At 46.2% G+C, this 102,043-nt stretch overlaps 22 protein-coding genes across 38 annotated transcripts; 11 read left to right on the forward strand and 11 right to left on the reverse strand.

Annotated features, from left to right (window-relative positions):
* Window positions 1-7,240: 7,240 nt before the first annotated feature.
* On the forward strand, window positions 7,241-18,854 carry LOC111076683 (calbindin-32). 2 transcript variants are annotated; one of them, XM_022370567.2, is made up of 11 exons: window positions 7,241-7,434; window positions 7,495-7,580; window positions 7,656-7,745; window positions 8,850-8,936; window positions 9,042-9,182; window positions 9,343-9,398; window positions 9,470-9,515; window positions 13,929-13,940; window positions 16,764-16,820; window positions 16,879-16,950; window positions 17,014-18,854. In XM_022370567.2, exons 1-11 carry the CDS (start codon window positions 7,284-7,286, stop codon window positions 17,158-17,160), a joined length of 945 nt encoding a protein of 314 aa, XP_022226259.1. In that variant the 5' UTR covers window positions 7,241-7,283; the 3' UTR covers window positions 17,161-18,854. The 2 variants fall into 2 exon arrangements, with proteins under 2 accessions (XP_022226259.1, XP_022226261.1); XM_022370569.2 differs by lacking the exon at window positions 13,929-13,940 and having other exon boundaries at window positions 17,014-18,853.
* LOC111076687 lies at window positions 18,727-19,788 on the reverse strand. 2 transcript variants are annotated; one of them, XR_002608063.2, is made up of 4 exons: window positions 19,647-19,788; window positions 19,155-19,571; window positions 18,815-19,095; window positions 18,727-18,763 (listed from the first exon to the last, which is right to left on the reverse strand). XR_002608063.2 is itself a non-coding variant. In XM_022370573.2 (3 exons), exons 1-3 carry the CDS (start codon window positions 19,700-19,702, stop codon window positions 18,867-18,869), a joined length of 702 nt encoding a protein of 233 aa, XP_022226265.1. In that variant the 5' UTR covers window positions 19,703-19,788; the 3' UTR covers window positions 18,727-18,866. The 2 variants fall into 2 exon arrangements, 1 of the variants encoding a protein (XP_022226265.1); XM_022370573.2 differs by having other exon boundaries at window positions 18,727-19,095.
* Window positions 19,716-21,367, reverse strand: LOC111076684 (CAAX prenyl protease 1 homolog). Its single transcript, XM_022370570.2, has 2 exons — window positions 21,170-21,367; window positions 19,716-21,104 (listed from the first exon to the last, which is right to left on the reverse strand). Exons 1-2 carry the CDS (start codon window positions 21,278-21,280, stop codon window positions 19,797-19,799), a joined length of 1,419 nt encoding a protein of 472 aa, XP_022226262.2. The 5' UTR covers window positions 21,281-21,367; the 3' UTR covers window positions 19,716-19,796.
* Window positions 21,319-22,898, reverse strand: LOC111076686 (CAAX prenyl protease 1 homolog). Its single transcript, XM_022370572.2, has 2 exons — window positions 22,723-22,898; window positions 21,319-22,662 (listed from the first exon to the last, which is right to left on the reverse strand). Exons 1-2 carry the CDS (start codon window positions 22,822-22,824, stop codon window positions 21,409-21,411), a joined length of 1,356 nt encoding a protein of 451 aa, XP_022226264.2. The 5' UTR covers window positions 22,825-22,898; the 3' UTR covers window positions 21,319-21,408.
* Window positions 22,899-22,919: 21 nt separating this feature from the next.
* On the reverse strand, window positions 22,920-24,616 carry LOC111076685 (CAAX prenyl protease 1 homolog). Its single transcript, XM_022370571.2, has 2 exons — window positions 24,445-24,616; window positions 22,920-24,280 (listed from the first exon to the last, which is right to left on the reverse strand). Exons 1-2 carry the CDS (start codon window positions 24,535-24,537, stop codon window positions 23,018-23,020), a joined length of 1,356 nt encoding a protein of 451 aa, XP_022226263.1. The 5' UTR covers window positions 24,538-24,616; the 3' UTR covers window positions 22,920-23,017.
* A 533-nt stretch (window positions 24,617-25,149) lies between these two features.
* On the forward strand, window positions 25,150-26,735 carry LOC111076667 (probable asparagine--tRNA ligase, mitochondrial). The gene is made up of 3 exons (XM_022370544.2): window positions 25,150-25,279; window positions 25,342-25,549; window positions 25,610-26,735. Exons 1-3 carry the CDS (start codon window positions 25,190-25,192, stop codon window positions 26,692-26,694), a joined length of 1,383 nt encoding a protein of 460 aa, XP_022226236.2. The 5' UTR covers window positions 25,150-25,189; the 3' UTR covers window positions 26,695-26,735.
* Window positions 26,706-28,385, reverse strand: LOC111076668 (nuclear inhibitor of protein phosphatase 1). The gene is made up of 5 exons (XM_022370545.2): window positions 28,255-28,385; window positions 27,977-28,191; window positions 27,696-27,913; window positions 27,068-27,641; window positions 26,706-27,003 (listed from the first exon to the last, which is right to left on the reverse strand). The coding sequence occupies exons 1-5, from the start codon at window positions 28,281-28,283 to the stop codon at window positions 26,882-26,884; spliced, it is 1,158 nt and encodes a 385-aa protein (XP_022226237.1). The 5' UTR covers window positions 28,284-28,385; the 3' UTR covers window positions 26,706-26,881.
* A 760-nt stretch (window positions 28,386-29,145) lies between these two features.
* LOC111076670 (phosphatidylinositol 4,5-bisphosphate 5-phosphatase A) lies at window positions 29,146-31,004 on the forward strand. 3 transcript variants are annotated; one of them, XM_022370551.2, is made up of 3 exons: window positions 29,146-30,172; window positions 30,235-30,498; window positions 30,574-31,004. In XM_022370551.2, the coding sequence occupies exons 1-3, from the start codon at window positions 29,429-29,431 to the stop codon at window positions 30,601-30,603; spliced, it is 1,038 nt and encodes a 345-aa protein (XP_022226243.2). In that variant the 5' UTR covers window positions 29,146-29,428; the 3' UTR covers window positions 30,604-31,004. The 3 variants fall into 3 exon arrangements, with proteins under 3 accessions (XP_022226243.2, XP_041448790.1, XP_041448789.1); XM_041592856.1 differs by having other exon boundaries at window positions 30,699-31,003; XM_041592855.1 differs by having other exon boundaries at window positions 29,147-30,172; window positions 30,235-31,003.
* Window positions 31,005-31,028: 24 nt separating this feature from the next.
* LOC111076669 (EH domain-binding protein 1) lies at window positions 31,029-38,900 on the reverse strand. Of its 5 annotated transcripts, none has more exons than XM_022370550.2 (14): window positions 38,817-38,900; window positions 37,758-38,032; window positions 37,062-37,269; window positions 36,823-37,004; window positions 36,553-36,752; window positions 35,398-36,154; window positions 35,131-35,333; window positions 34,658-35,070; window positions 34,381-34,485; window positions 33,916-34,248; window positions 33,737-33,857; window positions 32,508-32,604; window positions 32,253-32,441; window positions 31,029-32,186 (listed from the first exon to the last, which is right to left on the reverse strand). In XM_022370550.2, the coding sequence occupies exons 2-14, from the start codon at window positions 37,859-37,861 to the stop codon at window positions 32,105-32,107; spliced, it is 2,994 nt and encodes a 997-aa protein (XP_022226242.2). In that variant the 5' UTR covers window positions 37,862-38,032; window positions 38,817-38,900; the 3' UTR covers window positions 31,029-32,104. The 5 variants fall into 5 exon arrangements, with proteins under 5 accessions (XP_022226242.2, XP_022226241.2, XP_022226240.2 ...); XM_022370549.2 differs by having other exon boundaries at window positions 35,398-36,157; XM_022370548.2 differs by having other exon boundaries at window positions 35,398-36,223.
* A 1,866-nt stretch (window positions 38,901-40,766) lies between these two features.
* Window positions 40,767-43,936, reverse strand: LOC111076696 (polyadenylate-binding protein-interacting protein 1). Of its 4 annotated transcripts, none has more exons than XM_022370586.2 (4): window positions 43,842-43,936; window positions 43,593-43,705; window positions 42,429-43,336; window positions 40,767-42,352 (listed from the first exon to the last, which is right to left on the reverse strand). In XM_022370586.2, exons 3-4 carry the CDS (start codon window positions 43,308-43,310, stop codon window positions 41,480-41,482), a joined length of 1,755 nt encoding a protein of 584 aa, XP_022226278.1. In that variant the 5' UTR covers window positions 43,311-43,336; window positions 43,593-43,705; window positions 43,842-43,936; the 3' UTR covers window positions 40,767-41,479. The 4 variants fall into 4 exon arrangements, with proteins under 4 accessions (XP_022226278.1, XP_022226277.1, XP_022226279.1 ...); XM_022370585.2 differs by having other exon boundaries at window positions 43,814-43,921; XM_022370587.2 differs by lacking the exons at window positions 43,593-43,705; window positions 43,842-43,936 and adding an exon at window positions 43,397-43,540 and having other exon boundaries at window positions 42,429-42,608; window positions 42,705-43,336.
* Window positions 43,937-44,348: 412 nt separating this feature from the next.
* Window positions 44,349-50,711, forward strand: LOC111076673. The gene is made up of 11 exons (XM_022370557.2): window positions 44,349-44,563; window positions 45,321-45,743; window positions 45,814-46,445; window positions 46,515-46,638; window positions 46,704-46,900; window positions 46,983-47,230; window positions 47,295-47,484; window positions 47,550-49,230; window positions 49,296-49,415; window positions 49,476-49,622; window positions 49,693-50,711. The coding sequence occupies exons 2-11, from the start codon at window positions 45,363-45,365 to the stop codon at window positions 50,407-50,409; spliced, it is 4,437 nt and encodes a 1,478-aa protein (XP_022226249.2). The 5' UTR covers window positions 44,349-44,563; window positions 45,321-45,362; the 3' UTR covers window positions 50,410-50,711.
* A 620-nt stretch (window positions 50,712-51,331) lies between these two features.
* LOC111076672 lies at window positions 51,332-68,762 on the forward strand. 5 transcript variants are annotated; one of them, XM_041593047.1, is made up of 24 exons: window positions 51,332-51,627; window positions 52,856-53,292; window positions 54,743-55,568; window positions 55,635-55,727; window positions 55,796-55,853; window positions 57,890-58,029; window positions 58,090-58,263; window positions 58,562-59,719; window positions 60,321-60,405; window positions 60,473-61,301; window positions 61,361-61,547; window positions 61,616-61,727; window positions 61,800-61,949; window positions 62,057-62,107; window positions 62,178-62,487; window positions 62,561-62,698; window positions 64,200-64,645; window positions 64,719-65,310; window positions 65,384-65,561; window positions 65,631-65,824; window positions 65,890-67,615; window positions 67,676-67,900; window positions 67,969-68,079; window positions 68,155-68,762. In XM_041593047.1, exons 2-24 carry the CDS (start codon window positions 53,267-53,269, stop codon window positions 68,323-68,325), a joined length of 7,980 nt encoding a protein of 2,659 aa, XP_041448981.1. In that variant the 5' UTR covers window positions 51,332-51,627; window positions 52,856-53,266; the 3' UTR covers window positions 68,326-68,762. The 5 variants fall into 5 exon arrangements, with proteins under 5 accessions (XP_041448981.1, XP_022226244.2, XP_022226245.2 ...); XM_022370552.2 differs by having other exon boundaries at window positions 51,332-51,483; XM_022370554.2 differs by lacking the exon at window positions 51,332-51,627 and having other exon boundaries at window positions 54,743-55,266; window positions 55,342-55,568.
* LOC111076681 lies at window positions 55,602-56,843 on the reverse strand. Its single transcript, XM_022370565.2, has one exon. The coding sequence runs from the start codon at window positions 56,739-56,741 to the stop codon at window positions 55,938-55,940; it is 804 nt and encodes a 267-aa protein (XP_022226257.2). The 5' UTR covers window positions 56,742-56,843; the 3' UTR covers window positions 55,602-55,937.
* LOC121404131 lies at window positions 56,735-57,352 on the reverse strand. Its single transcript, XM_041593049.1, has one exon. It carries the CDS (start codon window positions 57,281-57,283, stop codon window positions 56,819-56,821), a length of 465 nt encoding a protein of 154 aa, XP_041448983.1. The 5' UTR covers window positions 57,284-57,352; the 3' UTR covers window positions 56,735-56,818.
* Window positions 57,352-57,834, reverse strand: LOC111076682. The gene has a single exon (XM_022370566.2). It carries the CDS (start codon window positions 57,803-57,805, stop codon window positions 57,362-57,364), a length of 444 nt encoding a protein of 147 aa, XP_022226258.2. The 5' UTR covers window positions 57,806-57,834; the 3' UTR covers window positions 57,352-57,361.
* Window positions 68,763-69,059: 297 nt separating the features above from the next.
* On the forward strand, window positions 69,060-70,861 carry LOC111076678 (SET domain-containing protein SmydA-8). The gene is made up of 4 exons (XM_022370564.2): window positions 69,060-69,101; window positions 69,167-69,233; window positions 69,315-70,578; window positions 70,639-70,861. The coding sequence occupies exons 2-4, from the start codon at window positions 69,181-69,183 to the stop codon at window positions 70,789-70,791; spliced, it is 1,470 nt and encodes a 489-aa protein (XP_022226256.1). The 5' UTR covers window positions 69,060-69,101; window positions 69,167-69,180; the 3' UTR covers window positions 70,792-70,861.
* Window positions 70,862-71,028: 167 nt separating this feature from the next.
* Window positions 71,029-72,767, forward strand: LOC111076677 (SET domain-containing protein SmydA-8). Of its 2 annotated transcripts, none has more exons than XM_022370563.2 (4): window positions 71,029-71,131; window positions 71,188-71,316; window positions 71,390-72,530; window positions 72,589-72,767. In XM_022370563.2, exons 1-4 carry the CDS (start codon window positions 71,067-71,069, stop codon window positions 72,757-72,759), a joined length of 1,506 nt encoding a protein of 501 aa, XP_022226255.2. In that variant the 5' UTR covers window positions 71,029-71,066; the 3' UTR covers window positions 72,760-72,767. The 2 variants fall into 2 exon arrangements, with proteins under 2 accessions (XP_022226255.2, XP_041448982.1); XM_041593048.1 differs by lacking the exon at window positions 72,589-72,767 and having other exon boundaries at window positions 71,390-71,936; window positions 72,073-72,191.
* A 1,243-nt stretch (window positions 72,768-74,010) lies between these two features.
* Window positions 74,011-76,059, forward strand: LOC121403804 (sodium channel protein Nach). Its single transcript, XM_041593180.1, has 6 exons — window positions 74,011-74,702; window positions 74,756-74,852; window positions 74,920-75,023; window positions 75,086-75,164; window positions 75,384-75,738; window positions 75,824-76,059. Exons 1-6 carry the CDS (start codon window positions 74,011-74,013, stop codon window positions 76,057-76,059), a joined length of 1,563 nt encoding a protein of 520 aa, XP_041449114.1.
* Window positions 76,060-76,111: 52 nt separating this feature from the next.
* LOC111076675 (protein brown) lies at window positions 76,112-79,379 on the forward strand. Its single transcript, XM_022370559.2, has 7 exons — window positions 76,112-76,730; window positions 76,808-77,040; window positions 77,092-77,672; window positions 77,733-77,927; window positions 77,992-78,097; window positions 78,166-78,724; window positions 78,788-79,379. The coding sequence occupies exons 1-7, from the start codon at window positions 76,580-76,582 to the stop codon at window positions 78,973-78,975; spliced, it is 2,013 nt and encodes a 670-aa protein (XP_022226251.2). The 5' UTR covers window positions 76,112-76,579; the 3' UTR covers window positions 78,976-79,379.
* LOC111076674 lies at window positions 78,966-83,317 on the reverse strand. Its single transcript, XM_022370558.2, has 9 exons — window positions 83,015-83,317; window positions 82,750-82,822; window positions 81,605-82,689; window positions 81,400-81,534; window positions 81,197-81,331; window positions 81,069-81,130; window positions 80,396-81,003; window positions 80,171-80,331; window positions 78,966-80,109 (listed from the first exon to the last, which is right to left on the reverse strand). Exons 2-9 carry the CDS (start codon window positions 82,819-82,821, stop codon window positions 79,509-79,511), a joined length of 2,859 nt encoding a protein of 952 aa, XP_022226250.2. The 5' UTR covers window position 82,822; window positions 83,015-83,317; the 3' UTR covers window positions 78,966-79,508.
* A 278-nt stretch (window positions 83,318-83,595) lies between these two features.
* LOC111076697 (GTP-binding protein ypt5) lies at window positions 83,596-87,514 on the forward strand. Its single transcript, XM_022370588.2, has 3 exons — window positions 83,596-83,964; window positions 85,051-85,184; window positions 86,377-87,514. Exons 1-3 carry the CDS (start codon window positions 83,922-83,924, stop codon window positions 86,983-86,985), a joined length of 786 nt encoding a protein of 261 aa, XP_022226280.1. The 5' UTR covers window positions 83,596-83,921; the 3' UTR covers window positions 86,986-87,514.
* Window positions 87,515-95,893: 8,379 nt separating this feature from the next.
* Window positions 95,894-96,835, forward strand: LOC111076689. Its single transcript, XM_022370578.2, has 2 exons — window positions 95,894-96,568; window positions 96,637-96,835. The coding sequence occupies exons 1-2, from the start codon at window positions 95,936-95,938 to the stop codon at window positions 96,733-96,735; spliced, it is 732 nt and encodes a 243-aa protein (XP_022226270.2). The 5' UTR covers window positions 95,894-95,935; the 3' UTR covers window positions 96,736-96,835.
* The last annotated feature ends 5,208 nt before the right edge of the window (window positions 96,836-102,043 follow it).

The raw sequence follows: 102,043 nt of genomic DNA on the forward strand, positions 1-102,043 counted from the left end.
TCATCGTCGTCCGACATGCCCAGAATGCTAATGAGACCAGAATGAAGGGAAGGCCTTGTTTGCGTTTCGCTAGATATTTAATGGCAATGGGAAGGAAGCGAAATTACATTTAAAAATATCGGTGTGTATTATTGGAGCAGGGGAATCAGCGGAAGACAAACAATCGCATCGCTTGATATTCCGACGTCATTTGACAGCAGCGGAGATGAGCAATGTGAGTGATTAATTTTAATCATTTTCTTGGTATGCTATCTCGAAGATTTAAAATGGAAATTTTTGTTTGGTTTAGAGAATTCAAATTAAATTATTCTGATTTCTTCAGTGCAACTCTCACTATTGCTATACTTAGTGGGATCTTTGTGTCAAGCATTTGATATAAATTTAATATATTTAAAGCTTCTAACTAGTATTTTTTCGAACGCAATGAAATCAGCGAAAGTTCTTTGCCTCCCTTATTCCTTTCTGTGCTCAATGGTACTTATGCTCTTTTTCGTGGCTGTTCCCTAAGTGCCGTTAAATTTCCCAGCAGGCCACTCATTCATTGGGCCACCGCAGAGGGGGAATTCCGCCCACAGGTATTGGGCCGCAATTATCTTTGAACAATGTCAAAACTGAAAGTGCCATTAAAAAACATTCGCGCCTAGCGGTAATAATTATTCTAATTACGCGGCATTTCTTTCGGAAAAGTTCTTGCCGTGCTGCGGCCCCCCTGGGGGTCCCTGTCAAACGTAGGAGAGAGAAGGTTCCAGCATTCAGCATAACTTTGTGGCACTCTTTACGAGTATTATTTCGAGTCTGAAATCTTTCGACACACTCGTTTCCCATTCCCTTTCCTCCATGGGCCTCCAGCTGGTTAATTGCGTTTGGGAGCCCAGCCCAGGCCCCATTATTATTTATTATGATTATTATTTCTCGATTATTATTTACACACAGGCAGTGTAAAAAGTGGCTTCTATTAGCTATGTAAATGTTTTCATCGTTCACTTAATGTCTCGATGGTTCTGCTGTTTCGGAATGGAGGTGAGCAGGGAGTAGTTGGACAATTGCCAGTTGTGACGCCATCAAAGGAATAAACAGTGATGAGGGGAGGGGAATGTGAGGTGAACCTTTAAAAACTCTTAAGTAAATATTAATTTGGTGGAAATATGTACACATTTAATTGTACAAACAAACTGCCACCCGCATTTCTTGGCGATCTTTTGTTCGATTTTTTATGGCACTGCTTTTTCCTGAATTCGTTGGAAAACAGGGAAAGCCAGCAGAAGAATAATAGATGATGGTTTGCCTCTGTGCTGCCTCTGATTTTTGTTCGCTTGTACGTGGGTTTGTTTTTCCCGTTTTTTGTTGTTTTTTTGCTTTCCTTGTGGTAGTTTTTAATTTGTATCAGACCACCACCAAATGGAAATTCCAGTAATTGCGTAGCGTAGCTCTCTCGCTTATTAAACACTTGCGGAGGGTTGTAATATTATTTTTCTGCTTTAAAATGTTCATCTACATATATAGTTTCTATAGTGTGTCTATAGTGCCTGAGTTTCCTGTTGAAACTGTTTCTGTTTTCATAATAAGATCAGTTGACTCTTTCATACATCATATCTTAGAGGCATGCAAGACAGATCCATCAATGTCGTTGGTCCTTTCTTGTTTTTTTTCATGTTGATTTTCTTGTGGACTCACCCAGTTCAGTTATTTATAGGCCATACCCTTCTCGCTTCACCCACGGTATGTGCTGGACATGTGTCCTGCGCTTCAGTGACAATTTCAAATTGAGTGACTGACATATCCATTACGACGTGCCCATCCTTTATCTCAAAATGTAAAACAAGACACGCTGTTTCTTTTGAAATTTGCCCACGCTCACAAATGCCTACGCACGGCACCCCTCTTACCACTCTCTGCACTCTCCCTCTCTCACTCCCTCCGGGAGCTTTCGGCGCTGTGCTCTTAGCTGCGTTCTAAAAACAGACAAAGCGCTGATCAGAATCGAAAAGTCCACTGCCATTAGAAAGGGGGACGGGACTAATATGAACCCATAAAAGTGGCCACACGCAGAGTATCCCCTGTCAGAGCAACCTCCTCGGTAATCCGATTCTGATGCCATGGGGAATTTAATTAAAGCTCACCACAGCACAGCAGGATGCAAGTGATGGTGGAAGGGCTGTGAAATGCGTGTCATGCGGTCTTGCCGAAGGAAATGCCGCCATTCATTAGATTTCGCTCGGCATATGCAGGCCGAGGGTATTTTTCAATGAAAATTTCCACAGATTCTAACGAATGCAGCCCTAATTAGATTGACCAGAGTGGCCAGCAACAGCAGCGACAGCAAAAAAAGAGAGTAGACCAATAAAACCTAATGAAATTCCAGACTGAATTGCGATAGATAGCGAAAAAGAAGGAAGTTGAAAACTTTCACAACTGGCTTAACATGAAAACTATTTTCCCCCCCAGCATTCGCACCCACCAACTCTGCTGCGCAGCATTTTTTCACACATTTTCCTTTGCACACTTTTGCACCGAGGCGCTAGAAACTAAGGCAAATAAAAATGGCAAATTAAACACACAAAAGTTTCCCCGTGGCTGTGTATTGTAAACACCTTCTAGCCGGAGCTCCCCAGCATGACAATAATTTGGGCAGATCGGGCAGTTGTAAGATCTATATTTAGGGCTCATCATCAGCACTTTCCATGCGATTGCTGTAATCGGTTTTCCAGCGAGTATACAAATTAAGCCGATTATCGACAATACATAAATAACAAAGGAAATCGTTCTTGGATTTCTATAATTGTTTACAAAAGATCTGCAAAGAGGAAGAGCATTTCTCGCATACTCGTGAGGCGGGGCACGAGTACATAAATCAACAGATGCCTCAGAATGCTCCTACTAAATCGTTCGGCGCAGGCAAAGCGCAAAGACTGGCAAAATAAATAAAGCAATTTATTAAAATCATCAAATGCAATAAACCATTCGATTAAATGTACTCTCTCTCTCTTTCTCTCTATCTGTGTGAAAGGGAAAGGCGGCTGGTTTTAGTTCTACTGATATGACCATATTTCAAATGGCTTTTGCCAATTAAAAGTTATTTTTACACCCCATAAATTGTCTCTGTTTTGCTCGCAATCGAATCGTAAATTACCGCTGCTAATTTGCTTGGTAAAACACCTAAGAAGAGGTAACCCTCTCGCTCCCTCCCTCTCCCATTCTTTCGTGATAGATCGCTGCACTGCAGTTTATTTTGTTTTGGTTAAATTTTCCTATTTTACCTTTAAAAAGGTACAAAAACGACTTTCATCAAAGCTCGGCACATAATCTCCCGCTTCCTGATGACCCAACAAATTGGCATTTAAATTTTTAACTGCATTTTTATGATGTCTGCCAAGAAATAAAATAAAATAAAACCAACCGTTCTGCAATAAATAAAGCTGTACTTTGTTGGGTGTTACAAATTGTCCACTCCCGCTTGGGTCATAAATTATCCGATTTCCAAAGATTTAGCTTTGGGTTTCATCTATTGTATTTACATGCAAATCAATGTTTTGGGCCTCATTTAATAACCAGCTTAAGGTATTAACTGATGAATATTACATTATGTATGCATGGAAGCATATGGAAAGGAACGGCAAGTATTAAATGTCAATGTCAACTGCCTTTTGTTTCGCTCTTGGTATTTCGGTGTTTCGGAGTGGCCCCCAGCCAAGGATAAGTTTATAAGTATTATGCCGAGGGCAAACGGGCAGCACTTGACGGCGAATGCCGCATCTGAGCTCTCGCTCTGGCTCTAGCCATCGCAAGCCCATTCACGCTGGCATGAAAGAGAATCAAGGTACAGGCAGGCCCAAGCACACTCAACCGAACAAGAGCGAGCATGTCTGCTTTATAATTCAACTGCTAAAACAGGCACAGTCAGTCAGTCATTCAGTCATTCGTTCACTCACTCACTCACACACTCACTAACTCATTCATTTCAATTCTCCGTGCAGTTTCTTGTGTCTGCCTCAGGACTACTGCACTTGAATACATTCTAAAGCTGCCAGTCTGTCTGGCTGGTACTTTGTCCATGCGTGTGTGTGGGAGTTTCTTTTTTTTTATATGATTATTTATGAATATGACGTTGGCTGACATTCATACTGCTGCGGCATATGTCTTGGATATACGACGGTTATATGGCGGCTTATAAAAATCCTCTTCTAGTTTTACAACTACATACATACTCCACACCACCCATTCGCCCATGCCCCAAGGCCGCAACAGAAGAGTGTACGTGAAAGTAAAAGTGAATTATGGTCAGGTAGTAAACAGGAAATTTCCTGCACGAAAGCTAATGGAAAATGTGGGACCCGGATGTGCCCCCAAGTGAATTATTAGATGCATTAGAACTTTGATATGATTATTATTGACTTGCTTAACGTCACACACTCATGTTTGATGCACTCTGAGAGTGCAATCATAAAAGAGACAACGTCAAAGAAGAGAAATGAAGTGCTGGCTGGCTGGCTGGCTATCCCACAAAGTAATCAGCAGCTGGCAATGCCTGATGGGCCGGACACAAAAATCCTTGCTTGTCCAGCCCCAATCAATGGAATAGATGGCCTGTGGCACAATTAAGGATATAAATAGCCGCAAGCCGTGGCGGCCAAGAGCGGAAATCAAACACAAGTAATTCTAATGCATAATTCAGACTGGGGTCGACGAGGGAGAAACGTTTAAAAATAGAAACAATAACGGCACGAACCCCAAATGGGGACAACAAATTGGCAGCAACAAGCAAGAATAAAGGGGCAAATTGTCAAAAGGAACGGAAAGGAAAAGTGAAAAGGGGAAAAGGAAAACAGAAGCCGGCGTGGCAAATAAACAGACAAGCACTCAAATTAAATTGCGAACTGAGCTTAATGCACTTAAAGCCACGACATTCCCACAAGATTCTCGAGTGGGCGCCCAAGCCAAGGAAGGGCATAAGGATAACAAGGATAGCGTAGGACGAGCCACTGTCAATGTCAGAGGTGTAGACACGCAGGCAGACGTACGGGCTGATCCATTGACAGGTAAGCCGCCACCATCGCAGAGCAAGCAGTGGCAGGTCGTGCGTTCAGTGGGAGCACTCGAACACGCGCGAGCTTCCATAGTACTGCGAAGGCAAGGTACTTCCCTTATGCAATGGGGCCATCGGGAGCTTGAAAATTGTGTGCCATGCTAGGCGCCCATTAGTGATGTTACCTGATCCAAAATTATGCTATTCAATCGGTTTCGCTATCGATTTCTTGCTCGCCATGCAGCCGAGATGAGACATGATAGTGGCGACACAAGTTTTATTTGCTTGCTCGGTTTCACCTTGTGGGTGTTCGTTCGTTCATTAGATCTATATCTATATGTTCATTAAATTCATGTTCTTATCGATGAAATTTGTGCACTGCGTTGCAGAACGAGTATAAGTTTCTCATTACGAAACTTATATGACGGCCATAATTCAACCTTCAATATCCAACATTAGTTGGCTGGCCCTTTGGCGTCGTGCCAAGAGTATTTGCCATTTTGCACTCTAAATTGGGAAAGTTCTCGGCCAATATTACGCCATAATCGCATCTCTCTCGCGCTTTCTCTCTCTCTCTGTCTCTTTGCCACTGTAATGGACTTCTGCGGAGCGGAAGAGGCCTGCTTTGGCCTGTAATACCTTTGGATGCAATGCAATTTCCAGTCCATAAAAGGTATTTATGCTGCCGCCTGCAGCTAATGGCCGTCGTGTACCCCCACAACATTGGTTAATGTGGAGCCGCTTGTTCTATGCTGGCAGATTGCACAATTTCCCAAAGTGCCTGGGAACAATGGAAAAACTTTCGCCCGACATCTCGCTAGTCTGCAAATTAAATGAAAACTTAATACTTATTGGCAGGAGCTCGATAAACAATGATGGCGCAGGAGGACAGAGAATGCTGGCTGGATGACAGTCAACAAGTTGGTGGCATGGCGTCTGTGCCACAGTGGGTGGTAGCTTTTAATGGTAAACTGAAACAAAGTGGGAATTAATTTGTACTCGTCTTTCGTTCGCCTGATTTCCTCACTTTCTGGCTGCTAAAGGCAGAATTTAATCCCCACTGCTTATTAAACTGCTTGGGACAGTTTCCTTGAATGACAGACAGACCACTGTTCTGGGAATTGGTTGCGCAACTCATTTAGCTGCTTTTGCTGGGAATTTATGCCCGGGTGCTTCCGGTGCGTTGTTCAGCCGCAGCAACAGCAGCCGCAACAAGCTTTCAACGATTCCCCACTGCAAATATGTACCCTGTTTGGACAGGACAGATGAGCAGATCAGAGAAACAAATACAAAAACCAACAGGCAGCTATCTAGCTGCAAAGCAAAACGAATATTCGATACCCTAGCCTGGCACATTGTTTCCAAAGTAGAGCTTTGATAATGATAAAGTTGGACTCTCTTTAAGGGAAACTTTGCACAAGACTCTGCTTTGCTTTCTGCCTTCGGATGCGCTGTCGCACTGCTTAAGATGTGCTCTCCCTCTGCCCAGGCCTCTGCTCTGCCTTTGATTTAAGTTTTGCCCAACGGCAGCGCTCTCTCTCTCTGTTTCTTCTTCCCACCGTCTTAAGCTCTACTTAGCTGCTGCTCTTCTCCTGCCGCGAGTTCTGCGTTTTCTTGTTTTATTTTTAGTACCATCGCGTTGCACCCCCGCCGGGCGACTGTAGACATTGTATAGCAATTTCGTTTACACTTCTCATTCCTTTGTTCCCGCCTGTGACGTATTTAATTCAGAATGACTTGTGACAGAAGAGAGGGGCCACACAAAGAGCCAGTGGGTGAGAGCGGGTCAGTAGGGGGGCCACGTACGTGGCGTACTGGGCTGTCTCTTCTGTGCTGTCGCTGCGGGGGAGTCCGGGCACAAATGCAATGTGCGGCGCTTCCTTTGCTGCATGGGAGCTCCCGCTGCGGCTATTTCTGTGTGTATTGTTCCTTTGTGTGTGTGTGTGTGTGTTTCGCTTTGTGAGAGTGTATTTTATTATATTAATTTAACGGTTACAGCAAAGCTGACAACCCATACCCAACACTGGACTGACAACGGGCTCTAGCACTCCTCTACCCAATACTCTTCAGCTTACAACAGAAACTACCTACCACATTTATTCCACGACATTGAGCTACCGTTCTAGCGTTCTGCTTTGCTAACCAACATTCATCAGACAAAAGAAAGTCCACGTATAGAACTACATATATGATTTTTCCTTTTCTCTCCTACACTAGGTAATTCCCCAAAGAACAAAACAAAAACCCCATAAACAAAGAAATGGATTCCGCAGCAGCCGCCGCCGCCAAGCGCGTTCAGATCGAGAAGGCGCACAATTTCATGCGCCAGTACCGCGATCCCGAGTCGCGTGAGCTCAAGAAGCTTTCGGCCAATCAGTTCATGGATGTCTGGGCCCACTACGATAAGGATGGTGAGTGCGGCGATGGCAGATGATTTTCTTGGGGGTGTTTCCTAACATTTGTCCCTGCAGGCAACGGCTACATTGAGGGCACCGAGCTGGATGGCTTCCTCAGGGAGTTCGTGGCCAGTGCCAATGTCACAGACATCAGTCCAGAGGTAAGCTACGCCCCATTATACAACACTAAAGGCTGTCACTTCATCTTTTGCTTGTTCTCGCTCCGATCCCCCCAGGCCGTCACAGACACAATGCTCGAGGAGTTGAAGTCCTGCTTCATGGAGGCCTACGATGATAATCAGGATGGCAAAATCGATATCAGAGAGGTGTGTATGGCCTAAATGAGATAGCCTTGTATAATTCACCTGACGCCCCGCGGCCAGACAACAAAATGTTCGCCGCCATGACGTATCCGCAATGTGCTCTATACGAGAACACTCGTATATATTCCTTTCGTGCATTCCAAATGACATTTCCTTGGCGGCTCCTTTTCTCAATTGGTTTTTAAATGTCAGTACCCACAGCTACCCCTCCCTAATGGCCCCGTGTCAATAATTTATTTGGCATTTTCCCACCAAAAAAGGAAATAAACGAAAACTTTCTGGCAAGGTCTTGCACGGAAAAAAACTTTTCCCCTCTCTTATGAAATGAGTTTTTAATTGAAGTTGGACCAGCAGGAGCAGCCGCAGCATTGGACTATTGAAAGAAGATTTTGTTTTTTTTTTTTCTCTTTGAATGGTGGAAATAATAAAGCACTCTTGAGGGGCCGCACAATGGACTTTTGATAAATGAGCAGACGAAAAAAGTTATGAGGAAAGTTCAAGTTCCCAGTCCCTGTTGAGGGACCGCTTATTAAGGTCCAAGTACAAAAGAAAAAAGGAATTCATAATTTATGTGGCTGGTGGCATTTCTCATGCGACATGTCGAAACAGGGTACTTAACGATTGAAATCCCAGCTGGCTAATTTGCCCCCATTCACGGGATAATAAGTCTGAAAAGATAGTACTGTTCTGTCCTGGGTATTAATTACCACGAGAAAATTATATAAAAGTCGAATACTCTTGAAGAAAGCAGATGAAAAACTTTGGAATTTGATCGGGGCACAGCTGATTAAAGTAAAGGCTACGGAAACCAGAGGGTTTCCAGATTCAACACTTAAATTATGCCAAAAAGTTTTTAATGAAAGCCAAGCCATGAAAACTTGGTCTGTCTGTTCAGTTTCACTTTCCGGTTGAGAAAAACCGGGGTGCACCCAGGGCTCTCAGCTTTCACTGCAGTTTCGGAAACTGTTTCCAGAAGTCCGCTTTCAGGACACCCTATACAATATGCATTCGAATCTTTAGTTATTGTCGAGTGCCGCATTGTAACAGACGAAATTGTTTGCCACTCCTCTCACTCCCCCTCTCTCTCTTTGTATACACAATTCACAGCTAGCTCAACTTTTGCCCATGGAGGAGAATTTCCTTTTGCTTTTCCGCTTCGATAACCCATTGGAATCGAGCGTGGAATTCATGAAGGTAAGTGACAGCCAAGAATTTTGCCATCCCCAGCTGCATTCCCAATCAAGAATTCCCTAATTGATTGTCTCTTTTTATTTGAATTCAAATTCCAACCCAATTTAGATCTGGCGCGAATACGACACCGACAACTCCGGCTACATTGAGGCGGATGAGCTGAAGAACTTCCTACGCGATTTGCTCAAAGAGGCCAAAAAAATCAATGATGTGTCCGAGGACAAGCTCATTGAGTACACTGATACTATGGTATGTATGGCAGTGCTCTACAATCATATGAATCAAACGAAACCAAAAGGTTTCCCCTTCCCAATCAACATCAATAAAAGTAGCAAAAAATCACTTGAATTAGCTCCTTGCCTTCGCTCATTTCCGGTGAAATTCCTAATGCATTCTTCCGCATTTTCAGCTGCAAGTCTTCGATGCCAACAAGGATGGACGTTTGCAGCTATCGGAAATGGCCAAGTAAGTGTCCTAGAAGGCCTCTGCAATGTCTGCACTGAGGTTGCTAACAACCCCCAACTTATTTATTGCAGATTGCTTCCGGTTAAAGAGAACTTCCTCTGCCGCCAGGTGTTTAAGGTAAGTGACAAGCGATATGACAATGATTTCCTCCCCTGAATGAAATATACGAGTACGTACTCCAAATCGAGGCAAGTCATCGTTCGATTGAGGAAATTGCCCCAGAACAGATAGTATCAATCAGTATGGAGTGCTCAGAGTGTAGCAGACCTCCTTCTTGGCTTGCCCAACACTTTTTGCACTTAGGTTAGCTTTGATTTTTATTAGTTCCTCATTAGCTGAAGCCTGGACTTGCCAACTAACCTAGCTTTGCAATTAACTCGACAAGCAATGCCTAATAATAAATTTATATTTTCACTTACTTATACTTAATTATTATCAATTACCTTCCAGCCATGTCTGTGTCGACTCACGGGAATTGACATACGAAATTGATTGGGGAACAGATGGGGGAATTATTTTAAGCTGCATTCACTCAGAGATAATAAGTTGCCTGTCGCCGATCAGAAATCAATACAACACCACGTCGCTCCTTCTCTCCTAATGCTCTCTCAGTGCCAAAATGTAACTGTTTATTCAACAAATTCAATTCAGAAACACAACATTGAAATTGAGAGCCCATAAAAAATGTATCACCTAAGCAGACTCCAACAACAAATTGAATCCCCCGCCACCTCAAGCCACCACCCTCGATTCGCGCTGCGTCGCAGAAAATAAAGTCATGGCCGAGGCCATAAATAGCTACTCCGCCGAAAAGAAAAAAACAGAGAGAAATATTGTCTAGAAACGTAAAAATAAACGTAGCAAAATGCTTGCAGAGCTCAGCTGAATTGCACCCCACTCCCCACCCAGTGCTCAGGTGGCAGGCGAGGATAAAATTGGGATGCGTGGAAGCCTTCAAAATCAATTTCGCATCCGTTTTCGGCTTGTCCGTGTCCCAACAGATTTGATCTGTTTGAAATTGGGTTATAAAAAGAAAAGAGTAAGGTAAACGAAATAGGCAAAAGGTAAAAAGTCCCACGCCAGATGGAGAGGACCGGGCCCCATTAAATACTCAAATATTAGTTTACATCCAAAAGGAGACCCAAACAATTAGCAAAGTTTCAGCCTTTTTGTCAAGGAGGCAAACTTTTCTGAGCCTGCAGCAGATGCTGACTCTAATGGTACATTTAAAATTCCCTTGGGATATTCCTACAGAAGGTGGGGGGGGTGTAGCGCTTGCAACTCATTTCGAATTGTGCAAATGGCGGCGATGCCAACTGGCGGTTAAATGAAGCACAGTCAGATGGCAGGAAATCTTTTGGTTGCCTTGCAGTCGAATGTCACGTAAGAGGCCGCAGGACCCAAAACTTGGCCAAAATATATGGACTCGCCAAGCACTCGTATTGTATGTATATTTGAGCGTGTTTTCCGTTTTCCGTTTTCGCATTTTTGGCATGCTCAGCAGCTTTTAGGGCAACGAATCGACACAACTAAGGAACAAGAAATGCTTGTCCTGTAGGCAGGCAGCGCACCAGATGTTTAAAGCAAGAAATTGTGGCCAAGACAAATGCCGAAACGCCAACGAACAATTTATACGAATTGTGTAACAGTTTGGGTTAAATCTTGGGTAAAAGTAGAATTTCATAATACACATGAATTCGATTAAGGGCTTGGCTCAAGCAAATGCTGATGTCTTACCTTGGATATTCCCCCAAAATACTGAGCACAGACAGCCCCAGTCCCTGCCAAGGCATACGGTTCGTGTTTCCTCATGTCTTCCGTCAACTCTTTGCCGTCTGGCGGTCGTTTTCCTGTTACGATATTCGGTGTTTTTTCCTGACAATCAAGTGGGTTACACGCTAAACAAAAACACACACAGAGAAAAGAGAGAGAGAGAGAGAGAGAGAAAGATAGGGGGGAGACTTCGAGTGTAACAGTTCCTTTTGGCCATTCAGACCTCTTATTGTTATTTGCTGCAAATGTACGTGATTCAGTCGCATTGGCGCTGCTTATTGACAATTGCGATTGCCGAAAAAGCAGCCAGGAGCGGTCGCATAGGGGCATAGGAGGGGCAGAACAGCGAAAACATTGGGGGCACAGGCAGTACGTACAGTGTTGGTCCAAATCAAAAGTTCTGCCTCCTTTCTGTTTGAACTGCGAGCGTGCAATTTCCATGGGATAAAATCCCTCGATTGGTAGTTGCGTACAATGCAAGCTACGTGTACATGCAGCCAGCGAATGGTAATTGAATTTCCATTACTAGACACACACACAGTAAAAACTGTGCACAGCTGAAAACAGCAGCCAATCAATTTCACAATTACGGGGATAAATCCGATGAATTTTTTATTAAATCTAGGGACAACGTCGCCAGTGTGTGTCTCATTCTGTGGCTTTCTTTGTTTAGAAAGAAATCCTTTTTAGGCTTGAAAGTAAATGTAATTGATACTCCAAGTATCCATGCTGGGATACTTACTCAACTATCGCTTGTTAGCTTACATCCCCACAGCAGTAAGTTTTATTTCAACACTGAAAACGTTGTTTTTTTTTTGTTGCTGGCTGGAACTGTCGGTATGCTGTTGACTTGGTCGGGCGTTTGCAATATGGCGGCACATAAGCAATATTCTGGTGTGCATCCAGAGCCAACGATGCAGCAATGCCACCAAGCCAGGCCACAGCAATGAACACCGAACAATGATTGTTCACGGTATAAGGATCCTACGTATTTGCTCATTGTTACAGCTGGCAGCACAAACGACATTTTATTTGGGTTTTATTGACGCAGCGCGTGGGAGGAGTGCAGGGAGCTGTGGCTGCTACTGAAGCTGGAATCATGCATCACAATGTGAATGTGAAACGTAACGAAACAAGTCGGATTTTAATCGAAATATCCAGTGGAGACGACAAGGTTGCTGTCCCTCAGTTCCGAACCGCCAAGCAGAAGGAGATGTGAAGCAGTCACCTGACCAACACAGATATCAGCACTGTCCGTGCCTCCTGAAGAGCCATAAAAGTCATGAAGCAGAAGCTCAAGCAGCCATAAAATAGGCGCTTCCAGCACATTTACCGAAGGTGCACTTATTACTTTTTTATAATTTCTTAAGACCTCCATAAAACCGGCGCATGCATCAGCATTTTGATAACCACAGTGGGACAGGCCAGGATAGGACAGGACTGCAGACATAACGCTCCGAAAAGTTGACCTCAACTTGGTCGCACAGCTTACACTGAGCAGCGGCGAACTTTAGTCAAGATTTTCCCGAAGATTTTGATCCTGTTCAGGCAGAAGTTTCCACTTGCTGCAGCATAGTGTAGCACAGTGCCGCTGCTGGCTCATGGCCAAACTGGCAGAAACCTTTATGCTAATGCACATCACGTATTCGCCGCATGCACCGCAACGAACAGTACAGTGACATAATGTGCAGCAACAGGACAGGGAATGGAAATGGGAATCTAAATGGGAGTGGGAATGGGTGTGGCAGTAGGGCAACAGCAGAAGGTGATGTTGATGCGGCTGCTGAGCGTGGACTGGAGCATCCAGTGCGATGTTTTTAATGTCCGCTAATTTTTTGTGACACTGAAAGGGACTCGGCTAAGTGAAAACGTGACCAGGACATATTCCAGCATTTTCCGATGGCTCGACACAGACATGGCGCGCCTTTTTTTGTTCGTTGATTTTTATATATTAAATTTAGATTAAATTTAGAGCGATTAACCAGCGATCAACTGCAAGCGGCAAATATTTTGCACTCCCATTGGTCTTGCGTAGACGTATACTTGATATTTATGAGATTCTTTTAGTTTTGCTGCATCCTAGATCCTAGATCGCTTAGCTTACTAACTAAACTTTAGACTAAACCAATATTTAAACATTCCAACAATTGGAATCGAATGAAAAAAATAACAAATTAATTCGATTTGGATTGATTTGCTGTTTTCTGATTCGAACTAAAACCAAAAAAAAATAATAAAAAAACAAAACAAAACAAAACTTGAATTTTAATTTACATTTCTCAACTCTTTTCTAACTTTCTATTTATATATATATATATTTTATTTCATTTTTCCCCCCGCCTTTCTCCTCTATTACATATGTATCTATACGAACATAACAATATATACATATCTATGCATATATTTCGATAATCTTGTGCATTTTTATTTCTAAACCAACAACATAACAATAATCAAATAAAACAACAATCAACAATAAATACCGTATACCGAATTAAATATACTCTGCACGTGGTATTCAATCATGTCGCGGGGCTGCCAACAATTCTCTCGCACGTTGATGCAATAAACAACTGTATACCAACCATATGCTCTGTGTATATACACACACCATAACATAATATCTCCAATAAACTGCACCGCCAACAACTATAACAACAACCAATTTCCTATTATAACCATACACTCCAACATTCCTGCAAATGAAATTAATAACCTAAAATCATATATGAATAAAAATAAAACCACACTCTGAAGGAGGGCATTGATGTAAGTATTTATTTTCCATGCAATCAAAGAATTAAAAACAAAAAAAACAAAAAAAATCGAAATATTACCCTACTGGTTGGCGATCTATTATAGTTTGATAGACTCTGGGTACTAGAAACATATACATACATATATGTATTTACACGATGAGTGAGAAAGACGCCATAAAAACCCTTAATAAAATTGTGCTTTTTGTTTTTGTTTCTGTTTTTTTTTTGTATCGTTCAAAAGGCTTTGTTTGAACAATTCCCGCTTTTTGTTGAACACTTACTTGATGAAAGCCAAAGAATATATTTATATTGATTTTCAGTTTGGTTTTTTCTCGGTTTTGTAGTTTAATTGTGTTGTGCATTTCGCAAGCCAAAAAAGCAAATACTTTATTGGCTAAAACTGCTTGGTGTTTAATGGAAAATATCCAATTTGTTTGAGTTTCTTGTGGGTTTGGATTGCATGGACGCAGCATTGAATGTTATTCCTTTGATAATTGTGAATGTGAATGCGAGTGCGAGTGTTGAGAGAGTTTGCTTTGGAAAAGTTTTGTGGTGCGGCGGTTGCTGAAAGAGAGAAAAATAACTTACATATAGACGCGTGCATATAAATCCAAAGAACAGTTCGACCACAGAACCAGAGAGCAAAGGTGCGAAAGAAAGCGCTCTCACTCAGTCTCACTCTCCGTCTGTGCAACTCTCTGAGAGGTAAATTCATAATGAAGATCCGTTATTCCAAGCGCGAAGTTGGCCGTCTGCACTGCTTAACCGAGGCTGCAGCTGATTTGGAGCGGAGCCACGCTTATTGGTTCGTTACATAGGTATACAGGAATCACTGATCACTGAGTATAATAATTAAATTATGTATCGAGTACATGTACAGCCCACATTCATTCAAATAAGAAGAACTTTCTAGCTTTATGGTAGTGATACTTCTGAAACAGACAGAGCGAGAGAGAGAGAGAGAGAGTGAGAAAAATGGAGCAAACGAGGTCTTGCAATTAATAACAGCTTACTGTAGATTAGCATTAGGAGAGTGTAATCTTTCCTTTTCTGTGTCATTTACACATTTTCAGGCTCTCGCCCGCACCCAAGACCCAACTGAGCATGATAGCTATGAACTACTAATTATACTTTTGATGGCAGTTGTCCACCCAATGCCACACTTGGCACATGCATACGATGATGCTACGTGAACAGCTTTAGACCTAACCTAATGTGGGGGTCCGCAAATTACATGTTGCCCCCCGCCACCCTGCAGCCACTTCCCCGAACCGGGAGCGAGAGAACCTTTTGCATAATTTAGTCATTGAGGGAGAGAAAGGAGAACTTTGTGGCACTGCCATATGGATAATGGCAGCCACAGCCGCAGCCGCAGCCGCTGGCTGACACGGCGGGTCTCAAAGTGTTGAAGTGTAAAATAATTACTTCATTTCGGCAATGGATGAGCGTCACGTTCCAGGCTAAATTCGACTTAAGTATGAGCAATTTGACAAAAGAGAGCGGAGGCAACAACAACAACAGCCAGCGTGTGTGGCATTCAATTCCAAGAGCACTGCTGCTGGGAAAAATGAATTTGAGCAAATGGAACGCGCTAAACTTTTTAAATGCCGAGCCGACACACAATTTTGAAGGCTTAAGGCGCAGCTCAGGAAAGGGGTGACAAAAAGGGCACAACCGCTTAATGGGTTCGTAATCCCCTTAAGACCGCACAAGGAATGCGCCAAATGCGTTTTCACGGCTCCACCGGAATGTGGGGGTTATCCCAAGGATAACAGAAGAAACAACACCTTGAGCTTCCAGTCGTAACTTTTGGGGCAGCTCTTGAGGCGCCGCATGGCACCGCACACCAACTTTGAACTTGGGCGCCGTCAGGGCTGCATTATATTACATAACCCCCAAAAAAAAAAACAAATTGCATGTCTGTGCGTGTCTGAGTGTGTGTTAAAGGTACACTCGCATGGACGTGCTAGTGGTAGTGGGAGTGGTAGTGAAAAGAAAAGTAATTCGAGGCATTCTTCGTCGAGCACAAATGGAATCGATAAATTCATGTGCTCCCGGTGGGAGCGGAACGGTGCCCAGCCTCGACGGAGACTAATGTACGAGAAAAATGGCTAACACCTACGGAATAATTCATGTTAATTAGGAACTGTCAAAGGCATAAGCACATAATTGGCAAAATGTTTCATTTAGCTTAATTATACGAAGGCTTTCAGCATTAGCATAATATATAACAAATGTCTGTAAATATGAAATATGTATGTGACATGCTTGGAGTGGGTCCCCTTTTGGGCATATGTATGCATGTATTCCCGAGAAAGATTTGGGAACACACTGAGATTTAAGAACACACCCAAACCCACATTTTGCATGATGGCATGCATTCGACAGCTCTGTATATAACAAATCATTTCAGAAATCGCACAAAATCACACACAAATCATATATCAAGTCAATATATGATGTCGTAAAGTACAGCACCATTTCAGATCCGATTTCAGATCCCTCCTAAAAAAGTTGCATGATTATCTGTGACCCGTCTGGTTTGCGGGATCTGAAAGGTGTGCTCCTCTAACTGTTGGATGTTATTCCCACTGTAAAGAAAGTTGTTGCCACAGTTAAAGTTTTAGCATACTTGGCGAGGAGAATTGCAACTGAAAAACTGCATTTTCTTTATGGATTTTCTATGAAAGTGAAAGCTTTCCGAAAAGTATGCTAAAACCTTACATTTCTTAGCTGTGGATAAACCATTATTGTCTGTTAAAAATGTTTATATATCCACGTGTAAATCTAAGTTAAATGAATTAAATATTTCACTTCTCTTCCCTAATCGCAGGGTGCCACAAAGCTGACCAAAGACGATATCGAGAAGGTGTTCTCGCTATACGATCGCGTAAGTTCTTTAAAGTCAAGCAGCCAACATAAATGTTAATCAATTTACCATATTGCAGGACAACAGCGGCACCATTGAAAATGAGGAGCTCAAGGGCTTCCTCAAGGATCTTTTGGAGCTGGTCAAGAAGGTAAGTTGCCCTCATGGCCATTGGGTTGGTCTCATTTGAATTGTGTCGTTATTGTGTATACAGGACGACTACGATGCACAGGATCTGGCCGCCTTTGAGGAGACCATTATGCGGGGCGTGGGCCATGACAAGCACGGCAAAATCTCACGCAAAGAGCTGACCATGATCCTCCTAACACTGGCCAAAATATCGCCCGACGATGAGGAGTAAGAAGATTTTTAGCCAATTCCATATTTGTCACCCCAAAATCTAGGCACCGAAGGCCATGAGGCAATTGATTACTTTAAACCTGCTGAAAAAATTAGCAGAAGATAAACAATTTTGGTAAAGATGGAGGATCTCCAAAGCAAATGAAATGGAGATTCTACCCGAAACAAAAAAAAACAAACAAACACAAAAAACTATTGGTAAAACTAAATATAAAATAAATGTTTCAAGCTTCAGTAAATGTTTATCGTATGTTAAGCTATTGAGAGTATATTTCCTCCCCCAAAACTGAAACACCAAAGATATATATTTACTCCAAGCCGAAAATAAAAACAACAAACAAAAATGAAATCGAAAATTTATCTCCAAGCAACACTGAATCGAGCCACTTTATCTTAATGTAAAGCAAAAGAATAAAATCAAATTCAGTACATCGATTTTATATTATATTATATTATATTATTATATATCTACGTGTATATTTTCTAAATGTATTTGCCTATAAAATATACCTATATATGTATGTATATTTTATTTTGTTTAATTACAAAAGGAAAACTTAAAATAAATGTAGCTAAACTTAAGAGAACACAAACCAGAATCAGATCAGTCGTGATTTATTTGAGATTATATATTTACATATATTTACGTATATAAATGTGTGTGGCTAGAACTAGTAGATAATTGTTGTTAATAATTGTGGATATATTTATGTATGCAACACAATACATTTTGGTGTGCTAATCGTACATTTTGCCAAGCCTCCACGACTCTGATTGTATTCCGTGTAAATGTGAAATTAACCCACACTCACGCTAACCCACGTATCACACTCTCATTCGATGATACAATTCTCTACCACAAACATCAATCAATCAGTCAAGAGGCACTTGAGGGTGGAGTGGGGCTTGGCTCGTGTTCTAATGCCACCTGACACGAGCCCTGCAGCGTGCTGTTGCAACATCAGTTACAGCCGGAACGCATCTGGCAGTGCTCCACCCGAGGACACACACACACTGCTCTTCTTATTTATCATTTAAAATTGGAAATTGGAACAGCTTTGACTACTCTAAAACTAAACTAAATCTAATGGAAAATCAAAAGGTTAACCCATAAAAACTATCAACTTATTACACTTATCTAACGTTTTTTCAAGGTGCTATAGCTATATAATTATGATTTTGCCCTTACGACTTTTCGACCCCGAAAACTGTCACTAAATCCTATGCAATTTCAAGTCTATGTTTCCAAGAAACCTAAAAACAAAACGTATATCTAAAAAATATAGTAAATTGTAAGCTTTAAGTACCCAAAAAAGAGAAATATTTGATTCGAATAGTGGAAATTGTAATTGGAACCCTCATCGGGAAAAGCAAAACAGACACCATTTCAATTTATTCGATTAATTATACGCGTCCGTAAATGCCAACTTAAAGATATAATTAAAATAATTACGATACAACTCTACGTATATATGGTACTTACACTACATACATAAGATACAGATACTCGTATTGTTCACACAAAAAAACTGCATGTTAAGCTTCGAAAAGAACAACAACAAACCCATTAGCGGGCCAATACCCGAATATCGTATATCGAATATCTATATGGATGTATATGTATGACAAATACTATGTTTTAATAATCTAAATACATTTACGCAGACATCATCGGGTCAGCACACCAAATGGCAGTTGTTTTTGTTGTTATCTGGAATGGGTTTGAATTGTTTGACGGTTTCGATTGCATTGGGCCTGGAGCTCCATGAGATCGTGCAGTTGCTTGAGCAAGTCGTTCACCTCCTTTATTTTGGAACCAAAGTCGTGAGCCTCCGATGAACCACCGGCTTCACCGTCAACTGATTCGTACTCCTGCAGTTCCGGGCCAATGAGATCTTTAATGTGGTCCATGGTCTTCTTTATTTTCAGACAATGGCTAAAGGAATTTCTTGATTACCATTTTGGACTCAAGATTGGTGTGTAATGATTACTTACCACCTGGGCGACGCCGATTTGGTCCTGGAAACGCAGTTCTGTAGATGCCAAAATCTATTGAAGATCTCTAAGGAGCCTTTCTCTGGGGCTTGCCATTCAATGACCTCGACCCGCTGTGGTTCCTTCTGTTCAACTTCTTCTAAGTGCCATGTATACCAGACGACATCTTCCTCATCTTCATCATCTGAGTCATCTATTTCACTGGAGTCGGGCGCACTAACACCCATTAAATTGGGCAGCCGCTTAGAGAGCAGGGCGAAGTGTCGTCGCAGAAAGGACTCCGCGCGATATCGATTGTCTTGACTGGAGGGTTCGCTGATTAGAGTAGGATCCATCATGCCCCCAGGAAAGGCAAGCCCCGAGGGATTCGCATAGATCACACGCGTATAGGCATCTCCATAACTGATGCGTGTTTCGCTGGGTAAAACATTAACAGGAAAGGTAGTACCCCCGAATATCGCCTGGATTCGATTCGTATTCGATTCCACTCACCCATTGCCGATGTTGACCACCAATTTTGTAATGTGTCCAAAGCTAGACATGGCCATAAGTATGTGTGTGTCGTGTCGTACGGGCAATTTTATGTAAATACTCAAAACAGGGTAACAGAAAAATAGGAAACAAGTGTCGGGGACTACTACTTCACCCCGATTCCGAGGCCTGATTTTTGCCAGTGGGCTTTGCCTTGACAGAGTCCATAGTCTTGATAGCGGCATCGAAGTCCAAGCGACGCTGATAGGCCAGTCGCTGCAGGATCGTGGGATGCGTGTGATGCCACCTGGAGTAGCAATCATCAAAGACCGGGAAGCTCATGTGATCGGCATAGATTTTGACAAGGGCCGAGCTGAGCTGCGTGGAGTAGCCCAGGCGATGGGCATAGCGATCGGCGGCAAACTCATTGTGCCGCATAATCCACAGTATCAGGAAGTTGGCAAGCATCAGATATGGGGTAAGGGCGAAGCGCAGGACAATGATGAAGCCCACAATGATGGGCGCAATGCCCGGCTGGAAGCCCACACCCAAGTACAGCTGGGGACAGTGAAAGAACACGCCAAAGAGCAGCATGGTGAGGAGGAAGTGTAGCTTCATGAGCACCGTCGTCTTGTAGAAGTGTCCGTATTTCCAGTGGCCCAGCTCGTGGCACACCACGCCAGTCACCTGCTGATTGGTGAGTCCCCTGCCCACCTCGTAGGGCCGCAACTCCTTCGGATCAAGTCCTTTGTTCAGCAGCAGAGTGTCGAACAGGACGATCCGCTTCATGCAGCAGCTGCCGTAGAAGTAGGCATTGCTGTACTGCATGGTCTTGGTGCGGATGATGAACACCCGCTTCACGGGAAAGCCAGCCACGTCGCAGACGCGCTTCACATCGGTATACAGCGCCGTGCCCTCGGACAACCTTGACTGCCTGCCAATGCAGGGAATGCAGCAGTAGGGGAACAGGAAGACCAGCAGCAGCGTGAATATGGCCCAGGCGCCCCAGTAGTACAGGAAGAACCAGTAGCCGGCCATCGTCACGGTGAACACAATGAGCAGCGTTACGGGGGCCAGGAAAGCCTGCGTCAGAATGATGGCCAGGCCGGCAATGCAGCAGTATAGGTAGCAGGAGAACTGCCTCTGGACACCATAGCGCAGCTCCAGGATGCACTTGTCGTAGGCGAGCACGGGCAGGAATCGCACACAGGTGTAGATGGTCATATAGAAGACGAATATCGGACTTATCCAGAGCTCCTTATGGGTGGCTTTCGCCAGCGTCTTGGCAGCCAGACCCCAGAGGAACGGATAGAAGCCAAAGAAGAGCTCGGCCAGACTCAAAACCATGTCTACAGCAATCTTCCAGCTCTGTAGCTCCATTTTGTGCAGTTCGTAGATGCGGGCCCGATGGAAGATATCCGGTGGAATGATGCCGCGCAGCTCCTCGGGAACGATAATCGAATTCAGGCACACCAATTGCTGTGGGCAACCAGGGAATGCATCATCAGATGATCTCATTGCTGGAGATAGACCCTTCCATTTACCTGTCTCTTGGTCAGTATCAGCTCCCACACATGTCCGAGCACCACAATGATCATTAGCAAAGCGAGCACCACCTTTGGGTCCCACTCTGGCCAGTTGTCGTAGAATGCCATCGAACAAGAGCATGTTTCCCCAACAAACAAAAACAACAATAACAATATTGGGGTGGGGCTATTGGAGCATTATTATAAATCAGAACCTACTGTGATTGGGTAAAAGTCACAACTAAATAAAGCTAAGATCAAGTTGAACTCCTTTGCTGCAGCTTTTCCAATCGATTGAGTCGATCCAGCATCGTGGGATGCGTGTGATTCCAACTGGAGTAGCAGGGGTCCGAGATGGGAAACGCTAGGTTGTCCGCGTACAGCTTCAGCAGGGCCAGGCGCAGATCCTTGGCGAAGCCCATCTCCCAGGCGAAGCTGTCCGCCTGATACTCAAAGTGTCGCGTCGCGGAGAGCATGCAGAAGTTGGCCAGCGTCATGTAGGGCGTCATGACGAATCCGAAGACGATGAGGAAGCCCACCACGATGGGCTGCAGACCCGCCTCGAAGCCCACTGCCTGGTAGATGGGTCCATGGAAATAGAGCACGTGAAAGAGGCACAGCATCAGGACCATGTGGAACTGGAACATGAAGATCGCTTTGTAGAAATGCCCATGGACCCAATGGCCCAGTTCGTGTGCCACAACGGCAACCACCTGAGAGTCGCGCAGACCCTTGCCCACATCCTCCGGTGCCAGCGATGACAAATCCCTCAGGCCCCTGTTGAGCAGTAGAGTGTCAAAGATCACGATCCTCTTCAGGCAGCAGCTGCCGTAGAAGAAGGCATTGCTGGGCGTATTGGGATCGTTCACCCGGATAATGTGCACCTGATGCATGGGAAACTCCACAATATCCGTGAGATGCTGCAGGTCAGAGAGCAATTCCGAGTTCTGCAGTGGAACCCGCTTGCCCACAAACGGATCGATCAGGACGGGCACCAGGAGAATGAGTACCACCGTGAGCAAAAGTGACTGCAGGTAGAGTCCCACGGCGGTGTACTCTTCCAGCCAGAGGACCATGAACACCAACGAAACCACCATCACACCCATGAAGATTACGGCCAGAATGGTGTCGATGATCTCACGGCAAATCCGACGCGCCCACGGCGGATTCTTTCGCTTTTGCAGGGCCGAAATGCACATCTTCTCATAGAGCATGCCCGGGAATGCCTTCAGGGTCATGTAGATGGACAGCAGGAGCACAAAGAATATGGAAACGCAGGCCTCGTGCTCCATCCACTTGGCCAAGGAGCATTTTGTCGCCACATTCCAGAGCCATGGATAGAAGCCAAAGAACAGCTCCATAATCCCACTGAATACCACTATGAGCAGTGTGTTGACAACGGTGAACCAGCTCTTGTGTATCTTATACGAGCGCATCTTGTTGAACAAATCCTGCGGCAGATAGGGACTAATCACTGCGGGCACCTTTTCCACTTCGTGGACAGCGATTATCTGTGAAAAGGCATCCAATACAGGACAATGCAAACGAATAGGACTTTCTGTAGCACTCACTTCACGGATCATCAGATAGACAGCCCAAAGATTGTCCACGACCAACAGGGCAATGATTATATAGAGAACTAACTCAGGATCGTCCCAGAAATATGCAGACATTTTGCTCGAACAACTTGACAGTTTAGGCACATTTTGGTAATTTTGAACGTCTGAAACAGACAGTCGTCGGTTCCGATTTGAAAATATTAATCAAGTTATTTGGGGGGCTCACAAGTACTCCCCCCCATTCTTTATTTTACGTTATAAAATAGGGAATACAGTGTAAACTTTGGTCTGTGCGCTGCGTGGGCTTTTAGTTTAATTTCTTGCTCTCCTTCAGCTCCTGCAGACGATTCAGGCGCTGGAGTAGAGTGGGATGAGAGTGATTCCAGGTGGAGTACAGCCAATCGTAGACGGGAAAGCCCAAGTTGTCCAGATTCAGCTTGATCAGTGCCCGTCCCAGCTGTTCCGCAAAGCCCAGCTTGAAGGCAAACTCATCGGCCTGGTACTCGAACAGGCGCGACAGGATCGTCATGGCGAAGTTGATGATGGCATTGTACGGCGCCAGCACATAGGTGAACACAACCAGCAGGCCGACGAGAATGGGGCGAGTGCCCGGCTCGAATCCCATTGCCACATAAAACGGAGCATATTTAAAGAGGTAGCCAAAGACGAGGAACATCAGGAACAGATGAACCTGCATGATCACAATATTCTTGGTGACGTGGCCCAGCTTCCAGTGGCCCAGTTCGTGTCCCAAGACGGCCAGTACCTCCTCGTTGGTGCAGCCCTTTCCCTTCTCATCATCGGAAAGCTCCGAGGCGTCTGGCTTTCCCTTGTTCAGAAGAAGAGTGTCGAAAAGCACGATTCTCTTCGAGTTCCACAATCCGTAGAAGTAGGCATTGCTGTGCGAGGATCGCTTCGAGCCATCCACAACGAACAGCTTTGTGAGGGGGAACTTCAGAGATGCGGCCAGATCCTCAATGGACTGTCGCAGTGGGCCTTTCTCCAGCGGCGTATACGTGTCGAACAGCGGAGCGATGAAGATCGGATAGAGGGTGAGCAGGACCAGTGAGACCATTCCAGTGAATAGCCACAGCCAAATGAAGAAGTTGTCTCCGCCACGCTGCACTATGAATATCAATGCCGCCGTAATGGGAATCATGAGTACTTGTGTGACCAGGAAACCCTTCACCTGATCCCATGCAAAGAATCCAGCCGTTTGCTTGTTGAAACCATGCGTCTCCTCCAGCACAAAGATTTTGTAGATCTTGAAGGGCAGCGACTTGAATGTGCTCATCACATTGGAGATTACCACAAAGACACAGCTGACCAGTATCTCATTGCTGGCGTCCCACTCAAGTTGGTTGAGCACTTTCACCGCAATTTCCCATATCACGGCAATCAGCCCGATGCGCAGCTCCAGGCATAGCAGAATGACGTCCATCAGCACCGCCTTGAAGATTCCAAAGTTCTCCTGGTCCAAACCATATTTACGCGCCTTGTGGAATGTCTCCTCCGTCATGTGTGACGTCAGCTCGACCGGCACTTTGAGTGCATTTCGATACACTTTCACCTGGTTACGGCGGGGAAGGTGGGATGAGAAGGGGAACAATTAAATGCCAATAAACACGTACAGGCTCTAAATTTATCATTCGTTCGACGCTGATAAAATAAATTGCCAACTCTCTCGGTCTCGCTCGCACGTGCCGGCACATTGCCGCCTGTGAAAATACTCACTTGACGCAGCGATATGTAAATCTCAAGAGCGTTTTCAATAACAACTAAAGCCAAAATGCTGTACAGAACCGTCTCTGCATCAATTGACGACATTTTATTGCCTATTTTTTTAAAATTGTGTAAACTTTTTATAAATTGTGAGTCCCAATCAGCGTGACCGATAACGATAAAAATAGGAGCCAGGGTAGAAAAACCAGGGCAGGGCAATCAAACGAGACTTAACCCACTTGACACCCCTCTATTTAAAAAGTTAAGCACCCTTTGTTAAACTGAGGAAAATAATGTTTGTAAAAAAAAAAAAATTACCACCGACATATTTTACCTGTAATGCGTAAAATATGTTATAGTTAATATTTTTTAATATTTCCACGAAATTTATGCATGGAAATATTAAATACCCCCCTGGTCGACAACGGGATAACGTTCTATTTTATTGATTAAAATCGTATACCATAATTTTGATATTCAGTTTAATATTACTAGCTAGTTGTCCCTCTCAGCTCTAAACGTATAATTTGATCCAATTCATCAATAAATTTTGTACAAGATTTGGCTATCCAAGGGCAAAGCCCAGGCGCCGGGCGCCTTCCGAGCTCCACGGATTGGTTGTAAAATTAATGTGGAGAGCAAAAATTACACAAAGTATCGATAGGCAACATTGATTGGCTCGAAACTTGCATCCCTGGCACTAGACCTTATCATTCGATAACGGTGCTTATCAGCTGTTTCGCTGAAATATACAAATATGTTACTTATCAGAAGATTTTACTGCAGCTCTCAGCGAATTGGTCATATAGCCAAGTCACATAAGCCAGGTGACTCACTCAGTATTCAGGTAAAGCCCCCGATTCCGAGTTGTAGCTGGTTAAAGAATTAAAACATTCATATTATTGGCAGGGATGGATCAAAAACATTCGCCGGCTGAAGAACAACACATTTCTAGACGTGGATGATGGATCGACGAGCAGAAGATTCCAAGTGGTTGTCACACGCAATCCAGAAACACAAAACCTAACGCCGGGCAGCGTTATCACGGCCGTGGGACAGATCCAAGTGGCACCCAACGGAAACTTTGAGCTGCATGCAGATCGCGTGGAATCACTGGGTAAATCTGGTTACTGTTAAGCCTGTGTTGCACTTATCAAACCTTTGTCTTGTCCGAAAGCCGAAGGACACCTGCAGGACGGATATCCCTTCACCCCCAAGCAGAAACACGCACCGGAATATGTCCGAGAGCATCTGCATCTTCGGTCCCGTGTCGACTACGTAGCCGCCCAGATGCGAGTAAGACACAAGGCTCAGAAGGCCATACATGACTACATGGATGAGCTGCATTTTGTCCAGATCAACACTCCGCTGATGACCACCAACGATTGTGAGGGTGCCGGCGAAGTTTTTCGCGTTGAGCCTGACTCGGAGCAACTGCTGAAGCAAATGGCGCGGCCCAATGTGCCAGCAGAACAGAGCTATTTCGATAGCAAGGTATTTCTCACCGTCTCGGGCCAACTGCATCTGGAGGCCATGACCTATGGCCTGGGAAACACGTACTGCCTGGCGCCCGCCTTTCGAGCCGAGAACTCCAAGTCGCCGTTGCATTTAGCCGAATTCTATATGTTTGAGGCGGAGCTGGCGCATCTGGAAGAGCTGGAGAAGCTGGCAGGATTCATTGAGCAGATGCTGAAGTCCATTACGAACCGCCTGCTCGAGACGAGCTTCGAGGATCTACACTTCTGCCAACGGAATGCCAATGCCAGCTCGGATCTGCCTTGGCTGAATGTTCCATGGACGATCATGAGCTACGACGATGCCCTCGACGTGCTGCTGGCCAACAAGGCGAGCCTAAAGACGCCCATCAGCTTGGACGAGGGTTTCACCAAGGACCAGGAACTGTTTCTCGTCTCCCACTGTGGCACGCCCGTTTTCGTTGTGGATTGGCCCACAAAGCAGAAGCCCTTCTACATGAAAATCACCCGCACTAATCCGGATCGTGTGCATGCCCTAGATCTACTGATGCCAGCTGTGGGGGAATTGTGTGGTGGCAGCCTGCGCGAAAGCGATGCAGCCACTTTGAGCGCCCATCCACAGCTGCCCAAGGACTTGTCGTGGTATGTGGACCTCCGCAAATACGGAGGGATACCCACAGGCGGCTTCGGCATGGGCTTTGAGCGTTATCTGCAGCTCGTGACTGGTGTTAAGAATATAAGGGATGTGATACCCTTTCCCCGATATCCACATAGCTGCAAAATGTGATCAATGTGGATGAAAAATATGTACTTTTTATTGTTGAAAACTATATAAACATGCATTAATTACTTTGGGGAGGGGTGGGAACATAATTAAATTTATGCTTTAAATAATTACCGATTATTATTGGAAAGACTCTTAATTATGAAGAGGCATTAGGTTTATCAGAGGTAGAAACTCAATTGTATTCCATTTACAACTGCCCCAGCATTGGCTTGCGTCCCGGCCAAGCCTCCTTGGCGTATTTCTTTTTCTGTGGTCCCAGACCATCGCCCTCGCCACTCGAGTCGTGCGGATCCTCGGCATGGCGACGCACTTTAATGAAAAAAAATATTATTTGAAGATAAATCCGATAGGGAAAACGTTTCGAATCACTCACCTCCTGCATTGGCAACGGCCAACTTCTGAGCCAAAGTGGAAGTGGGCTCCACCTCCTCTTCGAAAACGGGCATCACCTCGGGCGCGGGATTGGGTAGCAGCAGGCCCAGCTTCGAGCCAATGCTCAGAGGAGAGATGGGCTCCAGATCGCTCTTGCCGTGAGCCTCTGGGAGCCCCTGATATAGGGAGTTTGTGGGTGACTGCGGAGACGCTTGCAAAGCTGCCATCTCTCGATGCTGAAGATGTTTACTCTCCGCCAGGCTCTGCTGGAAAATCTGTTGCACACTGGCTGCATTGGCAGCCGCCAGGCTGCTGTGCCCCGAGTGGATGCCCATGTGGTTGAGATCGTACCGCGAACGCTTGGCCGGCACCACTGTGGTCTGCACAAGGTTACGGAAGCGTCCCACATTGGGGTCCACATCCTCTGGATTGATGACGATCTCCTCGTCATTAAATGTGACATTGCGACTCCGCCGTCCCTGCTTCAAGGCGTTCTGCTTGCGCATGTTGGTGTCATCGTCAATGCCCAGCATTGAAATACGCCGGTTGTGGGCCGTGTTGTACTCGGTGAGATTCTAGAAGGGAAGACCCATTGATCGACTTGGCCTTCGTAATGTCTTGAAACTCACATCCAATTCGGTTTGGCTTTCGGGTAAACCCAGCAAGGCTCCATCACCGGTCTCGCTGATGGGCAGATCCTCCATAATGTTGGTGTGCTGGCCGGCAGACGGTCGCTCGCGCAGGATGTAGTTCCTTGTCGAAGCCCCAAAATGAAATTGGCTATTCATCTGCAGCTGTGTGGGCTTATGAGCCTCCAGTCTGAGGGTGCCAATGAACGTCCCATGGGCTGTGAACGACCATAACCATGTCCATGTTATTTCGCACAATATGGAAGATTTTTCACACTTACTGGAACCCAAATCCACGAGGTAGGTAATGTTGAGGTGTTTGTGATACACAAAGGCTGCGTGCACACGAGAGCAGGACGCGTGGTCGATGCAAAAGTCATTCATTTGACTGTTTCGACCAAATAAATAGCACTTTTTATCATCAACCATCAATTTCTGGACTAATTTGTCGTCCTTAAGCACATCCAGATGGAGACCAGTCGGCGGCTTTCCAGCCCTAGAATTTGCGGTATTGGTGTGTATTTTATGTGTTCAGATGTAGTCGCGTTCAATTACAAACCAACTGGGTATGTCGTAGCTGTTAGCCATGCGTTTAACTTGTGTTAAACAAATAGGAAAGAATTGATAAAGATTTGTTTATTATTACACACAATCCTGAAAGTGTGTACACACTTGGGTCCACAAAAATCATCAGAATAAGTAAAATATCGTTTCTATATCTTCTGTATCGATACATATTGATATATTGATGATATTTTTGTGTTTTGTTTAAGAAATATATATCGAAAATATCGATATTATTAGCTCTCAAATCGTGGTGGTTTTTCAAAATTTTCTCTTAAAGATATTAACGAAATTTTGCAGCTCGCGGGTACCAATAATAGGTATCAGAAAACATGTCAACCTAGGATAAAATCATTATTAATGTTTAAATGGAGCTTGAAACAACAAATTTAACAGCAATTAAAGGAAATACGGTATAAACAAGCCCATACGCATAGAAGAAACTTGGTTGACCAGCAACAATTTACATTTAGTCAACATTTACGTTTTATGCTTTGGCCGTTTTTTTTAACCTTATTATGTAAACAATCTAATAATAATAATAATAAAATATTTTATTGATAAATCTTGTGGTCTGTCTGTCCTTCGGAAACTAGAGCTGTCAAACGATTGATAGTTGAGCAATCGATAGTTTTGAATGTTTTTCAAATAATTATTAAGAAACCATTGAAACCTTTTAGGAACTTGTCCGTTGTAAAAATTAGATGCCACCTGTCGATTTGTTTACAAATGTGTCTTCGTATTTTATAGCAGCCAATCCAAACATATCAAAAGCGCAACGACTGTAGCTCGATACTATCATGATAGTCGCAAAACCGTCGATAGTAGCGGATAGCAGCAAAACTTTGATACTATCGATAGTGCCCTCGATGATTTGACACCTCTAATCCCCAAACAAAAACAAAACAAAATAAAAACGACTGTGGACGCGCTAATCCGCGCTTCTAAAAATTATATAATTACAGCAAACGGGTTGCGGGATTTTTAAATCCAATTAATAGTTTAAAATTGTGTTTGTGTCATTAAATGCTGAGAAGTGTGCGTCAAAGCTGCAGTCCAAGTGGCCCTGGATGTGCTGTCAAATCCAAAACCGGATCTCCGTGAGCTCACCTTTGTGACGTCGTCTATTGTCGTAGTGTTGTATTTATCATAGTTAATTAGTCGCGAAAATGGTTACGACAACTGCGATCGCCGATCTGTGCATATTCCTGCTAACCTGGAATGTTGGCACACATTCGCCCAGGGATTTGTCGCTGACATCGCTGCTGGCCTTGAATGGAACCACCAACTGTCCGGGCAACCAGCTGCCCGACATTTACGTCATAGGTATGCAGGAGGTCAGCACCAAGCAGGTGCTGAACATCTTCCAGGACGACCCGTGGGTGATGAAAATAGCCAGCCATCTGCACGATCACAAGTACGTGAAGGTGGACTCCAAGCAGCTGCAGGGAATACTGATAACGATGTTCGCCCAACACAAACACATTCCCCACATGAAGAACATCGAAACGGAGGCGACCAGAACTGGCCTGGGGGGCCTGTGGGGTAACAAGGGTGCAGTAAGCATCCGCCTCAGTCTGTATGGGACTGGAGCCGTCTTCGTGTGCTCTCATTTGGCGGCCCACGACGACAAGCTGAAGGAACGCATCGAAGACTACCACCAGATAGTGGACAACCACAAGTACGAGGCCTCGGGCTATCGTCGCATCTTTGACCACGACTTTGTCTTCTGGTTTGGAGACCTCAACTTCCGACTCTCTGGCGAGACCAGCGCATGGGACGTGCGGACCGCAGCGGAAGGTATGCGCTATGAGGAGTTGCTCAAAGAGGACCAGCTAAACCTGCTGAGGGAGTCGGGGAATGCCTTTAGCTTGCTGGAGGAGCAGGCACCCAACTTTGCACCCACTTTTAAGGTGATTGAAAAAAACAATTCAATTTCCCTTATCAGAAATAATAAAAGGTTTTCCTCTTGTAGTTCATCGAGGGCACTAATGACTACGACCTGAAGCGACGCCCTGCCTGGTGTGATAGGATCCTGCATCGCGTGCAGCGCAATATTTATCCGGCCGTTACCCTGAGCGCCACCCAGCTGTCTTATCAGTCGAATATGGAGTATACCCTCTCCGACCACAAGCCCGTATCTGCGACATTCAATTACAAAGTGGAGACGGCTAATCAGACCGACGAGGAGCTGCATGAAATGACCCATGCCGGCGCCGCTACACCCGGCACGCCAAATGTTAGTTTAACCTTCGCCTTTATCGTGCTTGTAGCCTTGCCTTATACTCAACTCTGATTTCGCTTCTTTTTGTAGTTGTTTAATGCCCAGCTAGAGCAATGGTGATGCAACCATGACGTCAATTAATTGTTAAATCACTTGTTAAAGCTTTCTAGATCAAATCTAAGCAATAGACATAATTAATTGTAATTTCCTTACAGAAGAAATCTGTGAAACGAATACGATATTAAGAGTACAATGTAAAGGAATCTCATTACGCCTTAGAATCAATCAAGCAATCTACTCAAGTGTCAATCCTCGAAGTGCAAAGATATCTACATACATATATACTATCTATCGAAATAACATTTACATAATTCTAAAGACTAACCTGCTGCATATCGAACATTGATTCAAGTTGTATTAGACAACGGTATTTTTCTACATATGTACGAGTATATAAATTTTAAATCGAAATAAAGACTTGTTTTTAACTGGCAATCGAATTGACTCATCTCTCAGATCTATTTAAATAAATATTTACATATACATACTGACAAAAACAACAACACGCATATACGCATATTTATTCAGAAATGTTTTTTTGGGTTTATTTCGTACGACATCGACGCGTTGTCTATTCTTTATTAGCTAGGGGGTTTTCGGTTCCTTCGGTTTTGAACAGTTCTTTATATTGTACATACATTTGCTTGAAGGGGTCGGGGCAGGGGGGGGGGGGGCAACGTAAGGTAGTACATAATATAAGTATATAAGCCACCTTTAAATTATTATTAAAGCGCTTTGCCTTTGCCTTAAACTTAGAGCATACTCATGGTACATTATGGTATCATATCGTATGGATAAAAATCTAAATTAAATGGTAGGTAAGATACATAGTTCCCTTTCTTTTGCACAAAAGTAGTTCATAATAAATATAAATATATATATGTATATGTATGTATGTGTATGTAGGTGTATATGTATATTTTTGGATGAAGCGTTTCTTGTATTGGGGGGATAAATGCTACAGTAAAAATTATCGTAAAATTGCCTCTCCTCAGTTTTCTTCCGTTTAAGCGTTCAGGGAGGTGGGGTGAATGAATGATCGTCAGATGGCACAAACAACCAAACAAAGGAATTGAAAACAGAATTACAATCTCCAATGGGGAGGGGATATTTGTTCGTGATTTCAAATGGGAGTGCTCTTTTGCATTTGATGTTTCTTTCTGTTCAGTGTTTTTGAGTTATACTTCTTAGTTTGCTAACGGACGTTTTGATCATTATTTTTATTATTGAACTGTTTGCTTAAATACAAACGCGATTTCGTAGTGTCACAGAACTCTTTGTTTTTATAACCATATATTTGCCATTTGCCATGGCCAAGTGTGGGTCCATGCCATATTTGTGGTTCGCTTCAGTAGAAGTAAGAACGCGGCGCCGAACCACATAGCAGAGCCACATCGTGTGCCACTGAACAACAAACAAACATACATAGATAATATCTAACTAGTTACATAGATAAGATTGTGTGTGTTTGTTTGGGGTTTGGGTTTTGGGTTGTGGTTGTGTGTGTGTGTGGTACTCATAAGTATAATCTCCAGTCAAGTTTTCGTAAAATTTCGATTTTCTATTGTAGAACACATTTTTCCTTCCCACCGCTGATATCCACTTGCTCCAGTTCCCTGGCTATCTCGTGATCGTCTTCAATGCTACAAATAATAAATGAAAATTCTTTTGGGTTCTGTTATGGGGGAGAAGGAGGTGGCATAACTTACGCAATCTCCTGATTGTGCAGACGTTGAACCAACTGATCCCGCTTATCCACAATTGTAACCAGCTCCTCGAGCAGCAGTCGCTCCTTCTCGCGCTGCACCTCCGTCTTGCGCCAGTCCTCCACTGATTGGGCCGCTCGCAGTTCCTGATTGAGCATTGTAAACTTTCGCTCCAGATCTTTCTCTTGCTCGCTGTAAGTCCCATAAGAATGAGCAATGCATTCCGAGCAAAATATAGATAGATAGAGCCACACTCACAGTATATTCAATTGCATTTGCCGCCTGAGGAGCGCGTTCTTCTTGTTAACCAGCGTGAACCACTGCGATAACAGTTGCTCCTCCGTTTCCTCGGTTTCTGTGGGTGGGGAACGAACGAAACGTGTTAAGATTACAACGGCATGCACAAACACACACAAATGGTTTCTATAATCTATAAAATGCTAATTGTAGTTCAAAGTGTAGTTTAGTTTAGTCTAGGAAGTAGGACTCCTTCGGCGGTTTTCAAAAGCTGTGGCAGAGATGACAGACTCTGTGATTAGTGAGAATTAGTGAGACGTTCTTTAGGTAGAGCTTGGAGCTTCCTTCGAACAAAGTTAGACACAATCGGGAGCAGGTTTTTGTTTTGTTTTTTTAAGAACGGGTAAGCAAAAGGTAGGAACACACAAAACGAACAAACGGCAAACAACAAACAGCACAGAGCAGACAAGGATACAGCAGAAGGTACAGGGTATGAGCGATGCGATGCGATGCGTTGCGGTTTTAGGCTACGAAAACGGCGGCAGGCGTTGGTGAGGCGGCGGTTTGGGGGTGCTGTTGTAGTAGCAGCGCATGGCGGAAGCAGTTAGGAACTCAATGAATCTTAGTGGATGGACTGGCAGGCACTTTACCGCAATGGGTGCGAGAGTGGGATCGGCGGGAGCGCCGTTGATGGTGGCGCCGCTTGTGGCGATCCTGCTGCCGCCGAATGGAGGCCACATGTCCTGTGGCTGCCATGGCCAGGGCATCATCATCGTCGCTGCACACTGGCAGATTGTCATAGGAGGACTGCTGGGAGGACATGCCCGAGGCGGAACTGCTTAGCAGATGACTGTAGGGCACGACATGATGCACATGATGCGGTCGCGGCCGCAAGTGTTGATGTTCTTGATGGCATTCATGGGTTGTGGGGCTGGTCGATGGATGATGGTCTTTATTCACATTTACAAAACACGAATGGGAGCGGGGTCGCGCCCGCGGCCGTCTCAGTGCCTGGCCCTGGGTCAGCACCTCATCGTCCGAGATACAGGCGCTATCGCTGGAGGTTTCATCGTCATCGCTGGTTGTACCCGCTGGGGTACCCATACCCGCCCTCCCGCATGCTCCTCCACTACCGAACAAGCTCTCATCGTCGGAATCAAGCAGCTTAATGCGAATCACGTCACCACCACCAATACTATTTCGGATTAGCCTAAGGAACGGATTGCCGTTCCGATTGGTTCGATTATTACTTGGATTGCCGCCCATCACTGCGCGTAGCTTAGCCTCCAGACTGCTGGCCTTCTGGTCGATGGCCTCCTGCTCCCGCTCCAGTGCCTCCAGTTCGGACTCGATGTAGGATAGCTTTTCACCCTGCAGAAAAACAGTAGATGAGAACTTAACCGCTCAATGTAATCTTATGTTAGCTTACCCTCTTCTCGTGCTTTGGTGAGATGCGGTCCACAATCGCATTGAACGATTGCAGTGGACTGCCGTTGACGTTGACTCCCCCGGAGAGGGCATTGCTTAATCTATGACTAGGACTGATCTTGTTTCCCCCACTGCCTGGCTCCGAATCGTCCAACTTCTTCAGATTCTCGAAGTAGAACTCCTCGGAGCCGTTCTGAATGGGCGAAATGGTGCGCTCGGGCGAAAAATTGAAGCGCTTGGTCTTCGTGGGGCTGGTGGGACTGTCCATAGTTTTGGTTCGGGTCTCCAGTATCAGGCGACGTGCCTGCTCCCGCAACCGCTGCTGACGCTCCTCCTGCGAAAGCAAACAAGGGCGATAATTGTGTTAGCATTGATTGATTAGCTGGCAATTGCGATGCATGCAAGTGATAGGCTGCCGCTGGCGCTGCGGCCGGACTGTGTCTCTGGCAAAACGAAAGCTACTTACGTCGTTCGCATCGCCGCGATCGCCGCCGCTGCCGTTGGCCAACTTTAACTTTTCCATCATAAGCTTAGCTTTTTCACTCATTGCCTTGTGGCGCGTTAAAATTCGCTATAAAACAAACCAAAAGTAAAGCGAAAAAAAAGAAAACACAAAAAAAAACCAAATCATATTTACAGCAACGAAAAGCTTAACTACAACATGAAATCAATTCAAAAACTGCAACAAAACGAAGCACTGCGGAAGCTACAGCTACCATTTGGCTGCTGGCAGTTCTACTCACATTTGCCGCATGTGCATCCAGCACGGATAAAGCTGCGTTTTCCTTGCCCCCCACCTGCGCAGCGTTCATTGAACTCTCCTCGCCTTCATCCACAAACAGGGGCTGAGTCGGCGGTGACGTCAGGCATGACTGATTCGACTGATTCGTATGCTGCAATGCGTTGATCGAGTTTTTGTCCTTCGTGGGGGACAGCACTTTGCCCAGGATATTCTTCGAGTTGTACAGAATAAGGTTCTTCACATCCTTTTTGGTCTGCGGCGACATTTGCTGGGCCTTGTCCAATGAAAAGATTTCCTCGTCGAAGGAGTTCTGATGCAGCAGCTGCGTCTTTAGGTGCGAAAAGTTGAGGTTCTGCGACAAATTGTCCGACTTGTAATTGCCAATAACGTAGCTCGACTCGTCCGAGGTTGTGCCTGGCAAAAAAGGGACAGGGTAAAATTGATTCTTTATACGAATTTCATTAGTTTACTTACCGATTTGTTCGATTTGAAGCTGCTTGCCGGTAAAGTGCGCCCGCAACTGGTGCAGATATGTCATGACAGCAAGCTTATCCGGCACTGTTAGCAGATTCATGTCTCGCGGCTCAATGACACGGGGTATGCCCAGCGACTCGGCCGCATCGAAGGCAATGCGACAGTTGCCAACCACGTCGTGGGCACTCAGCTTGGACATGTCGCTGAGAAATGGTGACAGAAGATTAGCATGAACGTTGCAGGATCTCTGGCCAAAGAGAAACTCACATCAGATCCGGAACAAAATGATGAATGATGGCACAGAAGGCCATGCCGTTGCGCCAGCTGGTGGTTAGGTTTGTAACCTTAACATTTGGATAGTCTTTGGTAACTTCTTTGCACCACTCGAGCAGATCCTGGCCCGGGGTGTTCTCCTTTAGCACAATCTTCTCCACGGGCTTTAGGCTGTTCATCCCACCACCGCTCACTGCACTCGATTGCGATTGGACAGAATCATTAAGCGTTGGGGCGGGGGCAGGAGCCACTGGCTCGTAGCTCTTCTTCAGATTCAGGGGCTGCAGCTCGGCACGCTTTGCATTGGACGAGGCGGCATCCTTGCTGCTCCTTGTGGGCTCTGGTGGGGCTGCCACCGTGGCCGTGCTGCTGTTGTTAACGCTCTTCGAGGCGTCCTCCTTCTTGGGCTCAGCCGGCAGATCGACAACTGGCCTGTACTCCTCCTTCGCGTCGAAGTTTAAGGCCTTTCCCTTCTTTGCTTTCGCACTCTCCTTGGCAGTGGCTGCCTTTGGTTCCAGAGGTGTGGATGTGACCACCTTGGCGAAGCCTTCGCTGTGATTGTATCCCAGTGAGCCAGCGGGTGTCTTCTGCTGTTCCATTTGCCTGTGCTTTTCACCTGTGCCCCTGCTGGGCGTACTCTCCACCACTGGCTGCAGTCCGTTGGGCGTTTTGGAGCCCTCTTCGGCGGCAGCAGCAGCAGCAGAAGCTGCTGGCAATTCAAGCGTATGCGAAGCTTCCCGTTCGCCATCGGCTTCTAGTTCAAAATGCAATTGATTAAAGGACTCGGCCAATGGTGTGGGATCTTCAGATAACGAAGGTACTACACAGAGCAACAAACGGAAAATAAACGAAAAACGAATAACGAAATTTACATTTACATTTGCACGCACAAGAATACGAGAGTTGCGGGGTAATTCATTCAAGATACATGGTTTGTGTTTGTGTGTGTGTGGATTGGATAGAAAGGAAAGTAAATATTGTTTGAGTATGAGGAATTATTGTACAGATATGTGTCTACCACTAAGAGTTATATACTAAGTTGAATTAACATACTTAATCTAATCTAATCTGATTTGTACATTTGGAAATACATCGAAACATCAAGAGTGTTTGTGCATACAAAGGATGGGCATGGGAGACGACACTTACCACTTAGCGGCGTGGCCACATCTATGCAGCCATTGAGGCTCGTTGTCATCTGCTCCAGTTGATGGGTGAAATCGTACAGGTTGTCCGTGATTTCGCTGAAATTGTCAAGGTCCGGTATATCCTCCAGATCATCTAGCGGCGCCACATCACAGTTGTTGTTCACCGACATCATTGAGACAACGCTCTGCATGTCCTCATCTCTGTAAAACCCATACCCATCTGCATATAGTGGATTGGATCGCCGGATGTGTGGGGTGTCTGTGTACTCACGTTGCCTTGCCCTCTCGGAGGAACACACAGCTGATGGTTAGTTCCAGGCTGGCTGCGGTTATCTTCTTCGAGACCGGCTTAAGACTCAATGTAAAGCTCTGCTGAGTAGATTCGATGCTGGCGTACCTTCGCATATTGATGCTGGCGCTGGCCAGCACACGTTTCTTTCCCATGGGCGTGACCTAACAAGCAGAAAAGATGTAAGTAAAGTGTACTTTTTGGTTACATTGCTCACTCACATCTTCTATGACGAATGTCCAATCCTTATCCTCCAGCTCGTGAGTGCGGGGATCCTTGAACAGAGTGACGGATATGGTGTGATTGTCCGGCACTGGCCAGGATATATTGCCCAACAGGGGATTCATCATATCCGGCTCCCATGGTAAGGGTGCACTGGCCACGCGTCTCGATCTCCTTGTCCACACAATGGAGAGATTTGATGGCCGCCTTGAAAGATGATTATTAAATTATATATGTATGTATGGATTATCTGTTTCTGAGCAATCTGCAAGTGCCTTCAACTCGAATCTATTCTAAGAACATTCGCGGGTTTATTATACATTTCAATATGTATAAATGTATGTACAATTGAATGAATAACATTTTTTGTTCCCGGATAAAGACGAAATATTTACAAATACATATGTGGGCTCTTGACCGCTGATATGCCAACCCTCTTGTATACAGATCTGTACATATTCGTATATGCAAGTGATGATTAAACAGAGCAATCTGCATAAAAGAGTTTTGAATATCAACAGGAAGTGGGGCCATGTACGTGTATATAAGCACATACTATGTACATAAAGCTACTTTAAGAGCCACTTGAAAACGGGAAATTCCTCACTTTCGCCTGACCAGAATAGCTCTAAATACTTGAATCCCATGCATAGATATACCTACATACAGATACATATGTATCTCCTCTCACTTACCATTTAGCGGTGGTCTCCAGGTGCAGGTCGTGGTAGGATGCGGTGAACTGGAACTTTGCCGCTCGCTTAAAATTGCGCTGTAAACGCTTCCAGACACTGCCCATGACGACACTTGTGGGACGACCCTACGTGCGTTTTGTGGGGATGTTGAGGGGGGGTGGGAGCTTCTTGTATAAAAGTTATCTCCGCTTCGATTCTCGTTGTGGCTGACGACTTAAGTCTCTTAGTTCATTTTGTCGTCCTGTCATAAATCAGCTGCTGGTGCTGCAGTCGACCTTAAAAGCACAAGGGGGGCGCAATAATTGATTAGAATGTGCTTCAAACGCCTGGCACTAGGCTATGGATAATCTGGATTATATTTCTGGGTCGTTCATACAAAGAGAGTGCACTCTTCAGATACTTGAGAGATTTTTGCTTATAATTTTGCCTGCGACACTAGACCTGCCTAGACATGAGTCGCCACTAAAGCATTTTATTTAATCTATCATTTCTAAACACTTTTTCTTTTATTCTTTTAAGGATGTCGTCTCCTCTCGCTTTGTTGTCTGCAAAATACTCAAAAAATACACGCACACACACACACACAGAAGCACACACGGATACGCACGATTGTCCCTCCCACCCTCAGCACGCTATGTATCGTTTCGTAGTATTTGTTGTTTTGCCATTGCACTGTGTTTTTTTTGTGACCTTTAGTTGTCACTTTTGTCGCGTTTTTGTTGCTTTTCTTATAAATACTTTCGAGAATTACAGCTTATTGCTAGTTTTGTTTTTATCTATTAATGGCTGTGTGTATGTGTTTGTTTGCGTGCGTCGCTTTTGAGTGTATACCACACTAGCCAATCCAATATTTAGCAAAACTCTGTATCCCAAATATATGAATGTTTGTCTGTATATACATAAATAGCACCATTATGACGTCACTCTTGTTTTGGTCTCTGAATTATTTTCAAGGCCCTCTATACATCGATACGATACGTGCAACGACACTCTTCCTTGAGGTTTCGCGAGTGTACTTGACTTGCCTACGATCGGTTTTATCACACAACACAAACATACATTTAATTCTTTCCTGCTCGACTGTTTGTAAATACCGTAATATAGAGGTGTCAAACCATCGAGGGCACTATCGATAGTATCGATATTTTACTGCTAGCCTCTACTATCGACGGTTTTGCGACTATCATGATAGTATCGAGCTACAGTCGTTGCGCTTTTGATATGTTTGGATTGGCTGCTATAAAATACGAAGACACATTTGTAAGCAAATCGACAGGTGGCATCTAATTTTTACAATGGACAAGTTCCTAAAAGGTTTCAATGGATTTTTAATAATTATTTGAGCCCGATACTATCACAATAGTATCGATTGTTTTTTCAAAACATTCAACGTTGATATTCCTCGATTTTGATATTCCGTTTAATATTACTAGCTAGCTGGGACTCTCAGCCCTAAACAAATAATTTTATCAGATAGATACATTAATTTTGTTCAGGATTGACAAGTTTTCAGAAGTCTTTTTTATTGAATTGTTTACATAAAAAGGTTCAAACAAAAACAACATAAAACGAATGTGGCGTCGTTTTGTTGCGCTGCCAGACTCGTGCAATTCGTAGTTGCTGCGGGCTGCCATACCCTGATATTTTGTGATATGAAATTCGTCAATTTTGATATTCAGCTTAATATTACTAGATAGTTAGCCCTCTCAGCCCTAAAAAAAAAATTTTATCGAATTCCTCAATGAATTTTGTTTAGGATTGGCTAGTTTTCAGAACTATTTTTAATGGGATTGTTTAGATAATAGGGTTCAAACAAAAACGGCCAAAGCATAAAACGTAAATGTTGACTAAATGTGACGTCAGTGTTGCTGGTCAACAAAGTTTCTTCTATGCGTATTTACTTTTGTATACCTTATTTCTTTTGATTGATGTTAAATGTTTTGTTCCAAGCTCCATTGAAACATTATTTATGATTTTATCCTAGATTGACATGTTTTTCTCCTATAAATGCACATGTTTGTGTTTTATATATACATTTATCCCGGTTCTGATACCTATTATTGGAACCCGTGAGCTGCAAAATTTCGTTAATATATTGAAAACAGAGACTGAGTAGTTTCTGCATTAATTGGAGCCTGAAATTACAAACAATATCTCAAGTCCATAATATCCATTTTCCCAAGGTATGCAGATTGTTGCTCATCCCGTGCCAAAGTTGCACAACAGTGCTGCTACTTCATTCCCCATGTTGCTGAAATTTTTCCCATACAAATCAAATGCATCTTACGGGAACGTTTCTCACACCTGAAAAGAGAGCAAATTTTGAAAACCCACCAAGAATTGAGAGCGAATGTCAGTATTTTTTGTGCGCTAAATGAGTTTGGCGGTCATTTTCAAATGTATATACATATATGGAAAAATAAATAGTTTACTTGATTTGTTTTGTCGAGTGTGACTGGAACCTCAGAAACCTCAGAAGCCGAGAAAAAAAAATAGCTTAACCCCGCTCTATTTAATCAGGTTAGTAACCAGTAAATATAAACAAAAAAATATATAATAATTATTTGAGCCCGATACTATCACGATAGTATTGACTGTTTGTAAATACCGTCATATACTAAACAATTTATGAAATATACTAATTTATAAACCGATATACCCTAAATTATGAGTGACTAATCGAACTTAACTCACTTAGCCCCCATTAATTAAACAAGTGAAAAACTTGAGCTAGACAACGGAAAATAAATGATAACGAATTATCTTGTAAATTCTCCTTCCTTCTTACCTCAAAAAATATAAATATATAAATCTTTCAAGTCTAGTCTGGTAGGGACGCTGTCTGCAGGGCTGCAGACGCATAAAGTGGTATCGATAGTTGGAATGGTTAATTGATTTGCGCGCAAATAAACTGCGTTTCGTTAATTAATTTGGAAATTAAATAATTATATGTAGGTATTTAATAGCCAAATGTTTGTTTTAAACGCAATTCGATAATTTTTATTTATAATTAAATCATGGTTTCATTAATAATAATTACAATTATTTAAAAATTAGACGTGGCTGCTGCTGCATTTCGATTTGTATGATCAAGAGAATGTTGATTTAATTGAATGTGAAATTATTTTGTTTTTTTTTCTTGCATTTACTTCGTTTCGTTTTTGTTTTGCCGTTATAAGTCTACACATATGCTATGTAAGTGTGGGTGTACATATGTATGAGTCTTTGAGTGCAGCTGGGTGTTAGTGTGTGTGCTGTTGCAGCGGCGTGGCAGTGGCTTTCTATCGCGTTGTTATTTTTCTTCTTTGCAATTTAATTTAATTTCTTTTTCTTTCCAATAAACAAAAATAAAAAAGCACAAAAAAATGATAAGCTGATTAGTGAAGGGTGGGGGGTGTTTTGAAGGGCCGACGACCATGTGGCGAGGTACAGATACAAAAAAAATGCGTATCACAAAAATATGGTTAGAACAAAATGGTTATAAACATGTCATAGTGGTGCATGAAACGAAATATATCACAAACAATTCGCTATCAAATAATTTAAAAGATAATCACAATTGGTTCTGAACCATGCAACTGAAATTATCGATCCTACAACCGAGAAATGTGTTAAAAATGCTTTGTACATATATTAATTCGCTGCCGGGTGTTCGTGCATACACATGTACGAGTATATATATATACCTAGCTGCCACGCCATTAAACCACACAGATGCCCGTCTAAGTTTTGCGATTCGACTGGCCCTGGGCCTGCGCCTGCTGCTGTCCCTGCTTGCAGAAGTCCTTGTACGCGCGCTCGGTCTCCTCGTCCATTTCGGGATCGAGATCCAGGTCGCCGTCCCGTACATCGAACTCGTCGCCTTCACTGCCATTGGCATCGTCCTCGGCAGCAAGGAAGTCCGTCTCCTCGGCAGTCAGCTCATGGCCATCTGGGCCGTAGAAAACGGGCTCATCGCTGAGGCGCGGTGGCTCTGCCACAGTGTCCTCCTCGCCACCGAGGGCATTGGAGACCTTGCGGCCCCAATTGTTCTGCTGCAAGGCAATGACACTAGCGGCCATTGCATACTTGCCGGGGGATTTCAGTTCAATCTCTTTCAGAGCTGTGATTATAATCAGCATGTCTTTTGGGCAGTCGGCGGTGAGGTCGTAGCCGGCCAGCTTTAGGGTCTGACAAATGCAGCGCACGTTTTCTGCACTTTCGGAGGCCAGGAGCTTGGTCAGAGAGTACACAATGTTAACGGCAATGAGTTGGATACGGGCATCGTCGTCCCCACGGAGCTGCATGTACAGCTCGGCGAGGAAGAGCGCAGTCTCGCGCACCTTCTGCTGCTCGCCAGAAGTCATATACTTGGACACCTCCTCCTGGTGGTAGTCGAGCTTCAATTTGAGCAGAGTGTGGAATAGCGAGTCCGGCTTGGGGTTCAGCATATGCAACAAATTGTACAGCTTGGCCCCCATGTATCGGAAGTTTGGCTGCTCGATGGATTTCTCGAATATATCCTCCATGGCGATCGACAGCACGTAGTGGTTGTTCTCCATGCCGTCGAAAATGGTTAGGAAACGTGATGCGATTGTATCAAATTGGCCCGGATTCTGAAAGAACGATCAAATAGTAGTACGCGATTAGTGGGACAGATCCCAAATGAAACGGAATGCTGGCTGAACTCACCTGGTTAAGGCAATGTATCACTGTATCGAGATACTCCAATGCAATGGTAGCCATGTCCGGCTGCGACGCGGTCGACGACGACGAGGACGAGGCTGCTGCGGACGAAGTGGAGGCTTGCGGCTGCTGCTGCTGCTGTTGATTTTGGAAATACTGCTGCTGCTGCTGTTGTTGCTGCTGTTGCTGATGGTGTTGGAATGAATTATTTAAATGAGTGTAACGTTGGAATTTCCCGTGTTGATGTTGTGTGTTCTGTTGGTGTGGCAGTTGCTGCTGTACCTGCTGCTGATAGTAATTGCCCCCCATTGAGCCATTGTTCGAAGACTGCTGATTGGATATGTTCAGACGACTTTGGAGAGAATTCGGGAGATTTTGCATATCGTTCTTAAACTTTTGCTGATGCTGGTGGTGATGATGGTTATTGTAGTGTTGCTGATGCTGCTGATGATGGTGCTGCTGCTGGTGCTGATGATGATGCTTGAAGCCATTGACATAGCGTTGCTGCTGCTGCTGACCGTAAGGCGCTGATCCTCCGGGCTGGTGCTGCTGCTGATATTGCTGGTGTCGCTGTTGGGGCGCGACTGCCCTCGGTATAAAAATAGTGGCGGCCGCCGACAGTTTCGACGAGCCGTCAAAGCCGCTGGCCAGCTCAGACAAAGCCTGGGCCTGGGCCTGTGCGTAACCGACAGCCTGGCCAGGAGCGTACTCACTCTGGGCATAGCCCGCGGCTCCTCCATAATCGTTGAATAGGTGCGCCTGTTGGTCTAGGGGGATGGCGGCGCCATGGGCCAAGCCAGCGGCGGCGGCGGCGACATTGCCCCCGGTATTCGGTCGACGTAGTTGCTCATACTGGTCTTCGGGTTGGAAGGGTGCGCGGCATGACATAGCGATAGCGGCGTCGTTCTCGAAAACTATAAATAAAAAAACACAATCAGCTCTGAACACGTTTTAAACAGCACCAAACAAATCACATTCATGTTCCAAAGATGCGGTTACGTCGACGCCGAGCGCCGACGCCAATTCCGCCACAATTGCGGACATTTTGTTTCTTCGCTAGGTGATTTTTTTTTTTTAAGCACAAAGAATCGTCTTCTTATATTTGCTTTACTGACTTGCACTGACCCACAATACTTTCTGACACTGATGCTTGACTTTTTCAATGCCTACCTTAATTTGATCAAAATTATACGTATACGTCGCTCGTTTTTTTTTTTCGTCTTGCTTGCGTTGTCACCTTTGCTTTGCTGTCTTTCAACTTTCGCTTGCTCGTGTCTCCGTGTCTGTCGGAAATAGATTAATGGCCGATAAGTTCACGTGTTTTTACTATGCATAACTTGAGATGCGTGATGCTAATATTAAATTATTTGTTGTCTCTATACTTTACCCACCAATTATTTCTTTGGAAAAGATAATTACCAATTTCGCCTTTTCACTGTCGGGTGCAGTGTAATCTGGGGAGAGATATCAACATATCGATATATATCTTTGTTGATAATATATTTGTTGGTGATAGTTTTTTGGACTGGCGAAAGTTTTTGGAAAATGGCTATTTCTGTGGGATATAATATTCAAGGGAAGTACTTTTCTGAATTCTGTGAAAAATTACACTACTTTGCTGTTGTTTCATGTTGTTAATAAAAAATAAACGAGTATTTTGATTTTTATCGATGGCCAGGGTAAGCTGCAAGAAATATCGGTACTTTTGTGCGATAAATAGAACGAATTCGGCGGTAATTTAAAAATAACAATAACATTCAATTTTGTGCCATTGAGGGATATGTCCCAGTACAGCATCGAATTCCTGATGTTTTTAGATACAAATTAATTTAAATTCAAATCTTTTATATTTGCTATCGAGATTGGTCGTTTCGAGTATTTATTCGCCCCCACTAGACGGTCACACTAGACAGTGTTGTTGTTGTGCTTCATGTGCGCAATTTTTTTGTGCAATTTTATTTTTTTTTAATCTTGTCGCAATTCTCGTAGTGTGTGATAACTAAGACAATGTGAAACACAAAAGAACGCAGAACTCGTTCAGCCGATGTCTCAACTAGCATAAGATAAAGTGCAATACATACGTATAGAATTATTTCTCTTTTAATGTAAGGACAACGGTTTCGTTATAAATAAACACAAACGTAAGTATTAGTGTGTGGCATTCGTTCGTATATATGTATAGGCAGGTTGCAGGTGCAAATGCACTGGTATTGTGCAGTATAATTGTTCTACTAGTGCCAAAAATCTAAAATATAATTTATTTACGCGTATTACTAACACCATACCCCGTACCTCTCCCCCTCCTGTGTGCATACGTGGTTGTTTTTCACCCCGCTTCTTTTGTGTTTTGTTTCTCTTTTCATAAATTCAAGGCATTGTGACTCAAGAGCGTGCGCACACACACACACACACTCAAACACAATTACTCCAAGTTCATTCACTTGTATCGTATCTCTCTTGTTATGCTTAAGTAAAGCCACATTTTATCTGCACAACCAGCCAGGCTTCCACTCGCATTCGGGATTCCCGGGTATGAGTCACCTGTCGTCGATTTGGCGGGAACAGATAGTTCGACCGATAGTTTTAATCAAAGAGTTAATTTAATAAGTAAATATAGTTTAGTGTCCGAGTTTGGAGACGAGACATTGCACAGATTCTAACTAGAATTTCCTTTTATGATCGTGTGTTGCTATTTATCACGAATTCCGAATCTTTTCGAGTTGAACAAGTTTTTTTTTCTGATTTCCTTGACGAGCAGCACACAGAAGGAGCAGTCATGGCCCACGATCGGTACACGTATCTAATTTCACCATTCTCTGATAGTTTTGGATACTCTGTTTTTCGTTTAAGTGGGTCAAGACTTGTGGACAAAGAGTAACAACACAATTTTTATTGCAGTCTATTTTTATAAACACCACAATAGACACTGATTTGAATGAGATGCATTACCATTACAAGGACATATTGTCCGTGTTTTTGGACGCCTTCATCGAGGACTTTGACTGCAAGGATGTGGAGGACTCGCTGCGCTCAATACTAAGCAAACGGGAAATCGACTTCATCCTCGCATCGAATCAAACGAATGTCGGCATCTACCTTTTATTTTGGAAGCTGCTCGAGAAGCCCGAGATCATCGTTCAGAGGTTCGTCGAGGAGGTTCTCAACAATCGCGATGGGGCCAACTATGAATTCCTGATGACGCCCATCAAGGCCGAGTATCTGCAGCCGAGCCCCAACACCATGCTGTACGTAGAGCAGCGGGATCGCCTGTTCAATGACAACCAGGTCTTTTCCAAGTACAATGTGCCGCGCCTGAAACCGGTAAGATATTCGATTAATAAAATGTTTAAACTTTAAATTGTTTTTCAATATATGTACGTTCTGTGGACAGTATCTGGACTTGACCAAGGCTCTGTTGGAGCTGAGGCCAGCCAAGAATGTCCTCGTCGATGGCCCACTGGGCTCCGGCAAGCAGTGGCTTGTGCTCGACGTATGCTGCTCGTACAAGGTGCAGCAGAAGATGGACTTTAAGATATTCTGGCTGAACGTTAAGAACTGCAACAGCCCCGAGGCAGATCTCGAAATGCTACTCACACTACTCCACCAGATCGAGCCGAATTGGAGCGGCCGATGTGACTCTGGCACCTGGAACATCATGCAACGCATTGACAGCGTGAAAGTCGAACTGCGGCGCCTGCTCAAGAGCAAACCATACGAAAACTGTCTGCTGGTGCTGCGCAATGTGCAGAGCGTTCGTACCTGGAAGGCGTTCAATGTCGGCTGCAAGATACTCCTGACCACACGCTACAAATGCGTCACCGATTACCTGTCCGCGGCGACCACCAAGCATGTGCCGCTAAAGGATGCCCTCACGGAGCACGAGGCCGAGTCGTTAATTGTCAAGTATCTCCACTGCAGGCCAGAGGATCTGCCCCGGGAATTGGCGACGACAAATCCACGCAACCTGAGCATTATGGCGGAGAGCATACGCGACGGCCTGGCCACGTGGGATAATTGGAAAGAGTGAGTGTGGCAAAATATAATGAAATTCCCTTTTTACAATCGCTTAAATATCTTTTTTTTTCCTCGCAGTGTGAACTGCAATAAACTGACGAGCATTATCGAGAGCTCACTGAAGGTACTGGAGCCGTTTATAAATAGGAATATGTTCGATAACCTCTTCATTTTCCCTGCATCGGCCCGCATACCCATCCATGTGAGTGTCTTGTTTGGTTCCATTGGAAATAAATGATCTAATCTTGAATCTTTATTCGCATGCAGCTCCTATCTCTGGTTTGGTCGGACGATAAATCAGATAGCGACGATCCGATGGTGGTGGTGAATAAGTTGCACAGATACTCCTTGGTGGAGAAGCAGACCCATGACTCGACCATAAGTATACCCGCGATATACTCGGAGTTGAAACTTGAGGTGGATAACGCTGCTGCACTCCACCAACGAATCGTTGATCATTACAAGTGCGTATTATATTGAGTCCCTGATTTCCATAGAGTATTCCATTTACAATCCAAAATTCTATTCTGTTTCTTGCGGCGTCAGCATCACAAAGGCATTCGACGATGATGACGATCTGACGGTGCCCTACCTGGATAGCTATTTCTATTGCCATATTGGCCATCATCTGACCCAATTGAAGCACGCCGAGAGCGTGGCTCTGTTCCGCAAGATATTTCTTGACTTTCGATTTCTTGAGCAAAAGATACGACACGATACGACAGCATGGAATGCCAGTGGCTCGATACTGAACACTTTGCAACAATTGAAATTCTACAGATCCTTCATAGTCGGTATGCATTCCCTTCGTTCCTGAAATGTGCATTAAGTTAACCCCATTTTGGTGCTGCCATCTAGACAATGATCCCAAGTTTGGGCGCCTGGTGAATGCTCTACTGGATTTCTTGCCAAAGATTGAGGAGAATCTCATACGCTCCAAGTTTACGCGCCTGCTGCGCATTGCTCTGATGGACGAGGAGGAGGCCATTTACGCGGAGGCCTACCGACAGGTGCAGCGTTTCGGCGATCAAGTTTGGTTCACAGAGCAGTAAGTAAATGGTTTTTTGCTCGTAATTAAACTACTACAATCACGGCTTAACATTCCTTTTGTAGTGGTCGCTTTCATCAGCATCGGCAGATCATCAACCTGGGGGAGAATGAGGTTCAACACGCGCTATACCTGAACAATGACTTCTGCCTGATGGCTCTGGCCAGCAATCAAATGCTGCTGACCGACGTTTCACTGGAGGCGGAGGACACGTATCTGCTGAAGGATGACAACGACAGCAGCAACATCCTGAAAATGGCCGTGTTCAATCAACAGAAGCACCTGCTCACGCACCACAGCAATGGCAGTGTGAAGCTCTGGTCGCTGTGGGCCGAGTGCTTTGGCCGGCGACACAGCAGCGGAAGTCGCCAGCGTGTACGGCCGCCACACCTTGCCCATTTGCGGAAGTATGCGGCGACGCGTTCGTACAAGCAGCTGGTGAATGGCGTTGCCAAGCGCGCCATGAACAGCTACCAGAGCATTGACCAGAACATTGTGGCGTTCCACCTGAACGAGGAGGCAACAGTGGGCGACGCAAAGATTCAGCTGCATGTGGTCTTCAGCAACGGCGACGTCTGCATCTGTGAGTGGGATGACAGGGACCACGTGTTCAAGTCCTCCAATACGCCCACCCTCAAGACGAATCAGCTTCAAGTGCGCTGCTTCGTTCAGGTGCTGAACCGCTACTATGTCATGTGCACCGCCGACTGCACGCTCACCGTTTGGGATCTGCAAAACGGATCGGGGGACAAGCCAGAGCTCAGTGGCTACGATGTCCACAACGACCCACCGCTGGCGATTGAAGCCTACACCGAACGCAGACAGCACTCGACGCTGCTGCTAATTCACAGGTACAGCGTGTGGCGGCTGACATTTGAGCCTGGCGACTATCAGCAGCCTCTGGTGCGGCTCCAGTCGGAGCCTGTGCAGCTGCCGGACAGGAGTTACATTAACTGCGCCAAGGGATCAGCAGATGGCCGCTATCTGATCCTGGGCACATCGGCGGGCCTCATTGTGTACGACATCAAGATGTCCGATCCGGTGCTGCGCAGCAATGTTAGCGAGCACATCGAGTGCGTGGACATTTATGAGCTGTACGATCCCATTTACAAGTACATTGTACTTTGTGGGGCCAAGGGCAAACGGCTGCTGCACGTCCACACTCTGCGCAGCATGGATTCGGGTATTACGTGGGTCCACAACGTGGACGAGACAAGGGGCATGACACGGGCTTGCCTCGAGCCCAATGTCTATCTGCGCTCGCTGCTGGACATGACCAGCAGGCGGTCTCAACTGCTGGCCGTGGACTCCAAGGAGCGTATCCATCAGATTGAGACCACTGCAGATCCAAGTGCACGCCGAAGGTCCAGTATTTCGTCCTGGTCAACGATCACACCCACGCATGCGGCCAGCAAAACGCGCATTACCGCAATATCCGCCCACGACGATGATCACATATTTGTCGGTTACATGGACGGGGTGATCATCGATGTGAACCGGGATGCGGTGCTGCCCCAACAGTTTATTACGGATCGCATTGACTACCTCAAGCAGATCAACTCCCAGCTGCTGGTGGCATCGGCACACGGTCCATGCAAAACTGTGATATTCCAGCTACAGCCAGAGAGGCCAGTGGCTGGCAACGGCTCGCCAGTGGATTGGCCGCTCTACTTGGAGCTGGACACCAAGTATTCCTGTCTTCTGGGTGGAAAGTTTCTGCTCTTGTTCTCCCAGCACGGTGTATTTGTAAGTGCAGGCGTATTCTATTCGAGACTGAATGATTCCCTGACTATTTAAACTGTTTATTCCAGCAATTGGACTTATCCAATCCGATGGCACGCATCGCACTGGAGGAGTCTGACGAAAAACTTGTTGGCTTCGACCTGAAGAACGGTCTCCTCTTTCTGGCCTTCGGGAACAACACCATTGAGGTGAGTGCGACACATGCTAAAAACTCCAACAAAACTAAAAGTAAATGCCGCGCCCTATAGGTTTCCCGATTCAGCTTCACCGACACGGCACTTAGGAACGATATCATCTGCAGCAAACGGATCACAGAGGAGGCAAAAATTAGTTATCTGATTGCCACAGATGACGCTAGTCTGTTTGCGCTGGGCTTCGAGAGTGCCATGATCGAGGTGGGACACAGATAATGTTTCTTTCTTATATTTCCATTATTTATAATCCATTTAATGTGTGCACCAACAGCTTTACTCCCTGGCAGGATCTGCCATTCAGCTGGTCTACAGCATAAAGGGAGTGCACGAGCATTGCATCAGACAGCTACGCTTCTCGCCCTGCAAACTGCTGCTCGTTAGCTGTGCGGAGCAGCTGTGCTTCTGGAACGTCACCTACATGCGGAACAACCAGGTTGAGCAGCGGGCCATACGACGCAGCCGACGCCACAGGCAGCACAGTGTCACGCATGAGGATGCTGTCGATGCGGCTCCCATTGTTTCGGACATGTCGGAGTTAGAGCCGCCGCCATTTGTTGCCTATTCGAGGCAGCCCGTTCGGGACACCCAGCCGGAGTCAGAACTGTGGCGGAACAAGCGGGGAAACGCCATCCGGCCGGAGCTGCTGGCTTGCATCAAGTTTGTGGGCAACGAGGCCAAACAGTTCTTCACCGACGCCAAGTTCTCGCAGTTCTATGCGATAGACGACGAGGGCGTCTACTACCACTTGCAACTTCTGCAGGCAAAGCACCCGCCGAGTGGTTCCACGTCGGACCTGGAGATAGCTGAACGGCTCGCAAGCGAGATGCAGTATGCGAATCTGGCGGACATTCGAATAATTGACCCCACATTGACAATTGGTGATGGCATTGATGACCCCGGAGCTGATGTCGTCGGAGATTTCCAGCCGGAGCCTAGCACAACGGGCCTGGCCGATACGCCGCTGGCTGTCGACGAGTGCAGCTCATGACGCCAGTCGTGCGCCGCTTTCCGGCGCACGGATGAGGGCAATGGACACTTCCATTATGCATTTATAGCATTAATTCTCTCTTACTTATTTGCAATGGTATTTTACTGCCTCAACAATGACGATGTGTCATAGTGTTTACATGTACATACATACATACATACACAAAAATGTATTGCTAGGGCACTGGGAAAGGGCTTCTAGTTTGCACGCAATATCTCAGGAGGACAATGCCCTACTATTGTTTGGCAAACGACCCGCGCCCCAATGTCTGCGTCACAAAAAAAATACACAGTTTACGATACACACGAATAGTCTGGTATTTATTTTGGCTTTGTGCACCATATCGGGGGGGGTTGAATTTATTCTGTTTTTGATAAATCTGTTTATTTAGAATGAAAGATATGAAAACTATGTATAATTGCGAAATTGTAGCTGTTTCTGTTCAAATCATTTATGGTTGCCAGACTCAGCATATTCCGGAAGAGGCCATTATTTTTCAGATTTTTTCAATACAGACCTTTATTTGAAATTCAACGTTAATTTAGATAATAAGTATCGATAGTACACAGAGTAGTGGTACTTTTAGACTAGACTTAAAGTCGAACTGGTAGCAGCGAAGCACAGGTAATACCTTACGTTTTATACTTTGGCCGTTTTTGTTTGAACCCTATAATGTAAACAATCCAATGAAAAGGAGTTTTGAAAACTAACAAATCTTGTACAAAATTTATTGATGAAGCGGACAAAATTATTTTTTTAGGACTCAGAGTGCTAACTAACTAGTAATATTAAACCGAATATCAAAATCGAGAAATATCAAGGCATTTTGTCATGCCAGTCAGTCTATTTCCGGTATATTTTGATAATGACAAGGTATATTTCTGAGGGTCTGGCGGTATATTCGGTCGATAAGCCCGCGGTCACACTGGTCGTCGTGCGTGCTGAGCGCTAAAAACAATTTTCTCTGTTTTGCTGTAGAATATTTATTAATATCAATAAGTGCGCTGTTATTTCGCGTGCGTACATATATGGAATCAATGCGCCATCGTTAGTAGGCAACGATGCCCAGCGAAAGTAAGAAAGAACGATATGTATGATATGATATGATGCGCAGCTTGCTACCCGTTCCGTGTTCGTTGTCGTTTTCGGGTTGTGAGCTCACTCTGGCAGGGGCAATAAATAAGATTTGTTCATGTACTGCATATATACAACACATATGTACGTATTTACGATGAGTATGCACACATAGCTGTGTACCTAAAGTGAAGGTGATATATCAAAATGCAAAAGTCGGTTCGCGTGTGTGCAATGCTGGAAAATTATTACGGCCTAAGTTCATCTAAAAACGATCTCTAACCTATTGAACACATACATAAGGATACATATAGGGGCACGTACATACGCGCTGGCGCGCACACACAGCCACAAGTGAGTTACTGTTGGTGTGTTTGTGTATGATGACCCAACAGCAGCTCAGCAAAACAATATGGCTGCCACCGCCACTTGTTAGACGCGAATTGAAAGAAAACTCGTCGCTGTTTATCAAATTTCCATTAATTTACCCGTCGCCTGGGCTCTGATGCCGCCTTTCGCTAAAATCGAATTAAAACGATGTACGTACTGCAGTTCAAGAGTTCAATACTCAAACACAGAGGCACAGGCGCACACACACCCGCGCATCTAAATGTGTACTCACACGCGCACACACAGACAAAAATTTCACACAAAATGCGTTTGCGGCGATGATCGCACTCGCACCCCCACAAACACGTCTAGTGTGTGTTTGTATGTATACACATTTATTCAATTAAATATTTGCGTTTAATTATGAAAGGAGTGAAACTGCAGGGTTTGATTTAATTTTGTGTATACACGTTTGAGATCAGTGCGATAAGAGTGTACCCCGCTGTGATAATTTTCCCTCCCCTCGCCTCCCCTGAAAAGCAGTTAATTGAACAATCAGCTGTTTGCGATGATGAGAACATCAAATATCTGTACTTTAACGATTGTGCACTCTATGGATATTTCTTAAGGGATATATTCTCGCATGTATGTATATGCGTTTTGCGCCTGTCCATTCTGACCCATTAGTATTGTATTAGTATTTATTTTTTCGGCCAAAACTTGTTTTACCCCCAGCCCGATCCTCCCCAATCGGCGTCGGTCGTCGTCATTCGTTCGAGTGTTTCGTGAAAACTAGTCAGCAAAAAAAAAAAAAAGAAAAAGAGTACAACAACAAGAAAATAACAGAGCGCCAGAGCGCAGACGTTAACGGAAGTGTGAGAGTGAGCGGCGGGGGCAGGCAAGGAGGAGCGAAAGAGATGACTGTATTGAAATGAAAACAATGGAACTGCAAGGAGATCGTTGCATGTTCGTGGTCGTCCCTCCCTCTTCTCCACCCCCTCATAATGTGTGTGTGTGTTTCTATTTGTTTGTGTGTGTTTAGGTTGGAGTGAAAAGAAATATAGCGAAATATTATTACAAAAATGCAATAAAATCAATAATAATTATAACGGAAAACGGAAAACTAGACAAACAGCTGCAAAAAAACAGACAAACAGCCGCCCGAAGCCAGAAGTCAGAATCCAGAACTAGATCAAACCCAATTAAATTATCTTCGTGCAGTGAGTGCTCTGGAATAATTCCGAACAGTGCAGTGTACGTTTTTCGCAAGAACATATAAAAATAGCCACCACCGTTGTCGCGACCCTACGATTCAGCCCCCGGGACGTGCCGTGCTCCGAGGGCAGTTCCACCCCCGATTCTGGGGAGGAGTAGGAGGATCACCACCATTGACCCGCGTCTGATTGCAAGCTGAATTTTCAACCCACCAGCAGCCAGCGCAGGAATCAACCCTATGGATGACCCATCAATCAAGAAACGGTGAGCTAAAGCCCTAGCCTAGAATGAATGCCCCAGAATGCTGCTCACAGATGCTGTATTCTGATGGGAGACCCAAGCGGAGGAGATATCCACACATTACTCATACGCGTAGTTTGAATTGTGAAAAACGACGATAATTCTTTATCTCCGTAAAGTAATATATGTATAGTTCGATGTATATTTTCCTCCCCATGGTCGTATTCACTCTCGTCGTATCCAAAAGTATGACATATGCTCATATGGCATACACTCTCGTTCGTTCGTATATTATAAGCTTTGGGGGGACAGTGCCGTCCATTAATGACGAACCATTTTATTTGCTTAGCTAGATTAGTCGGTGGAAAACTAATGGGGCAAGGGAATCCAGATTTCAGCAGTCCGGGCTGCTTTTCTGATTGCTTTTGGCCATAGCTTCGCTCCAATGGGGGTTGTTTTTGTTTTTGGTTTTGGTGGTTCGTGGTTCAACCACATTCGATGACTTAATACCCCCCCGCCACATATAACAAAAACTAAAACTAAGGAGCGGCCAATTTTCACATTCTACTATTACCTTTATTTTGCTGCTGCTGTCTGGGGTAAGTTTTAGCCTCAATAGATATCGTTTTTGGTCAGTTGAAAATGAAAGGTTAGTGTGAAAGCGAACACCCATTGAGAGACAGAGCATATAATACATACATACATACATATGTATGCAAAATCAGTTAACTATATCGACTGCTAAGTTGGGATGGGGGGGTATGGTATGGGAATGAATGTGTTACTCAATTTGTTTGCCTGACATTGTGGGCCTTAACAGGTTTTACTGTCCCACTACTAGTCATCGTATCGTTTTGTGATGTGATGCAGTCAGACTTCCTCAAAGACCACCACCAATAGAGGCAGGGGGAATACGTTGTTGTATTATTGGATTGGCAGTGGGGGTCACTCCTCGGATCAGCGTTAAGGTAAACATTGGGTTTTATTTTTGGGTCTGCTATTCGGCTGCTATGGAAATATATCATAATTTTGTTTGATGGATTCGGCAGGCGGGAAATGAGATTTTATGGCAGTCCAGAGCAAAGGCACAGCCAGCAGAGATTCCATTCACATGCAAAACGATCAAATAAACATCAATTAAACTGTATCTATTCTCTGGGCTGATTTAATTTTAGCTCAATTAAAAGAGAGACCGAAACAAAGAACGGAAAGACAGAGGAAGGCAGGCAGGCAGTCGCTGGCCATGACTTTCGTTACATGTCGTTTCTGTGTGGTCTGTCTCTTCATTATCCACTAATCTTGCTAATCACAGAATGTCAATTGTTTGTGGTTCCGGTAACTGAAAGACCTTCGTCCACCATACACAACAACATACCAGATACAAGATTAATTAATCAATAACACTGCTTTGCTTTCCTTTTTGGGAATCCTTTACTAAACGATGCAACTATTCTCTCATTCCTTATCTTTGTAGGTTAATAGATTTGTGCACCGACGAACATGATTACGATGAAGTTCAGGAGCTGCCAGAAGAGTCAAGCATTCAGCAGCAGCAGCAGCAGCCCTCGGAGTCATCAGCAATCGCCACAACTAGTACAGCGAACGGTGGTAGCAACGCGGGAACGGGAACTGGAACTGGCACTGCCACTGCCACTGGAACAGTTGTGCCATCTGTGGTTGCGTCAACGGCAGCAGTTGTTGTTGTGGATTCAGTGCCAGAGCTGCCATCACCCAAACAGAAATCTGTGAAGAATTCAAAAAACAAACAGAAGCAGAAGCAGTTGGCGAATAAATCGAAAATACCCCGATCCCCATCGTTGGCAAGCAGTCTGAGCAGTCTGGCCAGCAGTTTCAGTAGCCACAGAGACAAGGATAAAGATAAAGATAAAGATAAGGACAAGGATAAGGATAGGGAGAGTCAGAGCAGTTCCGTGCCCCCACAAACACCGCCATTGCCAGCCGGCTACCAGCAGGCGAATAAACAGAGCCAAATGAATGGTGAAGCCACTGCTGGTGGCACAGCACCAGCCACACCCACAACCCACATTAATAATAATAATAATAATAATGTAGGAAACATGACCGGGGATAATCCTCTGCTTGGGCCTGCAGATCGCAGTAGCCTCAACCTGACGACACACATCGGGGGCACGGGCATGGGAAACCATCCCCAGACAACGACAACGGGCGAGGGCACAACGCCAGCGACGACACCAACGACGCCAAGCTTAGCATTACCAAAAAATTTTCAGTATTTAACCCTGACAGTGCGTAAGGATGAGAACGGATATGGGATGAAGGTGAGTGTGAAGGTGCAGCAGCCAGCTCTGTTTCGGATTCTGATTCGTTGTGGTTCTATCCTCCAGGTTTCCGGCGACAATCCAGTGTTTGTGGAGAGCGTTAAGCCTGACGGAGCAGCCCAGGTTGCTGGTCTCGTCGCTGGTGATATGATACTGAAGGTCTGTTGTGTGTGGTCTGTACCTAATATTGGACGGGAGTTGCTCATGTTTCTGGTCTCCACTTTCAGGTGAACGGACAGGAAGTGCGCCTGGAGAAGCATCCCACGGTCGTGAGTCTGATAAAAGGTTTGTAATCGCCCAGTGGAATATATTGCTCACGGGCTGTACATTTTCTTAGTCAATGCTGCCGAATTTTGAGAGTCGCTTGCGTCAGTCGCACTCTTTTGGATGATCACCAGAACCAGCAGCAGGGGGGTCAGGACAGATTTTGCACTTTTTCTTGGGCTTCGGATCGGAATGATGATTGGCGGCGGGGGGGCTTTCGGAGTTCGGCGGAACACTCGGACACTTGCGCTTCTTGTCTGCCCAGCCCGCCTCCTGCCGCTTCTTGCAGACGGGGCAATCGCACCGCGGCTTCTTGGGCATTCGCGGCTTGTAGATGAAGTCATCTTTGAATCGCTCCTTGCACGGAACCTGGGTCTTGGGACAGGCCTTGTCATTGCAGAACGACGATAGCGTCCCATCGTTGGGCACCAGGCCCGGGCTCGTCCGCTGGCCACACTTGCACTTCGAATCGGGCGCGGGCTTAATCGGCTGCACCAGGGGTCTCTCATCGATGTGTTTCTTGGAGATGGTTACCTCGTTCTTCGATCGCTTGGCCATAAAGTCGCTGTAATACTTGCGAATGCGCTCGATGAGGGAGCCAATCAGACCGGGCACCGCCTCCAGCCACTGCTGCATGAACGTGGGCACGGCGCTGAGCACCTCGAAGAAGGCAATCACCACCTGGTTGTAGTAGTGTACACCGGAGAACCTCCAGCTGCCGTCGGGCGGTGGCCGTGGCGCACATATTTTCAGCTTCCGACGTGCCTGCTCGGCATACGGTTCAATCTTCTCCGTGGTGTTGTTGTAGATCTCCTGCGTTTCATCCGCTGGTCCCCAAATGCCCAAACGTTTGGTGGCCACAACCAGCGCATACACGACGCCTGCCCGCACAACAAAGTCGATAATCATCCTGGCCCAAAATCTTGTTTCGAAATTTCTATTTTATTGTGAATTTGGATTAAGGATGAAGGGTAAAGGGTGGCCATCTAGACGGGCACACGTTTGCCGCATGTTATGTCGTCTTTGATCTTGGGCGTTCGGATTTGCTTGCTGTCCTCTCGGGGAATGCTGTTTTTTGAATCCAGTGGCTCCTCATAGAAGCATCCTCGCAGCTTCTTCTGAGAGCTCGAAGAGCTACCCTCTTTCTCCTTTGGCAACGCAATGGGTTCTTGCATTGTTGTGGCCAGGATGTCGTGGGTTTGCCTCTTGAACTGGGAGGCCCAGTCGGGCATACGGAGAGAGAAGTAGAAGCCACGCTGAATGGCCAAATTGCACTTGTAGGGGGCCACAAAGCTGCCCTCCGTGGACGACGAGAGTTCCTCGGCATCGAATGACGGCCTCTGGTCCATGGCATGTACTACGGGGGACAGTGACAGTCCCTTGGCGTCAACCGAAGACATCGCCAGTCCAGTGAACAGTCCACACATACGAGCTATTTTTTGAGAGGCCATGCTAATGATAATTTGGTACACTTTTACTTCTTGCCTGATTTCTGATGAATTATTGTGATGAGCGGTATGTGGCGTCGCCTACTTATCGTCTCCCTTGAACAACCGACAGATGCTGTCGCCCAAGTCGCTCGCCACACCGCCCCAAAAGGCGGGTATTTTCTTGAGAGCCCTCACTGTGTCGCTCCATGCGTCTGCGATGCTTTCCGAAAAGGGTTTTGGTGGCGGAGGCTCACAGATGCCGCCTTTAGTGCAATACTTTCGCTTAAAGTCGTCCGTCTTGCGCTTCAGATCCCGTTTATCATCCTCATCGAAGAGGATCTTCCTGCTCCCATCCTTGGCCAGCTCAATGGGAGCGGCACCTGGTGGTTCCTCCTGATTGCAGTCGACCAGTGCAGAAGCAGTGTCCGAGTTGCCCAACTCTTTGATGAATAATACGGTTCCAGCGAATCCCAATATCTTGAGAATCTTAACCATAAACATCTTTAATTTTGACCGTGGGATTTCCCGGGTTATCCGGTTCATTGTGGAATTTTTATATATATTTTATTTCGACAATTAACTCAAAGTTCCTTTTTCCCCCCACACCCTCGTTCGCTCCTTTTGCAGCCTCAACCATTGTGGAGTTGGCCGTGAAGCGGCAGAAGATGACGCGTCCAGCGTCCGTTGGTGTGGTGAGCACGCCCATGACACCGATTCTATCCGGAAGGGATCGGACCGCATCCATTACAGGACCCCAGCCGGTCGACGTAAGAACAGATTGGCGACGCTTGCAAGCTTGAATGATTGAATACTAAATTGATTTGCAGAGCATCAAGCGCCGTGAGATGGAATCGTACAAGATACAGACGCTGCAGAAAATGCTGGAGCAGGAGAAGCTGAATCTGGAGCAACTGAAGAGCGATCAGAACAATCCCAGCTACAAGCTGTCGGAGGCAAATATCCGTAAGCTGCGAGAACAGCTCCATCAAGTGGGAGCCGAGGTGAGTGCCCCCAAACAAGAGCAGGCGTCTGTCGGTCCGTGTGTTTTCCCCCCGTTCCCGGTTCTGTCGCAGGAAAATATTAAGCTAAGCTAATCCCAACCTCCCAACAAAAATCTAACCAAACTGCCAGCCAGACGTGGCGCGAAGCTGTCGCTAAATAAAGTAGAAAATGTTTTTGGTATGAGATTTGTGGAGCACCGAAGTAGCTTCGGATGTTATGGATGGATGATGGATGATACATGATCTCTCTTTCTTCTCTTCCATTTTGTGCTGTCTTAACGAACTGTCCTAACTGCAGGATGCACCAACAATTAAACTCCAAGCAGCCGCGAGCAACAAGAACACCGCATTACTAACGCCCAATCAAATCCAACACTTGTCTACGTCCGCCACTCACAACAATCCGCATCAGCATCAGCAATTCCATCATCTCCACAGCCACAACTATCAGCATCAGCAGCAACAGCAACAGCCACTGCCACAGCAGCCCCTAGCACACCACTCCTCACCCGCATTCCTCTCCCTACTGCCGCGTTCTCTCTCGTCCCTGTCGCTGGGCACACGCAAGAACCGGATAGACAAGGACATTGTTGCCTCCTCGCCGTTCAATAATACGGCGGACTTTCTGCAGCACCAGCGGATGCAGCACCAGCACCAGGCCGAGGCCATGTCCCAGTCAATGCACCAGCAGACATCCACACCGACCACACCGTTCTTCCATCCGCACCTGCAACAGCTACAGCAGCAGCAGATGCTGCAGCAACAGCTCCTGCAGCAGAATCGCTTCAAGGAGACGCCCAAGTCAGCTGCCGGCTCGAAGAGCAAGAATAAATTCCTTATCTCCAAGAGCCTAATCGAAGAGGATGTGCCGCCACCTCTGCCGCAACGAAACCCTCCCAGGCAGCTTAATCTCGACCTGAAGAACGGCAATGCATCACCACAGAGCGGGCATCTGGTGGCGCCCGTCTCCGATCTGGACAGAGCCACCAGTCCCCAGCTGAACAGATCGCAATTGGGCGGCAGCGGCAGCAACAGCAACGACAACAGTCCCAGCAGCAACGCCAGCAAGTCCAAGCGATCGAAGATCAAGACCAAGGCCCTGTCCGATCCAAAGATGTCCACACAAATGTTTCTGCAAATGGAGTCGGCGTGTGCCACCGGAGGAGCAGCAGGTGGGTCGCTCGAAGTGGACGGTGGACCGCCACCATTGCCCCCTCGACTGCCGGGCATGATGTCGGAGGATATGAGCCGCGGCAGCTGCCAGAATCTGGCCCAGCCCAACTCTCTGAACAGCGTTTTCAACTATCCTCTGGTGTCCACGTGCACAGCCGTGCAGAGCGACAACCTGAAGGCGGCCTTTCCGCTCTCCCAGCGGCCGAATATTGTCCAGCAGCTGCAGCAGCACCAGCAGCATCAGCAGCACCAGCAGCAGTTAAGCAGTGGCCAGGCCACAGCCGTAAGTAGCCAGCCAATCGATCGATCACCTCTGAAAAAAAAGCACTCGTAACTTTTAATCCTTCACTGCCTTTCTCCATCTCTCTAACATTTAACTGTGTCCCTCATGCTTTTACTTAACATACTTAAATGCAGGCCTGGTTGCTGCTAGCCAGGCCTGAAGCTTCATTCCTCTCTAGCCTAACCATAAACATTAACATTAACACTAACATTAACTTTACTTTGCTTTTGTGCTAGCCTGCCACTAACCGCAACCGCAACCGAAACTCACAAACACAATCTTTCGAGCACACACTCAACAGATATACAGATACAGATACTATCCATCGTACGTATGTATGTGTGTGTGTATATGTATGTGCGGAAATTGGAAATTATCTTGTCATTTATGTGGGCTTCTTTTTGTTTTGTATTCGAGACTTAGAATTTTGTTGGCAGAGTAACTAAATGCAGGAATAATTTGTATTATATATACGCTAGACGCGCATTCTTGTGCCACAATTTTGGGCTATGAGAAATGTTTAGATCATGGATAGCCTTCTCTTTTATTTTGTTCATATTCCAACACCCAATTTATACCTCCCTCGCCAACCCCACGACAGGCCCTGGGACAGACACCGAACCTGGGCAAGAAGAAACATCGACGCGTTGGCTCCTCACCGGACAATATGCATCCACGACATCCAGGTGAGATAATCCTTCGATAATCGTTGCCCAGAGGAAGCTTTAATTAATCTTTCCCAAAATTCTGCAGATCGTCTAACGAAAACCACTTCCGGCTCGTGGGAGATTGTGGAGAAGGATGGGGAGGTGACACCGCCAGGAACACCGCCGCCACCCTATCTGACCAGTTCGCACATGACGCTGCCAGAGGATCCGAACGAACAGTGCAGGGGAGCTGCCGGATCGGGCGGAGCTGGAATCTTCATTGAATCACATCACTATACGCCAATGGCAGGCGCTTCGTCGCCGATACCGACTTCCCTACATTCCAGCCATTCGATACAGGCGGCACAGTCGAACGACACACAGAAGGAGATCATCTCGATGGAGGATGAGAACTCATCCGATCAGGAGGGGCCCTTCATCGACGAGAACGGGCCGTTCAACAATCTCACACGGCTGCTCGAGGCGGAGAACGTCACCTTCCTGGCGGTGTTCCTTAACTATGTGCTGTCGAATTCGGAGCCGGCACCGCTGCTGTTCTACCTGATCACAGAGCTCTACAAGGAGGGCACCTCGAAGGATATGCGCAAGTGGGCGTACGAGATACACTCGACATTCCTTGTGCCGCGCGCCCCGCTCTCGTGGTACCGCCAGGACGAGTCCCTGGCCAGGGAAGTGGACAATGTGCTGCAGCTGGAATTCGACAAGGTGGAGATCCTGCGCACAGTCTTCCTGCGCAGCCGCAAGCGTGCAAAAGATCTGATCAGCGAGCAACTGCGAGAGTTCCAGCAGAAGCGCACCGCCGGCCTCGGCACCATCTACGGGCCGACGGATGAGAAGCTGGCCGAAGCAAAGACGGACAAGCAGCGAGAGCAAATCATCGACAAGTATTTAATGCCCAATCTTCAATTGCTAACGTGAGTTGCCATCCATCTGCTCGAGGAGTCTTTGATTCTATATTTAATTTGTTTTACAGCGAGGACTTTGAGAAGGATTCACCGACCGAGGATGTGCGCAAACTGGCCCTATGCTCGGCTCTATCAACGGTCATCTATCGCATTTTCAACACCCGTCCCCATCCGAACAGTATTGTGGAACGTGTGCACCACTTTGTCAGCAGAGACAAGAGCTTCAAGTCACGTATAATGGGTAAAAATCGCAAGGTGAGAGTACAAACACAATGGCTGAATGATCTTTTCGTAAATATGCAACATGTGATCCTCGTTTGTAGATGAATGTTCGTGGTCACGCATTGATTTTGCGTCAATACTATGAAGTGACGCACTGCAATCATTGTCAAACGATTATCTGGGGAGTGAGCCCCCAAGGATATCATTGTACAGGTGAGTAACTCTCAAATATTTTGTTCCCATTCCGAACTAATCCGGGCTAATACTTGCTCACCCCTTTTGTAGACTGCAAACTGAATATACATCGTCAGTGCTCCAAAGTTCTGGACGAGAGCTGTCCCGGCCCATTGCCGCAGGCCAAGCGGATTGCCCATAATGATAAGATTAGTAAATTTATGGGCAAGATTCGACCACGTACCAGCGATGTAGTTGGAAGTAAGTCCAAAATAATTATATATCATATTATTTAATATTTTAAAATTTAATTAATATTTAATATTTGTTGAATTAATTCATATTTTCCTTTTATTTCCATTCTTTAGATGAAAAACGCAGTCGGCAAGATGAGGACTTGGACGTTGACATGACGCCGGGTAAGTCTTGAACACTCTCGAGTCTAGTCGCCAGCCACTTACCTCTCCTACGCTCTCTCTGGGATTTCAGAGCGCGGTCAGTCGTCGATTGTGCGACAGCCTTCGGATCGTCGACCGGATGCAAATATATCGATGCGGTCGAATGGGAATGCCTCGTGCAACACCTCGGCGCTGAACAGCACTGACCTGCAGAGTTCGTTTCATGGCAGCAGCGCCAACGATAGTATTAACCCAAGTGGCGGCGCCATTTGCCCCATGGACCTGTCCACGAGTGTGGCATCGACGGCTCCATCGAGCAGTGGTTCGGTATCTGCCGGGCTGAGTGCGTTTGCCGAGCTGAATGCACCGGATACAGCGGAGAAGGATGCGCGCAGGGAACGGTAAATGGCACTACAACTTGATCTACTTTGACTCTATCTCTTTAACACGTTATCCTTTCGATCCTTCGCGCAGATACACCCAGAATCCGCAGCACAAGAGCGCGCCAGTGTCTGTGAATCGCTCGGAGTCGTATAAGGAGCGCTTGTCCAACAAAAGGAACCGCAACAGTCGCCGCAAGACCTCTGATCCAAGTTTGTCGTCACGTCCCAAGTAAGTTTTGGTGGCATCGATTTCACCGTCCCCCTATAACGATTACCTCTCTTCTGGCGCCCATTCCAAGGACATTGCCTGGCCGCTCCCTAAATTCTTTCAACTAAAACATTTATCTTTCTGTGTTCATGAGCGCCACTGTCTGCTGTCTGTTGTCTGGGAGCACAAGTAACCGGATATTAATTTTACTAATTAATGCGAATTGCGTCGCAATGCAATCAATATGGGACTCGGACTCGCCCTCGCCGTCGCACTCGCACTCCCTCCCACCGTCCCTCTTCCGCTGCTGTGTCGCTGCAAAATTTTCCATTCATTTTCCCCATTTGAAATTCACTCGAAAGGATGCGCTTTAATTTCCCTTTTTAATTAATCCAAAGTGAGGGGCCGTTCACTTCTGCTCCCTGTGTCCGAATCAAGATATAAATGCTGAGGGTATGCCTCAGGGCATTGGTCTAGCCTTGTTAGTTAGGGCATTCGGGCTTCGCTTCGACATGTTGGTCGGGACCGTCTACTTTTGTTTACGGCTACTATTAACGTATATGTATTTAGCTTAGCAGTCACTGTGGATAGTTGATTAGACGCCGCGCCGGCATTGGCATCGATTATATTGTCCGCCTCGCTTTCTGCAGCGTTATGTAGGCCACGCCAGGCCAGGCCAGGTCAGGCCAATCCCATCGTCAGTCCCATCCCATCCTGGCTACTCCTGGCCCCAGGCATCATCATCTCTCTCTCTCTCTCTCTCTGTCTTTCTCTCTACCCAACGTAATTTCATCGTTTCCTGTTGACAAACTGCATGAGTGACTGGACTGACTGACTGACTGGCTTCCACATGGTACAACATTTTGCGAGCAACACTCGCCGTCGTTGGTGGTGTCTTGTGTGCAGTGACTAGTGACAGTTGTCGTGTGGATTTTGACTCATCGTGGTTGCAGCGGCATACTCAAAATACAATAGATATAATATAGCACAATCTGAACAAACACGGAGATAATGGAACGAAATATACGCTTCAATCGGAGTAAAAGTTTCAAGACGACTCTTAACTGTAACTACAAGTAAATGGAATCTTTTTCAATAACCAAACAAACAAATAAACAAACATTCCTTATCGTATTCTGTGGCAAAACTAGTTAAATTATATTAATCATTCAGTTTAAAGAGTATTTTCGCTTCAAGTGTGCATCGAGTGCTTACAGAATTCTAGATCCAATTGGACGAGCTCAAGTGTATTTTTTATTGTTAAGGCCTGTGAAAACGGGACCGCAGCGGATAGCAGAATTCATCAAGCAAATCAAACTAAATTGGTTCGATTTGCAGCATATGCTTTTGTGAAGGAGCAATTAAATCAGGACCCGTTTAAAGTGTCTTAACTTTGTGCCAAAACAATGTTTTCCAACACTCAGTGCTCATGACAGTAGGGGTAGGGTAGTCTTACCTTTGCATCGATATAATGAGGGTACTCTATAATAATTTATGTTAATTTTTTTAAATTTATTAACAGCGAGGAACAACTGGACTTGGGCCTTTCGAATGCCAACTATGTGGCCAGTTCCAATTCTAGTCTCTCTTCAGCTGGCGGCTCTGAAAGTCCCAGCACTTCGATGGAACACTTTGCTGCAAGTGGTGCAGCTGGTGGGCTTGCCAGTGGAGCTGGAGTCCTGGCCATGTCAAGAGATTTGAGCCTGAATTCCTATTTACTCAGACAGCAGCATGCCCAGCAGCACTGTCAGCAGGACTCGTTTCAGGGCAGTGTGGCGCCCAGTGGTGGCAGCATTGCGTCCAGCAATTCGAGCTTTTGGAATGCCGGCCACCAACTGCCCCGGCAATGGAACGTCGAGAGCGACGACGAGGATGATCTCAATGATGCCGATTGGAGTTCAATGGTGGCGGCCGAAATGCTTGCAGCCCTCACCGATGCCGAAAAGAAGCGTCAAGAAATTATCAATGGTGGGTCTCGCAGAAAAGTGTACGGTGGCTGTGTAACAAAATTAATTAAATTTCCGCTCGCTTTTCCGCACAGAAATTTATCAAACGGAACGCAATCACGTACGCACACTCAAACTGCTCGACCGGCTGTTCTTCCTACCGCTCTATGAGAGCGGAATGCTCTCGCAGGACCATCTGTTGCTGCTCTTCCCACCCGCATTGCTGTCGCTGCGCGAGATTCACGGTGCCTTCGAGCAGCAGTTGAAGCAGCGACGCATCGAGCACAATCACGTGGTGAACCAAATTGGGGACCTACTCGCGGATATGTTTGATGGCCAGTCCGGGGACGTTCTGTGCGAGTATGCGGCACAGTTTTGTGCACGGCAGCAAATCGCCCTTGAGGGGTTGAAGGAGAAGCGGAACAAGGACGAGCAGTTGCAGAAGTTGCTGCGAAAGTCCGAGTCGCACAAGGCCTGCCGTCGCCTCGAGCTGAAGGACTTGCTGCCGACCGTTTTGCAGCGCCTGACCAAATATCCATTGCTCTTTGAGAATCTGCACAAGGTCACGGTTCGGGTATTGCCCGAGAATACCGACGAAGCGGAGGCCATACAGCGTGCCGTGGAATCCTCAAAGAGGATACTCGTTGAAGTGAATCAGGCCGTGAAGACAGCCGAAGATGCTCACAAGTAATTATATCATATCATATTATGTCTCATCAGAAACAATCAATCAATAACAATATTCCTCCCATTCGAATAGACTACAAAACATTCAGCGCAAATTAGATAGATCCTCCTATGACAAGGAGGAGTTTAAGAAACTGGACTTGACCCAACATCGCCTGATACACGACGGCAACCTGACAATGAAGAAGAACCCCAGCACCCAGCTGCATGGCTTGCTCTTCGAGAACATGATCGTGTTACTCACCAAACAGGCAAGTCCATTCGCAAGTCTATTTTATACACGGATAACCATTTTACACGTCCGATTTCTGTGCCCTTAGGATGACAAATATTCGCTGAAGAATCTGCACACCCCTCTGGTGGTCAACAATAAGCCGGTTAGCCCCATCATGAGCATTGATGCCGAGACATTGGTGCGCCAGGAGGCGGCCGACAAGTTTTCATTTTTCCTCATCAAAACAAAGACATCACAAATGCTGGAGCTGCGCGCGCCCAGCAGTTCCGAGTGCAAGACGTAAGTGCCCCAGGATTTATTTGCCCAAATTGTGATTTGATTTGAATTTTCTATTTCCTTTGCAGTTGGTTCAAGCACATCTCCGATGCGGCAGCACAACACTCGAAGCATCGCCCGAAGAACGCCTCCAATAGCCATGACACGAGCATCGGCAGTGATCCGGCAGTCACCACCATACCGCATTCCAACACCAAGGAGTCCCTGGAGCTGGCGTCTGAGTGCCCACAGCCAATGGCCGCCACTGCGACTGTGACAACGACACCATTGGCGCCATTGCTGCCGATAGCCACAGTCACGCCCGCACCAGCAACTAGTAACAGCAACGTCAGCAGCGGCAGCGGCACAGGTGGCGTACAGCTGCGGAATGTTCAACGAGAATCGGCGGGACCAAGCGACATCGATGCCGACTATGTCAACACGCCCAAGCAGCAGCGTCTTAGCCAGAACGAAGTTAACCGCTCCATGTCGATACGCAGCAGTGGCGATGGCAATGCTGGCACCACCAGCACGGCCAATGGATCATCGGACCAGAACGACGTCACTCTGCGCCACTCACGGTCTGTGAGGGAGACAGCCAGGCAGGGGGAATCGGCAGGCGAGGAGCGCAACTCGAGCTACGGGCTGGTGGGAGGCCACTCCAAGCGCGACAGTGCCAGCATTGTCTGCTCAAACAACTCGAACAACACGCGAACGCTGCTGATGCAGAGTCCGCTGGTGGAGCCGACAGCCATCCAGATCAGCATCAGTCCAGCACATACCGCCAAGCCGGTACTGACATCGGGCGAGAGACTGCGCCGCTTGGACGCCTCCATACGAGGCAATTTGCTGGAGAAGCAAAAGATCATTTGTGATATCTTCCGTTTGCCAGTCGAGCACTTCAATGAGATTGTCGACATTGCCATGATGCCGGAGGCACCCAAAGACAGTGCTGATATTGCGTTGGCCGCCTACGACCAGGTCCAGATCCTCACCAAGATGCTGAACGAGTATATGCACGTGACGCCAGAGCAAGAGGTATCCGCCGTGTCGACAGTGGTCTGCGGCCACTGTCACGAGAAGGAGAAGCTCCGCAAGAAGACGACTCTGGCTGCCTCGTCGCCCTTGTCCTCGTCCTCGTCCGCGTCGCCGCCTCCGCTGCCACCACCGAACAGACAGCATGCACAGGCGCAGGCACAAATACCCATTTCCAGGATGATGCCCAAACTGCAGACACTCGATCTTGAGGATGTGGCCATACACGAGGACGATGACGGATACTGTGAGATTGATGAACTGCGTCTGCCTGTTGTACCCGCAAGGCCACTGAATGCACCCACAACGCCATTGGCTCCGTTTAGAGCAGCTCCACCAGCGCCAACACCAACACCAGCATCAGCGCAAGCATCAGCCCCGGCTGAGAGCAGCAACTCCAATTCGGAGGTAAATAAACGACAGAGCACCCAAAGCACGGATGGTATTTGGGAGGAGTCCACGTCGCATAAGAAACAATCAGATTCAGAGGCCAAGAAGGATACTGACAGTCCTGCGGAAGCAGGAGAAACGGAGCCAGCACTGGAAGATAAGCAACAAAATACAAATGAACAAACGGAACAGCAGACGTCCACCGAAAAGGCAGCTATTGATGGCGAGAAAACTGAGGAAAAGCTTGACCTGGCAATGGCTGGATCACTCTCTGACAATGTGGCAGCGGCATCCGCATCTGTGGATGGATTGCATCAGAGTCAGAGCAGCGAAGAAACAGCATTAGCAACGAATGCAGCAGACAAGGAGCACGCCAGCAATGCAGAATCGGTAACTATTTACGATTTTTGTGTACACTTTAAAGTCACTGATGCGTGTGATTCCCTGCAGGTTCAGCACTTGACGGTCTCTATGGTCGATAGTTCGACACAGACCACCGAAGCATCGACTGAAGCAGAGAAATTAGCAGCTCCAGCAGCGTCTTCTGGGTCGGGCAGCAGCGGCACCTGTGGGCCGAATCGCATTCAGCATGCTAGTGTGCTGGAGCCCAGCGTACCCTGCCATGCCCTCAGCAGCATTGTGACACTACTAAATGAGCAAATTTCCATGCTATTGGTAGGTTCAGCTATTCTATAGATGAGTGAGATCATCGCCAATAATATATGATTTGATTTGCCATACAGCCAAAAATTAATGAGCGCGACGTGGAGCGGGAGCGATTGCGTAAGGAGAATCAACACCTGCGCGAGCTTTTGAGTGCGTTGCATGAACGCCAGCGAGTTGATGATGTAAAGGTATGTGCCAAATAGACATACAGTTAGATAGATGCCAGAGTTGAGAGAATGCCAATAATACGTTTCATTTGATAGGAAACTCCTTTTGATATTTCAAAGCTGATGCGTGCTGAAGAAGTGGAGTTTGATGACGATATTGACGCCATGTCCAATAGTTCCCTGACGCCGACACCCACACCGATACCGACAGCCTCCCCCGGTGGGCAGCAGCAGCCAAACTCTGACAACGGAGGCCACAAAGGTTAATGCATTTGCTGCGGACGAGGATGAGGAATAGGAGGATGCTTGGAAGCTTTTTCAGTTTTTTTTTGTTGTATAAAATACATATATTTGTTCTTGTTTTGCCCCCTACCACCCCCCACCACCAAGAGACGCACTGGGTCCAATTGAATTGGCGGCGTTGATGTTTTACGAGTAGCCTTCATAGAGCATGCCTTTTACTACTGTTAATATTGTAGCTACATTTGTTTTCTTAAATATTATATTCCACCAGATTTCAATAACACTCGAGTTAAGCTAATAATTGTCCTCGTAAAAACTAATTAAACACATATACTATACATATACTATATACATATACAGATATATATATATATATGCATATTACCTACTTAAATAATATGATGATATTTGCTAAATACACAATGTTTGATACATTTATAAAGAACAATCAAAATAAACGTAGTTATTCCGATTTATTACGAATTCAATGAAGTTTTCCAGCTGAAGATTCCTGGCAACGTCGAGACGCGAGAAAATGCGACCGCGTCACCATCGCTAGCCGACGCGTCGGCGACTAAAAATAAAGCAGCAGCGTCCCGATCGACACAAGTTACGCACGCAATTAGCCAAAGTACTTAGCAGAATGCTAGAAAGCTGCGACCGGCGACAGGGCTGGGCATAAGTAGTACTACTCGTGAGAAGGGAAGCTCCTCGCGAGCATCTCATCGATGTATATTTATAATTGCCGCTCCTCCATTTTATGGCGGCGCTCAGTCGGTCAGTGGCGGCATCAGCTTTGGGTGAGTACCTTGCCACGTACTGCGTCCGCTGGGCACTGAATTGAATAGTTTTTCTTGCTCCGCAGACAACACGTAATCGATGCAAGACTTCAGCGAAAAGATTCAGCAGGCGCACAATGAGAAGCTGGGCAGGTGCATACCAAACAATACCCCATACCCATACCCAGTCGGTACATACATATATAAAACAGATTTAATTTGCATTCCATTCAGGCATCTGGTGGCCAACATGAACATCGATGCTGGCGAAACGTTGCTGGAGGAGCGGCCGCTGCTGGTCGCCCCACACTGGGAGTGCGGCCAGATGAAATGCGCCCAGTGCATGCAGGAGTCGTATGTGATGTGCCGCCGTTGCCAGGTGTTTCCCCTCTGTATGGACTGCAGCCAGCACAGTGACTTCGAGTGCGAGTTCTTTGCCAGTGGCGCGGGAAGCAGAATTTGCAAGGATCTGCTGGTGAAGAACTATGGAATATGTGGGTTGCTGAAGCTGCTGCTGCTGCTCGAGGATCCAGCCACACGGGCCGACTGCCAGACGCTCGTCGAGCGGACCGTGCAGCTGGAGGACTATCGCGATGGCGAGGGCATGTGGCAGGAGCACGAGGAGCAAGTGGTGCGCCCGCTGCTGGCCAGTGGACTGGCTGAGGCCATGCCCACGCAGCAGTTGACAGCGGACGTGCTGCATGCCCACTGCATACGCATTGATTGCAACGCCTTCGAAGTGACTGGCCGCGATGGCGAGACCTTGAAGGGCGTCTACGTGTGCGGCGCTGGCCTGCCCCATCACTGTGTGCCCAACACGGTTGTGGCCCTCGACGAGCAGTTCAACATGAAGCTGTACGCAGCCGTGCCCCTGAATGACGGCGATGTAATCTACAACTCCTACACGAATCCACTGATGGGCACCAGCCAGCGACAGCATCAGCTGCGCCTCAGCCGCCACCTGGACTGCACCTGCTCTCGCTGCCAGGATGCCACAGAAATGGGCACCCACATGAGCAGCATGAAGTGCCGAGAATGCTCCGCAGGCTTCGCCATCTGCGAGATTGGTCCAGATGGTAGTGGGGATTGGCGTTGCTTGGACTGCAATGCTCTTCTGCCAGCTGCCGATGTCCATGAGCTGCTGGCCGAGGCGGGCGGCGCCCTGGTGGAGGCCAAGGGTGACCTTCAAGTCTACGAATCTCTGCTGGTGCGCTACAAGCAGCTCCTCCATCCCAATCACTTTCTGCTGCTGGACATCAAACAGAATATTGCCAGCATTCTGAGAGCAGCAGCGCTGATGAACTCCATGGAGCAGCCCTGCAAGAAACTCCTCGCCCGCCGCGTCGAGCTGTGCTCCGATCTCCTGCCGGTCTGTCGCGCAGTTGTTCCCGGCCTCTCTAAGCTCTACGCCATTGCACTCTTCGAGTATTTGCTGTCGCTTGTGGAGCTCATAGAACTGCAGTTTGCCGAGAGCGATCTGACCAAGAAGGAATATGCGGTTGGTAGTTCTCCTCTTGTGTGCGTCACCTCCTCCATCCAGCATTTAATTTCGTTTCAGGCTCAACTGAGGATTGGCAGTCAGGCGGCCAAGGAGGCGCTCGATATGCTACGCTTTGAGCCGGAGAACTCAGCCGAGGGATATCTCACCGATCGGATCTCCATGGAACTAGAGCGAATCGATTCTGATTTAATGAAGTATGGCGGCCGGTAGTTAGCATCAGCGACGAACTGCATGTAAATTTAAAATAAAATAAATTAGATTAGACCAAATTTAAGTGGAAAGAATGTTTTTCTCGTGGCAGTGTGCACTGCCAGTGCACTTACGGACCGATACGGTTCAACGTTTGGTGGGTTTGGGGGAATCATTGACCAAGAAATAAATAAAGAATCGAAACGCCTTTTAATTAAAAATAACTCGCGACAGCACAGCCACTCGAGCACTGCCAGTATGCCAAAGTTAGCCAAAGGGAACGGAAGGGATAGACAATGGCTGCAGTCTCCGACGATTTTGCCAAGAAATGCGAACTGAAGCACAACGAGACGCTGGGCAGGTGGGGCACAAATTGGTCCGCTAATCCATTCCCAATACTCACGCCGATCCTTTTAGGTTTGTGGTCGCCCGATCTAGTCTCAGCGCTGGAGAAACTGTACTCCTGGAGCAGCCCGTTGTGGTCCTGCCCCACATTGGCGACAGACGCTGTTCCAAGTGCTTCAAGCTGACCGACAGCTTCTGCAGGTAGGTCGAGTTACCCGATTCCCGATTACTCCACCGATTCTGCAGCAGCATGGCTTATGTAAGTTTTGTTTAGTCAGTGCCGACTCCTGGTCTTGTGCGAGGACTGCGCTGGCCACGATGAGCGCGACTGCCAGCGTCTGAAGGAGCTGCAGCTGTCGGATGAGCAAGTGCAGCTGTTGCAGCAGAAGGTCAACACAGAGGTGCAGCCGGCACTTGCGTGTCTGCTGCTGGGTGAACACCAGCACAGCAAGCCCCTGTACGAAGAAATGTCCCAGATGGAGAACCATTTGGAGGCCAGGCGAGGCACAGCCATATGGAAAAGCCACCAGGCGCATGCCTACGCACCGCTGGAGGCGACTGGTGTGCTGAGGCAGCTTCACAGCGGCTCAGGCAATGCAGTGGATGAGATCCTGGTGCAGAGGCTCTTGGGGATACTGGATGTCAATGTGTACGAGATACGCGCCCCGGAGCAGGGCGGCGCCATGCGGGGACTGTACCGAAGAGCGGCTCTCTTCGCGCACAGTTGCATGCCCAACCTGGAGACGGCCATCGATGATGAGAGGCGCATCAAGGTCTTTGCGAATCGCCAAATAGCAGCCGGAGAAACCCTCTACATCTGCTACACCAGTGTGCTGCTGGGCAACGAGGAGCGGCGCCATATTCTTAAGACGGGAAAGTGCTTCGACTGCCGCTGTGCACGCTGCCAGGATCCCACCGAGCTGGGCACTCACATGAGCAGCTTCATCTGCAATAGCTGTGCCTGCTCCGGTGGCTACATAGTGCGTCAGCCTGAAACGGGCACCTGGCAGTGTCTCCTCAATGCGGAGCACACACTGAAGTCGGAGTTTGTGTCCAACATGTTGGAGAGAGCCAAGGAGGAGATCTTCCATGCCCGTGGGGACATCTATCGGCTGGAATTGCTGCTGGTCAAGATGAGCCGGCTTCTCCATGGCAACCATTACCTGATGCTGGATCTGAAGCAGAACATTGCCTCGGTGCTCCGTCAGATTCTTCAGAATATGGCCCACTGTCCCAGCAGGAAGGTTTACGAGCGTAAAATTCGTGTGTGCCAAGAGCTTTTGCTGGTGCTGAAGGTTGTGGCTCCGGGCATCTCTCGGCTAAAGGCCATTGCTCTCTACGAATTGGCCAACACGCAGGCGGAACTGGCCAGAAAGCTCTACAGTGAGCAGGAGCACAGCTCTAGGCAGCTACTGGTAGGTCAAATCAAAATTTTGTAGAGTATAGCCAACAAATATGCTTCTTTTTTTGTAGGCGGAACTGAAGCAGACTGAGATTATGATGCGAGAAGCCCTACGTATGCTTCTGTTCGAGCCCGTGGCCACTCCAGAGGGACAAATGTCGCGCAGCATGCTGCGGGAGCTCAAGGAGCTGCAGAATGACATCAAACTTCTGCAGGATCCAAGCGATGATGTAGTGAACTAATAACAACTTTGTTGGTAACCAGAGGTAATAACAGTATCCCCCCCCCCCCCCCCCCCCCCCCCAACATTTAAGGGTTTTTTTTTGGTTTTTTTTCATTTTTCCCCCCGCCCCCCCCCCCCCCCGGGGGGCCCCGGCCCCCCTGTGCCCCCCCTCTTCAACGTTTGATGCCGGTATCCCCGCCCCCCGCTCCATACCGCCAAACACATATTATCCGCACCAAACGGACGCTGCCCCCCCTCGAAAATTACGGACCCTTCCCTGCACGACCTTGTAACATAATGAGACTCCCCATGACCGCGGGGTCCAAACCACCACACGAAATGGGTGTGGAAGAGGCCGGTTATTATTAGTTTGTCCCTTATTGGAACAGAACAAATCGTTCCCCACTCTGGGCTCTATTTGGGGGCTAGTGGTTAAACACAAAGATAAAAAGACCAAAGTCCGACACCCCCCCAAACAAACATGATATTAAATACCCCAGGCAAATTGAACAAAACTAATTTGATTAAATATTCCCGTAAACACTGGCGATATTTTGCACCTCCCCCTACCTGAGCACGACGCAAAACTAGAATCGGCCCCCTAGCGTAACGTGGGGGCCGTGCCGGCAAGTCACGAAGTACGATAGTTGGAATGATGATGATCGATAGTTGGAATGCGATGCCATCTCAGTTTGACCCCCCTGACTCTGAACTGTGCGCTGCAGCCCGGTAAAAAGAACATAAAAGAATTACACAAACCGTTTTTTCATTTAATTTGATTTCGTCTCTAACATTGCAAATACCAAAACATTTGAACACGGAGTCTTTTTCCGCAGCAATAGCTATAATCAGCCTTGGTGTACAGCAATATGCCTCCGCAGTGCACTTTCTCTAGCTGTTGCACGCAAATCTTTGCCACCAGTTGGAGGAGTATATTTTGCGCCAAACAACACATCACAAGGTATTGCAAACCTGCATGCACGCTATGAGGTGTTGCTAGTAGATGTTGGGCTATAAGCTCTAGGTGCTGGTGCGCACCTTTAATCGTTTCCTGGCGTAGCAACACGGACGACCCCTGCTCGCCTGCGGAATTATTGCTGGCGATAAGAAATCGAACCCTTTTGTTGAACCAATTAATGCATTGCTTTGTTCGTTGAAAGTTTTATCGGAGGGCTGATGGCCATTGTCATAAATCGCTAATGGAAGTCCAGCTGGATTCACATTTGAATAAAAGCCCTCGCGCATTAGCTTGCAATATTATTTGGTCAGCATGGACAGCCGACAGTTGTGGGCCTGGCTAAGGCGGTTCTCTGCTCGGACGTGGAAGAGGCTGCTGGCCTGGCTACCAGCAGTCCTAGACTTCTTTAAGAGCTACAGCAACCGACTACGAGAGATGGCTGAAATAGCCGGAGCCGAAACTGGCGTGTTGGCAATCAGTCTAATAGTTAACCGGCAGCTGCACACCTTGGAGAGGACCCTCTGGCTGGTGGTCGTCCTGAGCAGTATCTACGCCGCTATTATGCTCAGCGGCCTGCAGTACGAGCGGTACCTCAACTCCCCCACTGTCATATCGGTGGACCGAGACTATCGTGGCTGGAATGGCTCGTTGCCGGCAGTCACCCTGTGCTACTACGATCACATAGACTCGTTCAAGGCGAACGAGTACATTCAGGATGCGTGGAACGTGTCCATTATTGACGAGGACTACTTCTACTTTATGGACTTTATGTATGCGGTGGTCAATTCCACGGCCAGCAACTACGCGGAGCTGGCCAAGTTTGCGGAGGACGAGCGCTTCGACCAGATTGATCTGTACGAACTGATACAGCAGGTGGATCGGCCCTTCGAGCAGGTCATCAGCAGCTTCGATGCCAACTTCAAGGTCCATGTCCAGATGGTGATGACAGAGCGCGGCTCCTGCTATGCCATCAACTCGCCCATGTCTTCGGTGCTCAGCGGAAAGTAAGTAAGGGACAAGAAAAGATAATATTAAGGGATTAAATTTCCGTTCACAGACCCATCGTCTATGAGGATATGGAACAGCCGCTCTCCTGTCAGTACGGCAAGCAGCAGTGCTACATTCGAATGGACCTGTACGAGAGCACGGGCGTGGTAAGATCACACAATGACTGACTCTATTGAGACTGCATCTAAGTTGGCGTTGGCTATCACCTTCCAGCTGGACGTGCACTCGCCGTATGAGGTATCCGCAACAGAGGCGAACATTGTGGCGCTGCACAAATCCGATGAGATAACGGCCTCGTTCAAGGTGCTCGAGACGGTGTAAGTAGACCAAACATCTAGACACCATAGAGAGATTGATTTATATGCTAACTTACGGCTAGGGCGTCGAAAAATCTCCACCAACTGAGCGTGGCACAGCGCAAATGCGTGTTCAACAACGAGGAGACATCCAATCTGGAGGTAACCCTGACCACTGTGGGCTATAGAATCATTGCCCTATCGTTTCGCTTCAGCAAGAAAACAATTTTCGCAATTCAAAAACAAATTAATGCGCGTGAAACGAAGTGTGCAATATTCCCATAGAAATATTTATTAATATTATTTTTTATAGAATTATTCTTATAACGGGCAGCCTTGTTTATGCCTTCTCTTATCATAGATATGCTTATCTTTCTGTAGATCTATAGCAAATCTCTTTGCCTGGCTCGCTGTCGGGCTGTGATGGCACTGGAGATGTGCAATTGTGTGCCCTTCTTCTACCAGTTTGTGGAGGGGCCTGGCTGCAATCCGGCGGGATTCGAGTGCCTGCTGGACTTCAAGTGGCCCATCTGGGCCCTGCACATCTGCAAGTGTCCCTCGACGTGCACGGAGATTGAGTACACCATGCAAACGGTGAAGAAGAGCTCGTGGGGCGTAAAGAATAACGACGAGGTGGCCAGCAGTGAGACGGCTACCTCCAGCTTCCGTTGGGACCTGATTCCGCCCAAGGTGCGTTTGCGTCGTGATGTTGTCTATAGCTTTGAGGATCTCATTGGTGGGTGCCGATTGCCAGTGCCAGTGCCAGTGCACAGTCGAATCGAATGTTTCTGAGCGAATTGTTTTTCTCCTTCCATTCGCAGTGTCCTTTGGCGGCGCCTTGGCCTTCTTCGTGGGCGTCAGTGTGCTGGGTCTGGTGGAGATGGGCCATGTGCTGCTCCACAACATGATCCTAGATATTTCCATTCTGATCCGCTGGATCTACGCTCAGGCTAGACGACACAGAGCCAGCCATAGAGCGGTAGCGGAGGCGTCTAAAGAGCAGCGTCTCTCGTTGGCCGACACCGCGGAACTGCCGCCGTTTGACTATGTGAATTGATAGGCGACAATTAGCTTGCCATCATAATGCGGTCAAAAGTTTAATGTTACCCGCCATGTGTTCCGTTATGAGGGCGGTTTGGTTTTGGACTGGTTTTGGGGCCATATATGCTGGGGGTAGAAAACGTTGTAGCCGGCATAGACATTGCCCAGTTGCCGCTTAGTCTTCGACGCGAACAGTTGTATGTGATCTCCATCCGTACCAGCTCGGAACTCTCTCTCTCTTGGTGCCGTGATTTACAGACAGATTTAAGGTTTCTCCCCCGCGAATGAAAGATTGAAGGTGTGACCGCGTACCCGCCGACAGATATGCAAATACATTGTGTGCTACAGTTCCTGACATAAGATAAGATAAAGTGCTGGCTGCCATTCCATTCCATCCTCGAGCGAGCGATAAGCCTGGCCGGGATTAGTGAATGCTGGATGCAGCAGACAAGTCAAATATAAATATACAAAGAGCCCAATTCGAAACGAAACGAGACCCATTCTTATCCGTCCATTGAACTCTGCTGGCTGTTTGAATGAACGTGTCGGAGCCACAGCAGCCGCAGGGCCCGTCCCTGTGCCTGGAGTGGAAGCATCTCAACTACTATGTGCCCGCCCAGGAGCAGAGCAACTACAGCTTCTGGAACGAGTGCCGCAAGAAGCGCGAGCTGAGGATACTCCAAGATGGTAAGGCCACTACTCCGCCAGTGTGGGAATGGGACTGATTTGCGGTGTTCTGGTGGGGGGTTGTGTCATCATTGCAGCCAGCGGCCACATGAAGACCGGCGACCTCATCGCCATATTGGGCGGTTCGGGGGCTGGAAAAACCACATTGCTGGCGGCAATTTCCCAACGATTGCGGGGTAACCTAACCGGGGATGTGGTTTTGAACGGAATGGCCATGGAGCGGAATCAGATGACGCGTATCTCCAGCTTTCTGCCGCAGTTTGAGATCAATCTTAAAACCTTTACGGCCTACGAGCATCTCTACTTTATGGTAGGTCCTTTTCCCTCTTGACAATTTCACTTTCATTGAATCTTTGATCAGTCGCACTTCAAGATGCATCGTCGCACCACCAAGGCGGAAAAGCGCCAGCGTGTGGTGGATTTATTGCTGGCTGTGGGCCTCAGGGACTCCGCCCACACCCGAATCCAAGAGCTGTCCGGGGGGGAGCGGAAGCGCCTCAGCCTGGCCGAGGAGCTTATCACGGATCCCATCTTTTTGTTCTGCGACGAACCCACTACGGGCCTGGACAGCTTCAGTGCCTACTCGGTGATCAAGACGCTGCGCCATCTGTGCACCCGGCGGCGCATAACCAAGCACTCGCTGAGCCAGGTATACGGCGAGGACTCCTTCGAAACGCCCAGTGGCGAGAGCAGCGGCTGCAGCTCCATCGAAATGGAGATTGTGGCCAAATCGCATGAGAGCCTGCTGAAGGGTATGCGGGATCTGCCCACGCTGAGCCTGCTCAACAGCAGCCCGAACGGGACGCACAAGAAGGCGGCCATTTGCTCCATCCACCAGCCCACGTCGGACATCTTTGAGCTGTTCACCCACATTATCCTGATGGATGGCGGACGAATTGTCTACCAGGGCCGAACCGAACAGGCAGCCAAGTTCTTTACAGAGTGAGCATCCGTCGCTCATTTTGCACAGCTTCCCTGATTCCTGATTTTACTCTGCTGTAGTCTGGGCTATGAGCTCCCGCTGAACTGCAATCCTGCCGACTTCTATCTTAAGACGCTGGCGGACAATGAGGGGGCGAAGAATGCGGGCGCCATACTGCGAGCTAGGTACGAGCACGATACGGATGGACTCTACAGCGGCAGTTGGCTGCTGGCCCGCAGCTACAGCGGCGATTACCTGAAGCAAATGCAGAGTTTGTGAGTGGCACCCTAAGAGGGCTATATATTGGCAGGGTTTGGTTTAATTGTACAACGATTCCAGCAAGAAGATACGTTGGGCATACCAGGTCTATCTGCTGATGGTTCGCTTCATGACCGAAGATCTGCGGAATATCAAAAGTGGCCTCATTGGCTTTGGCTTTTTCATGGTGCGTATGTCGATCCTCCCCTCCTCCTCCCGCAAGCAATTGTAATGCATGTGTGGGAATTATTTCAGATCACCTCCGTGACGCTCTCGCTGATGTACTCCGGCATTGCTGGCTTGACGCAGCGCACCGTGCAGGATGTGGGGGGCTCCATATTCATGCTGAGCACCGAGATGATCTTCACGTTCAGCTATGGCGTCACCTACATATTTCCAGCCGCCCTGCCCATCATACGGCGGGAGGTGGGCGAGGGCACCTACAGCCTGTCCGCCTACTATGTGGCTCTGGTGCTGTCCTTTGTGCCGGTGGCATTCTTCAAGGGCTACGTCTTCCTGTCGGTTATCTATGCCTCCATCTACTATACGCGTGGCTTTCTGCTCTACCTGTACATGGGTCTTCTGATGAGTCTCTCTGCCGTGGCCGCCGTGGGCTATGGCGTCTTCCTCTCCAGCCTCTTTGAGTCGGACAAAATGGCATCGGAGTGTGCGGCGCCATTCGATTTGATCTTCCTGCTATTCGGTGGCACCTATATGAATGTGGACACGTGGCCGGGGGTCAAGTACTTGTCGCTCTTCTTCTACTCCAATGAGGCGCTGATGTACAAGTTCTGGATTGACATTGACACCATTGGTGAGGGGGCATACCATTGGATTTCATTCACAGAACATTTCTTTAGGATTCTCTTTGTTTTAGATTGCCCCGTCAACGAGGATCATCCGTGCGTAAAGAGCGGAATGGAAGTGCTACAGCAGGCCTCCTATCGCACCGCCGACTACACCTACTGGCTGGACTGTTTCAGTCTCCTGCTGGTGGCCGTGGTCTTTCACATCGTCTCGTTCGGCCTCGTGCGGCGCTACATCCATCGCAGTGGTTACTATTGATTGATTGATCGTGGGGGACTTTTTATTTATCCAATTTCATTTTAAATCTTTACAATCATTGACTCGGCACTTCATTTTTGAGGCTGAGCTGGTTAAAATTTGTATAATTTAAGCACAAACTGCTGATGGGTTTACTTTACGTACGTATCTAAGCCTAAAACTTCGGAGGAAAATATTGCATGGATCGAGGAGCGAGGGTCGCCTAAAATAAATCCCATAATTGTGTCGTTAATCTTAGTTGAATTTGTAACTAATTTGTGAACAAGAAACGAGTTCCGGGCGAGCCTAGTGGTGGGCTGGATGCGATCTAAAAGACGCATATATAGGATACATTTTACAATCAATTCAAAGGGTTGTCTGCCTGCCATTCATGATGCACTTGCAATTAAATAAATTAAGCTAAAACAACCAAAAAAAAGTTAATAATAATGCAAGCACAATTCACCAGGGAATATTCTGCTTGCATTGTCCATAAATCGGGGTGTTCCATTACCCCATTTATCTTTCAACAAATATCTCCTACTGATGTTACATTAGCTGTCAAAGGAAATCTGCCGCTTGGCCTTGACCCCAGAACTGTGGCTGCTGTTGGGTGGTACCTGGAACTTCCGAGCCGAGCCGTTGCTGCCGCCTCCGTAGTAGGGACTAATGTTGCGCTGATCCTTGCCCGTGAAATTCTTCTGCGCCGATCGCCGCAGCTCACCGTCCACGTTCTCGCGCAGCGCTAGGCCGCCCAAATTGCTCTTGGAGGAGCTGTTTTGCAATGCTGGATTGGGTCTGATGGGCTGCTGCTGCTCCTTACTGAACAGATCCTCGGAAATGCGATCCATCAGACTGGACTGGGTGTCTGTGCAGGCGGTGGTCTGACTCATACCAAACGTGTCGATCGAGTTCTCGCTGCCAAACAAGTTGTGAATGGAGTGCGAAGTCTGCTGAGAGATCGACTGCTGCGAGGAGCAGCTGGTGGCCTGCGAGAGCAATAGCTTGCGCTGGGCAAACTCCTCGGGTCCAATGTACCCGGACAGTCGTGTGCTCGACAGTCGCTTGGCCTCGCTCTCCTGACTCCGGGCGTTCATGTAAACGTCATCGGAATTCTTTCCTACTATCACACTGTAGGCAAACTTCTTGGCCAATCTGAAAGGGAAAACAAATTTTCAATAAACATGAAAACCACTGAGGGCTAGCCTGAACCTACCGCAGCAGTGTCTCGCTGTTGCTGGTCGTCTGTCCCAAGTAGAACTCCTGGAAGATTCGCTTCACAACGCGCGTCAGGTCCGCAGCAAGCTGGCGGAAACTCTCGTGCTTCGACGTGATCTTCTTCTCCTGCAAAGCTTGCGACACGGCCCATAGAAGTTTCTGCACAAAAAAAAGAGTCGAATGTGAGTAATACGAATCAAAGACGGCCTTCAATTTGTCCCACCTTGCGCTGGTTATCCGTCATGCTGCTGTTGGGCGTGCCACTCATCTCGGAGTGCGCCCGCTGCAGTTTGTGCAGAAGCGGCGTGCCGATGGACGAACAGGTGGCCAGGTTACTGCTGCTGCCGCTTAGTCCTAGACCGAGGCGGGCATTGCTGCCAGACGCAGACACAGTTGACTGCAGCACCCTCTGCTGATGTGCTGCTGTGGAGGAACCAGCTCCAATACAAAAGCTCTGACTCTTGATCTTTAGGGCACGCGGCGTCAGGCCACTGGCACCGCTGCTGTCAACACGGAACAGTTTCCTGCTCTGGCTAGCCAGCTCCGCATCCTCATCGTCGCAGGCATTGCGCTTCCGCTTGAGCAGCGTCTCCAGGTGATTGCTGCTGCTGCTGCCCTGGTGGTCGGGCGAGAAGAGAGCACGCTTCGATTTCTCCACTCGATTGGCGATCTCCGGCTTGAATATTGGCTTGGGCGGCATCAATTGTTGCTGGAGCGTCTTGGCTGGACTTTGGAAAAGTGCGCGCTTGGAGGTTTCCCTCGAGGGTCCTGGCTTGATGAGATCGGTGCGACAGAGTCGTTTGCGCGCCGACGAAGTTGGCGTTTTGCGTGCTAAACCACAAAAATTATGAAATACATTTTGGTTCACATTTCGCTTATCTTATCTTCAAGCATACCTTTCTTCTTGCTGCCGGGCGTTTTCCTTTTGGGTGTGGCCTTCCTTTTGTTGCGCACTTTTCTGTAAGGCAAAATCAAATTTATAAGGAACTTCCACAAGGCGCCATAAGGCACTCAAGCAACTCACTTTGTGTCCAGTAAGATTTGCGGTCCTATAGAGCTGTTCAACTTGAGGGAATTCGTGGCCAGATTTGCAGATGAAAAAATGGCCCGTCGCTTGGCCAGATGACTGAGACGATTGCCAGGCGATTGGGTGAGCATTCTATAAAGTTTGAGGAATTTCACAAATTACATAAGTTTACAAAATCCAATTATGATTTTCAAACTCACTTCATGCGCATGTTACGCTTCTTGGCGCTCGATGGGGAGCGTACATACGACGTTGCCGTCTCCACGCCCACATAGCGATCCACGACGGACATACTGAGGTATTCATTTTGTTCGGCAGCCTTGTTCAGATTGTAACTAACCAGAGGGAGAACAGAAAATAATTACATAAATTCTTCCATTATTCAGAGCTTTGATGGTTACTCACCTCAGTCCATGTTGCCTCACGCCCAACACCTCGCGCCAGCCCATATTCTGTGCATCAGACAGGCTGTGCGTGGGCTTGAACAAGGAGGAGCTGTTGCTGATGTCGCTTTCCGCAATGCTGGCCACTGAGGTGGAGGGCTCTTGACAGAGAAAGTTGAGAACCTGTTCCTTCATGCCCAGCACCGTTGTGATCACATCCAAATCGGGGGTGGTGACAGTCGGTGGCGGCCGTACGCCCTGCAGGCAGCGTCGTATCCTTCGATAAAGTTCCCGCTCGCGTCGGCAGTTTTCAAGAAAATGAGAGCGCGGGTCATTAGCGTTGAGTTGAGAGGTGGAGGCATCCTGTGTCTGCTCGTCCACAAAACTCGACTCTGTTGGGGCAGTGAGAGATCTGCGGGCACGAACATCGCTTACACATTGCGACTCCTCCAGGACCTCGGGCAGATCCTCGAGAGTTCTTGCCTGGGCTTTGTAGGGCACTTGATCACCGTTTTCCGCATCATCGTCGCTGTCCGCAAAGAGATCTGGCGAGCGTTCGTTGTTGTATTTATGTTGTGAGGTATTCAGAGAGGTTTCCAGCACAGTGGGTAGTCGTGGATCGGCAGTGGAGGGACCTGGCTGCTCCTCCTCCTCCGCAGGTCTCTCAGTCAGACTTTTGATTTTGCCATCGAAGCTTAGGCAGCTGCTGTCTGTCGTTGTGGTCGTGACTGCTGTTTCGGCTGTGACTGACACAGCCATGTCCACAGCATTGCAGCTATTATCCTCCATTAGGGTGTCGTAGAATCTGGGAAAGACAATCCTTCCCGGGGACGGCCGTTGAACCGATGAGGCCTGTAATTCTGGCAGTTTTAGCTCCTGCAGTTGGGAGCCATACAAACGCTTATTAACCTGGCCGTAGGGGCTGTCGCCAAAGCCACGGAATTGTGACTCTTGGCTGCCCTTATTATTGCTTGGCGGCGTATCCGTTGCTGGTGTTGGATAAGCCAGGACGGGCTCATTGCTCAGTGGTTTTGGTTTCATTAGATATGGCAGATTCATATGCTCCTCGTCAGATATGTGTCCCTCATTGTTTTCACTGAGCGAAGACTGGAAAAACACGGGAAATTTAATGAAAATTCTCATAGAGAAAAGCTATTTTTTGCATACCCCGCTTCCTGTAGACGGTTCCGATTCATAACTATTGTTAATTTTGTGCCTCAAAGAGTTGCTGGCTGCCATTCTTTAATAAGAAAAAATATATTTTATTGTTGTAGTACTGTCTGTGGAGGCACGCGGCATTATGTACAGGCTCGCTCCACTTTTTGGAGCTCATAATCCGAACGAAAATGAAAGCAGAAGCACACAAAAAAGCCGCTGACTCTCGATTTGTCGGTTATCTGTGGTGCATCAATCAGGCTGAAAGTGCATTTACCTTTTGGAAATGTGGCACTTTTTCCCCAGGTGTGTGGGAAAATTCGGCACTTCACTAAAACTGGCCAAGCAAAAAACGCGCGTAGATGATGAAGTTGTGCGCGCATTTAGTGCGGTCGAGTCGCACGCAATCACACCTTCTGCCTATATCCAAATGTGCGTGCGACTTTTCTTGATCTTAGTTCATCTTAATAATAGTATTCACAAGTTAGTTTATGTGTTTAATTGTGTTTTTAAAAGTTGGTAGCGTGAACATCTGCCTCTGCAGCGAGATTTTGGCGGTGGTGCTAACGCGTCGCTGAAATGCCACTAGTGATGGGCGATATTTTAAAGTGGGCAAGAGCATTCATTTTAGTTCATTGTGAATGATATGAGGCTGAAATGATTATAAAATCGGGTTAAAAACTATATATAAACTAATTCTTATTTATTTACTTGCATATATACATAAATTAGTGTACTAAAAAGAAAAACTAATTCAATTTCAACATATCTGCTACAAGCAGCAAAATCCTCCTTGCGAATAAAATATCGCTATTACTATCGGTGAGGCTTGCAGCCCTGCGAAACAGCTGATTTGCGTATAACAACAAACAAGGCCTTAAAATTTATTTAAACTTTTATCTTTGGCACTGGTACAGCGCGTTCGACTCCAAAATCCCCCCCAAGTGCGATAAACCCACACCAACAGACTGTACTCGCTCGCCAGCTACACAACTTTAGTGATTTGAAGCCTTCATATAGAGTACATCGTAGATCAAGTGATTCTGTGACCTGTTGGAGGCTTAAGAACGCGCCCAGTGGCCTGTTGTGATTAGTAATAACAACTAAGCAATTTTGACTAAATCAAGGCAGACGTCACCCTCTCACTCTCTGCCATGCGAGTCGATTGATTGCTCTCCCCGAAGATGCGCGGAATTGAGGGCAAAGTTGTGGTGCTTGGATCGCGAGGTAAGAGCAAATTTGCATTGCAATTCGATTTAATGGCTCTGGAATTTCATTCATAAGAAGGCGGCCTAGCCGACGATCCGTAGATTGCACGTAATTTCAGAAATTGTAAGGTGATAAGCAGCAGCGGCAGCACCAGCATACCCTGGGTGAATCGATAAGCGTCAGCCTTGAACTGCTCCCACAATCGGGTTAATAATGGGGCATGGGATGGTGGATCGTCTCTCTGCAGGCATTGTCCGGGCTAAAAAGGAGGCGTGTCTGGCAGTCAGTCAGGGTGTCTGGTCGGAAATATTCTTATCTGAGCAGCAGAAGCTGTGGATGCACGCTAAATTGAACAGTCAGAAAAGCTAGCGCAAAGGGAGAGATAACAGAGCCAATGATAAGTTTGTATGCCAACTAACGATAGCAGCGCAAAGTTTTGAAGAGTAGTTTCCCATTATTACACATGATTTCTACGAATCCGCAAAGTGGTTCCCATTCGCCAGCCTCTACTGTAGCCGATTTTGCAAACATTTTCAGTTTGCTTTGGCTGTTTTTCGTTCGTTCGACTGGCCGCCTGCGTCTAATCGGCTGTTGTAATGCTAATATTTAAATTGCTGAAGGCCATGCAAAGTTCACTAAGTCATGTACATATGTGCATGAGTATATTTGTATACGTATGTACGCTGTACAGATGTGTATGCTTTATCCAGTTGTGACTGCTGTCATTGATTCATCTGGGGTTCTTTTCTAGTGACAACTGTTCTTCCCTGAGCCTAGTTGTGATTCATCTGCATATTCATCCAGATGCAAAGCGGGGGTACAGTCAGGGCGGGAGATTCTCAAGTGCAAGTGCATGTGCATTTCGGACAAAGAAAGGTTGTTGTGGGGTGGTGGGGGCACTCTGGTGCGGTTTCCTTATCATTGTTTACCACCTTGCGAGGGTGCTACGTCTCAAAAATAACTACGCTCTATGTTTTTGTTTACTCTGCCATGACGAATCAGCGGACAATATATGCGTGCGCTGCGAATTGTCCATGATAAGACTCTTTGGTGTTATATTCGTATCATATGGAGGTCTTAATTTTCAAATGTTTGTCGTTACAGGCGTGGGCAAGACGCGTTTGGTCATCCGATACATCAAGAACACACAGCACCGCAGCGAGAGCGAGGTGCCGACCATAGCCGTCTCCTTCTTCACGTGCAACATCATCTTGGACGAGGTCAAAATCAAATTGCAAGTGCGTACCATCACCGAACAGAATACCTAACACCGACCCCACATCCCTTTCATGGCCTCCACACAACTGGTGGAATGTGGCCGTAAAAAAGCCGAAAGCCAAAGGAATTTTTCCTCGGCCCTACGCCCACTAATCCTATTTGCTTGCTGAATCCCCGGAACGGTTGGGGGCACACGCTAATCGGGGCTTATGCTTCCACTGCCCCTGGCCCTGGGCACTGTCCCTGTTACCCCTGCTCGGTCATTTTATTTGTTTTTTTTATTTTGCAATTTCTGCGTCCACTGCACTTTGTCTGTTATTTGTTTTTTTTAGCTCACTTTCTTTTTTTTATAGTTTATTGATAAGCTAAGCGCGAGCATCGGCGGTCAGCAGCAACAGCAGTTTTCCCCCCATTGTGATAGGGCTGCCACCCCTTCTTCTGCCATATTTACTCTCGGGTGATTCCGTTTTTATACGCAGCCATATAACAATGGAAGCTGCAATAACTAGAGAGAGCTCCCCTGCACACTCGCGACTGGGCTGTACCCTAAAAAGGGGAGAGGATTTTAACCCAAAGATAAATGTGGAATTTAATTCCGTTAAGTGGGTGTTTTTCGGTGTGAGATAGATAAAATCCTCTCTTTATAGTCTAGACCTTAGAGTAAATCATTAATTGGGAAAGTTGTTGTGCGAAACTTTTTGGTGCCACAATTCCCATCTTTAATACATTTTGTAGGTGTCCCTTTTTTTCAACAAATCCCCATTTTCTTTATTTTGAAGAGCGGGACTAGTCAAATCCAACAACCGTGCAGAAATACCCGTCTGAGAACCATAAGAATGAATACATAATGGAATATAGTTTTGTGTTGTATTCTTGTATGTTTTTTGTGGATTTGTGGAGGTCTTTGTCTCGCTTTGCGGCTCCCCTGTGCTTCGATTCAGTTTCGACAATGAACATGTCGTTGCCCCAAATTTTTATGAAGATTTGAATGGGCGAGAGGGCACAAAGAGGACCGGGACCCGGGACCTGGGACCCACAACTGAAGTGCACATTCCACAATCCTCCAGATGATTGTTATTGCTGTGGGAGCGCGAGGGCATAAAGAGCACAATTGCAGAATAAACGCAGAGTGACTGAATGACTCAATTAAAGTTCAAGTCACGGGCGAACTCAAATCATTCAACAACTCAACCATTTGTCCATCTCTTGCAGATCTGGGACACCGCTGGCCAGGAGCGCTACCGGGCCGTGGCACCCATGTACTATCGGAATGCAAATGCCGCCATTCTGGTTTTTGATCTGACGCAGTATAAGACGTTTACGGAAATCAAGTCGTGGATACAGGAGCTGCATCGCAATGTCCAGGATCCGATGATACTGACGCTGGTGGGCAATAAGATGGACATGCAGGCGCAGCGTGCCGTCTCCCGCGACGAGGCCTTCCTGTTTGCCACCTCCATTGGGGCCACCTACTTTGAGACTTCCACCGAAACGGATCAGGGCCTGGAGCAGGTCTTCCTCTCGACGGCCTTGGGTATGGTGCGTCTCGCCGACGAGGGCAAGAGCCATTCGCTGCGCTCATTCGAGTCCACCGATTCACTGGCCTACACCAACACCAACACTGCCTTTAGTCACACTGTGGCCGCCTTGGCTCGGAGTCCGGGCAATGCTGCTTTTCGACTGCCGTACGTGGACATCGGCGTGGCCGTCGAGGGCGAGGATGTGAAAACGAATGGAGTCGGCCGTCTGGAGACGCCACCCTGGAGCATCGAGCACATAGCCCTCGGCGAGGTGGAGAGGCCCAGCTGGTGCTGCTATTAAGCGGCACCCGCGACTGTTATCAAAGAACCAACAATGTGATGTTAACAAAATCCGAATTACTTTAGTTCGAATATGTTTACCAATGGCTATCGCTATCCCATCCCAATAACAGCAAAGAAATACCCGAAAATGGCTTGAAGCTATACCTACTGTTAAACACACTGATTAGGCTAGAGGGAGAGAGAGCGGAGCTGCTTGATCCATTGACAAGGCGCCTGGAATATCCGCTTCATCTTCATCTTAATCTTAATGCTAGATCCTAAGCGTATTCAGCAATCGCCGTATGCATATTATTTATAACTAAACGAGTGAATAAGATCATTTGACCTTGCAACCAAAAATATACAACCACCAACAACAAGCAAACACAAAGGGAACACACACATATACACACACCCACACAAACACACCAACTAATTCATGTACAAAGCAATTTTTATACAGCATGCATACAACAAAAAGAAACGAATAATAAGAAACATACTAAACACCGATGCGTATACAATATAAATATAGATGTGAAAATGTATTTAACGTGCTCTGTCATTTTCGGGGGCACGCCCCGCCTCGCTTTGCTTGGGGGGTTCGTCGCTTGGGGTTGGAGCAATGCAAATGCATTAACTTGGCCATTAACGCGGCAACTTAACGTGTAATTGGAATTTAATGCTCCCATAATAAAGCCAAGGGTTACAATTGTATTGGTTCATGCTTCTAGTGCCAGAGCATTAAGTTCCTTGTGGGGGAGCGACCAGGAGCGTGACCAGCTATTATTATTAACCCCTGTGCGGCACAACTACTGAGTTTGAGACTTTCTTGTGTAGATACTTTGGTGCTCTCACAAATCGATTTCTGATTACCTTTCTTTGCAAATAATTTAAAGTTCGTTTCAAATACAACTGTTTCTATTTTTGTAATGGATTATGACAGGTTTAATCATCAATTTGTTATTAAAATTTGTTGTTTAAGATTGATTTTTGCCTGCTGACACTGATTGATTGATAGAAAATCAATGAATGCCTTTAGGCATATCGGAGCCATCCATTTGTATTCGCCCAAACCAATGTTACAATTCGATTTCCCTACACAGCTCAAACCACCCACCTAAATTCGAATCCAAGGCCCAGCGAAAGGTTAAATTGAATGGTTAAATGTACTCATAAGTCAAGCAAGTTGGGGCCCAAGTCGGAAAGGCCACACCACCACCACCACCACCACCACCACCGAGACAATGGGCAGAATGGCGCAAGTTCATAAAGCCAGAACTGAAGGCAACTTTAACGATTAGCTAATATACATAACTTATGGTCAGTTGAATCCTTATGTATAAATAATATGTGTAATTTAGCGTGAGGCGCCAACAAAAAACCATCCACGAAAGACCAAAAACTCATTCAAGTGTCATCAACACATTTACCAGGCAGCTGGCTTTTGGCTCCTGTGTCCTGGGCCCTGCGGTGTCTGGAATGCTCTAGCTAAGCCTGAAACTGGAGCTGGACTTGGGGGGGGGATCTATTGTGGTTCAGTCAGCTCATTGATTTGCCATTAGGGGACAGTAAATGAGTGCGGGAGCCACAATACACCACTCGTTCGTTTGTCTCTGGGCTTGAGCACTCAACCGGAAGTGATGGCAGCACACGCGCACACGTGTGTTTATGTAGATGTCTGCCAGATACGAATATCCTTGACTTATACCTTCCCTACACTACAACAAGCCAGATATCTCAACATCTTGGCTTGTGCACACACACACACACACACACACACACAAATTGTCCCCTAATGGTGTTTAGACGGCTTAATGATGTAGAAATGCATCAATGTAATCAAGGTGAGGCAACATCTGCAGGAGCGGCAGCAGCTTAGAACCGAACAGTTTGCAGGCCCTTTGACCAAACCATTGTGGTTTTGTCTGCAGCCTGGTTAACCGCATTTTGGATATCCTAACAAATTGCTAACTTTATTCGCATGTCAGTTGAACTAATAGGCCAGCATGCTCTACCAAATTATCCATTAGCACTCTGACAGTTTGGCCAGGAATTACACTCTGATTGCACACAAATAAGACTGTTGGTTAGCTACTTCATACATACATATATTTGTATCAATGATTTAACAGTAATTTATGATTTTAAAGCAATTTGTGTGACATTACAAAATGTATGTACATTGTAAACACGTTGTGTCTGGCAGGGGCTTCCATTGGTGTAGTGTCGTGTCGGGAATGTCCAAGTACTACAAAAACTAACCCATCCTTAATTGGCATCGTACAGTTTTAGCATGAACACATGTATGTACATATGTTCCATCCATAAGTTTTAATATTCATGAAAGACATTTTTCGCTAACTGTTTTTTTAAGTCTATTATTTTGGGATTTTACGCGATTCGTTGGCTATATTTTTAATCCGCTTGACTAACTAGCGCTACAGACTATGAGCCCCCATTTATTTTCCATATTTTAGGGATTGTTTTTAATACCTCCTGATTGCTGGCATCAGTCGGGGGCAGGTCAGGGCAGGGCAGGACACGGACACTCGAATATTTGTGTATGACCCATGCATATAAATTGTATTACATGTCCGCTCTGGCATATTTACGAGCCTATCCATAGGTATGCACAGATACTCGTACCACATATGTATTTATAAACATATTTGTGTGTGTGTGTATGTTGGCCAGCGTTTGAATATCAAATCTGCTAAAGTTCCCAGAGCCACATAAAATGCACACACATATGCACAAATCAAGTATGCAAACGAACAAATGTCGATGTGTGTGTGCGAGGTGTTTGTGTCCTATGAACAATTCCCTTTATGCTCCGATCCCCCGAAGCAGCCATCGCAGCAGCTATCGTTGTGGCCATCGCCATTGCCATTGCCATTGCCATCGACATCGAATCCTGTCGAAGCCGGTCATGCAAATAATTTTGAATATTTAACAAGCGCTTCGGCTATGTACGATGCTCGGTACTGCAGCAGCTCAGCGCGTGTTCACGCTTTCGATTCATACTTTATGGGCATTCCCCACTCTCTCTCTCTCTCTCTCTCACTGTGTGTAGGAGTGGCAGAAATAGTGTATGTGTGTGTGTGTGTGTATGTATGGCTTGGTCGTGTCAACTTTTTGACATTATTACAAAATTTGATGGAACTTCTAATGACCTCAGCAGCCATGAATAGAAGTGCATAGACAATTTGTATTTCCGCAACAACTGTGCTGTAATTTTCGTGTCAATATCCATCGACAAAGGGCTAACAAATTGAGTTCGCCCCCCGATAATGTTTATTTCGATTCAACTCGTGTCTGTTTATTTTTCGTGCAATTTATTTTGTAACAAGTTTACCTTCTCCGAAATCAAACCAAACCCAATCCAAACCAAACCAAACCCTGCAGCTCAAATCAAAGTGTTGTGCTCAATCGAATTGCTCTAGCAAAATTGAATTGTCCCGCATATGTACCTTTACCTTTACATATGCATGTATGTACATTTACTTGTCTATTTTGTGTATATAATTTCAATTGAATATTCATTGCAATTCTTTTCGGTGCCAGGCCAAATAATGGAGCTACGAATGGATTGGCCATTTAGTCAATTGATCAAATTAAAAACCATTTAAAAATGAAACACACTGGGGGCCTGGCCCCCGTTTAAATCAACAAACAGTGCAAATTTAAAAATTTCAACAGCTTTAGTCCTTGTTATACTTGTGCTGTTGCTGATTCTATTGCTGGAAATTGCTTGAATGCCAAGTTAGCCGAGTTGAGTCGAAGCTGGCCAGAGCTGGTGGCTGAAAGCAATGCAGCGACATGGAAAATACCACAGCAGAGAATGCATGGACACACAGGCAGGCCAGGGACAGAGACGGAGACGGAGACAGGGACAGAGACAGGAGATGGCAGGATGAAGGTTGGGGATGAAGATGAAGATGGAGGCGCTGCGGGCAAGTCGTTTGAATGTCGTTCTCGTCTCTGTCTCAAGCTCAAATCCCAAATGCATAGACAGCCGCTTCTGATGCTGGCTGCACAAAAAGGCAATTCCAGACACGGGAAAAAGGGAGTGTCCCCAAAGGGGCTGGCTCGGAAAACGCAATCCAAATGCAATTTAATGTCATTTTAATTGAGCTGCCTGGCGAGTGTCGCCCAGTGTCTCGACGAATTTCCTGAAAAAATGCGACTCCCATATACCGCATGCTCAAAAGGGTTTTCGTTTTCCCCCCGAGTCTACCACGCCTCCAGTTATTTATGGGACAAACACAAATACGAGAAACACTATTTGATTTGCATTTCATTAAATAAATTCCCGCAAAATTGGCAATTCCAATGCAATTGTTTGGCCATAAATTGTCAGGAATTGCGCATTGACCCAAATTGAATTTGCAGCCAGAGTAGAGTGCTGGGGCTGCTGCTGCACCACATTATAATTTATCTAAAATAATGAATAGAATAGAAACCCCCTAACCCCCCAAATCATGGTAGTCTCTAGCAGTTGTTTTCCTGTTTACGGGTATACACCGAACTACCTTTTAGCTGGGTTCATCTACGGGTATAATTTATCATAATTTGCTTACAAATTACTTTTCCACGCACAGATGAGGCTGCTGCTTGTGTTCCTGTGTTGCTGCCAACTCATTTTGCCAATTTCGAGGCCCAACAGTCATTCACCTGAATGGAAGCTCGACGAATATGGCAGCCATTAAACTGATAAACCCCCCGAAGTCGAGTCGAGTACACACACAAACCCCAACCCATACACGCACAGAGTTTGAAAATGGACGGACTGGACAGAAATGAGCCTCCATCATGCCGGTGTGTTGTCCTTGGGTGCGTGTGTGTGGCAGTGGCATAAGGACAAAAATTTGTCTAGACAAACTCCAGCATGCCTTTGTCTTTTCTATATTCTGCCGTTTTATACCTTTACCCTAACCAGCCAATCATCAGAGCGGGGCATATGGAATTACGGGATGTTTACTGACAGAATCTGATTTCTAAGAACAAATTTTAAAGAGTTTAAAAAAATATCTGATAATAAATTTCATTCCACTAACCTGACCTGACCAACAAACCAGCATAATATTTGCTTGACTTTGTATGAATTTATCTCTTTTTGGTTATTGATTTGCTTGCCATTTTCCTAGAAACTTTTTCTGTGATTAAGCACAAAAGTGCTTGTTCTCTCTACAGTTTACATGTAGTTTTTCTGTCTCTCATTTTAATTTGGGAAATATTTATTTTCAGGGGAATTTTGTTCTGCCAGAAATATTGAAAGGGAAAATGCTTCGTTTCTTCAATTTGTAATAACATTGAGATAAGCGCAAAAGTATGGGCAAAGGAAACCAATATCCTTAAGTAAACTCGTTGAATGTGGTCTGACGCAGGGTATAGGGTATACATATATCATGTTATTTCTTTATTTTCCATTTTGTTCCTCTGTCTGTTTCTATTAATCTCACCCACACACACACACCATTGGAGGTAGAGGTGTCATAAAAATTGAGAGATGTGACTGCCACATGAGGGTGCACCATTTTTTCCCTGTTGTCGAGATGACAACACTTTGCCATTGTGTGTGTTTTTGGGCTGTCACCTTCTATTCGGCCATTTTGCTGCCCTGAGTACATCTACCCGGATACCCCCGACACTGCCGTATGCTGCCATTTGCCATTTTTAATTGTTTGCCGCCCAACAATAGACGACAAAGGTTTTGTTTGGCAGGAAAAAATGCCGTGGAAAATATTACAAATTGATTGACCTGCAACCGCGCGTCCCTTCAGCGCGTTTCATGCGCTTTAATGGTCAGGGCCAAGGCCGCCTCTTGAAATTTTTGGGGTTCACTGATTTTTCACTGCACATCATTTGTCTGCTGACTGGGCAAGTCATGAATCTGCAATTACATATTTCAGCCAGCATTTCAAATGCTTCTCGTTTGTCCTGGCTGAATCCTACTCCTGAATCGAGTATAGTCACGACTCTGAAGGTCACTCTGTAGTGTGTGTGTGTGCATAATTACTTTGTGCTATTGCCCACCCTTCCATCAGTATATGTACATATACATAAATATGTATGTGTGTATGTGGGCGCATACCTATTAAAGTCTTCGTTCTCTCTCCCTTTTGGGCTGCCTGAACTCGGTACCTTGTCTGCTGCCTTTGTTCTCCAACTTATATTAAGTCCTGTGGGGGGGTGGGGTATGGATTTGAGATGTGGCATCTGGTGCTGGTCAGTGGGTGGCTCTGTCGTTTGACATTGACTGGCTGATAATACAAATATCATTGTTGCTTGCACATAATTAAGCCTGACAGTCGACGAAACTCTTCAGGAAACTCTTGTCCAGCTATCAGGCACTGTGGGGCGAAATTTAGCAAATATGGCCCACGGTTTTCTTAGCTATTATGAAAAACTAAAGGTACAATTATTACATATTTAATGGAAATATTAACCATCAAAACATAAAGATTAAAAATATTTTATAATTCTAATTTCTATTTCTATAAAAAGTGATTTTCTATAGTCGGAAAATTTAGCTCACATCCACTGTGTAATCCTGTGCTTTGGCCCTGCTGCTACTAGTGGCATTAGCTTTATGGGTATGCGTATGTGTGTGTGTGTGTGTGTGTGTGTGCCTGGATTTAGTTCTAATGCGCCTAGTGCCAGCTCCAGTTGGCAGTCTGTTGACTTTCAGCTTTGGTCGCTAATTAAGCCTGTTTATCGAAGTAAGTTAGCTGTTCAACTTTCAGTGTCCCCCCTCCCCACTCTCATACTACTGGTCGCTCTATCTGTCCTCCACTATCTCTAGCTCCTCTTAGCAGCCTCTCCAGCTTAGTTCAGTTTTAGTTTCATCAGCCAACTAAATTTAGTGTGTCAGTGTCGTGTTCCCCTGCCGCCAGTTGCCTGTGGACTCCTCTTAAGTGCAATAATAAAGCGATTCTCGTAAATGCCACAAAGCCTTCAAGTTTGGCTCTAATTGATCCAGGGAAATGAAAATGGTTTGCCATGCACGCGCAGCGGCAAACAAGTCTGTGGCATTGTCATACACACACACACACACCTATGCACCTATGCGTACATATATGTATGTATGTATGTATGTATATGGCAGGAGGTGAGCGTGTATGGTTTTGCCTTGTGGTTGATGTGGAAACATCAGAAATAGCTTCGGGCTTCCATCAGCAGAGTCCGAATAGAAACATATATTACAAGTATTTACATACATACACACAATACGAGTACATGGGGTATTTGTGGGAGAGAGAAATGTCACTGACAGCGGGTCAATTGTCTGCGGTTTGCCTTTTTGGAATGACGTTTTATTAATGCCAATCGATCGCAAATTAAAAACGACAAGCTTTTCATCTCCACATGTGTATATATACGTATGTACATATATATGCACGAACTTTCAGTGCAATTTCAGTTAACTTTCTCTGTGCACATGAATGTTCATTGCACTTAACCTTGGCAGCAAGTTGCTGGAGACGCTTTTCAGACACTTTTAAACTGCTCAACCTTTGGGTGCGCTGAAAGTTGCTATCCTGCTGGCAGTTTATCTGCTTCATTTGATGCTTTGCTGAACGGATAAATTGTATGTACTATATGTAGTACCTGCTATTTAAACCATTTAATCCTTAGAAATGAATCTCAGTTCTCAGCTGCAGGAGGCACCGATAGGGACCTGAACTGAAGAGCAGCTTCACTCTCAACTGAGCCGGAAAACTAAAGTTTTCCAAAGTGTTTTTTAGATTTTGCAAGCTGCCCTTTGTTTCAATCGTGTATCATCATGTGCCATTGAGTGATACTAGTATTTTTTACAGGCAGATAAAAAGTGTAGTAAACAAGAAACAAAACTTAAAAAGAATGCAACTATTTCCGCTACATTGGTTGGCAAATGTTTGCTACTATTGGTTGTTATGGTGAAAGATACGAGTATAAGTGGCAGGGAGGGGGAGTCGTGTATGGCAATTTCCCGAGAGAAATTCGGCGCAACGGTGCGTATGCTTATTAATATTATTACAAAGGATTTTTACGTTGTTTTGGGGCAATGAATTTAAAAAATTCATTCGATTCATTGCACGCTGTACAATTGCTGCATTCTCTTGTCTATCATTTGGGACAGAGTCCATTCTGAAACCCAACTACTGGATAAACAATGAGCATTGATCGAACCATTTCCATGCCCCTAACAATTACACACCCCTAGAGAATGGCTACATATGCAGTACAGTTTGGTCCTGTCTGTCCATTGCTTGTCTGGCCCTGTCATCTGATGGGCCAAAGAGTTTGTTACTCTGTCCAGTATTGTCCCTGTCCCTGCATTCATCCACTTGTTGCACGTACCGCTGCCTGTCAGCCATGATACCCTCCCTTTGCCGACCAGCCAGCTAGAAATTACTTAATCACCCCATAATCGCATGCAAAGTGGCTGCTGCGTCAACAAGCAACGTCGAGTGCACAATTTATAAGTACCTTGACTTTGTGGCATTAATGAGCGGATCATACAGAATTAAGGGTATATGCTGGTCTCGGCAACACACCCCTTGCTAGAGGATGACTAATGAAGCCTCTTAGCTATCAAGTATATTCTCGCAAAGTTCAGCTGAAACCATATTGATGGGGGAATAAATTGAAGAAAACTACAAATGCATCCACTAAGAGCGGGATTTTTGTATGCAAGTAAACTTCCTTGTAGTTCTACTTTTTACATGCTCCAGGAAAGGGTATCAGCATGTGGCGAGATGTGTCATTCCAAGAATCTCGCTGCTTGATAAGACAAAACATGTCCCCAGAGACATTCGCACGGCGGTAAATTACACTAATTGGTCTTTCGGTTTGCCTGATAAGCAAAGTGGCTGGAAAGGAAATGCTGGTAATAGCTTCTACGGCTGGAAAGGTGGCTATAAAAGCGAGTGGCTGGCGGCAGTACAGAGTAGCAATCAACGCGAATCGCTGTCAGTTAGAAGATGGTAATGATGATGATGGATACGAAGACGCTGTCCTTGTTCTGCGTGGTGCTGGCGGTGTTTGCTTGCCACACCTTTGCACAATCCAATGCGGGCAATAACACCGAAGATTGTCCCCCCGAAAATGGAATTCCGGACAACAACGAAACCGATAAGGGTGGCGTCGACGAAGGCTTGTGCGTTGCCTTCCAGGAGGTGCGCGGCCTGATCGACCTCGAGGCGCTGGAGGCCCTGATCGAGACGCACGCTCAGTGCGACGCCAAGTTCCGGAAGGCCATTCGCTTCTTCAACACCCCCGCATTCGAGGAGGTGGCCCTGCAGCTGCAAGCGAGCGAAGCCTATCAGACGGCGCTGGAAGAGCTCCAGTTTGCCGGCGTAAACACCACAGACATTGAGATCATCCTGGACATTTTTGCGTGCATTGCACTGCCGGTTCCCCAATCCGAAAAGAGCTGCGACTGCAGCAAGATCAAGAAGAAGAGTTGCAGCTTCATCGCCGACCTGCTGGTCCTCATGCCCAAGAGCGATGTGCACGAATATTCCGTGGATGCCCAGTCAAGGCAATCGAACTTTGCCCTGTTTTCCCGCACGGTCACGTCGATCGATTTCCAGGCCACTCTGCGCGCCAATATTGTGAGTTGTGAGAGATGTGCGGCCACCGCCTATAATCGAGCTTTATCCTTTTCTGTTCCAATTTGCAGAAGAAGCGCGATTTGGCCCATCCATTGAAGACCCTGCGACGGTACGGATGGGACATTCCCGAGCTGCTGCGCGCCCTGATAACCATTCTCTCCTGGTGACCTGCTGACAGGACACGCCACCGCCACAACCATTGTGCGCAACTCGGCATTGTATGCAAACCAAATACAGCAACAAGTTAAAAGAAAAAAAACTGATTCTGCCCCTGCAAGTTCTCGTTTCTGTTGGATGGGCTACTCAATGCTGTCATCTGTCGATGAGGAGTAGGGAATAACGATGTTCCACTGTGCTCTCTCGGTTTTTATGGGGTTTCTTCATTGAAATTGCGTACGATTTGTCACTGCAGCGGAAATGTCCAGAAAGGAAGGAAGGAAGGAAGGAAGGAAGGATTCCTGTCCGGGGATGGCAGGTTTTGCTCGTTTTGAGCTGCTTTCGTTTCCAATTTTTCGGATCAATAGCTTTATAGAAATGCTTTAAAGCTGATTAATAAGCAGCAGATAAATCAGATAAATAAGTTCGTTCTCCCTTTAAACTGGAAGGAAGAAAAGACAGATCTCATTGGCATACCAAACTAAGAAATCGATCTATAATTTTGTTAACTTAAGTTTCTTGTCTCTCTTTAAACATTGTTGAAACACATTGCCTGGGCAAGTGTTTGTCGCAGTTTGGGTATTTGATTTGCCATCATTCAGGCATATTGTGGATACACTACGGGACAGGTGGCATGGCACTTGGTAAACAAATTAAGACTCGTTACACTTTCATTGCTTGTGCTCAATTTACGAGTTGGCAGCTGTCGCTAGCCAGGTCCAGGCCTTTGCTTGCGATCCTACCTCACCGTCAGCCAAGCTACTCGTATGAGGATGGCCCGGCACAGGGCGTATGCAGTCGTGCAATTTGCACGGCACAAATGCCTGCTCATAGCAATTGATTTATGCCTGCTACGTGACTTCATTTTGGACAACAAGGGAGGCGCTGGCTCTGTGGCGCAGCACCTGTTGTCGTCTTTCCTCTTATTAAATTAACAAAGTAACAATCTCACTCGCACACACTCTGTGTAGGTGCGTGGAGATCCTTAGCCAGCAAATCCGATGCCATTATGCATTATAACTGTATAAACAAATTGTATGCGTGCCTCCCAGCTTCCCAGCTAACAGCTGCCATCTCCGTGCCCCCGGATTACGTGCTTTCCACAGAAACAAACAGAAAAATCATCAGCCCTCGCCTTGGAAGCTCAGGACTCGTACTTCAGCGCCATAGCCATCCCCAGACTCGTGTGTCAATCAAGTTAAATGTTAATGAATTACTCGGCATGGGCTGGGCACCAGGACATGCTGACAGGACCAAAGAGAATGATGCCGACAAGTTGTTTTGGTTTTCTAGACACTCTCAGGATTGGCCGCCTCCTTCCTATCTTGTCCTGTGGTTGGCCTGGCTTAATGTTAAAACCGTGTAGGGGATGGATGGGTATCCTTGAAGTAGCTTAGGCCAAGGGCAAGTGCATTGATGAGATAACAAATTGCTTTTATCGACCTTATTGGTCGATGAACAGCTGATAATTGGACACAGAAACGTTGCACAAGCTGGAAGATTTAAAGCAGCTGCATCAGTCAGAGATGACTGTAGCTCATGTACTATATATTATAAATATTTTTTTTTTTTTTCGGTATGCAAACAGTCGAACCTGCTGCCCAGTCAGCTGGATATGCGTGAACGAGTACACTTTACTCTGCCACAGCATGGTCAATGGAGAGATGTGGCAACGTTTGCCTATTTGGCAGCCATCATGCTCTACCCCCTACCTCACGCCACTCTCCCTGACTGTCTGCCTGCCTGCCACTCAGCACCACCCCCACCCACCCCACCCATTGCCATGTAAGCGAAAATGAACGAAATAAATCGCTGCATACTTACGTGCGCAAACAATTTTCACTTTCACTTTTGCTTGATTTTTTTGTTGGCCCAAAATCTTTGCTGTCGCTTTCCTCGCCTTCCCATTACGTGTCATTGAATTCATTACGCTGTTGGTTTGCTAGTGGGTGCAGTAGATTTAATCACAATAAAAAAAAGGAAAACCCCATTATGGTAGGAGGAAATAACCTGCATGCCGAAATGAAATAATTAATTAACGCAGTGGCTGTCTGAAGCGTGATTGGATTAGTGAATGAAAAGCCTACAGTTTTATAATTATATATATACTTATACATATATGCAAGTATTTTTGCAAAGAATCATTTTTCGTCATGCATTACGACATTACAATTAAATTAACATCTGCTCTTAATTTGAGTAGACAAAAGTTGCTTGTCATTAAAAAAGCGAATCAATTTAATTAAAAACTGAAAACTGATAAGCAATCCAATTTAAAAACCATATTTGATAAAAACAATACCCCGCAATGTAGGCATACAAAAAAGTAGAGGTGTGAGAATTAAAAAAATTAAACTCATTAGCACAAAAACACATCCTGGTGGGACACACAATTCAATGCTATAACCTGTAATTATTTAATGATTTAAAACCATATTTCCGCAAATTTGAATTGACAGCTATACCAATTTAATTTACGTATTAAATTTGCTGAGCGTTCTACGGATCAATGAATATAATATAAAGATAATTCAAATAGTTTGCTTCAAATCGTTTCTATTTGTAAATTCAAGTAACTGAATTGGACATTTTAGTTTGGTTTTGCAGTTCTTAGAAAAACCCAAAAGCCAAACAATTGAGGACAAATTTGTCGTTGCTAAAACAGCAGTAAATCTGAATGAGAATTGCAACAATTTGTTGGCTTGATTCGTTCGAAAATTTCATTACACTAACGAAGCCTGATGCTGATGGTTCGTTCCTTCTACTCCATCCTGCTGTTGCAGCTCTGAGACAAATGCGATTGGAGCCGATTGATTCCTATTCCCATTCCCATTCTCATTCCCAATATGCTAGGCAGTCTCTCTGCGAACTTTCACCGACCACCCCATACCAAAGTCTCTACGCAGTAAATCGAGTTAGTTGCCCGCTTGGAATACTACTATATAATTGAGGCATTCAGTACGCAAGCACTTTCCGCATGACGAACGGGGTTTTTACTTTTTTATTGAACTAAATGTGGGTCATGGTCGGATGCAAGACATCGCCGTGGAACGAATAGTGAAAGAGTCTATGTGATTTAAGAACACCGTCTGAATTAAACGCTTGACCATAGCTTGCCTACAACTTTCATATGCAGAGCCGATGCTTAGTTTTTGCTCCCACTACATGGAGTTTGAGTATTGAACATCGAAAGGTTGTTTTTGTTTGTTTTGTTTTTGCTGATAAAACTTCTGCTAGTTTCGTTTCGCCACGCCCTTGTCTCGAATGTTTTCTCAACGCCACGCTCTCGTAGCACTTCAGATTTATGGTATACGCAATCGGTGGTCAGCTCCCTACGAGTTCAGTAAGTGAAACCACGATGGCCATAAATAAATGTCGAGTATCAGCCAGCAAATCTCATTATGGCCACTCATAACTGGCGATGGCTCTCCGGTGCTCCAGCGCCTCAATCTATAGATGAATCGATGGCTGAAATGGAAACACTGGCTGAGCGAAGTGAAACTTATCTTTGGGTCGTTGATGGGGGCCAAACCGAAATGCATCTGGCTGTAATTGATAAATAAAATATTGCCCTGCTAGGATTTCATTATGGCAATTCAATCGACAATTCTGTTGCCCACTTAACAAGTGCTTTAAGTGAAATTTGCGGTTCCCAGTAATGCATAAATTAAGAGTCTCCATACGGATACGGACACAGACATGGACAAGGACATGGGCAATCGTTGCAATTGCTGTTCGCAGGCAATGAACAATGCCATCCAAGTGATGGCATTTTAATGAGACGCCATAAAAAAAATGGTGGAAATCATTCGAGAGAGCAGACTAAAGTCTGAATGCCCTTGCCGGAGAACAACTTTAAATGCGACAGCTGCTTTAAATATTCATTCTATTTAATTTTTAAAGTTGCTGTACCGCTAACAATTGTTCTGTAAATTTGAAGAATGCATTCAGATATATGTATAATTATTTTAACAAAGTTAAATGCTATAAAAATTTAAAAATTCAAAAAAAAATAATTGGCAATATGCCAACGCATTTGCCACTAAAAGGGAGCGCAAAAGATGGCGACAAAAGCAGTAAGCGAATGGAAATATGATTCCATTTACAACTTTTGCAAGGACATTCAATGTAATTATAAGTAAAATTGGAAATTTTTCAGATTTTCGAATTGTCGGGCAGATTTATACAAGAAAACACACTCATAAAGACACCCATCCCCCCTACCACCCTACCAAAAGTTCTGCTATTTTCATTTTTTTTTTTTGTAGCATTTTTTCAAGAGTTGCTGAAGCTTGGGAACTCTGGCCATCAGCATTATTATTATTTTTTTTCTTTTCTGTTTACTCTTATCTCTGCGCCCGCTTTCCGCTCGTGGAGAATAGTTTTGTTGCTCTCGCTTTTCCCCCCGACCTGCTCCCATCCCGCACTGCGCTGCGTCCCCTAAAGTGGACATGCGGGCGTTGCTTTCTTAACCAGCGCAAATATTTTAACCTACAGAGCAGACAGGGCCTGGCTTGGGTCTGGGGCAAAGTAAATAAATGTTTGCGAGATAAACTGGCGCTTTGTGTGCCGTTTTGGTTGCTTTTCCATATCCCATTCCCCCACGGAGATATTTTCGCTTAAAGCTGCGGCCTGGCCAGGCCTCTTTAAGACTCGCAGAATTTTTGCATTTTGTATGCAGATGTTAAAATTTTGTCGCATACTTTCTGACTGCTGCCCAATATGGTCGGCCTCCTGGCCTGTAATGTCCCTCGCCGTGTACGTGACTTCGCGCGCGCGTCGTATTTAGACTCGGAGTCCGATTCGCATTCGGTGTCTGGGCTCAGTGCGGCCTGCGGTCCAGCAATCCTACCACGGTCATTTCCATTCCCATTCCCATTTCCATTCCCATTGGTGGTCATTAATTTGAAGGAAAAGTCTGTTTGGGTTTAACTAGCGCGAGCGTGCGCGCCTTTCGTCACACGTCACACGCACAGGGACATGCTTAGGCCAACAGGGTTACTCAATTCATTGGGGCAGAGTTAAATGTCGACTGCTGGGTGAAGCACCCTGTATTGCTTTTGTATTTTAGATGGATGGACATGTTCATACGAGTAGGTACGTACGAGTATGCCGCCCAACCACTTTGTCATCCAACTCACGTACAGGCCACGTATGCCAGCACAGCACCCCAGAAAGGATTGTCCACGCGCTGGTCAACTTCAGAGCATGGGGCGCTCTTTGGCCATCAGCTCGATTAGATGTTGTGGCCTGGCTCCGCCCTTGCGGTCATGTTTTGTGGCTTCCACCTAGTAGACCAGGCCAGACCAGACCGACCGT

The sequence above is a fragment of the Drosophila obscura genome, unplaced genomic scaffold (genome assembly GCF_018151105.1).
Source record: "Drosophila obscura isolate BZ-5 IFL unplaced genomic scaffold, ASM1815110v1 contig_186, whole genome shotgun sequence".
Taxonomy (NCBI): Eukaryota; Metazoa; Arthropoda; class Insecta; order Diptera; family Drosophilidae; genus Drosophila; species Drosophila obscura.

Coding starts and splice junctions, on each gene's coding strand:
- LOC111076683 (XM_022370567.2), top strand. CDS start 7,284: ATGGATTCCGCAGCAGCCGCCGCCGCCAAGCGCGTTCAGATCGAGAAG. Junction 7,435..7,494: donor GGCCCACTACGATAAGGATG/GTGAGTGCGGCG, acceptor TTGTCCCTGCAG/GCAACGGCTACATTGAGGGC. Junction 8,937..9,041: donor CGAGCGTGGAATTCATGAAG/GTAAGTGACAGC, acceptor AACCCAATTTAG/ATCTGGCGCGAATACGACAC.
- LOC111076687 (XM_022370573.2), bottom strand. CDS start 19,702: ATGGCCATGTCTAGCTTTGGACACATTACAAAATTGGTGGTCAACATC. Junction 19,572..19,646: donor GTGGTCAACATCGGCAATGG/GTGAGTGGAATC, acceptor TGTTTTACCCAG/CGAAACACGCATCAGTTATG. Junction 19,096..19,154: donor AAATCGGCGTCGCCCAGGTG/GTAAGTAATCAT, acceptor AAATTCCTTTAG/CCATTGTCTGAAAATAAAGA.
- LOC111076684 (XM_022370570.2), bottom strand. CDS start 21,280: ATGGCATTCTACGACAACTGGCCAGAGTGGGACCCAAAGGTGGTGCTC. Junction 21,105..21,169: donor TGATACTGACCAAGAGACAG/GTAAATGGAAGG, acceptor GGTTGCCCACAG/CAATTGGTGTGCCTGAATTC.
- LOC111076686 (XM_022370572.2), bottom strand. CDS start 22,824: ATGTCTGCATATTTCTGGGACGATCCTGAGTTAGTTCTCTATATAATC. Junction 22,663..22,722: donor TCTATCTGATGATCCGTGAA/GTGAGTGCTACA, acceptor GCCTTTTCACAG/ATAATCGCTGTCCACGAAGT.
- LOC111076685 (XM_022370571.2), bottom strand. CDS start 24,537: ATGTCGTCAATTGATGCAGAGACGGTTCTGTACAGCATTTTGGCTTTA. Junction 24,281..24,444: donor TTTACATATCGCTGCGTCAA/GTGAGTATTTTC, acceptor CGCCGTAACCAG/GTGAAAGTGTATCGAAATGC.
- LOC111076667 (XM_022370544.2), top strand. CDS start 25,190: ATGTTACTTATCAGAAGATTTTACTGCAGCTCTCAGCGAATTGGTCAT. Junction 25,280..25,341: donor GTGACTCACTCAGTATTCAG/GTAAAGCCCCCG, acceptor TATTATTGGCAG/GGATGGATCAAAAACATTCG. Junction 25,550..25,609: donor AGATCGCGTGGAATCACTGG/GTAAATCTGGTT, acceptor CTTGTCCGAAAG/CCGAAGGACACCTGCAGGAC.
- LOC111076668 (XM_022370545.2), bottom strand. CDS start 28,283: ATGGCTAACAGCTACGACATACCCAGTTG. Junction 28,192..28,254: donor AGCTACGACATACCCAGTTG/GTTTGTAATTGA, acceptor CGCAAATTCTAG/GGCTGGAAAGCCGCCGACTG. Junction 27,642..27,695: donor AAAGCCAAACCGAATTGGAT/GTGAGTTTCAAG, acceptor CTTCCCTTCTAG/AATCTCACCGAGTACAACAC.
- LOC111076670 (XM_041592855.1), top strand. CDS start 29,429: ATGGTTACGACAACTGCGATCGCCGATCTGTGCATATTCCTGCTAACC. Junction 30,173..30,234: donor ACTTTGCACCCACTTTTAAG/GTGATTGAAAAA, acceptor TTCCTCTTGTAG/TTCATCGAGGGCACTAATGA.
- LOC111076669 (XM_022370546.2), bottom strand. CDS start 37,861: ATGGGCAGTGTCTGGAAGCGTTTACAGCGCAATTTTAAGCGAGCGGCA. Junction 32,605..33,136: donor CCACTCTCGCACCCATTGCG/GTAAAGTGCCTG, acceptor CCCCACCCACAG/AAACCGAGGAAACGGAGGAG. Junction 32,442..32,507: donor CAAATGCAATTGAATATACT/GTGAGTGTGGCT, acceptor TGGGACTTACAG/CGAGCAAGAGAAAGATCTGG.
- LOC111076696 (XM_022370584.2), bottom strand. CDS start 43,466: ATGTCCGCAATTGTGGCGGAATTGGCGTCGGCGCTCGGCGTCGACGTA. Junction 43,337..43,396: donor CGCATCTTTGGAACATGAAT/GTGATTTGTTTG, acceptor TTTTATTTATAG/TTTTCGAGAACGACGCCGCT. Junction 42,353..42,428: donor TGATACATTGCCTTAACCAG/GTGAGTTCAGCC, acceptor TCGTTCTTTCAG/AATCCGGGCCAATTTGATAC.
- LOC111076673 (XM_022370557.2), top strand. CDS start 45,363: ATGCATTACCATTACAAGGACATATTGTCCGTGTTTTTGGACGCCTTC. Junction 46,446..46,514: donor ACGTGGGATAATTGGAAAGA/GTGAGTGTGGCA, acceptor TTTTCCTCGCAG/TGTGAACTGCAATAAACTGA. Junction 47,231..47,294: donor CTACAGATCCTTCATAGTCG/GTATGCATTCCC, acceptor GCTGCCATCTAG/ACAATGATCCCAAGTTTGGG.
- LOC111076672 (XM_041593047.1), top strand. CDS start 53,267: ATGGATGACCCATCAATCAAGAAACG. Junction 64,646..64,718: donor GCGTCAAGAAATTATCAATG/GTGGGTCTCGCA, acceptor TTTTCCGCACAG/AAATTTATCAAACGGAACGC. Junction 65,562..65,630: donor TCGTGTTACTCACCAAACAG/GCAAGTCCATTC, acceptor CTGTGCCCTTAG/GATGACAAATATTCGCTGAA.
- LOC111076681 (XM_022370565.2), bottom strand. CDS start 56,741: ATGATTATCGACTTTGTTGTGCGGGCAGGCGTCGTGTATGCGCTGGTT.
- LOC121404131 (XM_041593049.1), bottom strand. CDS start 57,283: ATGGCCTCTCAAAAAATAGCTCGTATGTGTGGACTGTTCACTGGACTG.
- LOC111076682 (XM_022370566.2), bottom strand. CDS start 57,805: ATGAACCGGATAACCCGGGAAATCCCACGGTCAAAATTAAAGATGTTT.
- LOC111076678 (XM_022370564.2), top strand. CDS start 69,181: ATGCAAGACTTCAGCGAAAAGATTCAGCAGGCGCACAATGAGAAGCTG. Junction 69,234..69,314: donor CACAATGAGAAGCTGGGCAG/GTGCATACCAAA, acceptor CATTCCATTCAG/GCATCTGGTGGCCAACATGA. Junction 70,579..70,638: donor TGACCAAGAAGGAATATGCG/GTTGGTAGTTCT, acceptor ATTTCGTTTCAG/GCTCAACTGAGGATTGGCAG.
- LOC111076677 (XM_022370563.2), top strand. CDS start 71,067: ATGGCTGCAGTCTCCGACGATTTTGCCAAGAAATGCGAACTGAAGCAC. Junction 71,132..71,187: donor CACAACGAGACGCTGGGCAG/GTGGGGCACAAA, acceptor CGATCCTTTTAG/GTTTGTGGTCGCCCGATCTA. Junction 72,531..72,588: donor ACAGCTCTAGGCAGCTACTG/GTAGGTCAAATC, acceptor CTTTTTTTGTAG/GCGGAACTGAAGCAGACTGA.
- LOC121403804 (XM_041593180.1), top strand. CDS start 74,011: ATGGACAGCCGACAGTTGTGGGCCTGGCTAAGGCGGTTCTCTGCTCGG. Junction 74,703..74,755: donor TCTTCGGTGCTCAGCGGAAA/GTAAGTAAGGGA, acceptor TTCCGTTCACAG/ACCCATCGTCTATGAGGATA. Junction 74,853..74,919: donor TGTACGAGAGCACGGGCGTG/GTAAGATCACAC, acceptor ATCACCTTCCAG/CTGGACGTGCACTCGCCGTA.
- LOC111076675 (XM_022370559.2), top strand. CDS start 76,580: ATGAACGTGTCGGAGCCACAGCAGCCGCAGGGCCCGTCCCTGTGCCTG. Junction 77,673..77,732: donor GCAGCCAAGTTCTTTACAGA/GTGAGCATCCGT, acceptor ACTCTGCTGTAG/TCTGGGCTATGAGCTCCCGC. Junction 78,725..78,787: donor GATTGACATTGACACCATTG/GTGAGGGGGCAT, acceptor TCTTTGTTTTAG/ATTGCCCCGTCAACGAGGAT.
- LOC111076674 (XM_022370558.2), bottom strand. CDS start 82,821: ATGGCAGCCAGCAACTCTTTGAGGCACAAAATTAACAATAGTTATGAA. Junction 81,535..81,604: donor GTGAGGCAACATGGACTGAG/GTGAGTAACCAT, acceptor CCCTCTGGTTAG/TTACAATCTGAACAAGGCTG. Junction 80,110..80,170: donor AACAGCGAGACACTGCTGCG/GTAGGTTCAGGC, acceptor TTTCCCTTTCAG/ATTGGCCAAGAAGTTTGCCT.
- LOC111076697 (XM_022370588.2), top strand. CDS start 83,922: ATGCGCGGAATTGAGGGCAAAGTTGTGGTGCTTGGATCGCGAG. Junction 83,965..85,050: donor TGTGGTGCTTGGATCGCGAG/GTAAGAGCAAAT, acceptor TTGTCGTTACAG/GCGTGGGCAAGACGCGTTTG. Junction 85,185..86,376: donor AGGTCAAAATCAAATTGCAA/GTGCGTACCATC, acceptor CATCTCTTGCAG/ATCTGGGACACCGCTGGCCA.
- LOC111076689 (XM_022370578.2), top strand. CDS start 95,936: ATGGTAATGATGATGATGGATACGAAGACGCTGTCCTTGTTCTGCGTG. Junction 96,569..96,636: donor CCACTCTGCGCGCCAATATT/GTGAGTTGTGAG, acceptor TCCAATTTGCAG/AAGAAGCGCGATTTGGCCCA.